The 144,179-nt window shown below is 39.3% G+C and overlaps 2 protein-coding genes and 2 long non-coding RNA genes across 14 annotated transcripts; 2 read left to right on the plus strand and 2 right to left on the minus strand.

Annotated features, from left to right (window-relative positions):
* Positions 1-6,366: 6,366 nt before the first annotated feature.
* LOC138765061 (uncharacterized) lies at positions 6,367-7,622 on the minus strand. The gene is made up of 3 exons (XR_011358447.1): positions 7,410-7,622; positions 6,977-7,129; positions 6,367-6,827 (listed from the first exon to the last, which is right to left on the minus strand). It is a non-coding gene; the product is annotated as an uncharacterized lncRNA (long non-coding RNA).
* On the plus strand, positions 7,508-29,460 carry smim29 (small integral membrane protein 29). Of its 5 annotated transcripts, XM_069941723.1 has the most exons (7): positions 7,535-7,608; positions 10,685-10,902; positions 11,494-11,540; positions 16,867-17,173; positions 22,771-22,796; positions 27,622-27,727; positions 28,825-29,460. In XM_069941723.1, exons 4-7 carry the CDS (start codon positions 17,063-17,065, stop codon positions 28,891-28,893), a joined length of 312 nt encoding a protein of 103 aa, XP_069797824.1. In that variant the 5' UTR covers positions 7,535-7,608; positions 10,685-10,902; positions 11,494-11,540; positions 16,867-17,062; the 3' UTR covers positions 28,894-29,460. The 5 variants fall into 5 exon arrangements, with proteins under 5 accessions (XP_069797821.1, XP_069797824.1, XP_069797823.1 ...); XM_069941722.1 differs by lacking the exon at positions 11,494-11,540; XM_069941725.1 differs by lacking the exon at positions 10,685-10,902 and having other exon boundaries at positions 7,566-7,608.
* A 20,408-nt stretch (positions 29,461-49,868) lies between these two features.
* LOC138765062 (high mobility group protein HMG-I/HMG-Y-like) lies at positions 49,869-117,626 on the minus strand. 7 transcript variants are annotated; one of them, XR_011358448.1, is made up of 6 exons: positions 116,212-116,524; positions 115,928-116,049; positions 103,922-104,008; positions 82,569-82,622; positions 77,794-77,889; positions 49,869-50,126 (listed from the first exon to the last, which is right to left on the minus strand). XR_011358448.1 is itself a non-coding variant. In XM_069941729.1 (5 exons), the coding sequence occupies exons 1-5, from the start codon at positions 116,270-116,272 to the stop codon at positions 50,067-50,069; spliced, it is 384 nt and encodes a 127-aa protein (XP_069797830.1). In that variant the 5' UTR covers positions 116,273-116,524; the 3' UTR covers positions 49,869-50,066. The 7 variants fall into 7 exon arrangements, 5 of the variants coding, with proteins under 5 accessions (XP_069797830.1, XP_069797828.1, XP_069797827.1 ...); XR_011358449.1 differs by having other exon boundaries at positions 77,784-77,889; XM_069941729.1 differs by lacking the exon at positions 77,794-77,889.
* On the plus strand, positions 75,570-76,452 carry LOC138762944 (uncharacterized). Its single transcript, XR_011357252.1, has 2 exons — positions 75,570-76,000; positions 76,107-76,452. It is a non-coding gene; the product is annotated as an uncharacterized lncRNA (long non-coding RNA).
* Positions 117,627-144,179: the final 26,553 nt, after the last annotated feature.

Here is a 144,179-nt window from a genome sequence, read left to right on the forward strand (position 1 = left end):
TTAGTAACACCCCCCTATGAATGGATTTCTCCAACTCTGGTTCTATCCTTTTTAATAATCTCTCCACCTTCAGATATCTCATTCTGGAACTTCCATCCTAACCTTCTTTGTCTCTCCACCTTTCTCCTTTTCTAGGCTGCTCCTTTAACACACGGTAAAAGTCCCAAAATCTGGACTATTCGGGGATTGGATTGCGTCGGTTCAGACTTTTGGATTTTCCTGATTCTTTGGCAGTACTTCTAAAATCCAAATTTAAGGAGAATAAGCAGGTCACTTCTGACAGTTTATTAACAAAACACTTCATATACAAAGTACATAAAAAAAACCCAAATATTTTTTCTGACATTTCCGCGACTTCCACATGATCACTCGCTGCCGCCGTGCATCTGTGGCACTTATGCAGGCACACTCGCAAAAGCCTAGAGTTTTTGAGAAGTCTGGATTCTCGAGTGGTCTGGATTTCTAGCATCTGGACTTCTGGACTTTTACTGTACTTCTTTGGTCACATGCTTATATCTCCTGTTGATAATGTGCCTTTTTAATGCAAATATTCAAGGTATCTTGCCCGAATGACAGACAAAATATTCATACAGTTGAATAAAACATGATTTCAATTAATCTGAGATCTAATAATGAGATAGAGTTTAAATATATAAATGTTTAAGTAGGTATATGTTGCATAAATATTTTGATCGCATTACAATCTAAAGTTACATCTTCATATTAATATACCCTGACAATTGGAGCAAAACTTGGAAACTGTCTAAAAAGCAATTCCAAATGGTTTTTACTATAAGAATGGGAAAGGTCAGAATAAATTTCATGCATATATTTATTTATTTTTCTTTTTAAAATATTTTTATTGATTTTAATGAAGAACTTGTACAAACAAAAAGGGTATATTTCAATAAGATAGTATGGGCAGTTTGTAATGGATCTATGTTGATATTAATCCTTAGTTTAATGTTAAAACTATATTTTATCTAGTTATGGTTTAATAAGTTAGTTTTGGGTGGACAGGGCTCATTTACATTCTACAGGCACACATGGTTCTTTGCAGCTGTTAGCTGGCTTCAACATCAACAAACACATTTGCATTTTAAACACTATTGACCACAGAAGCCAGTTTAGAATGCCAAAGAGTCTGATGTTGCATCGGAAGGAGAAGGGATGAAAGAAGTTTTATGGTTTTTGAGATAAGTGGAACAATGGATTGTTTGCTTGAGTATACAAGAAGCCATTTTGTTGGTAAATTCCAGACAACCTGGGACCAGAAGAGAACCATCCAACAAAGTTGATTACTTTGATTCTGTGAGAAAGTGGACTTCGATGCTTTTAGCACATCTATGTGAAAAGACATTATGAGCTTCAAAGACAGAAATGATGTCACATACCATATGACATGAGATATTTGGAGAAATATTATCAAAATCACATATTTTGAATCAGTTTCAGAAGGTTAAGACGCAGTGTGACACCCACAGGAGTTGGAACCTTGAGAAAGACAGGGCTGAATTACAGTAACCAGCAGGGTTAGCACCAAGGGGAGGCATCTACAGGCATTGCCCCCCCCCCCATATGAGGTACCGTGCCTCCCCCATACAGTTGTGACCATCCCTGGCCGTCAGATCCACCCCACTCCCTCACATGTCAGTAGTATCTTGGTGGACGCATGCTAGCAACTCTCTACCCACCCCTGGCCACGTCACTGGTGAGCGTAAAACTTGACACAATAAAAAGAGGGCCCACATTGGATGGATGTCCTCAACAACAGGTAGCCTCCTGCTAGCACCTCCTCCCACCCCCGTTGATAGGTCAGATCATGTCAGCACCACTGTTGTCAGGTTGATCCCTGCCCCCCTTTTAACTCGCTAATGCCCCCCTCTAACATATTTCCTGGTGCCAACCCTGGTTACCAGAATAGGTGCTGTTATGTGTTACTCTTATTAAAAGGGGAAATACAGAAAATAAGTGGATTTCTAAGGGAAACCACTTTCTGACTGCTCTTTTGAAAATAAAGAGTGCAGCCTCATCATGGAAGAAAACTCTGTGACTCTTAAGAAGAAAACTGAAGAAGAAGAGGAAAATTTGACCTCCTGGGAAGACAGGACTTGTATTATCCTATTCACAGGAGATACAGCATAAGTGGCTTTTGAATAAGTAAGACCACTTCTTATTTTTGCCCAGAAAATTGTCACTCCTGCTTGAAGAATCTCTCTGAAGGACAACTCACCAAAAGAATTGTGAGCTTAAAGAGGTCTGAAGATTTGATGTTGAAAAGTGCTTTATAATTATTTGTGAACTGAAAATGTAAGACCTTCAAGGAAGACGAAAATGGTGCAGAAGTTTTAAAAATTGACTTTCTAGAGTTTTTGGTCTTTAAAACACGCACGCACGCACGCACGCACACACAGTTTTTACTTCAGCCATCATGTTTGCACACTCATGTTTTACTTCTGATACTCTTGTATCTCTTTTCCGACAGGCGTAGCTGAAAGTTTCTGCATGCAGGGTAGAAGGGGTCCTCAACGATTTTGCGTGTCCTCTTCAGACAACAATCCCGGTACATCATATTAATGGGGGGGGGGGGGAGAGGGGGGAAGCAAGACCAGTGATCTCTGCCACTCTTGTGGTCCTGTGGATTAACCACCTATCCATTTCTCTCGTCATTTGACTTGAGATCTACCACCAGAGATTTGTGTGACTTGATAACTGACAATATCTCCACCTGCTGGCTAAGTATTAATATGATAGTTCTAAAGACATGAGCTGTTGAACAATTGAAAAGAATTCTGAACAAAATTTAAATTAGTTTTTGGAACAGTTATTAAGCTTTAAGTAATTGGAATATAAATCACTCCTGATTCTGACATTTTACCAATATTAAGGATATAATGTTCAGAAATGATACTGAACTGCTCTATAATACAGACTTGAGATAAAAGCCAGGGCAGCCCATTTAGTTTGACTTTTAATGCAAAGGAACATTAAAAACCAAGATACCATTGGTTTCTAAACACTTGGACTCATTAAAAGGAACAGTGCCCTCCATAATGTTTTTCCTTTATTTGCCCCTTTGCTCCACAGTTTTAAATTTGTAATCCAACAATTCAATTAAAGTGTACATTCCAGATTTTATTCAAGGCTATTCGTATACATTTTGGTTTGACCATGTACGAATTTCAGCACTTTTTCTATATAGATCCCTCAATTCAGGGCACAATATTACTTGGGACATTTGGTTTCACAGGTATGTTTTTACTCAGGTATGTTTAATTGCTTCAACGGTGCAGGAATAAGAGAGCTAGGCTTGCATAGAATCATCTTTGATCACTTTTTAAGTCTGTCGTTGCCATTTTTCAACAAGAGGACCAGAGTTGTGCCAATGAAAGTCCAAGAAGCTTTTATGAGGCTGTAAAACAAGATTAAAACAGCAAGAGACAGCACCCAAACCTTAGGATTACCAAAATGAACAGTTTGGAACATCATTAAAGATGAAAGAACATACTGTTGAGCTCAGTAATTACAAAACTTCATGAACATAAATACAGAGGCTACATTGCAAGATACAGACCACTAGTCATCCACAGAAAGGATGGGCAGATTACAGTATTTAAAAGAGCATACAGAATTCTGGAAAAAGAACTTGTGAACAGATGAGACCAAGATTAACCTGCATAAGACTGATGGCAAGAGCAAAGAGTGGAGATGTAAAGGAACTGCCCAAGATCCAAACGATACCACCTTGCAGTGTAGCCTCTGTATTTCTGATCGTGAAGTCTTCTGCAAAAAGTAGTTATTGACATATCCACCCTTACCTCCTGCAGAGTGTTTCTGATCTGTTCAACATACATTTGGGGATTTTTCTTAATTTTGATATATTGCAACATAGACCAGCAGCAACAGAAATTCACCAAGATAATGGTATCTTCAAAGACAATAATTTTTATTAATAACTATTAATAACAAAACACTTCTTATTTAACTCTAAGCTTACTCATGGTTAGTGCAACGCCTTTACAGTTCCAGCAGTCGGGACTTGGGTTCGAATCCCATGCTGTCGTTGAAAGGTGTTTGTACGTTCTCCCAGAGTCTGAGTAGGTTTTCCCTAGGGGCTCTGGTTTTCTCCCACTGTTCAAAACCTACCAGGGGTAAAGGTTAATTGGATGTAAATTGGATAGCATGAACTTGTGGGCTGAAATGACCTGTTACTGTGCTGTATTTTTAAATGTTAAAAAATTAAAAATAAAATGAAAATTTTCTTTCTGTGTGTGTGTGTGTGTGTGTGTGTGTGTGTGTGCACATGCAAACCATTACAGTTCAGGCACAATTCTGAAAAGTCAATTTTTAAAGTTTTGTCTTAGAAATTTTTATGCTGAAATTCAGAATTTTTACTGATGTTCAAAGTAATTATGAAGTAAGTTGAGACACCAAGTCATCAGTCTTCTCAAAACTCATGAATTCTTATAGAGTTGGTTTCAGAAAAATGTTTCTTCATACGAATGATTTTCCACAAATTCCCCTCCCTTGCATGGAGGTTATGGAACTTATGTTTTACACAATGATTTCACAAACCCAGAAATGAAGTGACCATTTAAAATGGACATGGCAGAACTGTCCTCTCATGACAGAGACAATTGAAATGGCCTTTTTTTTAAACTAGCTACTGATTTTATGCTCCTCCCATGACAAGGAGAACACAACAGCTGACCTTCTCCTTAGAATGCCAGTGCATTTCTGATTTCAGTTGAAGACTGGTTCAATATTAAAAACATACCCAATCAAATGACATGACATCACCGCTAATTTTGTTTGAAGTTCATCCCTTCCAAAAGTTTAGGAGCAAATGCCTGTGATTTGTCTACACAGCCAACAAGTAGATGGCCTTTATTGTGTACACAGGTGCCTTTCTGAGCAAACATTCATTGTCTTCAAAGTTTCAATACAGAACAATCTGCTTTGATTTTATGACTTTGAATTTGGAGACATTTTGTCTCTGGAGACCTTTCTTATCTGTTAATACAAATGTGTGATGAGTCTTTGTTTTTCCCCGCCCCCCACCCCCGTTTCCTAACCCACAAAATAACTCTACTAAATATATTTATAAACAAAAGATATTAATAATAACATGATTTTGTAATTGATGATAACTCTTCTGTCATCAACAGTGGTGGCCTTCCTTGGAATACCCATCCCTTTGAGGTTACTGAGCTCACCAGTATGCTCTTCCTTCGTTATAATGTTCCAAGCATTTGATTTTGGAAGTCCTAAGTTTTGGGTGATGTCTCTTGCTTTTTTATTTTTGTTTATCAGCCTCATAAATGGATTATTTGACTTTTATTTGCACAACTTTGGTTCTCATGCTGAAAAATGGCAACTACAGACTCCAAAGGTGATCAAAAGCTTAGAAGTAAACCTAGCTCTCTCATACCTGCACCAATGAAGCAATAAAATCTGTAATGTGCACTTTAATTATGTGAATTGTTTGATTGCAAATTTGAAACTGTGGAGCAGAGGGGCAAATAAAGGATAAAAGTGTCTTTGTCCCAAACATCATGGAGGGCACTGTGGATTAATTCTTCAAGTATCTGCTATAGAGAGGATGCAAAGGAGATTTATAAGGATGTTGCCTATATTGAACAGCATGCCTTATGAGAATAGGTTGAGTGAACTTGGTCTTTTATCTCTTTGGAGTGACAGAGGATGGGCGGGGGGGGGGGGCGGGGAGGGTGACCTGATAGAGGTGTACAAGATGATGAGGGGCATAGATTGTGCGGATGGCCAGAGGCTTTTTCCCAGGGCTGGAATGGCTAATGCAAGGGGATATAGATTTGTGGTGCTTAGAAGTAAGTCAGGGGGGATGTAAGGTGCCCATTCTTCTCACAGAGGGTAATGGGTGCATGGAATGCACCGCCGTCGATGGTGGTAGGATCTTTTAAGAAACTATTAAATAGCTACATGGAAGTGAGAAAGATGGAGTATGGAAATTCTAGGCATTTGTTAGAGTAGGTTATTAGGTCAGCACAACACAATGGGCCAAAGGGCCTGTACTGTGCTGTAGATTTCTATGTCCTATGTATTCATCAGAGGTATGTGGATAACAGTTTCTGTTATCTGTTGATAAAGGTGTAGCAACACATCAACCAAGTAGAGCGTGAGATTGAAGTGGAACTTTGATCAACCAAGAAACCTAACACAGCTTGCCTCGAGCCAGGATGGTCAGAAGTGCTCAATAGGCCATTGTCTGACCCTGATACAGTGATTTGTGGCCAAGTGATGAAATGGCAGGTATACATATCACAAAGGGATGTGAGATGGTCGCTGCAGGAGTGAATCAAATAAGTTATGGAAAGGAACTTAATTAAGGATAATAATAGACATCGTCCAATCAATCATGGTCAATTTGATCTTTGCTTTGTTCTACCTTCTTGCCCTGGGTCCATATTGTCATACCAAACAATGTCTATTAATCTCAATTTTTAAGTGTTCAATGATCACGCTAATAATTTTTCACTGTCATTTTAATCTAGTCAAGTTTATTGTCGTCTGATTGCACAAGTACAACATGACGAAACGGTGTTCTCCAGTCCTCAATGCAAAACCTGCAGACATACAACCCGACATAACACACACACGCACACATTCAAACAATGCATATGCAGGACAAATAAATATATTCCTGCAAGTAAATATTCATACAATGAATATAAGATTCTCGGATGGTTAGTGTGAGCAGTTCCTTTGTTCATTCAGCATTCTCAATGCCCATGGGAAGAAGCTGTTCCTCAGCCTTGTGGCGTTGGCTCTGATACTCCTGGATCTCTTTCCTGATGGGAGTGGAATAAATTGTGTGATACACAGCAAAACACCAAAGAGAAGGCACAAAGGGATCATTTCCAGAGTTTAGGAGATCAGCAAGAGACTTTGCCAGCATAATACACAAACAGTGTTTGTATACCTCTTGAGGAAGTATTACCTCAATCTCCTTGATGGCTCAGAGTGTGTCCCCAGCTGCCATCAACGTTGAAAGCCTGACTCGAGCAGATGCTTTCTAATATGCTACACTGCCCCACAATCTCCAGGTACTCCGCAGTGGGCCTTTAAAAGATGGGTCATGCATTTTTTTCTCCTAAAAATCAAAGCAACAGAAAAGTTACGACACCTTAGGAAAGCGTTCAGTCCTCTCTGTGCTGGCCAGTATCAACTTCGTGGCTTTGCTATTCGACTACACGCTCAAGCGCACTTGAATATCACCTAATCAGATTCCGACCAACCTCTGAAAGTTTTTTCTTTTGTTTTCAATTTCTTCTACCTACCCCTACACTGTAAATCGATGCCCTCCTGCCAAAGGGAATGCGATACCCGTGTTCTGTGCCCCCCCCCCTCTCGTTTAACCCGTTCCCCCGCACCTGAGGACAGGTGTGTTTTTCCATCACTTCCAATGCACACTCTTCCTGGTTCCTCCGGAGTCCCGCCTCCGGGTTCGACCGATTGGTTTGCAGCTTCTTCCTGAGTTCGGTCCCGCCTGAGTTCAATGGGCAGACTGACTGTCCATCAGCCGAATGGCCCTGGGACGAGTCGGTTGTGCTCATGCAAAGGCAAAGCCAGGTAAGAGAGGCTTTGGGGGCTGGGGACTGAGGGCTGGGGCTGGGGACTGAGGGCTGGGGCTGGGGACTGAGGGCTGGGGCTGGGGACTGAGGGATGGGGCTGGGGCTGGGGCTGGGGACTGAGGGCTGGGGCTGGGGCTGGGGACTGAGGGCTGGGGCTGGGGACTGAGGGCTGGGGCTGGGGACTGAGGGATGGGGCTGGGGCTGGGGCTGGGGCTGGGGACTGAGGGCTGGGGCTGGGGACTGAGGGCTGGGGCTGGGGCTGGGGACTGAGGGCTGGGGCTGGGGACTGAGGGCTGGGGCTGGGGACTGAGGGCTGGGGCTGGGGACTGAGGGCTGGGGCTGGGGACTGAGGGCTGGGGCTGGGGCTGGGACTGGGGTTGGGACTGGGGTTGGGGGCTGGGACTGGGGTTGGGGGCTGGGACTGGGGTTGGGGGCTGGGGTTGGGGGCTGGGGCTGGGACTGGGGCTGGGACTGGGGCTGGGACTGGGGCTGGGACTGGGGCTGGGACTGGGGCTGGGACTGGGGCTGGGACTGGGGCTGGGACTGGGGCTGGGGCTGGGACTGGGGCTGGGACTGGGGCTGGGACTGGGGGTGGGGGCTGGGGGTGGGGGCTGGGGGGTGGGGGTTGGGGGGAGGGAGGGAGGGATGGAGACTTGCTGGAGTTCCTTGCGAAAGAGGGTGCGAGGCTCTGTGAAGGCTCAGTGCGTGTTGGGCAGCGACCCGCTGAAGGTGCACTGACTTCCTGGTGGTGGGAGCTGACAGACGGTCAGCTGTTGCCTTGGGTTGCTGGCTGGCTGGGGGCTCCCTGCTTCTCACCCCGACCAAATTAAAGTTCCGGCCACTTCGTGTTTCATTTATCGACTGGCCTTTTTAAAAAAAAAAATCAAGAGCGAAAACAGCCTTAACATGGGAAGGGTCGAGCTTTACAAGGAAACAGGGGCTTCAGCCTCTCTTGCCGGCGCCGACCAGGTTGCCGACCCAAGGGAGCTGGAATGACAGGGAACATTCAAGCATCCGCAGGTCTCCTGGCCAAACCTTCAGTGGTGGTTCAGGCACAGAGCACAGTGGCGCCTGCATCAGCCAAAGCATTAGCGTGTGTGTGTGAGAGCGGGGGGTTCGTGCACTTGCTCTACGTGTTTCGTCCATAACTTTTGTTGGTGGGGCAGAGAAGTGTAGGAACTTCCAGAAATTGTTCGAGTGGCCCACACCTTGTTAGCTTTTGACTTGCCTCTGCAATGTTTAAGACTTTGAACTTTAAAACTTTAAGCTCAAGAATTCTTTGAGGATATAACCAGGGGAGATAGGTGGACGTGGTTCACCTGGCTATCCAGAAGGTGTTGGATAAGGTGCTGCACAAAATACTTGTCAAGATAAGGGTGCATGGAGTTAGGGGTGATGTTTTAACATGGATCGAGGTTTGGTTAACCAATAGAAAGGAGAGAGTTGGGACACAGGGGTGCTTTTCTGGTTGGCAATCCGTGGAGAGCAGTGTGCTGCAAGGTTCGGTGCTGGGCCTGCATCTGTTCATGATATCCATCGATGATCTGCAAGAGGGGACAGAAGTGTGTCAAAGTTTGCTGGTGTCAATAAATTGAGTGGAAAAGCAAATTATGGAGAGTCTGGAGAGATAGAGAAAGGTTAACCGAGTGGCCAAGGGTCTGGAAGATGGAGTGCCATGTTGGTAAATATGAAGTTGTCCACTTTGTGAGGGGGAAAGTGGAAGATCAGAATATTACTTAAATGGCAAGCCATTGTAGCCTGCTGCTGTGCAGAAAGACTTGGGAGTGCTTGTGCATGAATCACAAAAGGTTGGTTTGCAGGTGCAGCAGGTGATAAAGAGGGCAAATGGAATGTTGGCCTTCTGCTAGAGGATTTGAATTTAGGGCAGTGGTTCTCAACTTTTTCGTTCCATTCACACTTTAAGTAATCCCTATGCCATTGATGCTCTTTGATTAGTAAGGGATTCCTTAAGGTGGTTTGTGAGTGGGAAGGGAAGGTTGTAAATCACTGCTGTAGGCCCAATTGTTACTGAAATATTTTGCTTGAGAAAAAAATGTCATTGGCCCATTTCCTTTGGAGTTATGAAACTGTGCACATAATGAGTCAATGAGGTACGATTAAAACAGTGGTTTTCAAACTTTTTCTTCCCACACACATACCACCTTAAGCAATTCCTTACACAGAGGACTTGTGGCATGGGGAATATTTAAAGTGGTATATGAGTGGAAAGTAAAATATTGAGAACCACTGATTTAGGGGGAGGTCGGTTATGTTGCAGCTGTACTGGTGAGGCTGCATCTGGAGTGCTGTGTGCATTTCTGGCCTTCTTACCCAGGAATGAAGGTGTTGGCCTATGAGGAGACATTGAGTCATCTGGGACATTATAGAAACATATACAATTATGAAAAACATAAGGTAGGGTTAGATAAGTTCTTTCCATTGGTGGGAGAGACCATAACTAGGGGACATAGCCTCAGGTTTCAGGGTAGCATATTTAGAAGAGAGATGAGAAGGAAATCCTTTCCCCTGAGGGGGGTGATTCTGTGGAATTTACTGCCTGTTGAAACAGTGGAGTCCAGTGGAAATGAGCCCATCATCAGATCAGCCATGATCTCATTGAATGGTGGAGCTGGCTTGATGGGCGGGATGGCCGACTCCTGCTCCTATTTCTTATGTTCTTAAGACAATGTGTGAAGGCTGTAAATATAATGTATAATTGATGAACTGCACTGTGAATTGTTCCTGGTGAGGGGGAGAAAAACATTTTGTAAACCATGTTGAATATATTTATTCTTCATTGATCATCCTCAACAATAATGTCAATAAGGACACACTATTGATTTTTTTTCCCCCATATCTGTATTGCACAGTTTGTTTACATTTATTTATTTGTTTGCATGTCTACATTGAGTCAGTTTTTATTGTACTGTCAGTAAGTGGGAATTCTGCCTCACCCGCAGGACAAAGAATCTTGGGGTTGTATGTGATGTCAATAATGCACTCTGACAATAAATCTAAATCTGTAGTTATTAACTTTGTTTAAGATAATATGACCCCTCCCCCCAAAAATTTAGAAATTGGAGGAATTGTGGAAAAAGTGAAATCGTGATGGAAGACCTGCATGACAAAGTAAAGCCTAGGGGCTGCACGTCTTCTTAAAGATTCTATTTCTTAAAGTGCATATCAAAACCCAATTGCCTCTAATCAGCTGCCCACAACAATCTGTTCAAGCTGACATTGGGAATAGATTGGAGGAAGGCATACAGACGTTGAATGTTCATGATTCCAGAAGGTAAGTACACGAGGTCTAATGACTGATCATATCAAATGCAAACTTGCATTTGCAAACATGTTTCTCTTTTGTATGAGGGTGTCAGGTATGTTGTTTCAGCAATATCTGATCATTATCATCCTATCCCTGATGTGCTTAATGAAGATGTGCTATGTTTTTCAAATTCTGAGTAAATAATAAAACTGTTCCTAAATCATGCTGTAAGCTGCATAAGCATATTCTAGGTGCATTGAATATGAATAAAGTTGCAGCAAGCCCTGCTTCAGAGACTTGAGTGCACATACAGTTTAAGGAAAATACAATCAACTGCAGATGCTGTTGTCCAAGGATCTCAGTGTTCAGCACTGCTCACCTAAGCAGCCTCTGTGCAAGCAGAAGTATGGCCAACATTTTGAGGTTGATACACTGCACGATGGCAGTCCCGATTCAGAATCTCAGCTGAAGCAATGACCATCCCTCTTCCACCACAGATGCTACTTGACCCATTGAATTCCACCAGTAGTTTGCCTTTGGCTCCAGTTCTTCAGGAATGCTGCACTCTTAGAGGTGCTGCTTTTTGTATGATTACGTCTGCTTTGGCTGCCCTCTTAGGTGGAAGTAAATCACCCCATCGCACTACTTGAGAAAGACCAGAGAAAGTAAGTTCCATGTATATCAACCCTTCCCTTTTGAGCAATGCCAATCTTTGAGATCTATCTTTGTGACACCATTGCTTATTGAAATGTGATCAAAATTCAGTTGCCTTGGTTGCAAGTTGCATTTTTTTTTTGCGAATGAAGACATACTGCCCGGTTCTCCTGTCCACAAACTGGATGAGGGTACCTTGGAGTGGGCATATTCCAGAATTTCAGAATTTCTATTGGTGAGCTTTGGAATTGGATGGAGGAATAAAATGAGGTTCCTGGGGGTTTCATTCATTAAATTTAATGCACAAAAATGCTGGACAAACTCAGCAGGTCATGTAGCGTTCTTTACGGCAAAGATACATAACCGATGCTTTGGGCCTGAGCCCTTAATCAAGGTCTGACCAAAAAACAGGCCTGAATAACATGTCTATTAATCTGCAGACTTTCTTGTTTAACTTCATTCCTTAAATATCTTCTCCTCCTCCTCCTCTTCCTTCGTCAAGCATGGCTGATTTCCAGTCTGATTCTGTGGGCCCTGAACAGGCTGTTGAGAACAGTGCACAACTCTGAGACAGTTGAGCAGGACTTTTATGATGGGTTATCCCACGGCAGACAGAAGGGAGATCCTTCTATTGGTTCCTCGGTTACAATTGTTTCCCCATTGAAGATGGCCTGTCCATTTTCTCCCAGGTGATTTTCAATTCAGATTTACCGTCAGAGTACATACATGACATCTCATGGAACCCTGAGATTTTTTTTTCCTGCGGGCAAGGCAGAATTACCACTTCTTGTTAGTGCAAAAAAATAACTGCACCATCTATACATGCAGTGCAGGTGTTCCTCTACTTACGATGGAGTTGCATTCTGATTAAGCCCATGATGTGGGAAAGAATCGTAAGTCAAAAAAGAATACTGCACCTTCCGAACATCATAGCCTACTTTAAATGTGCTTGGGCTATTGCCTACACCTGGGTAAATTTATCTAAAATAAAGCCTATTTTATAATTAAATGTTGAATACCTTTTATTTCACACTGGGGAAAAAATACAATTTTTAATCATAAAATATAGTGCCAGCGTGCCATCGTAACTTTGAAAAATCGTCTAGGTCAAGCCATAAAACAAACATTAAAGTGCAAAAGTAGGAGTCCTTAAATAAGTCACTGATTGAATTTATTGTTGAGCAGTCTGATGGTGGAGGGCTAGCAGTTGACCCTGAACCTGGTGTGCGAGTCTTGTAGCACCTACACCTCTTTCCTGATGGCAGCAGCGAGAACTGAGTGTGTGCTGGGTGGTGTGGATGAGTGAGGTAAGATGGTGAATTTGTGATTGACGCCCCTGTTGGAGAAAGAAATAGATGTTCACCACTGCTCACCCAGGAAACATTGAACAGGTATGCACATGTTTACCAGAATTTCCAAGGAGGCTTATAAGTATCCTTCAGCATATTGACTATTTAGGCTATTTTATTGCAATCTATTATGTCACGGGCCTCTACTGTAATCCAGAGGGGGGCTGTTGGGTGATTACACAACCCAAATTTCCAAGTTGTTTCTTCATGTTACTTTCCTGTATTGCATATCATTGCAAAAAGCCAGGAAATATTTTGCAAAATGGAACTTTGTGCCTACTAAATGCACAGTCAAACAATAAATCAATAAATTACTTTTGTGTAGTGCCTTTGGTGTAGCCTTCTGATTGCCTATCTATAATTGAGTGGCTGCAACACTGATGGTGGAAGACTGCAGGCATTCAATAGAGGAGACTACAGAGATCATTATAAATTTCAACAGGAAGAGCCCAGCTTGGCTTGCATCTCATCACTATGCATTGGAGTGATCAGGGCTGTCTGGCATTCAGCATCAAGGTCATTGGAAGTGGGAGCGGAGTAGTGGGGAATGCCGGAATGTGTCCTGAACTCAGAGTGAGGATTTTTATTGATGTTTTATTAAGATTACTTTAAAACAAAAAAAAACTAAAACACCCAAAATATGGGCCCAGGGTTAAAGGCCAAAAAGATAATATAATACGCACTCCATGCTGTCCCTAAATGCACTCACGTGGCAGGGATAGCTTAGATTTAAAACAAAAATTCACCCAGTGTAGGACTGGGAGATTTTCATTTAAAGGCAAATACCATTGTTGTAGGCCAGCCCCATTGTAATTGTTGCAATCCATGAGGGTTGCCTTATTCTGCATTTCCTGAACAAATATATCGCTGACCATGACAGCAGCAATTTGAGCTTCCACTGATGTCAGCCACAGGCTTGCAGAAGTTGGAAAGATAGGCTCTGAGCTTTGCAAATTGTCTAATGCAGGTTTTTCCATACTTCCTGTCTTAGAATGCAGGTTTTCTATCATCCCTGCCAATCAACGTGCATATCCATCATCTGACTTTTCTCGGCTAAAACACTGACATCTGAGTCCTTGTGTGATCCTGCCCTCTGTGAATGGACATTTAAGCAAATCACTCCATCACTCATTTGTGCCCAGTGAACACTCCATTGTTCTTCCTGCACATAACCTGTATGTGAAGTGCATCTGAGCTGATAATTGGCATGGATAAAGTTGAATATAATGGTCTTTTCACTTCCATTCTTCTCTTGTTCTGGTATACTGCGTGGCCATGCCACAGCTCTTGCTCAAGCTCGAAATGTTGATGTATCTTTACCTTTGCTACATAAAGGCACTGTTTCACCTGCTGAGTTCCTCCAGCATTCGTGTTTTTTTTTTCATTTAATCACGGTGTCAACAGAATCCTGTGCTTTACCCCAGGTTGAGGTAATGGCCGGGTCTAAAGTGAAAGATTTCAGAGAGTGGGAAGGAGAAATGGGAACCCTGAACAAGGCCTCGCTGCTTCTTCCACAAGTGTCAAGTGATCCATCAATGACTGTTCCTTCTAGTTAACATCTGCCCGCTTGACTGTGTGCCACTATGTACTGCAGAAGACGGAAGTGAATTACGAAATGCTCTCGTGGTTTGCATCAAACTTCTTTTACCTTGGTCTTTTGACTTTTTTTTGGGTTTAGTGTGATATGTAAAGGAAGTTTATTTCTTGGGAAATCTATGGTTTGAAATCTGAGCAATGTTGTTTGACAAGATTTCAGGAAGTTGTGCAGTTTGTTCTAGTAAACTCCTCAAATATGGTGATGCATCTGGTGATAACTGCAATGTGATATACTCATTTAAGTAACTCCAACTGTAACAACTTGGTTTTCATTTTAGATTAACTTTGAATAATGTGACAATTTTTCACATAATAATTTTTTTTAAAAACTGAACCGAAGGGATGTCAACCAGTGTCATCAGAAAGTCTTTGGTCCAAAGTGGCTTTACAGCAGGGTTTACAGCACTGAAATGGTGGTTTAAAGCAGCCAATCTCAATGGGCCTCCTGGGGACAACAGGAAATACCTTTGTGTTCACCTCATAACATAAATATTTTTTCAATGGTTTTTTTATGTAGTCTGTAGGCGAGAGGTAAGGAAGAAACCAAAACTTCACTGCTGCACAGCGAAGGGGGTCCATAAGCAGAGTCCTGAGGGCCATAGCTTAAAAAAAGGTTGAGACCAGTCAAGCGGTGGAAGGGTTCAAGGATTGTACTGGAAAAATAAGATGCCTGGGATGGATGTAAACATGAGGATGAGGGTTTTAATTTTAAGCAGAATGGTTATTAACACAATTGGATGCGATGGGTAAGCAGGATTTGGCACAGGACTCAGTAAGGACAGCATAATTATATATCATTAATTATTCAATGGAAACACCTATTGTTGCCAAAAAGTTGTGGAGACAGTCCAATTCTAGGGACTGGACTGACAATCCAGCTTTGGGTGGAAGGAATGGACAGAGGTGCAGCTTCAGATAAGATGTGAAACTGCTGCCATTTTCAGACGGGAAAATTATGAAGCTGTTGGAACAGATCAGAGTAGATATTGTCTTGATGAATATTGCATTCTTAACCAAGATCACCAAAAACACAATAATTTATTGTGACTTTTTTATAGTAAAACTTCAATTGCATTTATAATTATTGGAGGAACTATGTATGTAAATTATCAACCATGAGTAATAGAATTGAATTGTTTATTGTCACATGTATTGAGTGAAAAGCTTTGTTTTGTGTGCTATCCAGGAATTCAACCCATACTTATGTACAGTTTTTGTTTACCCCATACCTGCTTTGTTTAACTTGCTTTCATGTCACCACCAGAATCAGGATTTATTGTCATGAACAAGTCATTAAATTTGGTGTTTTATGGCAACATCACAGGGCAAACATGCATATTACAATCATTTTACAACATTACTATTTAAATAAATAGACAGACAGACAGACAGATCAATAAATAAATAAATTACAATGATCGGGCATGAAAAGTAAGGCAGTGTCTTTTGTTCATTGATTATTCAAGAATCTGATGGCAGCGGGGAAGAATCTATCCTTGTGCCCCTAAGTGCTCGTCAATTCCCCAATTGTAGCCGAGTGAAGAGGACGTGGCCTGGGTGGTGGGGCTCTTTGAGGAGAGAGGCTGCTTTTTTAAGATATCGCCTCATGTAGATATCCTTGATGGAGTGAAGTCTGGCACCTGTGAAGTCGCAGGCTGAGTTAACAACCCTCTAGAGCAGGTGGCCAACCTTTTAATTTTCAAAATGTAATTTAGACATACATCATGGTAACAGGCCATTGCAGCCCATAAGTCCATACTGCCCAATTGACCCACACCCCCAGTACGTACTCCTGGGCTGAAATGGCCTGCTAATGTGCTGTATGTCTAAATTAAAAATCAAAAGGTTGGCCACCCCTGCTCTAGAGTTTATTCTTGTCTGGAGATTTGAGCCTTCATACCAGGCAGTGATGCAACCAGCAAAATGCTCTCCATGGTACACCTGTAGAAGTTTACGAGATCTATGATGACACACTGAATCTCCTCAGACACCGCTGGTGAGTCTTCTTTGTGATTGCATCAACATGGAGGCTCCAGGAGGTTTCTGTCATTGTTAATTACATTTTACTCGTCTTCTCGCTTTAGCAGAATTCTAGAACTTTAGTGTAGGTAGAATGCAGGCGTTCAAGGTAAAGCTTATCTCTTAACATTAGGGCTGTGAGCAATGCTACCTCTTGGATCAAGCCCATGAACCTCAATAGGTGCCTCTGTCAAATTTTGTTTCATAACCTTTCTTTATGTTCTGGGATGTTATGCAGGGTTGAAGGCATGATGAAGATTTTTATAAAATAGTCTATTCTTTAATGTTAAATCTGAATCCACTGCCATTTAACAATCCTGTATTAAATCTTGCTAGTTTTGCCATAAAGTGTTTTTAATATCTTTTATTTCAGATATTCTAACTGCAGAAGTATCAAGCACGGCCACGATTGGCGAAATGAAGTCTAACTAACTGCGCACTTGGATTTTTCATCTCAGTGTAACCAAATGGTCCACCACCTCTGAAAGACTGAGTTCCCTGTTGGCAAAAACAGTGTGAATGAAGTTGAGTGCAGATGCAGAATATTCTAGTGAAAATCAAATTTGGCAATGAGTAATTCTTCAACGATTGTGCCACCTACTGATGAAAGTAATGCAATTGTGGGATTTGTACTTGTACCTTTCTTTGTTCTGACATTAGTTGGAGTTGCTGTTGCTATGGTAAAGTGATTTTATTTATTCATACATTCACTTTAGTTTTGACTTAGCTCAGTGACATTTCTGATCCGTAATTACGTTGAATAGGGACTGGATAGACTAATCAATTCAAAAATGTTTTCTAATATCTGAAGAAAATAATTCTATTAATGGACTTTAAAAGATTATATTAATTCTTGCTTAAATTCCTCATTTTGTTGAGTTTGCTGTTTTCTTGGTTCTAACAATTTTCCAAAGGCCTACCAGATTAACAACATTATTCTAACAAAATTATTGTTTTAGAATTGAGAATAGTAAATGCTAAGGCATTGAGTTTTGCCAGTAAGTGGAAGCTAATGCAGGACTTGGTATCTTTTATCCAGATATATTCAGTTTTTTTTTGGAGGGTAGATAGTGGGGAAAAGCACACAGCTGGTGAAATATAATCCGTGATGAGAGATTTGTTAAATTGACCGAGCAGAGCGAGTGATTGCTTTGGGATTTCCATTCGAATTCTGGATGATCTTTTATAGAAGGTTTACACTCTGTAATTACTGTGGAGAATATAAAAGAAGAATTCTGTCTTTTTCCCACTACTAATTCACAATTATAGTTAAATACTCAGTGTCTGGCACCTACGGAGATCACAGATGCCGGTTATGAGAATTTTCTGGTTGACTGAGATACACTCTTACAATGCCTAACTAATACACTGCATTAAGAATACACATTTTAAAAAATAACAATAGACAAATCTAAAGTAATTTCGGAAAAAGAAAGTCAATATTTTAGTCTTTAATGATGTAAAGTTCATTTTAATCAGGTAATTCCCATTGCATACAAAGTTTAAATTTGAACCCTGGACGCTGGCACTGTAACAGCATTGCACTAACAGCTACGCTAACCAGGCCACCATCATAATTAATCCCTCTCCCCCCCCAAGTTAACAGATAAAGCCTTACTAATAAAGATGAACTTTTACTAGGCGGGGATCGGGAAACTCCTTAGGAGAGTCGCCCCAGCGGTGAACAATATCGGCTGGATCTTCATCCTGGGCGACAACACAACTTTATTGAACCTTTATTTCAAATGCCTGCTGTGGGTGGGGCATGACCAGGGTGCTCTTCTGGCTGAATATTTGTGTTGTGTCCGGGTTGTACCATCGGAGGTCTAAATAAACACTAGAAAGGCTTGTAAGTTTAACAGCACATTTCTTTATACTCACATCCAGCCACTGGGTCGCGTATCAATACAATGTCTCTCACCGCACACGCACCACCCTCACTTGTGATATGGCTCTTACAGTGTTAGTGTTCATGCTCTAGCATAATATAGTCCCAGGTTTCCTCCTCCTTAAAAAAAATTATTAAAATTTCCTAAAAAAATAGTTACTGCTTTTTTTTTATCTGCAATTGCAATTAAGAATTAACTATTCTATTTATATATTCTTTTCAGTGGAATCACACTGGTGATAGGATGTTGCTTCTCCACCTCATAGACTTTGTAGCAACTGTTTGGTTCTGCGGTTCTCCTGCTGCTCGCTGTGCAGTCGTTGTAGTGTTGTTGGTCGGGATTTCGCCTCCCGTTCCCTCACAAATTGTTGGAATTACAGAAGCTTCTGGTGCTTTCCGTGTCAGATCTGGTGTTGGGCGAATGTGGGTCCTGCTCCATCTCAGCTGCCTGCCAGATTCTGTCTCAATGATGTATGACCTGGACATCTCAACTTTTCTAGCAATCTTTGCTGGATACCAGGTTTTTATCACTGGCTCTTGAACATGCACAGAGTTCTAGTAATGTTTGTTATAATGTTGACGACTTCCCTCTTGTATGGTAGTCAACTTTCTTCTTATTTCCTCTTGGTCATTTGGTGGATGGATTTTACTTGGCAGGGTTGTCTTGTACTTTCTGCCATTTAGAAGCTCTGATGGGGACTTCATGTCAGCCCTCAAGGGTGTTGCTCACAGTGACAGAAGAGCAAGGTAAGGGTCTTCCTTTGTCTCTCGACACTTTGTGAGAGTATGTTTCATTGTCTGCACATGCCTCTCAATGCCCTTGGGGTAATATGGTGATGATATAGCGATAGTGAACCCATATTCTGCAGCTATTTCTCTGAATTCACACAATGTGAATTGGGTCCCATTATCACATTATCCCATTATCACATATCTCATGCTCGGGTATCCCCTGTTCTGTGAAGAGTGCTTGTACTGCAGCAGTGATGGTTGGTGCTCTCAGGTCCTTCACTTTCCTGATGAAGGGGAATTTGAAGTAGTAGCAGGACACAATGAGATACCACTCTTGGTTTTCTGTGAACAGGTCTGCTCCCAGAGTGTGCCATGGCATGGCGGGTATTTCAGTGGGAATCATCTCTTCCTTTTGTTGTGTATTTCTGGCATGCCAGACATGTAGCCACCATTTTTTTTGATGTCCTTGTACGTGCCTGTCCAGTAAACTGCTGACTTTGCTCTGAGTTTGCATTTCTCCATTCCCATGTGGCCTTGGTGTATTTTTTTTTTAATTTTTTTTAAATTTTTTTTATTTTTTATTTTTTACGGAAGGGGCGGTAGAAGCTGTCGACTAATGGACAAGCCGACGAACAAGGCACAGGGACCCGGGGGGGGGGGGGGAATCTTGTCTGACCAATAGGAAAACAGGAGGCAGGGCTCGCGGTCGAAGCGCGCTCACCGCCTTGGTGTATTTTCTGGAGAATTTCCTTTTGCATTGTCTCTGGTATCATCAGCCGAGACCCTGCCAGCAGTACACCATTCTCCAGGGATATGTCGTCTCTGACAGACCAATACTGGCATATTATAGGCTGCACCTGTTTTATCCTTTCTGGCCATCCCAGTATCACCTGTTGCGAGAGCAGCTGCAGCGCCTCGTCCTTTGCGCTTTCTTCTTTATTCAGATTTAGTTTGTTACTGATCGCACTGACGAGGTGATGTACCTTGATCTCCATGGTTTTCATTTTGTATTTTTCATTTGGGGAAAGGCGTGACAAGGCATCGGCGAGCGCCATTTCCTTCCCTGGCCTATACATAGTCATAACATTGGAGCCAGAGGAGTAGCCTTTGTAATCTGGCTGGTGCCTTGCTGAGGTTCTTTTTCTGGATGTGTTCCAGCAGGCGATGATCACTCTCTATCACAAACTGTGTCCTATGGAGGAATTTGTGGAATTTTTCGCATCCATATACGACTGCCGACGGCTCCCTTTCGATATTGGCTTATTGGGTCTCTGCCGTTGTCATGCCTTTTGAGGCAAATGCTATTGGTTTTCCTTCTTGAACCAATGCTGTCCCAAGACCTCTGATGGAAGCGTCTACGGTAATGTGACTGGTTTTTTTTCTCTGTCTTAGTAGTTCAGTTCTATTTCTCTGCAGACCACTTCCTTAAACTTGTCAAAATATCTGCTCCCATCTTCACCAAGTATTGCTTTGGAGAACGTTTAATCAATTTAAACATTTATTTAAATCTTTATTTATTCTTATTTGATTTTTTTGTTGATGTTGCGTTTCCAGTTGCTTGAATTTCCAGATACTGGGGATTTTACTGTATTATATAATTAACTATCAGGCATCCTCAGTTTCCTGCATGAAAACTACTGTTACTTTCATCTTACCAAGCCATCCAGAAATCTTTCTAGACTGACCAGTGGACTTCATTTGCATCTCAGACTGGTGGCCTTGATGGCTGATGCACATCCAGAATGGATGCAGCTTGCGTTGAGATTTGCTCTTGCTCTTTTATACTCAATTCCTTGAATTTCATCTGCATTGATTTTTAACGCTGGGTGTCATTTAGAAAAAGTGGAATAGCAGTACAGGTACTCCCCGACGTGACCAAGGCTCCAAAAACTCGGTGGTTAGAGCACTGGCCTTGTAAACTGGGGGTTTCAGGTTCATTCCTCACTGGAGCCTCATCTCTGTGAGGGGCACTTGACAAAGTGGTGACTCTCTGTCTTTCTTGCAGTAGAGAAAGTTAAAGAATTTCATGTATTCTACATTCTAAATGTATTATTACCTTTATGGCCAAACAGGGTTACAGAGCATGTAAGAGCCAAATTGTGTGTACTTACCTTGTTAGTCGGTGTTCCGGGGGCTATAGGCTGGGCGCAGGCATCTTGATTCCTGTGCACATCCGTGAGTCTTCAGTTCACGCATTAAAGTTTGGTTGGTGCATACGCAAGAGTTAAGAGCGCAAATTTAATATCGTTTGGGATCTTAACTCGTGCATATGCCAACTGGACTCCAATACGTGAACCCACTGCGCATGTGCCTAACAAAGACTCACACATGTGCACAGGTATCAAGATGACCATGCCCAGCTACAGACCTTGAGATGCTAATTAATAAGGTAGGCATGGACCAGAATGTGGAAAGAATCGCCAAGGTTGACCGACAAATTCAGGAAGCTTTAAGTTGTTATCGTCAAATCTACGATGAAAAAAAGATTTGAATAAAAGTGTGCTTTAAGACTTCAGTACTCCATGCACGGGGGCAGAATTCTGACTTGTGTCCATTTCGAGATAAGACCGATCCTTTTATCCCAATTACGTTCATAAGTCAGGGAGTACATGTACAGTGAAATCCCTGTTATTTGGAATTCAAGCAACCAGCAGCCTCAACTAAGTGGCAAAAAAAAACATAGAAAATAAACTTTCGTATGTTTTACCTATTTAAAATTGGTGCCCCGGTGGCTAATTCACCAAACATGCAACACCCAATCTCAAGCAACCCATAAATTCACTTATCCGGCATCTACCAATCCCAATTGGTGCTGATACCAGACGTTTTACATTACGAGGTGTTTTGCAGCAAGTACCAGTCTGTTGGTTGGATTGGTGAGCGTGCCTTATGAGGATAAGTTGAGTGAACTTGAACTTTGGAGCGGCAGAGGATAATGCTAACCTGGTAAAGGTGCATAAAATGATAAGATTGATCGTGTGAACGGCCAGAGGGTTTTGTTCCCCTCAAGGCTGAAATGGCTAACAGGAGGGTACATAAATTTAAGGTGCTTGGGTATAACTACAGGGGGAATGTAAGAGGTACGTTTTTCACACAGAGAGTGGTGGATGAATGGAATGTGCTGCCGGGAACAGTGGGTGGAGGCAGGGACAATAGGACCTTGGTGAAACATGAAAATGTACAGACACGGTGATTGCAGTAAAAACACAGAAATGTTGGAGGAACCCAGCGGGTCTCATTGGAGGTAAAAATATATTACTAATGTTTTGGACTTGAGCCCTTCCTCAAGGTATGTGTAACAAGCAGGCTCCTGTGGATGCTGCGAGATCTGTTGAGTTCCTCCAGAATTTGAGTTTTTAAAATTGGATCTTATAAGAAACTGTTAGGTACAGGAAGTGGCGGAAAATGGTTAGTTATGTAGTAGGGAAATTCTAGGCAATTGTTAGAGTTGGTTATTAGGTCGCATAACACTGTGCGCTGAAAGGCCTGTAATATGCTGTGGATTTTTATTTTTTAAATTTTTTTTAATCTTTCTATTTATCTATTTATTTAGTTATTTATTTATTCCCTCCCCACCGCTGTGGATTTTTATGTAATCATGTTTGAAATTGCAGGTTTTCTTTACTGATCCATTTCCCTTTTTTTTATTTAAATCAGGTGCTGTACATTCAGAAGAGACGCAGGTAATCAATATTTGCCTATGGAGACTAAACCCAGCTGCTTCTTTGAAGCTTTGTGTCTATTGATTTCTGCCAGTTTCACATCTGGTAAATGTGTTTAAATTGGCTCTTATTTTAATAACATGAAGTAATCCAGCAGGTAAAGATACAAAAAGAAAATATAAAAGTTGTGAAATCGATCTTCACTGCTGTTTATCCACTTGAACAGTATTACAGTGTAGCGGCCATGCTAAGTCAAGGAATATTTAAGGTGGTCTGTGGATGCTAAAAGGTTGACAACAACTGCACTAGTACGTGCACATCTCAGTCCATCTATTCATCCAGAGTTGCCGTCTCTATCAATAGCCACAAGACAGTAAATAAATGTATGGTAATGCTGCACGTAATGGAGCTGGATCGTGTTGAGTTTTGAAATTGAGCTTGATTTATATGTTTCATGGCATTTTCTAGGGCACATTTGGAAAGCCAAATCCATCAATTTGCTGGATTCCCCAAGGGACTGATTGGTGGGGCTCAGTTTTGCTGAGATTTCCTGACAGTATACTGGCAAGTTGCCCTTTCACACCCTCTGCACCGGAGCAAACTTGAAGAAGGATCCAAGACTTTTTATATTTGCCTTTGTTTTTTTTTCAGTTTTATTTGTTTTCAATATCTTTAAATGAGAAAGACATTAAGACCTATTAATATTGCTCATGCTTTGACAGTTCTAACCTCATTTTGCTGACTATTGGGAGACTTTGGAGTGCACCTCTGGAGTATATCGCTGGACTCTGGATTGCAGAGGTCCCAGAGGTGCACTCTCTGCTTCCAGCCGGAAAAATGTCGGCAAAGGGAAACCACTTGTGATAATTTTGTTGGTCTGCAAGATGCAGTCTATTGTGTCAAGAACCTCATTGCATATCAGATGATCTCAATGAATGGTGAGTAACCTCAAACTTTCTTTTCATTTTTATTTGAATGGGGTGCTAAACAAGTCGAGGGCAGTGGAGCTGAGTAGTATTCAATAAGTTAGTATTGATCCAGCAAGCAGTTTATCCAAGTTTACCAACATAAAGAACTGAATCAACTACTGTGAAGAAAGCCAGAGTTACTTAAGATGACAGCTGTGAAGCTGCTGAACTTCTTGCCAACTTTGCTTGTTTACCCTGCCGATCCTATCCGATAAGATTGTGCTCTTGCCTTTCGTTGGTAAGTCACATGAACGGTGTTTAGGTAAACCCAAGTACAATGAGTTAAATTCCAAAGCTTTTAATAATCTTGCATTAATAATTAACATATTTAAATTATTACCAACATTTCCTCCCACCTGATGTGCTTGCATGATGCAGGTGATTGTTGATTGGCATTGATGACTTTATCAAGACTTCACAACCATCTCAATCTGCTCACAAACGAATCCACTTGGGAGTTAAGTTTGGCACCTTCCTTATTCCAATCACCACAGAATAAACAATATTAATCTTCAGAATTTAACATAGGGTAGGTACATTAAGTCATGAGTTGACTACTTTAGCTATGTGAAATCCAGTCAAATCAGTGACCCAACATAATACTGAACACCTTTGTTATTCATCAGTTAATGCATTCAACAAAAACCTAATTTGCGGAATCAGAATTTATTGTGATGAGCACGTGCCACGAAATTCATTGTTTTGTGGCACATTGTTGTGCATTAGAGGTGCAAAAATTGCTATAAATTAAATTTCTGTAAATACAACTATTTTAAAAATTAAATAATTTAGTTCAAAAGAGGAGAAAAATGTGAGGCAGTGTCTGATGAAATCTGATGGTGGAGTGGCAGAAGCTGTTTTTATTCCATTCGGTGTTCATCTTCAGGATCCTGTACTTCCTTCCTAATTGTAGCAGTAAGAAGAGGGCATGGCCTGGATGGTGACAGAGATGGTTTTCTTGGGTCACCGCCTCTTGTAGATCTCCTTAATGCAATGAAGACCAATGCCCATAATGGCACTGGCCAAGTTCACAAATCTCTGTAGCTTTTTCCTGTCCTATGCATTGGCATCTCCATACCAGATGGTGATGCAACTAGTTAGAATTATCTCCATAGTTCACCTGTCACAATTTATAAGAATCTTTGGTGGCATACCCAATCTTCTCAAGCTCCTAATGAGAACCTAAACGAATACAGATGTCTTGGTGTTTACTGTTCTATGAGAAATGAAATCAAACAGCTGGTTATATCTAGTGCATATGAGATCATGTTTTTATTTCTTAGAAGTACTTTTGAAAGTATTAAAGGAAAAGTGCATTTATGTGCCCACATCTTTAAACGTACATATTTGTTCTTTTTGCATAGATGTTTCCAGTCAGATTGATATTAATGATTTCTTGACAGGCATCACAAACGACGTAATCTATTCAGCAAATGCAATTAGGAGAGGCAAGGGAACAATGGTTGCATTGTTGATCGGACTTTCACTACTGTAATTTTTTTTGCATCTGCGTTTAATGTTTCCTTTTCTCCTGATATCATTGGAATACAAGTTCTGGCCGCCTTCTGATAACTCCTTAAAGTGTCTTTGTCTATTTGCCACCAGGAAGGATTTAAGTACTGACAGGTTTTATTACTTTCTGTGGGATAAAAGGCAATTAACAACATCTTATTATTTACAGAGCATGTTTAACATCGAGAAATGGCCTTCAGCATTTGGCAGTGGGAGAAACCAGTTAACAGCCTTTGGCTATTTCTTTATCCCATGGTTTTCAACTTTTTTTTCCACCCACAGACCATCTTATATGTTCCTTTACTTACCATGGACCACCTATAACAAGCCTAGAGACTACCAATGAGGGGTGGGGAGGATGGCCAGCTTGAGTTCCTTTTCAGACCGTCGATGGGATCTTTGTTTTGTTTTGATGGGATTTTTTTTTCGTTTTGATGGGGTAATTTTAGGGTTTTTTGTTATAAAATTTACAAACTTGTTTACATATTGTTTCAATACACAAAAGAGAAACTCAGCAGGTCACACCCTGTCATTATATTGCTTTTCTATAATATGAATAATATTTGTCTTCAATGAATCACTGCAGATCACCTGTAACAAACCCACATCTCACCAGGGTAGAAACATTATTAGAATGTGCTGCACAAAAATGACCCCTTCAGCTCACAGTCTATGCCAATGTATCTAAACCTAAATTCATGCATGTGGTCTGCATCACTCCTGTCCATGTATCAGTCTAAATGCCTCTTAAACATTAGTTTTATATCTGCTTCTATAACTCCTCTGCCTGCATGTTCCAGGAAACAATGAATGTCCACAAAAAAAATCTGTACTGCATGTCTCCTTTAAACTTTCCTCTCTCATCTTAAACCTTTTCCCTGTAGTATTCTATATTTCTATACTGGGCAAAAGGACACAACCTTTCTGCATTCTTTATGCCTCTCATAGTTCTATATACAGTAAAACCACTGGTATCCAGCACCTATGAGGATTGGGAGATGCCAGATAAGTGGATTTTCTGGTTGCTTGAGACTGCGTGAGATCTAATTTGGAACTTCCAGATTTTTTAACCTATTTATTTTCTGCAATTTTTTTGTGGGTTGCTTGAATTCTGGATAGCAGGGGATTTACTATACTAGCATCAGAATTTATTGTCAAGAAAGTGTCACGAAATTCATTGTTTTGTGGCAGCATCAAAGGTGAAAAATTGCACTTAAAAAAAAACCAAATAAATCAGTGCAAAAGATGAGAAAGTGAGGGAGTGTCTGTGGTTCTATCAGGTCTCTCAGTTGAGAGCAGTCCAGAGCAAACAATCCAAGTTTGTCGAAATTCTCCTTGTAACTATTACACTCAGATCAGGCAACCTCCCAGTGAACTTCTTCTGCGCCCTCTCCAAAGCCTCCACGTGTAGCCTCGTACTGCTACAACGTGATTTGCTAACTTTTGTGCGTTACACAAACATGCTGGAAAAACTCAGCAAGTCGCAGATTCCATCAGAAATAAAGGGTAACTAAGGTTTCTGGCCTAAGCCTTCTGTCAGGAATCGGGAATAAAAGCAATTTTTGTACTCAGTCTTGACTAAATGAAAACAAGCAGGCCACTCTCCATTATCACTGTATCCATGTGTTGCCACTTCCAAGGAGTGATGGCCTTGCACTGCAAGCACCTTCTGTACATCAGTACTCCTTAAGGTTCTGCCATTCACTTTCCTCTTGCATTTGTCCAGATTAAGCTCCATCTAGAACTTCCCGATTCAAATTTCAAACTGATGAATCTGTTGACAATTTAATCTTTTCTCCACAACTCCACTGATTTTTGTATAGCCCGCGAACTTACAAATTAGCCTGTCTTCATTTTAGTCCAAGTCATTTGTAGATGTTAGAAACAACAGAGGTCTCAGCACTGATTTTTACAGTCACTGACCAGCATTTCTGTGTCTTCCATGACCAAGCCAATTTTGTTACTTGCCAACTCACTGTAAGAAAGTAAGCCCAAATATGATATGGTAACCTATAAACTGAATGTTCTATCTTAAACTAAGGATCAAACTTGGCACGTTCTTCCAGTCATTGAATCATTTTCATATTGGGCAGCACTCAGCAGCTGAGTTCCTCTGAGAGCTTGCAGTGTTTTTTCGTTGGGCTTAACAGAATCATCTTCATAAATGGAATTAATTTTGTTGGAATTATTGAGATACTCGTAGGGTTTGCTTACATTTCTGTCACAGAAATTGATTTTTTTGTTCCTAGATTGGTTCAAGGTTCCTTTTAATGTCATGTAATAATACAGAAATGTAATATACACGATTTACTGCAACTTTTCCTGCTGTAAAGGCAGACAAAGAGTTTTTTTTCTTTTGTTCCTAGACTGGATATGCTGCGACACCAATTGTTACCTGTTTATACCTATGACCCGACTGAGGAGTTGCAGGAAGCTGAGGAAGAGCTGCTTCTTGAGAGTGATGAGGTAAAGGTAAGCACCTCGATTTTGTCAAAATTTGTCTACCTCAACAAAAAAAAATTCTTGGGGGTCAATTTTTTGAAGATCAATGATCATGTGGCGGGGGGGAGCAAAATCAAAATTGTGAATTTGCAATATTGAAGAAAAATGTAACAAAAAAAAGGGCTGGATGTTTCGCACAGTGATTAGCAGCACCCTGCAACACCACCCATGACTGCGGTTCGAATGCACTGCTGTCTGTAAGGATTTTGCATGATTTCTCATGCCTGCGTGAGCTTCCTGCGGGTGCTCCGGTTTTCTCCCACCATTCAAAATGTACCAGACTGGATGACAAGAATTGCTGAAGTAATAATGGAAAATTTATTGTCAGAGTGCATACATGACATGAACCCTGAGCCCCACCCCACCCCACCCCCCATTTAAAGATAATAGAGCAGGAGTATCATAATTATTTTTTCTCCCAGAGTTCCTTCCCTCCCAAGTGGCCATTAGCAATAGCACATTTATTACAGACCATTTGCCCGTCTTAATTAAAAGAGAGTAGTCTGTCCTGCGGGCAAGGCAGAATTACCATTTATGGGCAGTGCAAAAAAAAACTGTCTCAATGTATACAAGTAAACAAACTGTGCCATACAGAGATAGAAAATCAATGATGTGCAAAAGTAAGAGTCCTTAAATAAGTCCCAAATTGAGTTTGTTGTTGAGGAGTCTGATGTCAGAGGGGTATCAGCTGTTCTAGAACCTGGTGGTTCAATTTTTATGGCACTTGCACCTCTTTACAGATGGTAATAGTGAGAACAGAGCATGTGCTGGGTGGTGTGGATCCTTCATGATTTCTACTGCTCTCCGACGGCAGCATTCCCTGTATGATGGGGGAAGGTTTTTGCCTATGATGTCATGGGCTGTGCCCACCATCGTTTTGGAGGGCTTTCTGCTCTGGGGTATTTTGATGTCCCCATACCAGATGCAGGATGTCAGCACACTTTCCACCACACAGCTGTAGAAATTTGCCAGGGTTTCCGATGCTTCCACACAGATTCTAATTGTGAAATAAGTTAACTTTGCATTTAAAAATATAACCCTCGTATGTTTGTTTCTTACTTTGACAGCTGGTACCAGGTTGGGGTGCATCACAACATTATAGAAGAGCATTTCTTCCAAAGAGTATGAAGGCTTGATCTGTTGGCCACAGTGTCATATGGAAGGGGACGTTAGAGCATTCACAGAGGAATTGCTACACAGCACTTTTTTTTTAAAAAAGCAGGAACAGAAATGAAAACCAATGAAACAACCAACCCACTGGATTACCTCTTGTACTGAAACAAAATGTAGTATGGTTGGTTAGCGTGTTTGATACCAATGTATCTAATTGATGTATTTCTTTTTGCCCTTGGAGAGAAAAAGATTTGGTCATTCATGCTCTCAGAAAAGTTTACAACATATAGTGCTTCAGTGAGCTAGTCAAAGCGGGTTCTTTTTCATTCATTTTAATTTGACGTGATAATTTGATTGTGATTTTCATTGAAATTTATAGGGATTTATGAAATAATGCAATTACTGGGTGCAGGATATGTGGATATTTTAAGGTGGTGTGAATGGTTTTGAGAAGCTTGCTTCCTGCACAGAAAGCAAAAGAAGTTTTGTGTAAAGCCGACATTTTAGTGTTCAAAAATGAAGACGGCCTCAACCCAAATGTGCTGAGATTTATGATACTTGTTTTGCATAATAAACCATTTTATACCTGATTTATTCACTTAGAGGTTTTAAGTAAAATATACATCGAGTAGAGATGCAGTTAATTTAAAAAAAAAAACAGTTGATCCTAGAAATTAAAAGTAGAGTATGCTCGAAATCTTCAGCGAGAGAAAAAATAGATGACCATCCCAGGTCCGCATTCTGCAGGAAGGTTGTTTGGATTCCTACTGCTTTTGTGTACCTTCACCCTATTTCTTGTTTTGTTCCCATTGATACTTTATCTTATTTTCAGGAATGTACCATTTGGAGAATTTTTTAAAAAAAATTCAGAGGCATTTCCTCTACACTAGACTAAAAGTGCATGGGCGGTTGCAGCGCTGACATATAATGACATCTTAGTAGCTTCAATATAGAGAGGTCCAGTCAAATCTACAGCATTGTTGATGATAATCCACCATCAAGTCAACAGCTCGTTTATTTGACAAAGCTAACTGTACTTGTGCATTTGATAGTTGCAAGCAATTACGGAATAATTTCTATTGACTGCAAAAAGCTATTTCTAGAATCTATTTGTGATGTAGCAATGCAATTGACGTATTAAATAATGTGAATTCGACCACAGGCAAACCTACATCCTCTTCTGGAAATGCACGTAGTGCGCAGTTAGAGTTCAAGAGTGATAACCCTTGTTCAAACAGGACACTTTTCATTTACTTACGTCACAATGCCTCAGTTTCTCAAAGAATTGAGGGTTTTTATGAGCAACTCAGCAATGCCTCTCAGAATCAAGATTTATTGTCATAAAATTCGGTGTTTTGTGGCAGCGTCATGGTGCAAACATTCATATGATAACATTATGCTATTCATTACTATATAAAAAAAGTAAGGCAGTGTCTTTGGTTCATTGCTTATTCAGGAATCTAATGGCAGTGGGGAACAAGTTGTCCTTGTCCTGCTGTCTTTAGGTTCCTGTACCTTTTCCCCAATGGTGGCAGAGTGAAGAGGGCATGGCCTGGGTGTGGGGGTCTTTGAGGATAGAGGCTGCTTCTTTTAAAAAAAAGATACTGCCTCATGTAGATGACCTCAATGGAGTGAAGTCTGGGGCCTGTGATGTCACAGGCCGAGTTAACAACCCTCTCGAGTTTATTCTTGTCCTGAGAGTTGGCCCCTCCACACCAGGCAGTGACGCAACTCCCAGTCCCATGCTGATCAGCAGATTAATAATCAGAAGTTTTTTTTTATTTCTTCCTTTAGGAGTTCTCTAGACACGTTATACACAAGTACTTGGCTTACCTGTCCATGTCACAATCCCTTACAATATAGTTCTGTAGCAACTGTGTTGCAGTGTGAAATGAAGAATGAGAAAATGTCGTCTCTGGATGCCTCCCAATGACCCGTACACAAGCTATACGATTGTTTCGTAGCACTCTGAAGGGGTCCTCATACCGCCTCTTAAAGAGCGGCACGTGTGTACCTCCACGCACAAACACAATCCCGGAGTTCCTTTGGGTTGAAGGGTGTTGTTGTTCCAGGCCTTGACATGGGAACTGGGGCCAAGCTTCCAAGTTGCTCCTGCAGTCTGCCTATGACTTCAGTTGGTGGCACCTCCCGTCCACGTGCTCTGGGTACAAAGGAATCTGATGATGCCAGGTGTCAAGGGTGGCTCATTTGGTTCCATCATTACTTCTACTATAGTTTAAAAAAAACCTTTAAAAAAAAATTACCAGCTACATCCAATGACACAAATGCTGAGAATGGTGTTTTGGGATGGTATTGGTCAATAAAGATATAGAATGCAGGTGCCTTCTGCCATTTTCATGTGTGTGTTGTCCATTTTTGAAGGTTGTCAGAGCACATGAGAAAACGAGAAAATAAAACAAGAAGTCTGCAGACTCCGTGATTGAAGGAAAAACACAATGTTGGGGAAAACTCAGCACTTTTGACAGCAAAGATTTAAAATCAAACAAACGTTTCAGGCTTGAGCCCTTCGTCAAGGCGTGACAAAATGTAGGCAGATGCCTGAAGAAAAAAAATCAAACCTTGACGAAGGGCTCAAGCCCAAAATGTTGATTTTACATCTTTACCTTTGTGATGTAAAGTACACTGTTTGACCTGCTGAGTTTCTCCAGCATTCTGTTTTTACTTACAGTATATGTGAGAATGTTATGAGTAGTTTTTCTAATTGGAATAAATGGTTCAAGAACTCCGTCTGATGTTCAATTAGGAACATTTCCTAGTTGGCCATTTTTGTACTCTATTCCTACAACAAAATTCAAAGCATGACTTGGAAGCAGTGGGATACTCCAGAGACAATTTTCCAAAGGTCCCTAAAGATTCATTTTCTAATCAGTACATAGAGACCTCAAAAAGCATTACTCAGGCAGAAGCAAAAGGCAGTTTCCAATCCAGTACCAGCTGAATGAAACCTCATGAGAGACTGTAGCACCAATAAATGGAACATTTGGCTCTACTACCTGAATTATTCCTTCAAGCAACAAACACACATTCCTACATTTTGAAATTGATTTGGGTTTCTCTTTTGCAGTTTTTGTCACATGCCTTTCAACCTCATTTTCACTGCCACCTATTTTCTGCTGCATGTAATCAACTCATCCCAGTTCTCTTGCTCAACCAGGTTACACTTGCACCAGTGCCTCCTCCCTCGCCACCATTCAGGGCCCCAAACGGACCTTCCAAGTAAGCAGCAATTCACCTGTGAATCTGCAGGGATCATTTACTGCACCCGGTGCCTCTGATATGGCCTCCTCGACATCAGGGAGACTGGATGCAGATTTGGGGATTGCTCCGCATCTCCATGGGGAGATCCTTCTCTCTGCTGCAATGGCAAGGATCTCCCCATGGCCAACCACTTCAGTTCCACAGCCCTTTGCCACAGTGGCGTCTCATGTACTACAAGGTTTAGGCCACTTGTAAATTCAAGGATGATAAACAGTATATTCCATCTCGGTAATGTCCAACCAAACATATCAATATTGAACTCCAATTTCCATTCACCCTCTCCCCTAATATTTTCTTTTCTCTCATCTCCCTCCAGCTTCCTAGCCATGTCCCTTTCTTCTCCTATCAAAAAGGATCTTTCTCAGTCCTCTGCCCTCTCACCTTCCCCCTCCCATCTGTATCCAACAATCACCTGCTAGCCTATGATCCACCCCCATTTCTCTCCCCTACCCCACACTAAGATTGTGTCATATACTGGATTTTAAGCCTCCTGAAGGAGGACTCAGGCCTTCATTGATGGTGCACGGCCCGCTGAGTTTTTCCAGCACTGATAAGGTCATGTCGTCTCCTTCTACAATAGAGTTGGAATTACCTTAGCCACTTCTGATTCATAAGCTCACTTCTTTAATTTCTCAATCAAAGAGTAAACAAATTCCAAAAGTAGACATAAAAGAATTTGCAGTAACACAAAAGACTGCAGACACCGTGATTGAAGTAAAATTATAATGTCGGAGAAACTCAGCAGGTCAAACAGTACTTTATATAGTAAAGATAAAGATACATAACCAACGTTTCAGGTTTGTGCACTTCATCAAGGTACGAATATCCAATAGTCCTTTTAAATAATTTCATCCCCAATTAATTACAATACCTCAAAACTAAACACAATGTACGTGATTTGACAATTTAAAAACATCTAAGGCTGGTAGCTGATAAAATATTCAGTCCATTTACAGCAATTCAAAATTAAAACTGGTGCAAAGAACTCGAGATAAGATATAAATGTATCGAAATGAACACTTCCAACAACAAACAAGACGACAAAGTGTTAACAGCTTTCAGATAACATTGAATGATATTGAAGACAAACTGCGAACAAAAATGTGATCGCACAGGAGGAAATATTCAGGTAAATGTTCAAGCACGTTGATGAACTGCTCAAACAAAGCCTCCATGACTATTTATTTAATAATAATATCGATACATACTGTGCATAGGTTGTCTGTATGTGCGTTTGTAGTGTTTCACACAGAGGACCAGAGAACACTATTTCATCAGGTTGTAATTGTACAATCGGGTGATAAAACTTGAACCTGCATAAACTAAATTTCACTAACCATCAAATGTGAAATATAACAATCGTTCAACCTCTCTGAATGACAAACACATCATGATCACAAGAGACTGCACATGTTGGAGTCTGGAAGCCCAGGTTTCTCCTTCATTTTCCACTCCTCTTGAAGAGTTAAGCCATAAAACATGGGAGCAGAAATAGGCTATTCAGGCCATCGGTTCTGCCCTGCCATTTAATCAGGAGCCGATCAATTTTCCCACGCAGCCCCTGCGTGGCCTTCGCCCTACTTTGATGCTCTGGCTAATCAAGAAGCTTTCAATCTCCATCTTAAATACACCTAATAAACTGGACTTCACAACTACTTGTGGCAACATATTCCATAGATTTATTACCTTATGGCTGAAGAGATGTCTATGTATTTCTTTTCTCGGTGGCCACCCTTCATTCCTGAAGTTGAACCCTCTTGTCCTGGACTCTCCCAACATGGGAAACAACCTTTGATAAATAAGCATGCTGTATTTACTAATGAATAAACTATCAAAATGTACTTATTAGAATCATTTTTGGGAAATAAGATAAGTATGCCACATACAAACACTTTAAAACAGATCTTATTTAAAATACTGGAGCTCTGCCCCATGCTTGACATGTCGGGGCCAACAGTCTTTGCAAGAGCTTTGGAGAGTGCCCAAGAGACTTCACTAATGGATTGTTGTTTACAAAAAGGCAGTAGATGAAAGATCATGTTGGAGCCGCATTGTCTGGAGCTGTTCTAAGAGGGTCATGTGGTTTTGCATGCAGAGAGAATCAAACAGGCTATTTCTCAGGGAGAGAGACAGACAGACAGACAGAAATCACTTCTACAATGTTACAGTCGGCAATATCATCTGGGACTGGAACAGGACAAATTGGCAAGCTTGTGGAAAACCCCATGTGGAAGACGGGTTGTAAGTGCTTGATTCAGCCTGGTCAAAGCCCTTGAGGTTCATGCAAGGGGAGAGGACTGGCTGTCTAATGTTTCACTTGAATAAGAGAAACAAAAAGGCACTCTGTGGTGACCTGAAAGAAAGAGGTTATCATCTGGAGAACCCTGAGGGGGGAAGTTTCACCAGCAAGACACTGAAGTTGCTGATGGAAGTAAATCAGTTGTGGATGTCCTGGAACAATAAATCTTCCTGAGCGGTAACCATTTACCTTTCAAGCACCAAAGCCTGGTGAACTTTATAAATGTTAAATTCTGTGCACAGTATAAGAATTGCCTGCAACCAGTGAACTTGGAAGAATGAGGTGAGATTGGACTATGAACCAAAGAACTTTACTGAAATTATACACACATGACATACACATGTGCTTAGAATTAGAAGGGGGTTGTTAGGTTAAGTAAGTCATAATGATTAAAGTTTGATTCTGTTTTCATGTTTAAAGATAATTAAAAGCAGCTTTTTTTAAGGAACCATTTGTCTTGGTGAATAGCTATTGCTGCTGGGTTTTGGGTCTGGGCTCATAACAAAATGTGCTTGGTTAAGTGTTAAATGGAGAAGGTGTAAATGGGGAGGGGGGAAGAGAAGGGTAGGGGTCAGAAAAAGCTTGAACTCTATAGAAAATCTTGTAGAGAATTGATAATTGTAAATTTTAATATTTTTATTGTCAATATTAACGTTGATAATATTGATAACAGTTTAAATTTGGAAAATCATAAATAAAATATTCAAAATAAAAAGCAAGGGCAGTCAATTTAAGAGAGAGAACAGGCTTATTTTTCATTAATCCAACAGGAATTCATAGTTTTACAGATTGTTGAAAAATTAATTGCATGGTTAGCTTAGCAGCTGGAACAACGCTGCTGCAGCACCAGCGATCGGGACCGGGGTTCGAATCCCGCGCTGTCCATAAGCAGTTTGTATGTTCTCCCCGTGTCTGCGTGGATGTCCTCTGGGTGCTCCAGTTTCCTCCCACCCATCAAAATGTGCAGGGGTTGGAGGTTAATTTGGAAGCAAAGGCTTGTGGGCCGAAAGGGCCTGTTATCATGCTGTATGTATAAATTTTACAAAAGTTAAAAGATTATAAGCATTTTAATATTATAAATTATAATTCAATTCTGTTTGCTAATTTCATCGCAAATTTAACTTAGATTTTTTTTTAAAAAAAAGGGTTTACAACCTTTGCTGCAAGATTTCAATGATATTGAAATACCAAACAATATTTTGCTGTCTGTCTCTGTGAAAGGAGAAAGCAGCCAAGCTTGCTTTCAAATCTAAGTTTTCAGTGCAAGGCCATCTAATTTTTTAAAAAAGTGGATTTGTGCAGGATTTAACCTGGCCCAGCAAAGAAGGATGTTTTCTCGAAAGGAGAGTTATAAAGGAAGACAAGTCAAAAGAGCACATAAACCAGAGAACAGTAACAACGAAAGCAGGAATAGAGTCTGAAATGCATCACATTTTAAACAGCTGATTCCTGATAGAGGAAGATGTGGCATAAATTCAATTGCTCCACATTAAAAAAGGACCTGAAATCATAGATAGGGTTCAACAGCATCAGTTTCAATCTTGTAAAGTACTTGAAGTGGATTTACTTGAAAGTACCATTCATTGTGTGCTCTAATATTAGCAACAGAGAGAAAATACCAATGTCAAAGATGACATTTTAAACATTTCTTTTATTATAGTAACCAGTTTTATGCTGGTTTGTTGAGAAAATTTGCTTTAGTCTTTGTGGCATCGCAACAAAAATATCTGAGACGATGAACTTTAAATTGCTCACCTTAAAATAAAAAATACATTATCCATGTAAGCCAAACCATCTTATTGAGGCAGCTATTACAAAGTAAAAAGTGTGTGTGTTTGGACATAAAATTTGCAACTTTTACATGAATAAGAACTTGCAACTTTTCAGGAAATAAACATGAATAAGAAACAAAATCACTTGGAAACAAAAAAAAAAAATGAAATTCAATCAAATCAATTCTCAAAATGTAACCAACTGAAGAATTATTTCTCTAGCTCAAAGATGCACTTCTCCATTGAAATGAATGAACCTGCATCAGGTTTACCTTCAACAGTTGTGAAGCCACAGGAAGTTGGCACTCTGTAGCTGAACTCCATGATCACAGTCTACAAATTTCTAACAAGAACATCTCACGAAGATTGGGATTTCCCTGTTCACAAGGAAGCCTCGCTTTTGCTACCAGCAGAAAGGTTAGGATTTCACAACAAATGCTTGCCCTGTTTTGTCATGTATAGGATGGATGGGACATAAACTTCTCCGAAGAGCATTACATTCATCCTTTCACTGTGATCCACCATGAAAGGGTTGGGGGGGGGGGGGGGGCGCGAGGAAGGCTAGAGAGAAGATCACAGTAGTGATTGGGAGATGGGAGCCCTGAAAGGTTGATTGATTAATGTGGTAGCTACCAATTGATTGCAGGCAAACAGAAGATGATTGCACATGATTGAGCAAATAACGTTGGAGTAGATGGCTGTGGAAAGAGAGCACACAGTTCCTAGGTGTGCAATCAAGGGGTCACCAATCATGGACCCACAACACTTCATTAGTCAGGAAGGCTCAGCAGCACATACACTTCCTAATGAGGCCGAGGAGGGCAAGGCTAGCAGCTTTCATCTTGATTAACTTTTACAGGAGGACAGTTGAGTGTGACCTATTTGTGTGTGCATCATTGTGTGGTTTGATGCTTTGCAACCATCAGATGGATATAGAGAAGATCATTGGGGTCTCCCTTTCCTCTATTGACAACATTTACTGGGCACGCTGGCTAAATAGGGCTCGAGGAATTAAATAAGACCCTTCCCATCCAGCACACAGTATCCTCAACCCACTGCCATCAAGGAGGAATAGGAGCAATGAAAGCAGGTAAAAATGCAGAAGTTTGAAGTTGAGCACATGTAGGTTCAAGAACAGTTCTCTCCCTCCCACCACCCTCCCCCCGACATCAGTGATCGGACTCCTGAAATTTCCCACATTACCCGAGCCCTTACCATAAACTACTCGGGACCACCCAAAAATCTGCACTACCAAAATTTTAGGGGTTTTTTTCTTGCACTAACTGTAACTGTTAGTTACATTTATCATCTCTTTTTCTGTATCAGAATTTATTGCCATGAAATTTGTTTCACAGCAACATTTATATAAACTACCTTACAAAAGAAATAAAAGAAGTGCAAGAAAAAAAGTCAGTAAGGTAGTGTCTTGTTCATTGTTCACTCAGTAAAATGACGGCTGAGGGGGATGAAGCTGACCTAGTGCCGCTGAATGATCGTCTTCAGGCTCCTAGTACCTTTCTATCGATGCTAGCAGAGTGAATGAGGGCATGGCCAGGGTGTTGGCTAGCCTTCTTTGCAATTACATCAACATGGAAGCTCCAGTGCAGATCCTCGGAGATGTTGACATCTGGGAATTTGAAGTCCTTGACCCTTTCCACTGCTGGGCCCTTGTTGAAGACTGGCTTGTGTTCTCCTCAAGTCCAATCATCTCCTTGGTTTTTTTTCCCACGTTGAGCGAAAGGTTGTTGCTGTGACACCCAGTCAAATTGCTGATCTATCTCCCTCCTGTAGGCTTCCTCATTGCCGTCTGTGATTCTGCCAACAACCATGGTGTCAGCAGCAAATGTGTGCCTAACCACACAGCCATGGGTGTAGACCGAGTAGAGCATCCTTGAGGCGCACTTGTGTTGATCATCAATGAGGAGGTGATCTTGCTTCCAATTCGTGCTGACTGAGGAACTCAAGGATCCAGTTGCAGGATGGGGGTTGCAGAGGCAGAGGGTTGGAGCTTGTTGACCTGTACTGAGGGAATCATCTTGTTGAAGGTTGAGCCATCATCGCTGAAGGGATGACAGCTGTTGCATGAATGATTGCTGTTCTTTACTGATTCAGAGCCGAGTGGAGGGTCAGTGATATTGCATCTGCTGCTGGAGCGATTGGGGCAGTAGGCAAATTGCATGTCCAGTATTTTGCTTAGGCGCATGTTAATTCTGGCCATGAACAACCTTTTAAAGCATTTCATAACAGCAGCTGTTAGTGCTATTGAGTGATAGTTGTTGAGGTAGCTCACTCTGTCAAATGTACACTATTGTTGTTGATGTAGCTTTCATACAGATATACACTGCTTTACAAATACTAGCTTTACGCAAATTTGCTTTCATGAAGAAACCTGTGTTCGCTTTTACAAAAGGATTTTTGCCTTTACGAAAAACCAGCTGGTGGAACTGTCATAGGGCAGTCAGCAGGACTGTCTGCATGTGTCTGGTGGGTCAGTCAAAACTCAGTCTTCCCGATTCTGGCACATGAAACTACACTGTACATACATTATTTCTACTTTATATAAACTGTGTATTTATCATATAATTCCTGCTTTTATTATATGTTAGTGTTATTTTAGGTTTTATGCATTATTTGGTATGATTTGGTGGGAATGCTCAAAAAATTTTCCCATCAAAATCAACGGTAAACGCTTTTTCGCTTTACGCTATTTCAGCTTACAAAAGGTTCCATAGGAGCACACTAGTTTCATAAAGTGGGGTATACCTGTACCTGTTTGGTTTCAGCACGTAAGAATTTTGGTATATCTGTACAGTATACTTATGTTATATGACGATAAATTCTCTTCATCAAATACATAGAAAGCCTAACCTCTAAATATTGTTACTGCAGTTTAGATCTGGAAGAGTTAAATAGGCCAATTGATACTTAGTTGCAACTTGGCGCTCCTTAACAAAAACCTGCTCTTTTCATTATGTACTGCAGGGAAAACACAGGGATACTTCATTTGTTTGACTGGAATCTCATTTATTTTATTTGGGAAAAGAATTTCAAGGATATGATTTATAGGATGACTGCAAAAGAATTATGTTTCAAGTATTCAATCATGAATAACAATGGATTAACCACTGGCAAGATGTCATTACTCTCGACATTTTGATGGAATTTTTTTAAGATAACAACATAAATAAAAGCAAAAATTAGGTAGTCCACTAACAGGCAACTTTAAACTTAAATGCTTGTATGCTAATATAACACATTCAGATTCAGGTTTCCCATAAATCAACAACTATTTAGATCATTTTAATTAGCTCAATTAATTACCCACTTAGTAGCTAAGCCAGAAAGAGCAAGAATTTCATATTGTGATTCCAAGCTCTCACAAAAGAGAAGTCTGAACTAAAAATGTTTTAAAAACCAGGAAACTGAAATATAATTATTTGAAGTTGTAATAAAAATGATAATCTATAATGCTGCCCATTAAAATATTCATAAAATAATGGCTTTACAGGTATTCCTTCATGTGCTATTTGGTCTCCTGAAATGAAAGATGGTTGATTTTACATCTTTGAAATGGCTCACTGAAGCATTTAGATATCTGAGCTATAATGGGCCAGAATTTCTCGGTAGCTCTATTTAGTTATATGGTTCCCCCCCTGGGGAGATTCTTCTGGTTGAAATCTCAAAAGTCTACCCAGCATTAACACAAAAATTACCACTGACAGGTAGTTAAGCCACCCCTGGTTTAGTCAGCTGTCTAAAAAAAAAACGTGTCTGGCATTCAAAAATAACTTTAAAACTAAAACAAAATTTTACGCAAACTCAAACCAAATTTTAAGATTTTAAATACAGTTTACCATAATTGTTCACAGCATTTTGTGGAACCAGCTGCAAGACATTATTGATTCCCCTCCATAAGCAGTGGGGAGAGAGGGGGGAAAAAAAGATTGCTGCAACTCCGCACTTTATTCCTTTACATTGAAGTATAGTTGGCAAAGCAGCAAGGACATTCAGGATTTCCAAGGAGCGAAGGTAAGAAGGGCAAGCAGCTTCATGGGGATGGCTAATTTTGCAATGCTCTGCTACTAAAATAGGAGGGCTGTCAATGTTTAAAATTGATAGGCACGTCAGAGCGCGTCAGCACTTATGTAACATAGACATTCAAAAAAAAATCATTCAGCTAACATCAAGAATCTGTTACCCTAAACCTTATTATGCCTTGTCCTACTGGGGAAAAAAGTCCAATCTCCCAGAAATGATTGTGATGGATTTACAGAGAACAGGAATCTTCAAGGAGTTTGAATACCATAGAATCTCATAGGATGGTCAAACAAAACCAATTAAACCTCCTGCTGATTACCACTCACTCAGCTGGCAAATAGGTACACTCCTAAACATTGCTTATCCCAATGTGGACAGTGAGGATTGCTAAGAACATCTCCTCCACAATGTCCATCAGTACTAGAGCACCACAGGGCTGCATTCTCAACTCCCTGCTCTATTCACTTCACACCAAGACTATAGCTTTCTACAGCAAAAGCATCTATAAAATTGCTGTTGATTCCATGATTGTGGGATGCAGGAGGGAGAATGAAAATTTGGCTGAATAACAGCAACTGCGTACTCAAAGTCACCAAAACCAAGGAGCTGATTATGGACTTTAGGAAAGGAAAATCAGAGGTCATTGGAGGAATCAGAGTTGAGAGGATGAACACATTCAAATTCCTGGGAGTCACCATCTCAGAGGACCTTTCCTGGACCCAAAACATTCATCATGAAGCAAGCCTCTACTTCCTGAGGATTTTGCGGATGTTTGTATGACATTGGAAATATTGGCAAACTTCCAGAGATGTGAAGCAGAAACTGTGTTGATAGGATGCATGCGGATACCACTGCCTCTGAGTAGAAAGCCTTGCAAAAGGAAGTGGGCACAATCACAGGCAAAACTCTCTCTACCATTGAAAGAAATTCTATGGGGAACGCTGCCCTCAGAGAACAGCAGTAATCAACAAGTATCTACATCACCCAGGAAAGCTGCCCTCTGGAAAGGGATTTAGGTGCCACGACTTGTACCACCAGGTTCAGGAATAGCTGCTACCCCTCCACCATCAACAAACTCAATCAGAGATGCATTTAAGGATTCTTACATTGCAGTTTATTTATTTCTGAATTTTTTTTTCTGTATTCACAGTTGTTTACATTTCTTTCTTTTGCATAGGTATCTTTTCTAAAGTACGTTTTTTTTTGCACTACTGATAAGTAGAAATTCTGTCTGGTCCACAATGAAATGAACCTCAGAGCTGTTTGTGATGTATGTACGGACAATAAATCTGAATTTTGAATTAGTGTAAATGAGTGAGTGATGGTAAGTGTTTCTGTGTTGTATCTTTCTAGAACCCTAGGATCTGAAACTGATAGAGGATAATAAAACCATAAGATGCAGGAGCAGAATTAGACAATTCAGGTCATCAAATCTACTCCACCATTTGAATCATGGCAGGTATATTTTTCCTCTCAACCCCATTCTCCTGCCTTCTCCCCATAACCTTTGACACCTTTACTCATCAAGTACCAATCAACCTCCGCTTTAAACATACGCAATAACTTGGCCTCCGCAACTGTCTGTGGTAATGAATTCCACATATTCACCATCCTTTGGCTGAAGACATATCTCGAGCTCTTTGCAAGTTCTCTCCTCTCAAATTAAATTATCATTCTATCCATTCAATTCACTTAACATGATTTCAAATGAACAACCGAGAGTACCACAGTGAAAGTGACTACATCATCAACATCCTAACTGTAGGGCTACAAACATGTCCTAGAATTATGTGCCTCTTTAGTCAAATTGTTTCAGTAGAACCATATAATATTAGCAACTTGACAACAACAATTGGATATTTTAATACCAAAAATAGTCTTTATTCACAATCAATTATTTACAAAAGATTAACCACTCAGATTCTTCCCAGATTTTCATATATTCCCATCACTATGCATTGCTACATTCAATTATATTTTCACCATTACTACCACTGTGGTACCCCTTTGTCACTTCTCCTCCTCTCCATATCCCCCTTTGCACCCCCCCCCATTGTTGGAGGAGTTTCCCCTCGGTCTCAGCCCCTCAATTCTTGGCAATGGGAGGTCTCACAAAAACCACCCCAAAAATTGTACTGGTTTGTTTTGCTTATAAATCACTGGGTAAATCAAATCTAGGAATTCCTGCCTCACCTACTTGCTCTCAATCATTGAGGCATTTTTACACAGCCACTGAACAGCTGAAAATTTCTGCTCTGGTGGTAGTGTAAAAATGTTGAGATGGAATATTTTTATGCAAATTCCATGCCATCATTTTTCCATTCGTACCCCTACACATTTTTACACACCAGCTGCAGTGTAAATTGACTGCAGCCACTCTGTAAGAAACAAACCTAATGAATATGACGTCTCCCCCTCCAGGAAGGCTGTGTAAAAGTGCCCCTGTGTAAATGACCACATTGGTCCAAATTAAAGGCAAGTATGTCATTTTTATTTTCAGAATAATTCTGGAGTTTCTATGTAAAAATGCCAAAAGAGATGGAAAGTGTTGTCATTTATTCTCTAGCAACCTGTGACTAACAGTAGCTTGGAGTTCACCAAGACGACTCCACTCCAAATCCCTTCTTCTAAAGACAACGTTGAATTCCCTACACAGATCCTTGGGTCATTAAGCAACACCTCCTTCCATGCACCAGGAATTGAACATATCCAGTGAGGGAATCCAAAACCTTCTCAAATGATCCATTTCTTCCCAAGAACTTCACCCATAAATGGCAGCATTTCATTCAAATTAGTTCAAGTAAAATTAGGAAACAGCAGAGGGGCCTGGATGCAGCAAAAGTTAAATATCACAACAATATCCATGCCCTTGACGATGAACTGTTCCACAACAGCTAAAGCAAAACATTCCAATTCTGTAGATGTGAGGATCAAAAAACATTGACAATTTAATTTACATTGTTCATAATTGTGGTTTCAGCTGGAGAGTCCCTAAGATGCTGAATTATTGGAGCCTTACGCATTATGTTAAATTAGTATTACATTAAATAATTTGCATTTCATTGATTCAAAATTCCAATTGCAAAAAGATCTCTTAAAAATATTCATAATTATTTTATTTATTCCCTAATAAAAATTTGTGACTCCTACAACAGTTTACATCAGGTATATATTTTTTTAATGTTTTCAAGAAACTTTGAAGAAATCACATGAAATGTCACAAATTATCCAGCAGAGGGTGTTCCAGAAGCCCATTTTTGGTTTAAAAGTGCACAACATGATAATAAACTTTGAATAATGAACTTTATGGTTGCACCAGACATCATCCAGAAAAAAAAATAAAAAATCTCAATGCACTGATTAATTAAACGCAATTAGGTCATTCGTGTACAAACCATCTGCCATGTTTTGTTAATCCGTAAACCTGTTAAAAATACCAAACTCCCACAGAGTGCAAAGAGATTCTTTAAAAAAAAGTGGCTGGAATGCAAATTATTTCTGATGTGAACATATTAAATTCTAACAGTGTTGTGCCCTTAATTGCACACATTTATCTAGAATCTCAAATTTTCACAATCAACAAGTTTCCTTTATGAATATAAACTTTTCTGTGACATTTTCTTTTTGCATCATTTAGTTTTTTTTTAAATGAGTTTTCAGTAAAACTTTCTAAACTATGCATGTATGAAGTCAGCAATTGTTCTGAGGTAGGCATTCTTAAACATGTAAATTACCTTGAACAAAACCAAGGTATTTAGTTCACCGAGGTACAATCCAAATTTGTGTCTCATCTCCTTCATCATAACACATGAATATTGAAAAAAAACTGATCAATTTTATTTCAAGAGACCAATCACAGCATTCCAATCATGTTCAAATATCCACCAACTTGAGAGATATATAATCATATAACCATAAAACCATTTACGGAGCGGAAACAGGCCATGTTGGCCTTTCGAGTCCTCACCGGTTCACTGATTTTGTGTGCCCTCTTCAGGCATTGGTCCCGATAGATCTTCATTCAATAACGATGGGTGAATTCAATGCAGGTGGAATCAGTCGTAGAAATGTTTGTGAAATGTGCAGTTCAATACTTCTGGGCACATTCAATACAGGGTCAATCTAAAATTTGAACCTCCCTGATTAACCTCCCACGAGGCACCTTGTCAAAGGCCTTTCTAAAGTCCATGTAGACAATTGCCTGTTATTTTTGTGTAACAATATTATTTGTCACCTAACACATGAGATAACATCACGATTCCCGAACATTTAAACGGTGAGTTGGTAAAGTTGTAAAATGTATCTGCCATCGGTCACTGCAATTCCCTGTCGCACAAAACAATTTGGATTGTTCATAATTGTGGTTTCAGCTGGCAGTTAGTGCCTAGGACCACGGTCCCACAATTAAAAAAAATCCATGTATGCACAAGAAGAGACACTGCTTCTTGGTTCTGAATTTCCAGTATTTAGCAGTAATGGAAGGAAGGGGGAAATATTGTCTTAAATGTTTGGTGCAGCAAAATTATAAGACTGCATAAGCATATTTGCAAAATCATTCCACAGAATGCACAAAAACATCTTCCTCCAAGACTTTTTGTTTAATGCATCAATATTCATTTTGTACCACAGCACTGCACAAGCAATGCAAGAACTTTCTCATCAATATGTCAGTTGGAATTGGGCATGTGATTAATGCTGGCAGAACCCTTGGTTATTATTAAAATTGAGGATTTATTCTTTCTTTATGGCAAAATGGCATGGAGACAGAGACTTACAAAGGACAGAAGTCCATGGCAATCATTTACTTAATAGGCAATATTCTCCTATTACCACTTGTTAGCTCCTATCCTCATCACCACTAAACCTTCATGTGGTGGACATGACTCTTCTTCTATGCTGCACCGAGCTACAAAGATCAACAATTTTGTTACTGGTCCCTGGTTAGTGAACCGTTTTTCTTTCTGCAGGAACGCACAATCAAGGACCAGGACCAATTCACAATCCAGCAAATTTTGATTATAAAGATCACTTCCCTGAACACGAGACCACCACAATCAGATCTGGCTCAAAAAGAGAGCGTCCACATTAAGCGCAGAGTCCAGCAGGCAGCTATAAGGTGTGCATATTATTGAAAGAAACAGGCCAGAAGCAATTATTTCAATTATAATTTGTATTTTAAAAATAAATATTCAAAAGATTTTTCTGAGTTTACTCGTGATGCTGTGGGCCCTACTGAAGGAGATAGGGACTAAAGCAAGGAAAGTTGCCAGTTACTTTCATATAAACATTGTTTACTATCTTGGGAATGCTACACCCCAGTTATGCCATCATATGTTTTTATTTAATAACAGAAGACATATAATCTACTTATTAGAAATTGCATTGATGAAATTCAAGCATTAAAGCTTTCAAATCATTCTGTGCTAATCCTTACTGCGACTCCAATGTCCTTCAAGTAGGTTGCAAATTACATCTGGAGCATTTTTTTTTACATAAACACTACATATACATTGAAAATCCTTTTTTTTTCCTTTTACCAATTTACTGTGTTTTTTGTGTGATGTATTAAGCAGCAAATCAAAACACTGACATTTTTCTCTCAAATGTGAAATTATACACGAAATCTGGCGACAAAAATTTAGACAGAACACATTGTTCATGCTAGTTAATCACTCTGGCGGAGGAGATGCACAAATGAATTGTATTTTGTGCCCAGCAGCAACCAAGAAATTATGAAACTGAAAAGAGGTAGTTGTGAATATGGAAACCAAAGAAGTTGCATCTGTTCGGAACAGTACAAATACTGCAAAATAATGTGAAGACTGAGTAATGAATCGACTCCTGCTGAAAAAAAAGTTTTAGATTTCATTCTTGAGAAGTAAAGAAAGTTGCACTTTGCCAGTATTTCAACAGCAATATTCAGCAGCATTGGACAAACAAGTGTCTGAAACACGAAACCCTGTGGATCCTGTGATTGTAGTGAAAATACAGAAATGCTGGAGGAACTCAGCAGGTCTCACTGTGTCCAGATGAGGTAAAGATATATTACCAACTGTCGTGCCTGGGCCCTTCCTCAAGGTACGAGTAAAATAAAGACATATTAAAGGGGCTGGGAAAAAGGGAAGAATGGAAGGCAGAAGAGCCTAGATCACAGACAAAGGATGTTAATTGGATAAGTTAAGAGGACAGGAGAGAGGAAAGGTGAGAATTGATTTGGGCGGGGTGGGGGGGGGGTTGTTTTTGGTTCTGTGAAAGTAAGAGTTTAAAAAAACTCAAGCCAAAAACAACCTCCCCTCTCCCATCAATTCTCAACTTTCCCCTCTCCTGTCCTCTTATCATATTCAATTAACACCTTTTGTCTGTTGGTCCTTCTCCTCCCATTCTTCCCTTTTCTCTGAGCTTTTTAAATACAGGCACCTGTCTTTAATTACTTCGAGGAAAGGGTCAGGCCCGAAACAGCGGTAATATATCTTTACCTCCTAGAATGCTGCGATACCCACTGAGTTCCTTCAACAATTCTGTGCTTTGGACAAACGAGTTACCATTGCTGGGTTTTACCTCATTATATCTGACATTTAATAACTTTACACAGTCCTTATAATTTTCCCAAAAAACACACAGAAATGCTGTGGGAAATCAGTTGGTCTCGCAGCGTCCATAGATATATAAAGATATATTTTCAATGTTTTGGGCCTGAGTCCTTCTTCAAGGTATAGGTAAACAGCAGGCAGGTGTTTAATTCAGATGCTTGCTTGCTTTTTGCCTGTAACTTGAAGAAGGCCTCAGTCCCAAAACACTGGAAATATATCTTCACCTCCTATGGACGCTGCAAGACCTGCCAAGTTCCTCCAGCATTTTTACATTTTTTTTACTGCAATCACAGTGTCTGCAGACATTTATGTTTCACTCTTATAATTTTCCTTTCCCTAACAATTCATAAGAGGGCTCCTGTTATTTGGCAGCCATTTTTGTTCAATGCACAAAATATAGGTATTTGTTCACTATTAAACAACAAGATTCATATTGTTTAATTGAGCAGCTTTTTTTTCATAGATTCAAAATTCTGATTCCTGAAGTCACAGGAGGCTGTGAAAGAGCACTTTTACTTACAAAATGTGCGTGTTGTCCACATTGGCTGGCATGCCAAATCTAAATTTCAACATATCTACTACATTTAGATGCAAATTACCTTAACACTGTGGGATATTGAAAAGCCTGTTAATGAAACTGCAAAACCACTGAATTTGTCTCTATAATGAATCAGTCATCAGTGTGCTCCACTGAATTAAAAATTACATCTCTATATTGGCTTTCAGAAAGTCCCAAGAGCATACATGAATTTTACAGGCAATCAAGTGTTATAATACAGGAAACTCGGCTGTCAATTTGTAGACAGATCCCACAATGGCAACTGGTCTGCTTGATTGATGTTGGGGGTGGTGGTGGGGGGGTATAACTTTGGGCAATCAAGGGAAGAAACCTTCCTATTCTTCTTCAAAACATTGCCATTGAGGTTTTGAGTCAAGAGGGCTGACTAGGTCTCAGTTCAATGGTTTATCAAAAAGAGAGTACCCCTGACAGTGTAGCACACTCTCAGTTTTGAACTGGAACAATAGTCAATATTTTTATTCTTCAGGATTGCAAGTGACACAACCCTTGACAGTTGACTCAACTCAGCTAATGCTCCAACAGAATTTGAACCAATGCATAGCCAATGGATATTACCCCTTTATAATTTCCCCAGGCTCCAAAATATTTAAATCATGATATCTGGAAAACAGAAAAACAAAATCTACATACTTAAATTGGTCCTTTTTCAATTTAACTATATGCAATATTTCTATATCATTCAAATAAATTGATTATAAGATAATGCCCTCTGCAACTCAAAATTAAGTAAAATTATAGCTCAATTTTAGCATTTGGTGTCTGTTATAGTAAAGCAATATTGATTAAAATATTTGCATTTTGTGAGAGGTATTGCAATCTAGGTATTAAGGTTTCATATGAAGCATTATATTTGCAATGAATACCTCAAGTACTACATTCTAAATGCTGTTATTAAGGTTAGTTTGCCATAAATCTCTACATAGCTCAGTTTCAAAGTTCAACATGTCATAACTAGGAACTTAACATGCAAGTTAAAAAAAGTATAATTTGTATAATTTTGTATGCTTTTATCCCTTTAAGTTTTAATCCAATATTTGTTTCAATAAGGGTTATAGTCTCTCTCCTCAAGTATTCAATTAATTTTAAGGGATTTCATTTGTATGTATTCATTTGCAATTTGTTAATTACAGTGCAGCCAAAGGGATCATTTTCTAACTTGAATGATAAAAGAGAAAAAAAAAAATTTGTCTTGCCAGAAAAATGAATCATTTTAATATGATAACTAAGTGGCCAAAAAAAGTCCAGCAATTCTGGTCTTCTATTTAACTGAACCAATAGTTCCCAGGTGTGTACTTAAACACATATTGGTCAGAGGTAAAGTGAAGTTAGTTAAATCAGAAGGTGACAACATATACAACTGGTGGTATGAGTGTTCTAACAAGAGGCAAAAAAAATTTATTGCTATAACTTTGATGTAAAAAAAAACTTTCTGTGCAGAATTTTGAGATAATAGTTTAGCAGTAGAATTATTATTAAATTGATTGGTTTCCAAATTCGAAGCTTTTATTTTGTGGGTTTCCTGAGCCTTTGCACTATTTAATGCAGAATTGAAATGAAGCAATTAACTTAGTGACATTTTGCCTCATTTGAACTACAATTGCTTCTGGATTCATATAAAAGGGGAAAAATAATCTTTACCTCATCACAAAATGCTCCTTCACTGTCAATAGCACATTTCTCTCTCATTTTTGAATTTACCAGCAAAACCAAAGAGCAGTCTACCAGTTTCAATTCAAGGGCCTTTCCTCGAAAAGTTTCGCTGCTTCATTTTATGGAAAAGCTTGTGTGCATTTTGAATATGGAAAGAGAAAGAGTGCAAAAAAAAAAAAATATTGTTCACAAAATGTCACTTCTAACTTTCACATTACCTCAAATGCATTTGAATTTCACATGAAATATGGTTTATGTAATGAAATGGTAATAATAGTATAAAGATTACTAACTCCAAGTAAGCAGTTAGCTATTAGACAGAGCTTGAAAGAAATGTCTAGTTCTCTTCCTTTTGGAAAGATGTCTTCAAAGTAAGAAATCACAATCTATGCATTACCTACCATAATTCAAAACCATGTCAAAAACAAAAAAAAACTCATGAAATTAATTTAAAATTTGGATAGCTGTAGCTGTGAATGTGCCCACCATTTCTTTCTGTAGGTAACAACATTGTACAATCCAGTATGGGATTGAAAAAAGCTGGGTTGTCGTCCACTGTAAATGCAGGTTTGGAAAAAAACTGCTCTCTGCTGTCCACTGTACTTACTAATCTTCATGTTTGCCAAGGGTTATCACCTCCAACGTATGATATTCATTTTCTACGTTAATTGTCAGCAAGAGAACAGACGTCTGTTTTATAATGTTCCTTCGCATCGTCTTATCAACTGGTTTAACATGAAGGCCAATGCTTAGAAACTTACCAGAATGACAAAATATGATATGAGCTAAATTGTTTAAACTTCACCTTTCATTTTATGTTGATTTCTTTGAAATACCTTGATCTGTATTCTTAAAAAACAGTACTGTAGTGTTCCAGTGCTATTGGTAATTCCCTGTTAAGACGATAATGAAATCAGTGTGACAGGATTTGTAGTCCAGGTATTGGGAGAAGCCATCTGTTGGATGAGGTAGTGAGAATCCTGTAGATTTATTGTTCTTCCGAAGATTCTTGAGAAACATGCTCTTCTTCTTCCTGTTCTGCTTTTTCCTACAAAAAAAAAAAGAATTATAATAAGAATCCGGTCATAAATACAATTTTCCTTTAAATCTAACTAATTTCAACTTCCAAAGTTCATTTTCCTCACATTTTTCTTTTGTACATTAGTAAACTCGACAGAATTGTAACATAATATCGTAACATTGAAAATTACAATAATTTTAACATTTGACCTTATGGGGAAACAAAGTTTGGATTTCCTCTCCTCCTGAGGAGATTTGGGGCTTCTTAATTCGATTCTAGAACTAAAAGAAAAGCACCAGTTTGATGCCAGAAAGGCACAGGAGCTGTTTATTTTGATTTTGTCTGAAATTGTTATGAGGTTGGTCACATGTCCGGAACCCAAGTGCATCAACTCTGGCTGAAGCAATGTGGTGGTTACTTTTCTAAGGAAGAGTGGTGCTCAGAGTTCCCATGGCCTCCGAAAGCCAAGCATGAACTTTTAATTAGTTTAAAAAAAACACAATGGACCTTCCCAAATGCAAGACAACAAATTGAACCCCCCTCTCAGGTTTCTGTTGATTTCTTGGAATTGTCAAAGGACTGGATTTGAGTTTAATTGCATTCTGCCTTGAGCTTTCAAGGGCATGGTTGGGTGGGGGGAGGGGGAGGATTCCTTGGAACCCCTCTCTCTCCCCAGTGGTACAGGGATATTCAGTGCAACTACTAAGATTTAAAAACCGGTTTCTTCAATGGAGAGGATCAAATTAGAACCATGGTACATTACAGCACAGAAAACAGGCCCTTTGGACCTTCTAGTATGTGCTGAAATATTATTCTGCCTTGTCCCACTGACTTGCACACAGTCCATAATCCTCCATACCCCTCCCATCATGTATCTGCCCAAATTTTTCTTAAATGTTAAAATTGACCCCGTATTCACTTCAGCTGGCAGCTCGTTCCACACCCCCACCACTCTCTGTGTGAAGAAGTTCACCCCCCCCCCTAATGTTCCCTCTGAATCTTTCAACCTTAACCCATATCCTCTGGTTTGTATCTCAACTAACCTCAGTGGAAAAAGCCTAGTTGGATTTATTGTGTCTATACCCCTCATTTTGTATTCAAATCTTCCCTTATTCTTCTATTCTCCAGGAAATAAAATCCTAACTTGTTTAACCTTTCCCTGTAACATAGTTCCTGAAGTCTGGGTAGCGTCCTAGTAAATCTTCTCGGCCCTCTTTCAATCTGATTGATATTCTTCTTGAAGTTAGGTGTCCAAAACTGCACACAATACTCCAAATTTGGCCTCACCAATGTCTTATACAAATTCTTGCTTCTTTTACAGGTCCCCTTTGTAGGAACAAGGAATTACTTCTGGGAATCCATACTGAACTCTTAAAAATTGATTTCAGCAGTACTGAGCAACCCTGAAATATTAATTGACACGCTAAAATATTGCTGATGGAATTAAGCTGGAAATGCATGAGAATCTTAGCTGACCCAGAATGGTGCAGGGCTTCCACCGAGGTGACTGAAATATCATCAAAAAATAGATGATGGAATTCCAAGGCAAAGACTCTCCTCAATTTTCTGTTCACAATATTTTTTAGTTGCCCTTATGATCTACTGTATCACAGACATTAATTTTTATTCTCTCCCTGGCTGCCACCTTTTTATGCATCATTGAAAATTTATTGCTTGTTGAATTTTCAAGGTGTCTGTCTAATAACTACATCCTTTACCCTCCCTCCCACCTTCTTCCAGTTAACTTTTTCTGTCCTTGTGTTTCTTGCACATTTACCATTTGGGTTATAAACAGTAGGTCAAAAGGTTCCTTTTATTGCCACGTCATAATACACAAAAAATGTAATACACATTATATACTTCAACTCTGGTCTGCCATAAGGCAAATAAAGAGTTGCCATGAGAATTGCCCTTATCAATAGGAGAAAGAGAAGTAAAAGAATATCTCTTCAGAGACACTGAGTGTCCATTGATTTGTCTCCTGCATCCTCTCCATCCACACTCCAGTTCAAACCATCAGTAACCCAAGCTCCAGATCCAAACCTCCAACACGATCAGGAAGTCTTCAGCGCTTGCCATCTTTTGGGAGTCCCTCTTGCCCTCAGCACCTTCTCAAATCCTGGTTTGGATACCTGGTTCCCATGAGCTAGACTCCAGTAGCCCGCACAGGTCCTTCAGCTGCTGAGCCTCTAACTGCTCCACTGCTGTGGTCACCATCCTGTAGAGTCCTCTCCTATGCTTCTCCTTCTCAACAGTAAAGCGGGGGTGGGGGTGTTCTCCCTGTTCCTGGTGCCCTACATCGGTCTGAGGCTCCCCCAGTTCCTTCATGGTAAGCTGGCTAGCAGAGGCACTGCCATTTTGGGGACAGAGCCCAGAGATGCATGATTTTTTATTTTAAAAAAAATCACCATTTAATACCTGAATTAAAGCCTATACGAAGCAGTCAGAATGAACACTGGGCAGTAGGACCACGTGGAGCAGCGCCGTGTCTCCGCTCACAGTAACTCTGCCCCCCCCCCCCCTCTCTCATATCATTACCATTGGACCACAACAGAACGCACAGCTGCAGTTCGCAACAGCTGAGCATCTTCAATCTATTGACAATAAATCAGAAGAAATGGCACACTGAAAGAAGATAAGCTCGTGCAGTAAATCTGAAGAAGGGGCGATTTTAATTTGTCGTGAAATCCAACTTCAGCAGAGAGCCTGTGTTCAGCATTTCCCCCAAGCCCAGTTAATGATTAATTTCAGGCTCTCCCCAGGACAGGAAATAACTCCTGAGTGGCATTGCTCTTGTGCTGGGACTTCCTAATCCACATCAATCAACGGGTGATAAAGAAACAAATCGCAACCCAGGTTTACAAGCACAATCCCATAGAGATAGGAGCATGTATCAGTATTTAATTTTTCATTGTAATAAAGCATACTTTAAAGAAAATTGCCATTGGTGTGATCTCGGCGCTTGAGAAAGGTCTAATTTCCGTTCATAGCACTTGCATTCAAGGGAAGCTTGGGTGTGATCATTGGTTCCAAACATTATTTCTTTTTGCCAGAAAGATTTATTCAGAGGATTCTTATAGTAAAACATTAAAATACTCGACATCGGTGCCAGAATCAAACTGTGGAAAACAGATGAGTCAATTTCAAATGCGACTCTGAGTCAGCACTCCTACTTCCTCCTTGGCACAGCAAGGAGAGAATCAGATACAGAAAATTTACTTTGTAAAAATAGGACATCCAGTGGGTCAACAGTCAAATGTACAATGACAGAGCCTGGCCCAAAGGAGAGCTTCAGCTGCCAATCCATGTGTTTATGTTGAAAAGTAACAAGGACTTCTTACTCCCTCGCCTTACCTTCCTGCATTGACTGATTTCTTTTACTGTCTCACGTACAGCGGGTTTACTTTGTGCGCTGTCCCAGAAAATCAATTCAGATGCACGTGCAGCAAGTAAAACAGTGATAGAGAGATCATTTAAGAACAGAGCAGCGGCAACATTATTTTACTAGTGGGATAGCAATGTGAAAAATATCCTTGAATCTGGGGGGTGCACGATCTTTCACTGGTGAACCTTCTTCCCGGCTGGAGGAGGAGGGTAAACAGAGGGCGGATGGAGCCCTTTCACTGGTGAACTTTCTTCCCGACAGGAAGAGGAGGGTGGACAGAGGGCGGTTGGAGCCCTCTCACTGGTGAACTTTCTTCCCGACAGGAGAAGGAGGGTGGACAGAGGGCGGTTGGAGCCCTTTCACTGGTGAACCTTCTTCCCGACAAGAGGAGGAGGGTGGACAGAGGGCGGAAGGAGCCCTTTTAACATTGGCTGTTTTTCTGAGGCAGCTGGAAGCATAGATGGGGTTAATTAATTGACAAATTAAATTACCGAATAAAGTGAACTTCTATCTGAAATTTAGTCTACTTTTTAAAAAATTGTTCAATGGTTTCTATACATCATTGATGAACAAAATACTACAGTACTATGGTGTTAAATGGATTTGATCAGAGGGGAGAATTGGCTTTGGCTCTGCAAAAGGAGACAAAGGGAGAGAGGGGGGGAGAGAGAGAGAGAGAGAGAGAGAGAGAGAGAGAGCGATCACAAGGTACGAGAGCAGAAATAGGCCCATCTACTCTGCCATTTAATTATGAGCTTATCCTTATTACTCAGCCCCAGTCTCTGGCCCTCTCCCCTTAATCCTTGATGCCCTGACTGATCAAATACCTATCAATTTCTGCCTTAAATACACCCAATGTCCTTGATTCCAAGGCTGCCCTGTTTGGTAAAAACGTTCCACAAGCTTCTAGCTAAAGACATTTCTCCTCATTTCCATTTTAAATTGACAGCCTTTTATCCTAAAATTGTGGCCTCTTCTCCTAGACTCTCCCTATCATGAGAGGCAACTTTGCCACATCTACTCTGTCCGGGCCTTTCAGCATTTCAAATGTCTGAGGTTCCTGTTGTGAATGTCTGCCAAGCTGCCGGTCCCACCCCCCCCCCCCCCCACCCCGCCTCTGGCGAGCCTTGCTGTACTAACATTGGCTGTGCATTATCTCTACTGTTAAGGACACTCCCCTTGGATATATCTGCACCTATTGTCTTTCATTATTGTACCATGAGTTTCTGCTAATAAAATTGAAGTGCCAGTTGATGAAGTAGACAAAGATGATGTGGTCAAACAATAATCATGGCTTTTAATTGTGCTTATTCCTTGAATGAGAACTCAGACCTGAAACGTTGGGAATACAGCTGTGATGCTGTGAGATTGGCTGAGATTCTCTAGAACTTCTGCATGTTTTTAACTACCATCACATCATCTGCAGACTTTTGTGTTTCATATCTCTGTTATGACAGACTTTACCAACCAAGCCTGCATATACACTGCTCTTTTGATAGGTCTAGGCAGATGGCCTCTGAAGAGTCTATGGGAACAGGCTCTTAGTAGATAGGCATGGCTTGGCTCTGGTCTTCCTGACCATCTGAATCACATCTTCCCACAGTGGCTCCCACTGAATGAGCTAAATAATAGAAAAAGCGCACCCTGACAGCAAAAAAAAATTTTGAAAACTTCAACAGATTTTTTTGAGCGTCAGCTCCAAGGTGTCTCAGTCAGGCAACCCAATGACAGCAAAGTCCCTTTAAAAAACAGGAAGAGCATCATGGGCTCACAGCTATACTGAGGTTGCTCTGAGGTGATGATTGTTTGGTATTTTGTACACCAGTAGTAGGGGATTGATTAAGGAATCTAATAATACTTTCTACAGGGATTCTTTAAGGTTGGGAGTGTACAATCTTTGAAAATCCACAATAGCAAAGATAGACACATGAGAGTCGATACTTTCAGGGAATTTCTACTTTAGGTGAATTTCCACCCCAGCAGCTTCCTCAAAAGTATCTTAGATGATGGAAGAATAGTACAAGGAGTCATACTGCATGGAAACAGGACCTTTGGCCATACAGGCAAAGATTCCAACACAAAATGAAGTTAAACTCTGATCAAAAGCAAGCTGCTTATAAAAATGTTGTCCCTTGGTGAACTTTTTAGGAACAAGGTTCCATTGAAATAAATCTAGGTTTTACCTGAGTACCCATGTAGCATAACAGCCACTTTGACTTCATGCAGTGCATTCCTGACCCAAGTTATCAGCAACTGGAGATTTAGTGGTTTTAAAACTCGGCTTCACTGACATCCACAATCAAAGCTTTAAAACCACTAGGAAATTAACACAAAACCACATTTCATTTTATCCCATTCATGCTATTTCCTATTTTTGTTTCCTTGGTGATGTGAATTTTAAAATTCTCCTCAAATATTGGAATACAGGTGTACCTTTTTTCATCTTCTAGTTCTTTGTCTTTGCTGCTCTATGAGAATCCAAATAGATTGAATCTTAATAGGAAGTGGAAAAAAAAGATACAGGCGAGTGGAGAACTTCACCGGAAGCCCACCCAAAGTTGGCAGTTCTCTACGTGCCCTATCTGTCAATATTCTCCACTGATGGGAATTCCAAAGGATCTGCACTGTACAAGATCACCCATCCCATTTATTCTGATAGAAAATTTATAGTCATGAGAAAAATAAGGAGTTTGAAAGTTCTCCCCTATGCCAGATTGGTGCATAGTCACCCGAAATAAGGACATTTATACTACAGTGGGCAAAGTCACACCCAAACCTCAGTAAAGATTTTGAGGCTACACTCGGCTGGTGCAATCGTTTCATGAACAGGAAAAATTTGGTATTACGTCAAAAAACAAAAATTAAACAGAAATTATCAAAAGATCTTGATCATAAAACTGTAAGCTTTCACCAGTTTATTATATGTAACTGGCAGAAAGACCAGTTTGCATTGGCAATTATTGGAAACATAGATGAAACCCCCATGAATTTTGACATGATAGGCAATAGAACTGTGGTAAGGAAAGGTGTGAAAACTGTGCAAACCAATAGTACAGGTCATGAAAGGATCAGGTTTACTGTGATGTTATCGTGCATGGCCGACGGGACGAAGTTAAGACCCACGGTAATCTTCAAACACAAAATTAAATTAAAAATGAAATTCCCTGCAGGTATTTTTGTACGTTTTCATGAAAAAGGATAAATGGATGAAAATGGTATAAAACTATGGATAGACAATGTGAGGAACAGGCAGCCAGGCGGTTTACACAAAGAACGAAGTTTGCTGGTCTGGGATATGTTTCGTAGTCACTTAACTGAGAATATTAAAGGTAGATTACTACATAATACTTACATGGTGGTTATCCTGGGTGGTTTGACGTCTACATTGCAAACCCTCGATGTCTGCTTGAACAAGCCATTCAAAGACCATGTGCGTAAGGAAAAGAATACATGGATGTCAAGTGCAGAAAAGTAGTTTGCAAAAGGCGGGGCAATGCATCCTGCATCACTTGATGTGCTGTGTGATTTTGTGCTCAAGGCACAGGTCAACGTTAAAGTAGAGACTGTGATAAGATCATTTTAGAAGTGCAGTATCTCTTGTGCAATTGAGGGCATGAAAGCAGATTTATTGTGGGATACTGACAACGAAACTGAAACTGCCTCATCAGATACAGACTGGGACCAATACCTTGACTGTTTAAACAGTGAGAGTATGGATGCGCCTGCCACCATCTTTGCTTCAGATGATGATACTGAGAGGATTTTGCAGGGTTCTAAGTGTGTTGTTTTCAGACAATGATAGCGATTTTGAAGGGTTCTAATTGTATTGTTTTCAATAAAAATCTCAATGAAAATCTTTGAGTTTTTTTTTTGGATTTCAAGTGTCGACTTGTACACCGGATCAGCACGGATTGGATTTTGAGTTGAATTTAAAGTCTCAAAAGTATATCTGGCATGTAAGTTGATCCCCATTTTTGAGAGTTTTTTTTGCATTTCACGACTCTACTTGTACGCCAAAAATATACGGTAGGTAAAATATAATGGAAGTTTAAAATTGGCACACCCCACCATTAGTTCACTAATCCATGCCACACACAATCTCAAACAACCAAAGTGTCTCCAAGTAACCATTAATGTATAAAATTCTCCAATAATTTCAAAATCTCATGATGAAAAGTACATATAAAGCCCTAAGTGTTATGCTTACAACAAAGGAAATTTCATAAAAAACTGAATACATTGCATACATTAATAGTAAATAATTAAAATACATACAAGGCAAAATGTCATTTCAGAAACAAAACATAAACATGTGGAACTTACTTGAACATTTATAGCTCAGAGAAGCTGAAGGTGTAAATGCAAGGAAATTAGCGGTGAAGCTAAGTGCTGAAGGATTCAGGAGGCTTGTGAATGAAGGCTGGTCATCAGTATAAAGACCCACACAAGGATCTCACCCAAACAGGAAAGAGTCATGATGATGAATGATTGTATATAGATCTTAGAGAAAAGGACACATGGCAGGAATGGCAGCCAAAATATTAATGAATACATGAAAGATTAATTTATCTGAAAAATACAAATGCAATTCCTTGCACTGTATGGGTCTACAATACAATGACTTTTTCTTACAAAATCTCAAGTGGGTTATTATTTCCACTGATGAGCTAAGATTGCTTGCTAACACAAACAGGTTAAAGCCACAATAACTAAGTCCCATTACTGCAAATATTAATCCTTTGGACTCCATGTCCCTGTTTTCAGGGACTACCAACAAGCGCATATATTCTGCACCCCCATTTTATATCCATTCGCCAGCTGGTTCATACTGGTTTGCGTACTGTAGTTTACCCATGAACCCACTTGGGAGTTAGATAAAAGGTTAAAAATGTCCAGAGTCTAAATGGTTAACAATGGAATCTAAATCATTTAAACTGAATATTTGAGAATTTTCCATTAATTTAATGGGTTAGCATGTCTATTGATCCTCCATATTTGACAGCATACAAGACCTACATTTTCCCCCCCAAAAATTGGCTCAAAAATACCCCCTGGGTCTTGTACGTGAAGTTGAAATTTAGCAGGTTGCCGGCGACTCACCCAGCTTCAAGAAGCCCATGGATGTTCTGCGGCTGTTCAGGAAGCGGCTTCACAGAACGTCTTCCCTCGGGTGGCCCGTGCCGCCACCGCACATTTCTCCCAATGAGAAGGCTGACCATATGGCAACGGCCATATTCACAGTACACGCCGATGGTACGATCGATTGTTTGCTTTGAGGGGAGCGCTGGGCCTCAGTGATCAGACTCTATGCCCAGCCTTTGTTCAACAAGCACAGCCCCCTGAGAAAATTGTATGAGGTGGCACCGAGGGTGGGTGGCAGTGAGTGAGCGGCCTGTCGAACTTAGCACCCCCCACCCCTACACCATCAACAGGTAGATCTAGGTATCCAATATCAAGCAACCCATCCTCCCCCTCTCTGAGTGACTTTGAGCGTTCCTCTGCATCCCCTCTAACATTCGCTCTGGCATCAGCCCCGGCGTGGAGTCTGATCACCAAGGCCCAGCGCTCCCATCAAAACAAGCGATCAATCGTCTGCTCTTGGTGACAGCGGGCTCTCTCCCTCCCGCCCTCGCATGCCCACAGGTCCCTGCATGCCTGTCAATCAATCGCCATTTCCACGATGTGGTTGGGGAAAGCAGCCTGAGCCTTGGCGTGCTGCTTTCGCTCGTGCGCGAGGAGGCTTCGGCGTCTCGGCCGTGCAAGGCTGGAGGGCTACCTTCAAGGTGAGCGAAGGCCCACACGCCCATTATCTACAAGGGGCCTTGCAGGAGGAACCCGTTCACCAACTTATCTGTAAATACACTAAAACAAATATTTCCCTGAATCTCCCTCTAAAATGTGGGAGTGTTTTATATGTCATCAAATATGGTACATGTTACCACCTTCTGTATTAATGTTCAGTTCATTATTTCTAAATTTGTCATTACAAAAAATCAACTTATAATACAAATTGTATTTTATAGGATACCCATATGGCTTTGATTATAAAAAAAAGTTCAGGTCACACAACACTCAATTTATGCAAGTTTTCTGAGTTGGAAAGAAAGAGTTTCTTCCAACTTTGTTTTTAATAATAAAAGCAGTTACTTTTTACTTCATATAATTCTTATATTTAAAGTACTCAAAGAGAAAAATTATGATTTGCACTATTTCATTTTTACATGAAGGACTTTTTTTCTTTTGATCTAAATAAATGTGGAAACTGGATATATACAGTATTCTGTGCCAAATGTAGGATGTAGAAACATCAAGAAAGAGCAAGTAAAGAACCTGTGGATCATTGCCAATAGTTCAGTGTGAGTAAGACACACTATTTATTTTGTGGTGAGTTTCAGGAAATGGGAATTCTTATGACTAAAAGCTGAGTCTCACAGGAAACAGGAAGAAAATCTGATTAGGATCAGACCCATACCACAACGTTGACTACGAGCTGAAAAATCTGACAACCACGAAATTTTTTTTTTTAAAAAGTGAATGAACAGTAGCTCTTCAACCAGAAAAATAGGAAAACCATCTTTTTGCTGCTCTGCAGAATGTTAGAAGCTTTTACTGGATATTGATGGGAATGCTTAGAATATAATCAGTGCAATAATGACCTGTACTGCTAGTCTCCAAAGCTATGGATTTGTTCTCAGTTTAAGCCATTATCATGTGGGAAATACAGGTCATAGATGCTCCCATTTGGCAACAGAGCTATACAAAAGGTAAATGTCAAGCACTTTGCATTACATGCCCCTTTCTAGCATATGAAAAATATACTTGCTTTTGGTGAGGTCAACAAAGGTGATGTAGAGTCCTTTGTTTTGTTCTCTGCACTTTTCTTGGAGCTGTCTGAGGGCAAAGACCATGTCAGTAGTTCCTCTGTTTGCGCGAAAGCCGCACTGTGATTCTGGGAGAATATTCTCGGCGACACTAGGTATTATTCTATTTAGTAGAATCCTAGCGAAGATTTTGCCTGCAATGGAGAGCAGCGTGATTCCCCTGTAGTTTGAGCAGTCTGATTTCTCGCCTTTGTTTTTGTACAGGGTGATGATGGTGGCATCACGAAGGTCCTGAGGCAGTTTTCCTTGGTCCCAACAAAGCTTGAAAAACTCATGCAGTTTGGCATGCAGAGTTTTGCCGCCAGCTTCAAGTTCAGCATTTTCATTAACATGAAAAGAATCCAATGCTTCCTTGTACTTTCCCCCTTTATTATTCCTTCTTGCTGGCCTTGACTGAATCTAAAGCTATGTTTCCATGGTTTCAGCAATTTGTGCTTCTCGTCAGCCCAAAGAACAATATCAACAAGATGAAGCTTTCAGAACAATCAGACTTTTACTTAATTCTTAAATGCAGAAAAGTGATCAGTAGCATGAAACCTTCTGAATGTTCTTTTTGTTTTCACAAAACCACCTCGTCAGCTGAGGTGAACACCTGCAGCGCAGGCGCAGTCCTGCTCGGAACTGTACAGAAGTAAAGCCCCAGATGCTTCTAACTATAAAATCTTTCCTAATTTTAAGGCTTTAGCAAATACATTTAAAAAATTTAAAACAACTTAAATTTGTAAAAATAAATATTTTTTTTTATAATAAAAAAAACTAAGAAGCCAAAAATCTAGGGAGAAGCAAGGGAGGAGGGCCAAAACATGAAACTCCTATTAAACTAAGCAGCAGATCCCCAATATATATTTTTAGATGAATTTGGAGCAGCTCACCAAATTTATAGCAGGCCTGCAGCCAAGATGGAGAACCAGTGGCAGAGAGTTCCAGCCACAAGAATGATGATTAGCCACACAGGGGAGCAAGATCAAGAACCTTAATCACTAGGGAACAGAACCATCGAACATTACAGCACAGAAACAGGTCCTTCAGCCCTTCTAGTCTTGTGTTGAGCTATCATTCAGTCGAATCCCACTGACCTGCACCCAGTCCACATCCCTCCATGCCCCTCCCATCCATGCACCAGTCCAAATTTTTCTTGAATGTAAAATGGAGTCCACATTAACCACTTCAGCTGGCAGCTCGGTTCACACTCCCACTCCACTGTGTGAGGGAGATCCCCCCCTAAATTTCTCCTCTTTCATCCTTAACCCATGACCTCTGGTTTGGATCTCACCGAACCTCAATAGAAAAAGCCTAGTTGCATTTACTCGATCTATACCCTTCATAATTTTGTATACTGCTATCAAATCGCCCCTCATTTTCTTCTATCCCCCAGGGAATAAAGCCCTAACCTTTAGATGAGAGAAAGGATATTGTGGTGGAAAATGGGACAGTGTGGGATTAATAGTTGGGGTGACACGGATGACTGGAAACATGGATGTAAGCAGAGCAAGAGTGAGATCAGATGGGTTAATTAAAATACAGGAACCAGATACGTGATCCAACAGCATATGGCCCACTAAGAAGAGGACTTGTCTTTTGGAGTTTCCTCACAGTTGGAACGTAGCCACCATTTTCAAATACAATAATTACATGTCTAGTTGGTCACGTTCATGCAAGAGGGATGAGTGGGTAATGGCAGGAAGGAGGCAGAGGCATCGTTAATTTCTTTCTTTGGCTTGGCTTCGCGGATGAAGATTTATGGAAGGGTAAATGTCCACGTCAGCTGCAGGCTTGTTTGTGGCTGAATTGTCAGATGCGGGACAGGCAGACACGGTTGCAGTGATTGGAAGGGAAAATTGGTTGGTTGGGGTTGGGTGTTGGGTTTTTCCTCCTTTGTCTTTTGTCAGTGAGGTGGGCTCTGCGGTCTTCTTCAAAGGAGGTTGCTGCCCGCCAAACTGTGAGGCGCCAAAATGCACGGTTTGAAGCGATATCAGCCCACTGGCGGTGGTCAATGTGGCAGGCACCAAGAGATTTCTTTAGGCAGTCCTTGTACCTCTTCTTTGGTGCACCTCTGTCTCGGTGGCCAGTGGAGAGCTCACCATATAACACGATCTTGGGAAGGCGATGGTCCTCCATTCTGGAGACGTGACCCACCCAGCGCAGTTGGATCTTCAGCAGCATGGATTCGATGTTGTCGGCCTCTGCCATCTCGAGTACTTTGATGTTGGTGATGAAGTCGCTCCAATGAATGTTGAGGATGGAGCGGAGACAACGCTGATGGAAGTGTTCTAGGAGCCGTAGGTGATGCCGGTAGAGGACCCATGATTTGGAGCCGAACAGGAGTGTGGGTATGACAACGGATCTGTATACGCTAATCTTTGTGAGGTTTTTCAGTTGGTTGTTTTTCCAGACTCTTTTGTGTAGTCTTCCAAAGGCGCTATTTGCCTTGGCGAGTTTGTTGTCTATCTCGTTGTCGATCCTTGCATCCGATGAAATGGTGCAGCCGAGATAGATAAACTGGTTGACCGTTTTGAGTTCAGTGTGCCCAATGGAGATGTGGGGGGGCTGGTAGTCATGGTGGGGAGCTGGCTGATGGAGGACCTCAGTTTTCTTCAGGCTGACTTCCAGGCCAAACATTTTGGCAGTTTCCGCAAAACAGGACGTCAAGCATTGAAGAGCTGGCTCTGAATGATAATACAGAAGGCATAAATTCCTCAAAAACAATAGAATCCAGAGACATGATTATTAAAGGTTTTAACTTCTGGGATTTTTATTTTAATTTTAAATTCAGACATGTAGCACAGTTACAGGCCCTTCCTGGCCCATGCCCCCCAAATACACAAATTAATGTACAGCAATTGTACATTTTAAAAGGTGGGAGGAAGCCCACACAGACACAGAGAGAACATACAAACTCCTCACAAACAGCGATGGATTCAAACCCAGGCTGCTCGAACTGTAATAATGTTGCACTAACCGTGCTGTCCTAAAATACCATTTAACAGAGAGTATTTGCAAGTTATTAAAATCAGTCATACAGTGGCTTAGAAATTTACTTGCTGTCAAATAGAAAGTTTGCAACAGTGTTCCAGTTGTGCCTGCTCCATTTTAAAATGGTACGTAAGGGTTAGGATTTTTTGTACTCGTTAGTTTAAATGCAATTTGTTTTGTTTCCTTCCAAATGTTACTTTTTTAGTAGATTGGGCAGCCAAATTAAAGCTCCATTGTATGGCTGGGGAAGAGAGCTCAAGTTCTGGCCTGCTTTGTTGAGCAAGAGGTAGGAGACAATGCAAGGCATGGATTTTCTCAGAGGCAATTGAAGAGATTGTGGGAAATGAAACTAATGGATTGACACCAACAGTTAAAAGCATAGAGAAAACACAGGCCAATAAAAAAAACAAGCATATCCTCTAGGCCAGCCAAATCAACAATATTCTACAATTTCACAACATCTTCATGAATGCAGAAGATGCCTTGCACCAACAAACTTGATGACTGAAGAGTAATGAGTAATGAAGACACGACAACAAGTGACCACTAGCAGGGTCAAAATGATGGACTTCAAGAAGATTTTATAAAATGCTGAGACTAAATCAGCAACGTAGAGGGTTACCAAAGATGTCCTTTTGAGTGACACTGAGATGACTAAAGACTGTGTCACCAACTGAGGGAAATCCATGGAGGTCTTAGAACTGGAAGAGGCACAAAGACAGTAACTTTAGGTTGGAGTGGTAGGTCATTACATGAGAACAATTTTTAAGTTCTGTGTTGAGCAACAGGACACCCATGAAGCCTGGTACGTCTGGAAGTTAAAATGCAAACACAACTTTGTGTGAGAGAGGGCATGGTCAGGAGCATTATGGATGAACTAGCTGGAGTTCAAGGTTCAACTCATGCAGCTGGTGAAAGGACATAGAAGGAGTTGAGTCGAAATAACAAACAGTGATGTTTCAGTGGCCGTTGAGACTGAGGATGAATAATATGAACATGCAAGGGATGTGGAAGAGCTCAGTCACAGAAGCAGAATCTGAACTTATTGTCTTTTGCCTGGGTAATGCTCTATGACCCATTGAAGACTGTCTAGATTCTGAGTGAACATGTAAAATATTAGGTGTATAAATTGTGAACAAAGGAGACTCTTTTCAGAGAACATTTAGTTCAGAAATCTGCCAAGAGATGTTCAGAATGATGAGGGGGATTAATATAATAAATAGTGAAAATATAGTCCAGTATATGGTAGCTCAGCATTTTGAAATTTTAAGATCACCAGCAAATCCAAGAAGGGCAAGTTAAGAGAACAGTCATGAAAGCAGCATCAAAACCAGCTTTTAGGAGAAGTGATACATGAGCAAAATAAAAGTGAATTGGAAATTGGCAGAAGAATGGGAGAGAGTGGACAGCTCTTTCAACAAGCCAGAAGAGCAGAAAACGACAAGTCTTCTTCTCCGCCACAAAATTCTACAATTTCCGTGAATCCTACATTAGCTTCTGCACTAATAAAATGAATTTGAAATTGCTCCACACAGTTGCAACATCAAACAATTGCTCAGAACTTGGGCCATTCAGATTTTTCCTTTGTCTTCCAAGAACACCTGGCAGTTTAAGAATTCAAGCGCGTTTCCTGAATTGCAGGTCAAATTTGATCTGCAGGAGTACTCACCCTGAAACTGAGGATCGCTGCATAATGGTCACAGGCAAAGATTTGCCAAAGGATTATAATCAAGTTATTTCCCAAAAACATTCCTCACAATTTTGTGGTTGCCCATTAGCTTTGAAATGGAGTTAGCAGAACAGGAATTTGGATCAGTTTTAATCTCAAAAAATGCTAGATGTAAAGACAAATCCATACATTATTATTGATCCAATTTTTTTTAAACTGATATGTGTGGAATTGATGCATGTAACCCCTCTATAAATAGAGGGGAAAATTAACTCCTGAATTGGAAAGGAATCTTAATATTGATGCAACTGCAGGCAGTATGCCATGCTTGTGATGCCACTTTATTTCCATGATTTCAGACATCTCCAACCATGATGCTGAATGAGTGCATGCCTGCGCTACTTAAAGTCAGCCTTTGCCTCCTGTAACTTGGATATCTTCAGGAGCGAGCGAGTTAACGGATTGCCTTCTTCCATAAATTCTGGCATTGTTCCCACATTTCAGAAGGTAGAAGAATGTAACTCCACTATTTCAGAAAGGAAGGGAGCAAGAAATCAGAAATTTGGACCACTGCCAATTGGACGGAGAAGCAAATCAGGCAGGAGTGGTCAGTCAACTTTTCGTCTCTGGACTATATTGAGATTAAATTTTTTAAATGGGGGGGGGTGGTGATATTACATAAACGAAGATGGAAGAGCTGGCAAAGGGGATAAGAGCATTAGACAAATAGAGGGAGAAGTGGAGAAAAATGAAGAGGCAGAGACCACGGTGGAGGGATGAAATTAGAGAGAAATGTAAGAGGAGTAGTAGGTAAAGAGATGAACTAGATAGAGGTGGGAGTTATCTAAAATTAGAAAATTTGATGTTCATGCCATTTGGTTTAAAGCTGCCCAAAAGTAAGGTGTTGTGCTTCAAGTTGGCCTCACTCTGAAAACAAATGAGGCCAAGGACCGACACATGATTGTGGGAATGGATTTGACACAGGAAGCTCAAATCTAGACTCAAGGACACAGCTTAGGTGCTCAGCGAAGTGGTCACCCAATCTAACACCAAGGCAGCAAAAGCCACACCGAGTTCACTCAATGCAGACTAGGTTAGACGATGTGCCGGTCAAGCTCTGGCTCACCTGGAAAGTCTGTTTTGTGGCCCCAGAAGGACATAGGGAGAACGTGGAGGGACAAGTTTTGCACTTCCTCTCATTACAACAGGAAGTGTCAAAGTGTAGGTGGGGAAAGCAGATCAGGAGGTCTTGGAGAGACTGATCTCTACAAAAAGTGGAAAGGGGTGAATGTATCTGGTGGTGGGATTGAACTGAAGTTGGCAGAAGTGCCAGTAGATAGCATGTCAGATGCTGAAGCTGGTATAGTGGAAAATGAAGACCAAAGTGCTTCTGTCCTTGTTCTGTCTAGGGGAAGGTGAGGTGAGAGCAGAAGCATGAGAAAGACAGGAGCTAAGAGTATGGGTTTTATCAATGAGAGTCGGGAATCCATCTTTATTTAGAAGGGGGCATTTTGGAGTGGAGGGCCTCATCCTGGGAAGATGTGGGAGAAAGTGAATGACATCCCAACAAGGGGTAGGATGGGAAGAGATATAATCCAAATTGTTGTACGAAACAGTGGGTTGGGAATATATGTCCAAGGTCAGTTTAATCTCATGAGATGGGGAAAATCTGAAAAGTCCAGAAAAGGGCAGGAGATGCAAGAAATGCACCAGATAAATTTAAGGACTGGGTGAAGTTAGCAGTGATGTCAACAAAATTGTCAAGTTCTGCATGAGCAGAAGTATCACCAATACAGTCATCAATTTAGCGAATAAGAGATGGGGAGTAGTTCCCATTATTCAGCCCAAACTCTATTAAAGAGCACTGTTATGAACAGTCATTGGCTTCACCCAAACCACATCTGTAGTGCTAAGAAAAGCCATCCAGATATAAACTTGCACACATTACAGCTTTAGGATCATAAGTCAAAACACAATGCTGGAGAAACTCAGCAGGTCAAACAGTGTGCTTTATATAGCAAAGATAAAGATACATAATTGATGTTTATGGAAAAAGGTCGAAAAGTGTCCGAACAAATAGTTAAGGAGCATGGTCCCAAAGGCAGGAGGTAATAGGTGGAGAAGGGAGTGAGGGCACAGCAGCAAGTGGGGGGGGGGGGAAAGAGGAGGGATGGCTAAGCAAATAGAAAGGGAAAGGGATGGAAAGTTGAAGGAAAGAAGAGAGGGAGAAGGAAGGGAGAAAAGAGAGCAGAAAAGAAAGAAGTCAATGCTTTATGATCATGACAGGCACATCAACGAACAGACTGCATAAAACACACCGACACACTTCCATCTTGGAGAACAAAATGCCAGACGACAGTTGTTAAGATCAATAGGTGGAAGCTGTGTTATCATCAAGACATCATACTCAACAGCACTGGGTCAGAGATTAACAGTGGTGATGATGAAGCCATAAAGTAAGGCATAATTGTCAAAGCCAAATCTTTTCCTGCCATCCCACTTAATCCTTCTTCGATTTATTTTCTAATTTACAAGCTGAACATAATGCAAACGTGCCATCTTACCCATCATCTCAATCCCGTCCACTGTTATTTCTCTGTGTATAAGCATAGTGAATGCCATTTCTGAACAGAATTATACCCAGGATCCGCAAATATGCCTACAGTGGAACCAAATATCACATCTAATGATACCTTTGCACAAAGAACAATAACATAGCCAGAGAAAAGACACTTTGAAGACTATGAAAATTCAAGTTCATTCGTAGATAAAATTAAAACAGTACAAGACAGAAACATTGAGCAAACTGAATTATTTGACAACTTATTGCCAGCTAATGGGTTGCACTTTAATGGTGATTATATCAATCTAATAATTTGGTTAGTCAGTTAAACTTACAGCTGCTAATCAGAGCAGACGAGACACAACTTGTAATAAGCAACTTCTGACCTAAACAAATCAGCCCTTGCATGAGAGGTGGCAGTGTACCGGGGCTTCATTCTACATGCAATGAATACTTTGGTGGGGCTGCAAAAAAAAAAAAAAATGATGGCTTTAAGAAAACTGCAGTTAAAACAAAACTTTAAGCAAATAAAGAAATGCTCCTGCATTTAAAAAAAAAATCCTTACCCTTTTTCTTGGTCTATCTCTGGGCCTTTTGGCTCCAGTGATTTCAGTTTTCTGTAATTCCACGGAAAATCTAATTAACACGCAAGGGTTACAAAGGTGCAACTTTTGCTCATCAATCTGTTCATTTTTCACAGAGCTACAACAAAGGTAGCTCATGCTTATGCAATGGCATCAATGTTAAAAAAAAAGCAAAGGTGATTCACAAATCAGGTAATAAAGATGGGTGTCCAAAGGATAGAAACTAGTGGCTTTGAAAATGGGGAGGTGGTTTAGATGCATTCTAATAAAATATATAATGCCTGAAGGCTGTGTCACCAGAGCATCAGTAAGTGGATAGTACTATAGAGAATAAGCTTGTAAAGAATATGGAAAGAAGATGTAAAATCTCATTTGGCTATGAAGAAAATTTGCCCGCTCTTCTCCCTCCAGTTTACCTCCACGTCTCTCAGGTGTGTTGGTAGGTTGACTGGCTACAGTAAATAAATGCTTAATTTGAGTACAGGCACTCTCCGACTTGAGACCTATGTGACTTTCATCCATCCACACACACGATCGAAAATTTGTTCAAAAATTAAAGAAAAAATATAAAATTTACAGAGTTTATGCTGTATTTGACGAATTATAACGGGGATACAAGGCACGTAAAATGTGCGTACTTACCTCGTTCATTGGCATCCTGTGGTCCATAGATTGGGCGTGGCCATCTTGATTCCTGTGCGAACCTTTGGTTGGCGCATGCACAAGAGTTAAGGGTGCAAATTCAATATTGCTAGGGCACTCAACTCTCGCGCATGCACCAACCGAACGCCAATACGCGAACCCACCATGCATGCGTCAACTGAAGACTCACCCATGTGCACAGAAATCAAGATGGCTATGCCCAGCCTGTGGACCCCAGGACACTGACTAACAAGGTAAGTGCCCAATTCCGACATGTGTGCGTTCTGAGATACGACCAATCCTTTAGCCCAAATTATGGTCGTTATTCGAGGAGTACCTTTAAATAACACGGCAACGGGAAGCTGATGAACATGTTGCAGAGAAATGGAGGGCAATGAGGAGAAGAAAAGAGATAAATCAAATTGTTTACTGAAGGGAATTCCTTCTATATGGTTATAACATAGAAGGAAATAAGAATGGACAAAATTTGACAATCACAATAATATAGGATCTTAGGACTTCATCTGTGCTATGTCTGGACTAAAGTGAAAATAAAGAGAATCTTAAACAGTGATGAGAATGAATCAGGCTCAAATGCTTTCTGAAATCTATTCTTCATGTATTTGTTGCACAATCAGAAATGGAATTCTATTATTTACAATATTATTTAAACTGTGCCAATGAAATCTTCAGCAAGTATTTAATATACTGGCACAATGCTGTTCCTGGAATAACCTTAAAAAAATAATCGGCATTTGCACAATTGTTTGCTCAGATGCCAAAATTAATGAGTTACTTGTGCACTTTAGAGCACAGAATGGTACAGAACAGGAACCGACCTTTTGAACCACCATTTCTATATCAACAATGATGCCAATCCAACTAATCCCATGGTTTGTATCCCTCTATTCATGCATTTGTCGAAGTGCCTTTGAAACATTGCTTCACATCTGCTTTCACCTTCTCCCAGTGTGTTCTCGGCACTTAGCATTATGGAAAACCAAAACTTGCATCTGCTTTAAACTTTCCCTATCACCTTAAACAGATAACCTCAAGTATTTAACATCTCCACTTGGAGAAAAAAGACTACCTACTCTCTCTCTCTATGCTCTCATAATTTTATATATTTCTATCATGTCAGCCTTTAGCCTCTGATGCTCAAGGAAAAAAAACTTTTATCCATCCTCTCCTTCTAGCTAATACGCTTCATCCACACATGTTGGTGAAATTCTTCCAAAGCCTCCACATCCTTCCTATACTGTGGCAACCAGAACTGTGCATAGTACTCCAAATGTGGCCTAATGAAAGTGTTATATAACTGTAAAAGCTTCCCAAATTTTACACTCATGGTCACGACCGATGAACATTTTCTTTACCATCCCATCCAACTGTGTTGCCACTTCCAGAAAGCAATGGACTTGCAATATCAACCAAGGATAATATAATGGGAGAAAAAAATAGCAAACAATTGAAAAAGAGTTAATTTATTAAGATCCATCATCTCTGGCTAAATCAGCATTCACTGTGATCATATTTGCACATTGCAGAATTGTGGAGCATTTTAGAAGTGATCTACACTCCAGTCACTGATTTGGTTTTGCTACTTACATATGGCAGAGGGAAAAAAAAACAGATAAATAAGATCATAAAAAGATTACAAGGAATGGAGGATTATCACCTGCAGATTTTAAGATTTTATTATTGGGCGATTAACATATGTAATTTAATTTGATTATTACATTTGGATAAGTCAGTGAATCGCCCCTCTTGGGCAGAAATGGAATTGAATTTTCCCAAAAAACTTCTATGTTGGCAATTTTAGGATCTTTTTTTTTTAACCATTTTCCTTTTCTAAATTGACACATAATCCATTAATGAGAAAAAGTTAAGAATATGGGCTCAATTTAGAAAATCCTTTGGGTTTAATAGTTTTTCTCTGGCAAGTCCCATTATAATCATCTTTTTCAGCCATCTCTGCTGGACATTGGATACCTAACTAATACCATTCCTTGAAACCTAAATTATGACAACCTTTTTATTAAAGATAATAATGCCTCTTTTGAACAATTATCAGCCAAAGTTAATCTTTCTAACAGTTTAAAAAAAAGATATTTACAAGTTAGACATTTTGTTCAGTCCAAGCTTTCTGATTTTCCCTCAAATCTCAAATACTAATATTCTTGATGTATTTTTTAAACTTACTGTTCCCCCCCCCCCCCATGGTGGATTAATATCATATATTTATATTGATTTATTGGATTTAAGATCAGCCTCTATGGCTGGGATTAAGAAAATTGGGAATGAGATTTGAATATAACATTTTCAGATGAAGATTGGTACTCTATTCTCAGTTTGATTAATGATTCTTCATTTTGTGTAAGGCATTGCTTATTACAATTTAAAGTGGTACATAGAACACATATGTCCAAACTTAAATGATCTTGTTTTATGCAGATACTGATTCCCTATGTGAAGTTTAAAATTTTTGAAGCTTCACTGATGCATATGTTTTGGGAGTGTCCCAAATTTAGAGAGATTTTGGAAAGACATTTTCCAAACTTCATCATCAATTTTTAAGATTAATATAAAATCTTGACTGTTAATTGCTTTATTTGGTTTTTCATGTGAGCCAGATATACTTCTGACTGCATTTCAGGAGAAAGTTTTAGCCTTTATCACATTGAGAGCCAGACAAACAATTTTATTGAAATGGAAAGATGACCCTTCACCTACCCATACACAGTGGTTATATGATGTAATGTCCTATTTAAGTTTGGAGAAAATTAGATACAACATTAAAGATAGAAAGTTTCAATTTATAAAGATGTGAGGCCCATTCATAGAATATAATCACGATTGGAAGAATTAAGAATTTTGAATGTTCAGGATATTCTCTGTTCGATGTCTGGAGGTCCACAATCTCCCTTTTAGGTTTTTTTTTTGTTTTTTTCTGTTTATCAATTTTTACTTGGCTCAATTTGGCAAATATGGGTTTAACATGGTTATCATAGATTAATTCGATAACATTTCTCACATGTCAACTTAGTTCCATCAAAATTTTTTTGTACGAATGCTTATGAGATGACTTGTGTTGCTTTAAAATGTTGTATGCAAGTTTAGATGTTAAACACAATAAAAATATTTAAAAAAAGAAAATTGTTGGCAGCGTTGGATGGGTACCAGTCAAGTAGATTCTCCTGGATGTTACAGAGTTTTAAGCAAGTTGTTGGAGCAGTACTGATCAAGGCACTCCTGATTTGTGCCTTGCAGATGGTGAAAAAGCTTTGGAGTATTGGGATGGATTATCCAGACTCTAATCTATTCTTAGTAGCCAATGCATTTAGGAAATTGGACTGATTGAGGAAATGGTCAATGATGTCCTCAGAATATTGATGGTAGAGGATTTAGCTATAGTAATGCATTCCAGATCAAAAGGTAGGCAATTAGAATTTCTGTAGGATTATTGCCTGGTTCTTTTAGAAAGTTTTTGCCACTTATCAACCATACCAATCAGAAGAAGCTACATGTCCTTGTACAGAAATCCCTGAAAGTTAAACTCCAATTATATAAAGAAGATTGCATCTGGAATTTGTGTTCAGATCTGGTCTCGCAACTTAAAGACTAATAATGTACATACAATGAAAGGAGTGCAGGGAATATTTATTAGACTGCTGCTTGGAATGTCAGGTTTGTTATACAAAGAGAGATTAAGCAGAGTGCCCAATACTTTCAAGTCTAAAAGTATGAAAATGGATCTCTTTTTTTTTTAAAAGGAGCTTGACAGGGTTAATGCCAAGTTTATGTTTAGCTTAGCTGGGATATCTGGAATCACATGATATACGATTTAAAAAAAGCAGTTGGCCATTATACCAATGTAGCTCCCTCACAATAGTCTGCAAGGAACCATCACACAATCGAGCAGTGAGCCAGAATGTTCCTACATTTAATCACTTGGCTAAACTTTTTAAATACTGTACAATGGCTGGATAATAATTAATGTCAGTGCCTTTTTATTTGGCTAAGTAAAATAGGAACTAACTCAATATCAATACAAATTTCTATCCCAAGTCACCTGATGATGGAATGTGCAGGTTCATTTACATATTTGTATTCAAGCTTTCGAGTGAGATAATGCTCAGCAATGTTCCCTTGTAACTATTTAAAATAATATCAAATGCTATTGCCATTGGCATTATAGCTACCTTTAAACCATATTTTTTGTGTGATTTCTGAATTTTATAAAAAGAATGATCCAAAACAAGATGGCATTTTTTTCTCTTTCACTCCTTTATATGTAATTAATTTTTAAAAAAAAAATTATTTGTAATTTTACAGTCTCGTATGCTACAATCACAGGGGATCGCACGTTCCCTTTTACAAATTAGCATAATCAAGCCCTTACTTACCCCCCCCCACCTTTCATTCCCCCCTCTGACCCCAACATTAACAATGAAAAGCATATATCAATTACTAAAGATAACAAAGCAAACACACTTAATAAAATTAAAACAGGGGGAAGGGGTTCCTGCCCGGCTACTGACTTATTTCCTCATTCTTAACATTCCCAGACTTGTGTGAGTCTATTATGTGGACCTGTTTGATATTTCTTTTTGAGAGAGGCATTGGAAGTGTTAATCACACTTGCGCCTCAATGTATCGCAAGTAGGGCTGTCACACTTTACCGAACATGTCGCATCTCCCTTTCAAGTTATAGGTAATTTTCTCCAGGGGAACACAACTCCGCATCTGCATTCCATCGCGTTGCGCTTAGCTGAGAGTCAGATTTCCAGGTAACAATTATGCTTCTCCTGGCCACTTCCAAGGCAACTTTTACAAATTGAATCTGGTGTTTGGACTTAATATCCCCCAAAAGGAACAGCGCTGGATCCTGTGGATACTCCACTTCTGTCATTTTTTTTCCTCCCAAAATATCCCCCAATTGTACCCAAAAGAGTCTCACCTCGGAGCATAGTCAGGTTTAATGCACAAAGGTTCCTGTCTCTACGCCACATCTAAAACACAATTCTGAGATTTCTGGTTTTACCTTATGCAATTTTTGTGGTACAGGTATAACTAGTGCAAGAAATTGCAGTTCATTTTTCTTAAATCAAAATTGTTTAATTTAAATTTTTTGCTAACATAACTGATTTACAGATACAAAATGCCTGTGATACACATTTCAAATTTCTGGAGTAAAGAAAAAAAGTTTGTTAGAGTCCTAACAAAACTAAATACAATTAGATTTCACACTTAATGTGATAGTTGAGGCAGTCATCAATTAACAGACTTTGAGGATTGATAAGAACATCTCCATGAGTGCTGGAGCACCACAGGGATGCATTCTTAGCCTCCTGCTCTACACCTATAACTGTGTGGCCGGTCCGACAATAATACCATCTACAGATTTGCAGATGATACCGCTGTTACTGTGGTCAAACAGACAGAGTAAGATCAAATCCACCTTAGAATGATGAAAATAAAATACTTTGCTTTCTGTTAGACAAAAAGATTTCCATTTGTAATCAAGCTTAGTCCTCAAGGAATCCTTAACTCTCTATGAACTACATATTTTTATTTCAGCTGGTGTGAGATCAAGTTTGAGGTCAAATTTTTCAGGAAGTTATAAGTTATCGAATTAATCTATGATATTAATTAATATTAAAATCGAATTAATTAATTAATTAAAATCTAAGTGATTAATTAATTAATTAATTGATTTCGAATTAATCTATGATAACCATCAAATTGGTCAATATAAAAAGTAGTCCCAAGTTAAGAATGATAAATATCAGTTCTTGGGTTCACTTTTGTCAGAATGTCTGTGTAACAAGCAGCTACAGAAAGCACAGCCTTTGTGCAGAAAGGACCATCAGACAATGGCACTTACATTGACTGTGACTGTGATTTTACATGATAGAGGAATTATGGGATATGGGGAGAAGGCAGGTAGGTGGAGTTAGGTCATAAATTAGATCAGCCATGATCGTATTGAATGGCGGAGCAGGCTCGATGGGCCATTTTGGCCTACTCCTGTTCCTATTTCCTATGTTTCTATGGTTTGAGAAGTTGACTATGGAGCAAATCAAATCACATCCACCTTAGGAAGGACTTGGAGCCAGAACCACATCAATTGGCCCATCAACACCACAGATCAATGGCCGATGCACATCTCATTGGCCCTCCACTGTGTTAGATCAGCTGCACCACTAGGACGATCTCCATCAGGCTGTTGTTCCTTGACTATAACTCAACGATCTACACAATCGTACCAGCAAAACCAATAAACAAATTAAGGGATCTGGGACTGTTTCTCTGTAAGGAGATCTTAGACTACCTCAATGGGAGATTCCAATCAGTGTGTATAGACAACATCAACTCTCCTTGCAGATCACTATACAGGGGCATCTCAAGTCTGTATTCTTATTCCCTTGGTTTATTCCCTATACACTTATATATAGTCAATTTCAGCTCCAAGGTAACCCATAAATTCGCTGATGACAATGCCATTGTTGGCTAAATAGCAGGAAACGACTAAACAGAATACTTGATAGAGATTGAGAAGTAACAATCTTGGTCTGAACATCAGCAAGACCAAGGTGTTTATTGTGGATTTTAGGAAGGGAAGACCAGGGGTGTGTATACCTTTCCACATTGATTGGACAGAGGTGGAGAGGATTAGAATCTTCACATTCCTGGGAGTTCACTTTAGGATCTCTTCTAGAAACTGCACAAAGCAACAATGAAGGTGGGCGGCATACCAAACAGAAGCCAGAGTATAATTAGCAGGTTGTTGAATACTCTTGAGTCGGGTACATTGTGGAAAGTTTACTGACTGGTTACAACATGGCCTGGTTTGTTAACTTGAGTGCCTGAGAACACAGAAAGCTTCAGACAGTAGTAAACAGCCAAGTCCATCACAGGCTCTGACCTCCTATTCACTGAAGACTCTGCCATCAAGGCAGCATCCAACATTGTAAAAGACTACCCATCACCCTAGTCACAATCACTTCTTGCTACTACAGTGGAATTCAATATAACACAAATCTGGATACAAGACTGTGAGTCATTGAACTCAGGTGCCCGGCTGCTGCCAGGAGCAAGTTAATGGACTACAGGAGCAGGTATCTTGGGCTGCCGCCAGGAGTGTGGACCTCGGACTGTCGTGGGGACTTCAGGCCACCATGGGGAGGAGAGACTCCACAAGGTCGGTCATTTTATTAAAAATTAATTTGTGTTTTAATTACAACTGTAACTACAAAGATTTATTGACGACCCGATTTAACACAATCCTGCATTTTTCACAATTCAAGGTTTTGGACCCAAACCATCATGTCCTAATGGGGTTCCACCGTACCTTCAGGAAGAAGGTACAGAAGGCTGAAGTCCACCACCTCCAGATTCAAGAAGAGTATTCCTCACCCAATGGCTATCAGGCTCTTGAACCTCCACTTACTACCCAGATCATGAAATACTCTGCCACCATGTGTACATCACTGAAATGTACACTGTCGGGAATTTTTCTTTTACAAAGTATCCCTGTTTGGCTGAAGAAAGAATTTTGGACCATATGTATATTGCACGTGTGTATGACAATAAACTCATCATCATGAACTTTCCACACACAAAGGCAACTAAATAAATCCTCTTGCTTTGAAATTCTTAACATTCACTGAAATGTTTTTTCCAAAATAGAAAAAAAAGATTCAAACGATACATAGCAGACAAAACTAAGCTGGATAAAAAATAGCATAGGGAAAAAAAAATGTAATTTAAAAAATAAAATTATAAATTGGTGAGCATTAAGGTTACAGACTCAGAATTTTGCATCAAACAGATCACCTACTTTGACAAAGCTTTCTAAATCTTCCTATGCTTTTATTCTTAATTCGTACAATTTGTTGAACATGTTTGGGCTCATAACAACTACAAAAAATATTCCTAATTCAATCCGATTTTAAATGTAAGCATTGTACATGTCCTCAATGGGCAAGAACTTCCTTTGTGTGTGGTACAAAAATCAAAGCTGATAATACAATTTGGCCTACGGAAAATAAGCAGAAAAGCCAATGTGCAAGGCAACTTTTTGTGTTATCACCTTCTGAGTCCACTAGCAGGACGATATATTGTGCATGAAAACAAAATTACCAGACATCTTCCGCAAAGCCAGTTTTACAATTCATGCAGGTCTCTATAAAGTTAATTGCTAAATGATGTCAGAGTAGTCTTTGAAGATAGGGTTGGCTAAGAATTGGCTATAATCCTACTTAATTACAATAATTACATGGATTATTTAAAATCCAAGAAGCAGCACCAGTTTCAAAGACACGTATTTAACATTCTGATGTGAGTGAGTAGCCAACATTTCAAAACAGTGCTCACCTTTCAAAATGATATCAGATTCGGTTGTCTCGCCACAACTACCCATCATAAATTTCCAATTTCAACCTGGTAGTTAAGGCCTTAATTTTTCTCAAGATTTTTTTTAAAGTACAAAAAAAATCCTAAATTTTCTTGTTGCCCAAAACATTTTGCATTCCTATCGATCTGAATGAGGATTTCTTTCAAATGGAAGGCAATCAAACAATAGGTAGACTAAACAGTGCTGAAGGGTGAAATAGTGAGACAATTAGATATGATTTGGTGTGGTGTGATGCACATTGCTTTCTCCTGTTCCAGAATTTCAGAACAAACTGAGCAGGATTGGAGGTAGAGAAACTGAAAACAAGGAGTTCTGAAACTAGAAAAGGTGAAGTGCTTGTTTATCTTGAAGGAATTGCTGCAAAAGCCTCAATTTCCCAAGAGGAATACAAAAGACAGTCTGGCTAAAAATAGCTAAAAAAAAATTAACTGAGGATACCAGAAATTAAAATAGACACTTTTGTTACTGTTGTTACCTTCATTTTCACATTTTTCTTACGAACGTATCATTTAAATTAGACAACATTTGGGTTACTTGAACATTTAATATAAAAAAAAGTTTTTTGAACCTTAGGAAACCTTTTGAAGGGAGGTAAGTCACAGTTTTGTCTTAGCTCAGTTTCATGTCACTTTCATACTCAATGGATGACAGGAACATCACAGAATTTTCTTTCCCTATTTAAAACACAATAAGCAGTCATTTAAGAACTCGACGCCTTTTCATTACTTGTACATTGGGGCAAAGAAAGGAAGAGAAAAGGCAAAATTGGGGTGGACGGTAATGACATTGGATGGGGGTGTAAAGGCAGTGTTTGCCCAGTTAAATTTCACTATGAAGGGATGAAATCTTTGCTTGTTTCTTGAAGAACAGCTCAGGCGCGAAACCCAAGTAATAATCTTTATCTCCAATGGATGCTGCAAGACCGGTTGAATTCCTCCAGGATTTGTGTGTCTTTTTTACTGTGTCCCAGTCCAGTGTGTGCTGGGACTGGTTCTTCGCCATGCAGCAAAAGGAACACTACATGAGGAATGACATGCAGGGTGACTGAGACTGAAATCATGTCACAGGGTAAGGTGATAGAGCCTCAAAGTGCCTGGTTAAATTTTCGCCATGATTTATGCAATCTGTAAATGGTCATCGTCACAATTCATTCAAGGTCAATTTTCAGTTCAGGAGGATGTAGGGGAAAGCATGAATTTCGAGGCCAAATTATAAAGAACTACATCCAAGAGAAGCATTGACTATTTTTAGGGAAAGATGCAGAATATGAAGCTTGATACAGCAAAGGTATCACAGACTACATCATCAACTGGGGAAGAAATAATTATTTCTGGGCAATGCGATCTTTATTGTTATGAGACTGAAGTCAAGCCATGCCTTTTCAAATCAACAAACCTTCAGACCTTTCTTTAAAAACAAACCTCTTCCTTTCATACCGGTAAAGGGCACCGCTGAATGCTTTGTGGGGTGGGGTGGGGTGGGGGGGGGGTGGTGGTGGTGGTGTGGTGAACAGACCGGACTTGTAGCACAATAAATTACACCACATCACATGCCAGGTGAGAACAGAAAAACATGTCGCCTCTTGAAGACTGCATTCTGGTTCCAACGAATTCAGACCGTCCCTTAAAAAAAGATGCTTCAGACTTTTAGCATTATACACTGAATGAGAAACACTTTTTAATGACAGCATGGCAAGGAACACACCAAATAATTTTGATCATACAGAAAGTTCAAGGACACCCAAGGTTTACAGCAATTTGAAGAGGGCAGGGAAAAAAAAGTTAAGCTTACAAATGTTTATTATGCAAGGGAGGGGATTACAAAAATTCATTGATGATTACAAGTATTTTTTACAATGTAGGATATCAACAAATTCTATTGGGCTCGGAAGAGGGATGAACACAAAATGAGCAACTTGCTGACAGTAAAATCAAGTTGCTCGGTTGTTTAAATCAATGATTGGTGGGCAATAAAGGCCTTGTGCCTTAAAATAATTTCAGAAGGGCTTACGACTATTCATGTCTGCATAAGATACCTCCCAAACTTCCTACCCAGTGCCACTGGTGGCTTGTTCAGGTGCCTTGGATAACTTGGTGAATATTCCACAGGACAGTGTTGATGGTGTCCTCCAGAGTTTTAATGGCCCTTCTCATACCCTCACAACTTCTCCCTGGAGCTCCTGAAGACATCACTCTATCCTACAGATGCCAAGAAGAGATGAAATGTCGTTTCTCTCTTGGATTGTCACAAGAGCATCTCCAGCAGGATTTTTTTTGCTAATCTCCTTCTTCGCGCAGAAGACATCTTCGTGCAAGAAATATTTGTGTGGAGGGTACAACAATAGTGGATTGAGTGATTCAATTTGTTCCCCAATCGCTTCAAGGTTAAGGGCTGCAATTTCTTAGGGGTCATCTATTAGAAGAAAGAGAATTAACGCAATATATCACAAACAAACATGATTTTTTTCTTGAACAGAGCTGCTGTTGTAGCAGATAGAAATTTTAAGGCTTTAATTTAACAAATATTTGGGCAGTTTTGGACATCGCAAGATTACAATAAATCAACCTGGTACCAGTACTGTACAAACAACAAAATTCCAAAAATGTGTGAACAACTAAAACCAAGGGACACTGTTGCTCCCAGGATAAGGACAGGGTCAATAATGGTGGGGTTTTTTTTGCAGCTCTCCCAATGTAGAGAATGGTTTCATTTTCTGTACCACCTGCTTGAAAAGCCTAAACCAAAGGCATGTTCAATCTGCTGCACCACAACATACTTCAGCTCAGGTAGAACAGTGCAGGAGAGCTACAATTGACATCAAAGCCCATGCTCTCTGCGAGGAAGAGAAAAAAAAACCATTTAATCAGGTGAATAAAAATATGCCTGGATGTCAAATAAAAACATGATCAGAATCCGCCTCATTTGTGTTGCCCCTTTCACCACATGGTCACGAAGAACTGCAGAGTCACAGCACCAAGGCTTGGCTAGGTCATCTTTATATTGTTCTCTCAGAAGAGGTTAGACAAAGACGAGTGTTCTGCTCAGGCACCATTTGGTAAGATCAAAACTGCAAGGAACATAGCATTTGTTTTTGGTGGTCCTGGCAATATTTCTGCGTTCAGCAGTAAATGGGTCACATTCAATCCACTAAGGGTATTGAGAAGACCTTAAGGGTAAAGCAGCAAGAGGTTTACAGAGTGCTCACAATTCCTAATGTTGAGAGTTCTTGCTGTGACATTAAGCAGAAGCAATATCCTCCCTGCACTTTGGATGAGAGATGATGTCAAGTCAATTCATTGCTTTTGTGCACTGCCAGAAATTAGTTGTATCTGGATTACAGAGAACTGAAGAACCATGGGAACAGATTTTCCAAGTGTCCTCTTCATACTGAATATCCATCTTCTGTTTGTTCCATGTGGAACATGTATTTGAAAATTAGTGAAGAAGATCTCTTCTTAAAAGTGGCATTCAAAAGTCAGCTATCACACAATGGTTTCTTGCTTTTCACTGCTTATTTCTTTCTAAGTGTTTACTTCAGCTATTTTCTTTTGCATCAAGTCAGAACTTGCAGTGGAGGTCTGTTTGTTTTACTTATCTTGTGGTTCAAACTATAATCTATTAGAAGAGGAAATAATGCTCTGGCGAAAACCAAGATACTAGAAAATCATAATATGTTGACTGTGTAATTAGCTTAACAGTCAACAAGTAAGAAACCATATGCAAAAGCAAAATAAAATTAATTGTTAAAAACATGACATGGGCAGGAAAAAAAATCCAAGATCTAGAATATGGGATTAATAACCATCCTCAAAAGTGGTTGGTTAAAACATTTCCCCAAATCTAAGTTGTCATGGTGCATCACAAAAATATGAAAGCACACAGCAGAAATGGAAATTCATAGAACAAGAAAAAAAATTTTTCATTCTCTAACCCACTAAGGCAACATCTAAAATGTGGGAAAAAAAATCCTTGTCCAAGGAATGCAGCAAACACATTAACAAAAGCTTTGACATTAAGTCTTCAACAGATTTATTTTCTAGAGCAGTACAGTGTTTTTAATAATACAAGTGGCTCAGTGGATAGAACTCTTGTATCCTCTTTGGATGTTGGGGTTCAAATCCCACTGTAGAAATCCAAACACAAAACTCAAGGGGAACTGCAGTTTTGGAGGTACAATTGTTCAGGTGAAAAATGAACTGTGTTATATTTTATGTTCTTGTGGACGCCCTGGTCAACATAAATTGTCCCTCAACCAATCCTACTAAAAGCACATTTTCTGCTCATTATTATGGTTCCGCTTGTAAAAGACTCAGGGGTAAATTTGTTGCTGTATTGTCCATCCAATTACGAACAACACCTAAATAGGGATTTTGGATGCCTAAAAGGTAAAATGAAAAGCATTTTATAAATGCAAATCTTCCTTATTTATGTTTTTCATATCAATGGAAACTATTCCGATGCTAATTTGAGAGATTCACAAGAACACTGTGCAGATGCCATCTATATAGAAGACAGCAAAAACAAATCTTATCCCTGTAGCATTGCAGACAAATTTCCTCATACAAACAATTGCAAAATCTACAACTATGCTTGTCCAATATCCCTATCCTTAGGTATGAAAATAAGTGTGAAAGTTACAGAGATTAATGCAACGGCTTACCAGTAACCTATCGAATCAGGAATGCATTTTTAAAAAGTGTACACATTGAATCAAATAAGCTAATTTCCAGCCAAGTTTTGAGAATTTTGAAAGAACTGGCTTCAGGATTTCTGATGCAGAAATAATTACCACATTTAGTAATGATATCTGCTTAACTGCAGATATGAGCTAGAAGATTCCATTCCAACCTTCACTCTCTACCCCATTCATCTATCCACAAAGAGTCACTGTCAAACCTGACATGAATGAAGACAGCTAGAAAACTTGTAAAATGAAGACTGGTGCTCAAGGTGTCATTTTGCAGCAAACAATTAACAACTTGACGGCAGGGAGTGAAAAATAGAAATGTGAACAAAAAGACAGATCTAGTTTTGCACACAGCATAACATTGTCAGCTTTGCATCCATAATTTTAACTATCTGGAAGATCTCATCAAAATAATATCATACAAGTCAAGAAAAAAAAATCACCAGACAAATTGAGTTAACCAAGTTAACTGAAATAAATTATTATATCATATTAATTTAAAACGCTCGTGAAAAAATTAATAATGTAAAATTTTACAAAATATGTAATGGGAGCCTGCAGGTTTTCGTCAAGTAGAAACTGCAAACAACTTCCCCAGCTTGTAAATTCTAACATATGGACGTGCATCTAGAGAGGTTGAGTCAGAAAGAGAAACTTTTCGCCTACCAGTTTTTTAGGTCTCCCTCTGGGCTTTGTACCTTCTGCACCAGTGCCAGATTTCTGGAAAAGAATTATAAGCAAAAATCAAGCTTGTGCAAATTAACTGTGCACAAATCCTCTAATTTTATCATGTGTTTTGCAGTTTTGACTGTCCACAACCTTGGAGCCTTAACAAGACAATAAACTAAATTACAATGGACAACAATTTTTTTTTTTAAATAAAAGGTTTGCCTCCTGAAAAATAAAAAATTGGGGATTATGCTAGACAACTTCAAGCTGAACACAAAGATAATTTCAGATTTGCTGTATCATATAGGAAGTTGGAGAAACATTAAATTAGCATTTATTGAATGTAACCTGTTTAAAATCGTATAATGATGCTGAGCCAAACTCTTAGGTTGACTGCACATGCCGCACAACAAATGTGAAGAGCCTAAAGTTGGTCTCGGTCATCAATTTTACAACCGATGTAGAGGTTGGCTTTTTTTTTAAAAAAAGTGCAGTCATCCTGCGACTTTGAGCTTTAAGCATATACTCGCCACAAATTCATCACAGCTGTGACAACATTGATATTTCTGCAGTACAGGTATTGAATCTTCCTGAAGACAATAAGTGCTATTGTAAGTGCACTCATTGTGCTATTGCCTGAAGAGCATGTGCATCAACAGGTGTTCAATCTATAATCAATGTAATGCACAGCATCTGTCTATGAGAGCTGCTTTTATAGTCTGCCTGCATCTGCCAGGCTAAGACAATATTTGCATAGCACCCGCACTGAGTGCATGCCCAGGCTTGCTTGGACTGATCAAAACAGCTTGCTTTGTGGGTAATATACTAGTAGACTTAAAATATAATGGGGGGGAAGGAAAAAAAAAAATCACAAAACTAGGTTATATCTAAAAAACATTACACGATAGAATTTTGATTTTTGTGATCTGCAGCCAAAAATCCATAAAGTACACCCAAAAGTGTTCAGGAATCAAAATCTATGTTGTCCAGTGTTATAAAGCAGCCCTGTGGGGAAAAAAAAATCACCCAAGGGGAAGAACATGCTCATAAAAGGGCATCAGATTCTCATCAAACCAATACCTGCAAGGCAAAATATGCTGGCAGATTATTGCCAACAAATCGGTCACTTTGCTCCATCATTGAAGTATAAACCTGCCGAAATTCCTCAGGATTCACACTACTCCTAGATTCTGTATTATAGAACAAACAGTGTCCACGAGCCCATTCATTTGAATAGAGATTAAGCTAAGCTCTTTATTCTTAAGAATAGGGAGCAAAGCACAAAATCATTTCAATCTAAAAATCACAAGGACAGCAAGTGGTTTTAGGTCATTCATTTTGTTTCAACTTTGTGACGATTTAGAAAACTGGTTATTTGATTTCAAATGGCTTTCAATGCTTCTGAATGCATTTCGAAATAAGGACAACTTTGTGAAACAGCAAAAAAGGGGACATTTCAGCATAATGAAAATGGCTTTCGTGAAAAGGAGACCCTGTGCTCGGTCCATCAGATGTAATTTTTTTAAAAATATAGAAACTGCACGTTTCCTATACTTATTGATTACTTCGCCAATTCATCATTTATCTATCAAAAACTTTAATTGTTTGCAACCATGCTGCCTACTAAATATAACATGTAGGTAGGTGTTGCATTTAAATCACACCAGCAGGAAGTCAAATGTGCTCGGTCAGCTGTGCCTTACATATTGACGTCAGTCCACTCCATAAGAAAACACTGCAGAATGAATTTGAAAACTAAAGCAGAAGGAAGATCGACTCTCCCAAACACTCTAACAAGGACTGCATCAAGAGACACCTTGAACTCGACTAGGTTGGAGTTGATAATCTGAGAGTGGAGGTGTACCTCTGAGTAACAAGAGCTAAATTATATCAAATTTACCCCAGTGGGGTGTCTGAACCTTGCCTGTAAATTTCATCTACTGTGCAATGCTGATCATGGACTCAGGAGGACAAGAAAACAACCACCCTCCACTACACATCAATAACTTGGTAGTAGAGAGAGAATAGACAGCATCAAGTTCCTTGAAGTGACCTATCGTGGTCAGGAACGCGCAACAGAGACTGCACTTCCTGAGAAGATTGAAGCTGGAAAGACTACCTGCCACCATCATGTCAACCTTCTACAGGAACTCTATTGAGAGCATCCTGGCCGCTGTACCACAGTGCTAAAGAATTGGGTTAGAGGTCGATCCCTACCTTAGAGGCAACACGAGTGATGGAGAGGATTTCTGGAGTCCCCCTCTCCACCATCAATGCGACCTACAGGGATCATTGTACAAAGAGGGCATGCAAATCGTTGAGGACCCCTATCACAACACACACACAGCTTCCTTCAGCAGCACCGATCAAGGAAGAGATACAGCAGCATCAGAGCCTGCACCACCAGGCTGAGGAACAGCCTTTTTCCATGGACAGTGAGAACGTTGAACGGACAAAGGAACTGTTCACACTAACCATCCAAGACTCTCATATTCAATATCTCTCTCTCTCTCTCTCTCTCTCTCTCTCTAGATATATATATGTATATCTATATATATATATATGTGTATATATCTATATCTCTATAGATATCTATATCTCTATAGATATCTATATCTCTATAGATATCTATATCTCTATAGATATCTATATCTCTATAGATATCTATATCTCTATAGATATCTATATCTCTATAGATATCTATATCTCTATAGATATCTATATCTCTATAGATATCTATATCTCTATAGATATCTATATCTCTATAGATATCTATATCTCTATAGATATCTATATATATATATATATACACACACACACATACATCCATCGGGCACACAAAACTCTAAACGGTCAACCAGTTTACCTATCTCGGCTGCACCATTTCATCAAATGCAAGGATCGACAATGAGATAGACAACAGACTCGCCAAAGCAAATAGCGCCTTTGGAAGACTACACAAAAGAGTTTGGAAAAACAACCAACTGAAAAACCTCACAAAGATAAGTGTATACAGAGCCGTTGTCATACCCACACTCCTGTTCGGCTCCGAATCATGGGTCCTCTACCGGCATCACCTACGGCTCCTAGAACGCTTCCACCAGCGTTGTCTCCGCTCCATCCTCAACATCCATTGGAGCGCTTTCATCCCTAATGTCGAAGTACTCGAGATGGCAGAGGTCGACAGCATCGAGTCCACGCTGCTGAAGATCCAGCTGCGCTGGGTGGGTCACGTCTCCAGAATGGAGGACCATCGCCTTTCCAAGATCGTGTTATATGGCGAGCTCTCCACTGGCCACCGTGACAGAGGTGCACCAAAGAAAAGGTACAAGGACTGCCTAAAAAAATCTCTTGGTGCCTACCACATTGACCACTGCCAGTGGGCTGATCTCGCCTCAAACCGTGCATCTTGGCGCCTCACAGTTTGGCGGGCAGCAACCTCCTTTGAAGAAGACCGCAGAGCCCACCTCACTGACAAAAGGCAAAGGAGGAAAAACCCAACACCCAACCCCAACCAACCAATTTTCCTCTGCAGCTGCTGCAACCGTGTCTGCCTGTCCCGCATCGGACTTGTCAGCCATAAACGAGCCTGCAGCTGACGTGGACTTTTACCCCCTCCATAAATCTTCGTCCGCGAAGCCAAGCCAAAGATATACACACGTGTGTGTGTGTGTGTGTGTGTGTGTGTGTGTGTGTGTGTGTGTGTGTGTGTGTGTGTGTGTGTGTGTGTGTGTGTGTGTGTGTGTGTGTCCTGTATATTTTTTTATTTGTCTGTATGTGTTATGTCTGGTTGTGTGCCTGTATGTTTTCCACTGAGGACCGGAGATTGCGGTTTCATCAGGTTGTATTTGTGCAATCGGATAATAATAAATTTGAAATATCAGCTGTTCTGTGCAACTCAGCCAAGTCCAAGGCTCCATCAAATTGCCTTTCAATCAACTTGTTGGAAATTTATAGAATGCATAAAACTATGCTCAAGTAATCTGCAATGACTTCTCAATTACTATGTTGTGGAGTTATCTCCACCAGCAGAACTGCAGTGATTCAAGGCAGTGGTTCACCACAACTACTCAAGCAAAACAAATGCTGGTATTACTGGTGGTACCCTGAACCCCAAAATTAAGTAAAAGCAGCAAACTTCCATAAAGTGAAATAAATGATGCTCCAAAGCAACAGGAGATAGAAAGTAGAACTTCAACAGAACACATTCTCATTCTATTCATCAATTTTGATGGTGAGTAAATATAAAAAGATTTTATCAATAAAAAGTATCACAGTCTTCCTCAACAAGGCACTCGCTATCAGCAACTCTGCTTTTCGAACACTTTAGCATCTCAGAATAAAATAAGTTCAGTTCTTTACTAGGTCTGGACATTGGTCACCAGAATCAGAATTTATTGTAATGAACAAGTCACAAAATACCCTGTTTTGTGGCAGCATCACAGTATATTTATTCATATTATGAACCATCTTTCAACAATAAGTATATATAAAAAAATAGTGCATGAAAAGGCAGAAGGCATAAAATTGGTTGATTCATTATTCAGAAATCTGACGGCAGCAGGGAAGAAGCTGTCCTTTTGCTGCTGAGTGCTTGTCTAGGCTCCTGTACCTTTTACCCCCCCCCCCCCTTGATGGTAGTAGAGTGAAGAGGGTGTGGCCTGGGTGGTTGGGGTCCTTGAGGATAGAAGCCGCTTTAAAAAAAATATATATATATATATATAAAAGACATGTAAATGTCTCATGTAAATGTCCTTGATGGAATGAAGTCTGGTGCCGGTGATGTCGCAGGCTGAGTTAACAGCCTTCTAGAGATTTTTTTCTTGTCCTGAGATTTGGTGCCTCCATACCAGACAGTGATGCAACCAGCCAGAATGCTCTGCACGGTCCACCTGTTGAAGTTTTCAAGAGTCTTCAGTGACAAACCGAATCTCCTCAAGTACTTCACAAAGTATAGCCACTGGCAAGCCTTCTTTATGATTGCATCAACATGGAGGCTCCAGGACAGATCCTCACAGATATTGACACCCAGGTATTTGAAGTTCTTGACCCTCTCCATTACCAAGCCCTTGATGAGAACTGGGTCGTATTCCCCTGCCTTCCTCCTAAAGACCACAATCTCCTTGGTTTTGCTAACACTGAGAGCAAGGTTGCTGGTGTGAAACCACTCAACAAGCAGATCCATCTCCCTCCAGTACACTTTCTCATTGCCGTTTGTGATTCTTCCAATAACTGAGGGGTCATTGGCAAATTTGTACATAGCATTGAATTGTGCCTGGCCACAAAGTCATGGGTGTATAATGAGTAGAGCAGTGGGCTAAGCACACAACCTTGGGCTGAACCTTTATTGATAATCAGTGAGGAAGAAACATTGTTTACAATTCGTACTGATTGTGGTCTTCCAATGAGAAAGTCAAGGATCCAGTTGCAGAGTGAGGTACATGGGCTCAGAGTTTGTAGCTTCTTGACCAGCACTGAGGGAATAATGACATTGAAGGCTGAGCTACAGTCAATGAAGAGCAGCTATATGTATGAATTGAGGTTTTTGAGGTGAGCCAGAGCTGAGTGGAGAGGCAGAGATATTGTATCTGCTGTGGAGCCATTATGATGATGGGTGAATTATAGTGGGTCCAGATTTTTGCTTAGGTACATGTTAATTCCGGCCATGATCAGCCACTCAAAGCCTTTCAGCACAGTACAAGTTAATACTTCTGGGCAATAGTTGTTGAGGCAGCTCACACACTCTTCTTGATGCCCTTTTGAACCAGGTGGGAACCTCAAACTGCAGCAATGAGAGGTTGAAGATATCTGTGAACACTATGGCTAGTTGGTTGGTGCAGATTTTCAATACCTGCCAGGTATGCCATCAGGGCATGATGTTCTGACATCGTCCTCAACCTTTTCAGCGATTCTAGTAGGCACTATTTGGTTCTCCTTTTCAAAGCAGGCACAGAAGGTGTTCAGCTCATTGGGTAATGAAGCATCACAGCTTCACCCTTGCTTTGTAGTCTGCAATGGCCTGTACTCCCTGCCATATCGGTCTCTAGCTTCCTCCGGAATTGTCACTTTGCTTCAGAGCTGGTCTTCCCCAGGTCATACCTGGATTTTCACAGAGTTCTAGATCCCCGGCCTTAAACACCCTTGTTCCCACCCTCAGCAGGTTACAAATTCTCTGATTCATCAAAAGGAACACCTGGTATGTGCACGTGGGCACTCCCTCTTCCATGCAGGACTTGATAAAGTCGGTGACATGTTACATATTCATTTAAGTCTATGCACGAGTTCTTGAATACGTTCCAGTCCACCAATTCAAAGCAGTGCCGCAGACACTCCTCCACATCCCTTGACCATACTTTCACCATCTTCACTAGTAGTGCAATGGTCCTCAGTCTCTCCTTGTACACAAGGAGTAGAAATACAGCAAGGTGATCAGGGTTGCCGAAATGCAGTTGTGGAATGGCTCGGTAGGCATTCTACATGGTAGTGTAGCAGTGCTCAAGTGTGTTGGCTCCCCTGGTCTTGCATGTGATGTATTGGTGGCAATTTGTCAGAGACTTCTTCAGGTTGACCTGACTGGTCCCTCACAATGATCAGGAAGGAATCATGATGTGCTCTTTCATGGCCGCTAATTATAGACCTCAGTCCCTCCAGTGCCAGTCTGATGTTAGCCTGGGGTGGAATGTACACTGCGACCAGGATGATGGTGGTCAACTCCCTCGGCAGGTAGAATGGGGGGGGGGGGGGGGGAGGGGGTACTCGATCGCCCGATGCTCCAGGTCTGGGGTTCCAGGACCGTCAATTTGTGCATCACGATTAATTGAAGAGGAGACAAACACCACCTCCCCTGGTTCTACCAGTCAGCGTGTTGGAGGATACAGACCTTGGTCTGCAGCACCATATCTGGAATGTCCACATTTAGCCAGGTTTCTGTAAAGCACATCACATAGAACTTCCTGATGGTGAAGCCTGGCTTGGAGTTCATCATTTGTTCACCAAGGACTATGTTGGCCAGGAGAATGGTAGGAAGCAGAAACCTTAGGGCCTGGCATCTTAGCTTAACCTGTAACCTCCCTCTGCATTCATGTGGTCAGGTCTTCTTTATATGGCCTGTGTGTCTACTGCTGGTAGTTCCCGCAGTTTTTTAAATGGTCCATGCGATGTCACTTTAAACCAAGGTCACAGATTCCACTGTGGCTTGTGGTTAGTGCCCAAGCAAACAAAGAGATGATGGATAAGGAAGAGCAGTTTTACCAACTTGCTTAATGTAGGAACGAACTTAATCACACTTGTTGGTCAGAGATTTGGAATGTTATGCTCTGCCAGATATCAAAATTGGAGGTGTTAGGCAAACAGCCATGAAATTCCAAAGGTATGCATCAGTTGGCTCTTCCTTTAACAAAACAAAAACAATTTTTTTTAAATGCAAGGTTCTAATAGAAATAGTTCATCTTTTGTACTTCCTTTCACAACTTTGTTTTCTCAAAAATTTACGATTTGGAAATTGCTTCAATCCTTTTACAGCTAATCGTTTTCTCCTCAGAATGGTCCAAAAAAAATTTACAAAAGCAGTTCAACTGGGTTTATTCCCAGAGACAAATGGTAGAATTATTCCTGACAGGACTTCAGCCAATTTAGTGCAGACACCGACACTTTGTTGCCAGCTAGTGTGAGAAAGGTAAAAAGGACTTTAAAGAAAATCTCCCTGACAGCATGGCCACAAATGTGGAAGTGATAGTGATGTGGAAGCTTCTAACTATTTCCACCAAGTGCAAAATTCCTACTCGGCTGAGAAACAAAAGTTTCATTTACTGATGAGATGCATCAGTGGAAGCGACATATTGCTGGAAACAGTTGTAAACTCTCAATAATTAAATCAGGAACTCATTTATGGATGTGCTTTGAACGGTAAAACAGGATGTGCGGAATTATCCGTGCGGTCTGTTTATTGGGTTGTTTGAACTATGGCAGGACTTCAAAAGGCACACCATGATAGTGCTCACGGAGCAGAGATTCAAAAGGTTCTGGGGAGGTTTTTATTTTGCTTTTCCATAGGGTTATACTATAAACAATTGTTGGAGATTGCAAACTAATATGTTGCAGAAGATAGTAGACAAAACAATAACTGCTTGAACAAAATTCTTTCTTTTAAGCCAGTCAATTAAGATCTTTCCACTCAACCACATTTATACAAAGTTGTTTCATGATTTCTATAAGCCGGCATCAGTGAATGGAGAGAATGTTTTAAAAAAAAATAGGCAGGTGCATACATTCCAACCACAGAGCTTAATGTGAAAAGAGACTATAAATATGTGCAATGTACAAAAATGCTGGAGAAACTAGAATTAGATCAGAAAGATAGTCAAGGACAAAAATATATTTGAAGTACAGAAATAATAAATATTGGATTTATCCTTGCAAAATTGCTGATTAAAAAAGTTTTTTTTCTTGCTTATTCCATATTTATTTTTTACTGATTATAATTAGGACTGATGGACATAGAATTCATTAATAAAAAAGCTCACAGCTAAGTGACCTCAGAACCAACAGAAATGGACCTCTCACACCCCAACCCCCTTCCCACCAAAGGAGCAACTCCCTATGGTAAAAATTCAGAAATAAGATGGCTACAAATGTTATTGTGTAAAATAGATCAGAATGCTCTCACGGTATCAACTATGCAAGTTGGATTGACTTCATTGAAAAAAGGAAACTGTTTAAAGCACTGCAACATTTCCTGGAAAGCATCCAATGACTCATTATTCCAGCTGTGAGTGTGTGTAGGAAATGTTGTAAATGCCTTTAACGGCATTACAAAAAAAAACCCAAATCTATTTACTACTGTTATTGATTAGCTTTCTTCCAAAAGATTTATTCAATGGTCATTTTCAATCAGAAATCTTCAATGATTAATGCCAGTCCATGAGAATGCACAGTCTGTTAAACTTTTCCTGAATCACGAGAGGATTCTACAGGTTTGTTAGATGTCCTGCATCACAATCTGTTCATTCCCTATCCTCCACTTTCCTTGACACCATGTGTGGCAAGTCAAAATGAAGTGCAAGGCAACAGAGTGGAGGTAAAATGAAACAAATCTGCAACAGTAAAACTCAACCTCCACATACACGGGCACTTTCTCACCTGTTGATTATTTGTAACATTTTCCTACAGTTTCCAAACGTTCCCCACCTATTACAACACACCAACCTGGAGTTAAAATTGGGCGGGAGTGAAAGAAAAAATTATATTTCAGCAATGTGCCAAGTTTGATATGGGCATCTCATCATTAAAACTCCCTAGGTGTTCAGATGACAACATGTACCAATGCACTTTTCACTATGTTCATAGAACACTACAGCACAATATAGGCTCTTCAGCCCTCAATGTTGTGCTGACCTATATATTCCTGCCCAAAGAAAACTACACCCTCCCTACTTCATAACCGTCTATTTTTCTTTCATCCATGTGCCTAAAGCCCCTTTCACACTTGCAAGTGGTCCCAGGAATTAATGGTCAATCAACCTTTCAAGTGTCTAGTGTGAAAGGAAAATTATTTCAACACCAGCATCAGATGATGTCATCTCACACCGGGGATTGACAGCCTTGACCCCTAGTACAATCCCCAGCGTCTGCAGATGCCAGCGTTGTAATCAGGCAAGTGTAGAATGGGCAATTGCATTGTGGGATTGAAATGACCCAAGCTTTTGCGTGAATGCGGGAACGTGAAGGAAGATTAAAATGAAGGTATAAACTTTGCTGTGGGAAAATTGCAGCAAGAGAGCGAGTGAGGAAATCATTAGCAATAGCGGACAATTTTTAAATAGCATGGAAAAGTTGGTAGCGCAATAGCGCACAATTTATGAAGACTGTGGGAAAAAGTGATGTTGGATCTGACTTCCTAGAATGCTGTACAGCAGAGAAAACCCTCCGTAAGTGCTTTGTGCATACAGCCATGCACACAGCCCTTTAACTACTGCACAAAATTCTGAGGGGACAGGTCCGCCCGCCATTGCTTTTTTCCATTGTATTTATAAATTGTACACGATAGTGTTACCAAATTCCCCATGCTGAATAAATTCTGCACTATATCTCAGTGTTTAAAAATTGTCCGCTATTGCTATTTATTGCTAGCACTTTCCCATATGGTCCCTCATAAAGGTTAATATAGGTTGGCACAACAGCAGTAACAGGGACTGAAGGGCTCATACTGTGCTGTACTTAAAGCTTAATAATGTTATAATTAGGCATGATTAATTTTGTTCGACTGTAAGATCATAATAATACATTGATCAGGATGTAGGGCAGGTCCACCATCATTCGATGTGTCATGACTTCACCAGTAGAAGATAGAACAGTCCCAGCCCTGGGGTTGGCTCCTTGCAAATGTGAAAGCCTTCACTATCCCAGTTAGGAGTGGTTAAGCCAAAATGTTCAATCTTCACACTTATTATAAACGTGAGAACAAATAACTTGTAATAACATCATGGAAGATGGAACAATTTATAGTTGCTTTCTAAGGCCATATTGCTTGATGGGCTTAAATTACTAGCAGAACAGAAGTGATTAAACACATGAATATCAGAATACTTTTCAACAGATCAGGCCTGACATTCACTGCAATATGAGATCACCTGGATTCCATTTGAGAAGGCTACAAAAGATTAGTAGATTCTAAAGTGGTTAAATAGCAATAGTGTCCTATCCTGGGACACTGAGCGGCCGATTTAGTGGGACACAAGTGAGAAAGCAGCTTAAATCTCTTAAATGCCCCAATTGTTCCAGTCTCCACCACCACCCCGGCAAGGCATGCCATACACCCACAAAAAACTTACCCCTGATGACTCCCTTAAACTTCCCCCCCCTTCACTTTGTACAGATGGTTCTCTGTTGTTTGCTACTCAACCCTGGAAAAAACAGGCTGTTTCTGTGTCTATGTCTCTCGTACACCTCTATTAAGTCACCTCTTATCCTTCTTCGCTCTAAAGAAGAAAACTCCCTAGTTCAGCTAAACTTGCCTCATAAAACACATCTTCCAATCCAGCCAACATCCTGGTAAATCTCCTCTGCACACTCTCCATAGCTTCCACATCCTTTAAGTATCTACCAGTTTGAGGAGAGAGGAAACTTTACTAATCCCTACTTATTTCGATTCATAACAATTATGCTGGCATTATAGTGGCTTCCATGCTTAAAAAAAAGAGTTCTTGCAGTCAGGAAACCACAGACCAGCTTTTATTAAAGTTTACTTAATTACTAAAATTTGCAATAAACTTAATGTTCAATCTTCACACTTATTATAAATGTGAGAACAAATAACTTGTATTTGTAACATTAATCATGGAAGATGGAACAATTTAAAGTTGCTTTCTAAGGCCATATTGCTTGATGGGCTTAAATTACTAGCAGAACAGAAGTGATTAAAGACATGAATATCAGAATACTTTTCAACAGATCAGGCCTGACATTCACTGCAATATGCGATCACCTGGATTCCATTTGAGAAGGCTGCAAAAGATTAGTAGATTCTAAAGGGACAATGAATCTCAGTGGTTTTCAAACTGTCCCCTAAACTCACATTCCACCTTTAGCAATCCCTTTGCCACAGGTGCTCTGTGATTAGTAAGGGATTACTTAAAGTGATGTACAAATGGAAAAAAAAGGTTTGAAAACCACTGTTTTGATTGTACCTAATGACTCATTATGTGCATGGTTTCATAATTCCAAAGAAAATGGGCCAATAACAATTTTTTTCAAGCAAATTATTTCAGTAATAATTGGGTCTAGAGCAGTGATTCTCAACCTTCCCTTCCCACTCACATACCACCCTTAAGTAATCCCTTACCAATCATAGATACATGGGGATTGCTTAAGGTGGAATGTGAGTTTAGTGGGGGCAGTTTGAAAACCACCGACTTATCAGAACGTCCATCGTATTTGAAACAAGGTATATGAACTTGTGGTACAAATCAGTACAAAGGTGTATAATTTAGTGGCCATTAAAGAAATGTGCTTTCAGGGTGGAGAATTAAACATCCAAGGGCATTAGGTAATACCGAAGGATAGGCAGGAAGGCAAGGCAAGAGAAATGGTGTAGCGCTCGTAACTGAGGATGTGATTAAGGCAACAATGAGGAAATGATACAAGATCTCAGGAGCAGAATATGGAACCCATTTGGGTAGAGATTAGGAATAGTAAAGGGAAAAATATTATTTGGTGGCTACAAGCCACCAAATAATAATAATGTTAGAGTGGTACAGGCAATAAACCAAGAAATGTTAGCTACACGCAAGAATGGAACAGTACTGGTCTACTTGCACGTAGATTGGATGAATCAAATTGGTCAAGGCAGTCTCAAGGACTTCATAGAATGCATTCGTGATAGCCTTTTCCATCAGCATGTTACTGAATCTGTAAGGGAACATGCTGTACAATATTAGATGTGACCCTGTGCAATTAATGATCTTGGAGTTAGAGATTCTCTTGGAAAGAATGATCACAGTACATCTAAACTTCTCATGCAAATCGTTCAATTTAAAATCAGGGCAAGGGAGACTTCAATGGGATGAGGGAAGAGTTGGCTAGTGTAACTGGGAACACAGGCTATGTGGTAGGACAGTTGAGAAAGTGTAGCAATCTTTCAAAAGAGAGATTTTTCAATGTTCAATAAAAGTATATTCCAGTACAAATATAGGAGTGCAAGGATGTGGAAAGCCAGTCTTGGTTAACTGATAAAATAAAGGAAGACATCAGACAAAAGGTGGCAAAATGTAAAACTCTGTAAACTTTAAAAAGCATTAAAAAAAACTAAGGAAGCAATAACACAAGGAAAGATAGAATATAAAATAGGCACAAAATATAAAAAACAGACAGTAAAAGTTTTTAAAACAAATATAAAGCAGAAAAGAGTGGCAAAAGTCAACAAAGGTCCCTTGGAAGATGAGAAGGGGGAATCAACATTGGGTAACGCAGAAATGACCGAGACCTTAAGTAACTATCTTGTGTCAGTCTTCCCAGTGAGGATATGTGCAACATGCCAAAGATTGATGTTATGGATGCAAAACAGCAAGACTCGATCTCTGATAGCATCTTCAGGGTTTCTGCGTTATGGCAGTCCAAAGATGTCTGTCAATTTCCCAGAGAAATTATAGAAAAATATTAGCAGTTTAAAATAGCATGCATAACAATCATTGATACTGCACCACATCTTTAGTCATGTCTTTCTTTTTTTTCTTTTTTCTTTGGCTTGGCTTCGCGGACGAAGATTTATGGAGGGGTATGTCCACGTCTGCTGCAGGCTCGTTGGTGACTGACAAGTCCAATGCGGGACAGGCAGGCACGGTTGTAGCAGTTGCAATGGAAAATTGGTTGGTTGGGGTTGGGTGTTGGGTTTTTCCTCCTTTGTCTTTTGTCAGTGAGATGGGCTCTGCAGTCTTCTTCAAAGGAGGTTGCTGCCCGCCGAACTGTGAGGCGCCAAGATGCACGGTTGGAGGTGCCATCAGCCCACTGGCGGTGGTCAATGTAGCAGGCACCAAGAGATTTCTTTAAGCAGTCCTTGTACCTCTTCTTTGGTGCACCTCTGTCTCGGTGGCCAGTGGAGAGCTCGCCATAGAACACGATCTTGGGAAGGCGATGGTCCTCCATTCTGGAGACGTGACCCACCCAGCGCAGTTGGGTCTTCAGCAGCATGGATTCGATGCTTGCGGACTCTGCCAGCTCGAGTACTTCGACGTTGGTGATGAAGTCATTCCAATGAATGCTGAGGATGGAGCGGAGACAGCGCTGATGGAAGCGTTCTAGGAGCCGTAGGTGGTGCCGGTAGAGGACCCATGATTCGGAGCCGAACAGGGGCGTGGGTATGACAACGGCTCTGTACACGCTGACTTTTGTGTGTTCCAACGATAAATGTATTCCAACGATAAATGCCGAAATTAATTGTGCATTGGTAAAATTGTATGCCATAATCGCACATCATCTTTCAGTGAGTCAGGGGTACAAAAGGCACTCCAATTCCTGAGGAAACCAGTTTTCCTCCATTCACAGGATTTCCAACTTGGTGTTTTTTTTTAAAAAACAAAATGGATAACCCTGCATTTTTCCATGTCACTTTCCCCTGGCCTTGCCCATTCACAACATGTGCATATTGTTCCCTGGAGTTCCTTTTACATTCTCTTATTTTTAAAATGTAATTTTACACCAATGTTTGCACCATGATGAAGCTGCTGCGAAACAAAGTTTGTGACACATTCATGCCAATAAATTTTGATTCTGAAGGCTCACTTCAACCCAGTACCAATGAGCTCTTATCCCCAATCCAGCAAACAGAATCCCCTCATCCAAACTATTGATGTTCATTGTGAAGAGCAGGGGTTCAATACCAATCCCTCCAACAATCCTTTAATCACAACATCCGACTCCAAGAATGACCCATTTATCCCTGCACTAATTTGTAATCATTAAGCCAATCCAGTTATCATTCACAACATGCACCCAGCACACTCCTTTGGCTTCTTTAACAACTACTTTGGTAGCACCTTATCAAAATCCTTCATACAAGACCAAATTTACAAATAACTATTTCATTGCCTCTGCACGGCAAAGGAAGCCGACATTAATGTAATCTGTAATGTGCATAAGAGCTTGCTTTCTGAGAGATTCTACAGAATCAGAAAAATAAATAATTTTGCTAAAGAGAATCCATTCTTCCTCCCCTGGCAAGGAATCAATGAATATTATTTTGAATGTTTTATTCATATTATTTAACCTAGTGCTTATTTAATTTCACTGGGTAATAAAATGACAAACAGCATCAACTAGACTGGCCAGCAAGCCATCTTTGCTCCATGCAGGACGTGAGCCTACACAAGGCATTTATTATATGTAGGTCGGCAGTAGTATGAAAATATCCATTCTAACATGAATGACGGGCATCTTAGTAACCAAAAGTAGCTACCAATGCTGTACGAAATCTCAGGAAAAGTGAGATTCATAATTCTTCAATCATCAGATATAATCACACGTCTTTCTGGTACCAAAGTAATACTAATTTTGTTTCCAACCCACACATTGGCAAGAAATCCTGACGACTATTAGCTCTTACACTTGCAAACCTGTTCTTTAAGTGATAATTGAATGATCAATGAAAGGAGTATCAGTAACTTTAAAATAATTGAGCAGATAATTTTCACCTTTCACCATCTCCATGCACTTTCTGAAAATTGGCAGCAGAATAATTATTCCAACAGCTTTGATAAAAGTGTATTCATTTGATGGCAGACAAAGCCAGATAGTTCTCCCTCAACCCCAGTTAGCCACAACAAAAGGTGGCCAGGGATGGGAAAGAAACATTTGTGGTGAAATTAAACTTGCGAGTGATGAGCAAAACCAGGGGCTGAGAATCCTACACTATCTCGTACTAGCCAACCCTCCTAGGAAGCAGGTAAACTACATTCAGGGATGTAGTTTTCCCACCATGATTTACCTGGTTCATCAGGAACCCGGGATTTTAAGGGGTGTCCCACCTCCAACAATGATGTTGTGAGTGACATTATGTATGGCAGTGACAGCCCTGCCAACCACACAGCTACATTTCATAGTGTGCCAGCCACGCTCTGACAACATGGCTGACTGCAGTTATATTTCACAGCATGGCCAGCAGTCGGTGGGAATGTCAGAGTGCAGCCTGCCACGCTGTGAAATATAACGGCCAAACTGAGGCAAGCACGGAGGCACAAACGTCACTGATGGCAAGTCGAGTCGAACATTCACACCGCCACAGAGTGATTAACTCAACTGAGCTCCGACCCTTGCCCACACCAAGAGTCAGAGCCCGGTGGATTTTTACTCGCCCTGCCCGGTTGAGACCTATCACGCCACCAGATTACCTGCCACAGACCTGCTAAATTGGCCATTTCAACCCACATGCACTTGGTGGTGTGAAAGGGGTGAACATCTTTCAATCCTCTTAAGATGTTGGGTTGAAATTTTAGAAACATAGAAAATAGGTGTAGGAGTAGGTCATTTGGCCCTTCAAGCCTACACCGCCATTCATTATGATCATGGCTGATCAGTACCCGGTTCCTGCTTTCTCCCCATACCCCCTAATCCCCTTGGCCACAAGGGCCAAATCTAACCTACACTTAAATATTGACAGGAACCCGGCCTCAACTACTTCCTGTGGCAAAAAGTTCCACACATTTACCACTGTCTGAGAAAAGAAATTTTTCCTCATCTCAGTCCTAAAAAACTTCCCCCTTATCCTTAAACTATGGCCCCTGGTTCTGGTTTTTCCCAGCATTGGAAACAACCTTCCTGCATCTAGTCTGTCTAAACCCTTAAGAATTTTATATATATTTGTACAAGATTCCCCCCCTCCCCTCAATCTTCCAAATTCCAGAGAATACAAGCCTAGTCTATCCAACCTTTCTTCATATGCGAGTCCCTCCATCCCCGGTATCACCCTAGTGAATCTTCTCTGCACCCCCTCCAAGGCAAGGATGTCCATCCTCAGAAAAGGCAACCAACACCATTAGAGTTCAAGAAAGGACATATCTTAAAATCTGAGCAAACCGACTGACTGGAGATTTTGCAGTCATCTTTGACCTCTCAAAACAGTGGTGTGGGGCATCCATCAAAAAGGTATTCATTACTCCAGTGCCCAAGAGCATGGTAATTATCAGCAGTGGCTATGACTTCTACTGTGATAAAGTACTTTGGGAGGTTGGTTATGGAACTTAGTGACCCTTATCTCATGAAGGGCCTGGCCCCACTCTAGTTTGCCTATTGTCACAACAGTCAAAAGAAGATGCCTTCTCACTCACCACCACTCTGTATTAGATCACCTAGACCACGGAAATATCTATGTCAGGCTGTTGTTCATTGAATGTCAAGCTGAGGTCAACACCATGCATCACCAAAGTTCACGACAAAACTAAAAGGGCTCGGACTACCCCTCTGCGACTGGATCCTCGACTTCCTCATTAGCAGATCCCCAATCAGTGTGGATCGGCTACTTCACCTCCTCCATGCTTACCAGAAACAGAGAGGTACCCCCAAGGCTGTGTACTTAGGCTCCTGCTCTATTCCATGCACAACCATGACTGTGTTAATAATTTCAACACCAAGTGAAGCTACAAATCTGCAGATGACATCACCTTCTTCAGCCGAAGAACTGAAAATGATGTGCCAGAATACAGGACGGAGATCGAGAACAACAATCTTGCTCTCAACATAACCAAGATCTGATTGTTGATTTTAGGAAAGAGAAGCAGAGGGGATTCACACTGGTCTGCATGGATGGGAATGAGGTGGAGTGAGTCTGAACTTTCAGGTTCCTGGGAGTCCACATCCGGAGCCAGCACATCGAAGTGCTTCTACTGTCTAAGGAGAATGAGGAGATTTGGTGTGTTATCAGATACTCTTTCAAGCTTCTACAGGTATACTGTGGAAAGTATACTGACGGATTTCATCACAGCCTAGTTGAGCGATACAAGTGCAGAAGTAGCAATCATAGGCAGGTACATCAGAGGCTCTGACCTACCATCTTCCGCAAGAATCTACATGAGGTGCTGCCTCAAGAAGGCAGCCAACAACAAAGAACTATCACCACCCCCATGGTGGTCACAGCCTTTTCTCTCTGCTCCCTTTGGATAGAAGGTGTACAAGCATGAAAATTAGCACCTCAACATTCAAGCTTTCCAACAGCTATCAGACTCTTGAACCGCTCCTTGGAACACAAATCATGGATTTATTGCAAGTCACTTGTGCGCTAGGATTACAGTGAATATAGATGATCTATCTTATTGTGAATTTTTATCTCTTGATTTAATTCAGTTGGCTTAATTTCTTTTTACAAGTACTTGTTTGGGTGCAGCAAGCAAGAATTTCAGACATATTTACATTACTATAATTATCTATCTCAGCAGTTTGAGATACAGTCATACAGCATAGAACAGGCTCTTCAACCAGTTTGTCCATGCTGACCAAGTTTGCCTTCTGGAGTTTGTCTGCATTTGATCCATATTTTACATCCTTCCTATCCATATACATGTCCAAATGTCTTCTGAATTTCAAAATTGTGCCTACTTCTATAGTCTCCACTGGCAGCTCATTCCAGATACAGACTACCCTCTGGATGAAAAATTTTGACACTCAAGTCCATCTTAAATCTCTCTCTTCTCACCTTAAATTCTTCTTAATCACCTATCCTTTTTGGAAAATCGTGGGGTGGGAGGGGGGGGGGGGAAAGAAAGACTGTAAGCATTCACTTTATTCACATCCCTAACAATTTTATAAACCTTTATAAGATCACCCCTCATTCTTCTACACTTTAGGGAATAAGGACCCAGCCTATCTAATCTCTGCAACACAAGCTCACTAATCTCAGCAATATCTTCATTCACCTCTACACCCCATCCAATTTATTGTTGTTCCTTCTATGACTGGGAAATGTGTGCTTGTACAGGTGAATCATGTGGTCCCAACCTTTGCACTCAATCTCCTGTCTAATGAAAGCAAACACATGATATGTTTCCTTCACCACCCAAGTTGCCACTTTCAAAACCTGATCACTAAAAAAGATAATGTACTGCAGCAAAAGCTTGACAAAATGTCCAGCTGTCTGTAAGTGGTATGTAAAAGGCACCCTGAATGAACATTATTTAATTGATTGCACTCATATTCACGACTGTCATATAACAGCTTACAGCCTGGAAACAGGCCATATTGGCCCTACAAGTCCGTGCCGGTTCACTTGAACAACTCCACTAGCCTCCCCCCTCTCACTCTCTGCCCATAACATATGAATCTTTTACATAAAAAAAAATTCCAGGACAGTATTTGTGCTGCACTGTGGTTCTGAAGCAGGGACAGGTTTCATATGTGAAATTCAACCTTTTCACTGAAAAAAAAAAATCAATGAATGAGCATCGTCAACATGTATATTATTTTAATAGTTCAGAGTTGTACATTGCATTGGGTAACTGCTGCCATGGAATACAATCTTGAAATGGAAATGGTTACATTTTAGCAGGGTATCAAATGGTAATCTGTGCAATATTTGTAAAATCTACTGAATTCTTCTTCAATCGATTGATGCAAAATGATAGAGAACCACCAAAACTGCAGGTGCCAAAATCTTGAGTAAACAATGGGTTCAGATTTCAGATTTATTGTCAGAGTACATACATGACATCTCATACAACCCTGAGATTCCTTTTTCCTGCAGGCGAGGCAGAATTACCACTAACTGGTTGTGCAAAAAGATAAACATGTAAAAAAACTGAAACAGACAACGAATGTAAACAAACTGACTGTGCAATACAGAGAGAACAAAAGAAAGAGTCCTGGAAGGACTCAGTAGGTCAGGCAGCATCCATGGCAGAAATAGTCAACTTTTTGGATCAGGACCCAAAAATGGATGCAAGATATTTAAATTTTCCTGTTGTTATGTTCGCTCATTTACACCCCCCCCCCCCACCACCACCCCCACCAATAACACTGTGATTTTAAATGGCTGAATGTTAATAACAAATAGCAACCATCCAAAGCTACATTATATTCAATTTTATATTAGTTACGTGGTGTGCCAACATTTTAATGAATTGTGGTAGGCAAGATAGCCCCATGATTTATTTGAACAAGCCAGTCTAAATCTTTGCCACAGAATTAAGGTGTCAAGCATCTTTCCCTGTAAACTACTGAAGTTAATATTTTATTTGTACTTCAACAATACCATCAATAAAATTATTTAGTATGATATGATGACAGGAGCAAAAATAGTGTTTTTATAGATAGACCCTATTTCCTTTGCAACTTTCAAGTGAATCTTTCGTTACAAAAAAAAATTCAATTCGATTATTCAATTACTTAACAAAATAATATTTCAATTTTAGCACCACAAAATATCTAGCAACTAATATGAAATATGGTTGCAATAAGAAATTACACATTTTAATACCTATAGTTTCCAAATGGGTGTTTACTTATTTTTCACAAGGTTTGTGTACCAAGTTACTGTTATTTGCATGCACTCTCTTTCTCGACTGTTTCACCTATCAAAATGATTCAAAACAGTTTATGAAGTTAGTTTTTTTTTAAAAAACTTTTTAATATATCAGGGACATTTGAGTAACTGCTGGTGGATGATAAACTCAAAAAGAGATATAGAATGCTTTTGTTGCAATGCACTAAATACCTGCATTACACACTCCATTTTCAACACCAAATTGACAGCTAGTGTGCTTTGACACCACAGGACTACAGCCATTGAAATAATATTTTAAATTAAAGTTCTCATTATTTTCAATCTATCAGTCAATTTGCACTTAGCAATCTCACAAACAGCATTATGATAATATTCAAACATTCTTGTTTTAGAAATCTTGATCCAGTAATAATTGATAACTGACTAGATACAAAGGATTAAGATTGAGAGAGAAATAATTTCAGAGATTTTATTAGCATACTTCATTAAACCTGCCCTCAGATGCAAAAGATAACAGGGCACTAGTCAAAAGAGGTCATCTTCACATACTGGCCTTTGCTGGTTGTAGCCTTGAAGTGTACAACTGGCTAACAAACAAACAGTTAAACAAGAAAGTCTGCAGATGCTGGGATGGTAATGCAATGCTGGAGAAACTCAGCAGGTCATGCAGCATCCAATATTTTGGGCCCAAGCTCTTCATCAAGGTACGAGGAGAAAGCCTAAATTCAGGGTCTGCCTACTTTCTCCTCATTCCTTGATGAAGAGCTCAGGCCTGAAACACTGGTCATATCCATTTGATCCCTATGGATGCTGTGTAACCTGCTGAGCTTCTCCAGCACTTTTGTGTATTGCCCAATTCAGAACAGTATTGGAAAACAATTCAAAGGTAGTAACCAAGTCTTGAACATCTCTATCCAATATTGTTATATGAACAACTTTACCCAACCATGGAAAACAAATTTAAATGCCATAGCAGTGAGACACAATGAAAAGGAAATAGAAGTTGAGACCGACAGGCAATGATCTGTTCCACATGCTAATCAAAAATCTTCCAAGTAAGTATTCCCACATATTAATCTTGGGCATCAATAAATATTTTAACAAGATGTGCAAAAGCATTATCTTTACGAAATTAGAAATGTTACTTGCTAAAAATAAGCTCAGCACACACAAAAACAGAAAATAGGTGCATGTATTCTTTAAACATGTTTGAGATATCGAATCATAGCACATTTTTCTGCTAAGAAAGTTTCTTGTCTGAACATTGCCAAATTATCCAAAAATGTGATGAAAAACAAGGATTTAAAAAAACCATTGTAATTGCAAATATGAACATACTAATAATAATAGTTTTACAAAATCATGGACTTACTCTGCCAGATTTAGAAGAAGAAACCTTATTTTTACTTCCTCTTGGTCTTCCTCGTGGTCGCTTTGGAATGGGAGCCCCTGTCGGTTCCTTTAAAAAGATAAAATGTTTTAATCAGAATTTCTGGCAAAGTCGAAGTAAATCAAACTATTTGTTTCATGTTAGCAACTAACTTTTGATAAGTTAGTCCTGACGATGATAAAGGGAAAAGTTCTATTCAGTTCATCGGAACTGTTCATTTTACCAAAAGTGAAATGTGCCCTTACCGAATTAACAAAATACAAAAAATATTTAGATATGAAAAAAAGTGTACTTTTGAAGTTTACGTGAATAAATACACACAATGTATACAGTGATCTAGAACTAGTTTATGTAGAACAATGATCACAAGCTGCCAGTTCATAGTGGGAGACCACTTAAGTGATTTGCTTAAGAAATCACAAGGTAATAATTTCAACTGATACTTTATCAAACAATGTGACATTCTTGTCTAGTTAATAAAACCAACAATGCTTTCAATTCTGCCTTCAATGCAAATCAGATTGTACTTTATCTTGGAACAGGAACTTGGCTGGTTCCTTTCATTAAAAAGGGGAAATTGGGGGTGGGGGAAGGGGGGAATGCAAATAAAATGACCAAGTAGAAATCACTGATAGCTGATGCAAACTAAATTATTTGCCTGGTCAAACTCATGCTAACTGCAACATGTAGTGTGCCTACCATTGCATCTAATGTCAATATAATAGAACAATTTATTTGAAAATCAATAAATAATAAAAAAAGAAAGTATTGAAAATACTCAATGGGCTAGCAATAAATAATAAAAAAAGAAAGTATTGAAAATACTCAATGGGCTAGCAATAAATAATAAAAAAAGAAAGTATTGAAAATACTCAATGGGCTAGCAATAAATAATAAAAAAGAAAGTATTGAAAATACTCAATGGGCTAGCAATAAATAATAAAAAAGAAAGTATGAAAATACGCAATGGGCTAGCAATGAATAATAAAAAAGAAAGTATTGAAAATACGCAATGGGCTAGCAATAAATAATAAAAAAGACAGTATTGAAAATACTCAATGGGCCAGCAATAAATAATAAAAAAATATTGAAAATACTCAATGGGCTAGCAATAAGTAATAAAAAAGACAGTATTGAAAATACTCAATGGGCTAGCAATAAGTAATAAAAAAATATTGAAATACTCAATGGGCTAGCAATAAGTAATAAAAAAGAAAGTATTGAAAATACTCAATGGGCTAGCAATAAATAATAAAAAAGACAGTATTGAAAATACTCAATGGGCTAGCAATAAATAATAAAAAAATATTGAAAATACTCAATGGGCTAGCAATAAGTAATAAAAAAATATTGAAATACTCAATGGGCTAGCAATAAGTAATAAAAAAGAAAGTATTGAAAATACTCAATGGGCTAGCAATAAATAATAAAAAAGACAGTATTGAAAATACTCAATGGGCTAGCAATAAGTAATAAAAATATTATTGAAATGCTCAATGGGCTAGCAATAAGTAATAAAAAAGAAAGTATTGAAAATACTCAATGGGCTAGCAATAAGTAATAAAAAGAAAGTATTGAAAATACTCAATGGGCTAGCAATAAGTAATAAAAAGAAAGTATTGAAAATACTCAATGGGCTAGCAATAAGTAATAAAAAAAGTATTGAAGTACTCAATGGGCTAGCAATAAGTAATAAAAAGAAAATATTGAAAATATTCAATGGACTAACAATAAATAATAAAAAAGACAGTACTTAAAATACTCAATGGGCTAGCAATAATTAATAAAAAAATTATTGAAATACTCAATGGGCTAGCAATAAGTAATAAAAAAGAAAGTATTGAAAATACTCAATGGGCTAGCAATAAATAATAAAAAAGACAGTTTTGAAAATACTCAATGGGCTAGCAATAAGTAATAAAAAAGACAGTTTTGAAAATACTCAATGGGCTAGCAATAAGTAATAAAAAAATTATTGAAATACTCAATGGGCTAGCAATAAGTAATAAAAAAGTATTGAAAATACTCAATGGGCTAGCAATAAGTAATAAAAAGAAAGTATTGAAAATACTCAATGGGCTAGCAATAAGTAATAAAAAGAAAATATTGAAAATATTCAATGGGCTACCAATAAATAATAAAAAAGACAGTACTTAAAATACTCAATGGGCTAGCAATAATTAATAAAAAAATTATTGAAATACTCAATGGGCTAGCAATAAGTAATAAAAAAGAAAGTATTGAAAATACTCAATGGGCTAGCAATAAATAATAAAAAAGACAGTATTGAAAATACTCAATGGGCTAGCAATAAGTAATAAAAAAGAAAGTATTGAAAATACTCAATGGGCTAGCAATAAATAATAAAAAAAGAAAGTATTGAAAATACTCAATGGGCTAGCAATAAATAATAAAAAAAGAAAGTATTGAAAATACTCAATGGGCTAGCAATAAATAATAAAAAAGAAAGTATTGAAAATACTCAATGGGCTAGCAATAAATAATAAAAAAGAAAGTATGAAAATACGCAATGGGCTAGCAATGAATAATAAAAAAGAAAGTATTGAAAATACTCAATGGGCTAGCAATAAATAATAAAAAAGACAGTATTGAAAATACTCAATGGGCCAGCAATAAATAATAAAAAAATATTGAAAATACTCAATGGGCTAGCAATAAGTAATAAAAAAGACAGTATTGAAAATACTCAATGGGCTAGCAATAAGTAATAAAAAAATATTGAAATACTCAATGGGCTAGCAATAAGTAATAAAAAAGAAAGTATTGAAAATACTCAATGGGCTAGCAATAAATAATAAAAAAGACAGTATTGAAAATACTCAATGGGCTAGCAATAAATAATAAAAAAATATTGAAAATACTCAATGGGCTAGCAATAAGTAATAAAAAAATATTGAAATACTCAATGGGCTAGCAATAAGTAATAAAAAAGAAAGTATTGAAAATACTCAATGGGCTAGCAATAAATAATAAAAAAGACAGTATTGAAAATACTCAATGGGCTAGCAATAAGTAATAAAAAAATTATTGAAATGCTCAATGGGCTAGCAATAAGTAATAAAAAAGAAAGTATTGAAAATACTCAATGGGCTAGCAATAAGTAATAAAAAGAAAGTATTGAAAATACTCAATGGGCTAGCAATAAGTAATAAAAAGAAAGTATTGAAAATACTCAATGGGCTAGCAATAAGTAATAAAAAAAGTATTGAAGTACTCAATGGGCTAGCAATAAGTAATAAAAAGAAAATATTGAAAATATTCAATGGGCTAACAATAAATAATAAAAAAGACAGTACTTAAAATACTCAATGGGCTAGCAATAATTAATAAAAAAATTATTGAAATACTCAATGGGCTAGCAATAAGTAATAAAAAAGAAAGTATTGAAAATACTCAATGGGCTAGCAATAAATAATAAAAAAGACAGTTTTGAAAATACTCAATGGGCTAGCAATAAGTAATAAAAAAATTATTGAAATACTCAATGGGCTAGCAATAAGTAATAAAAAAGTATTGAAAATACTCAATGGGCTAGCAATAAGTAATAAAAAGAAAGTATTGAAAATACTCAATGGGCTAGCAATAAGTAATAAAAAGAAAATATTGAAAATATTCAATGGGCTACCAATAAATAATAAAAAAGACAGTACTTAAAATACTCAATGGGCTAGCAATAATTAATAAAAAAATTATTGAAATACTCAATGGGCTAGCAATAAGTAATAAAAAAGAAAGTATTGAAAATACTCAATGGGCTAGCAATAAATAATAAAAAAGACAGTATTGAAAATACTCAATGGGCTAGCAATAAGTAATAAAAAAGAAAGTATTGAAAATACTCAATGGGCTAGCAATAAATAATAAAAAAGACAGTATTGAAAATACTCAATGGGCTAGCAATAAGTAATAAAAAAATTATTGAAATACTCAACGGGCTAGCAATAAGTAATAAAAAAGTATTGAAAATACTCAATGGGCTAGCAATAAGTAATAAAAAGAAAGTATTGAAAATACTCAATGGGCTAGCATTAAATAATAAAAAAGAAAGTATTGAAAATACTCAATGGGCTATCAATAAATAATAAAAAATACAGTATTGAAAATACTCAATGGGCTATCAATAAATAATAAAAAATACAGTATTGAAAATACTCAATGGGCTAGCAATAAATAATAAAAAAGAAAGTATTGAAAATACTCAATGGGCCAGCAATAAATAATAAAAAAGAAAGTATTGAAAATAATCAATGGGCTAGCAATAAATAATAAAAAAAGAAAGTATTGAAAATACTCAATGGGCTAGCAATAAGTAATAAAAAAGAAAGTATTGAAAATACTCAATGGGCTAGCAATAAGTAATAAAAAAGAAAGTATTGAAAATACTCAATGGGCTAGCAATAAATAATAAAAAAGACAGTATTGAAAATACTCAATGGGCTAGCAATAAGTAATAAAAAAGACAGTATTGAAAATACTCAACGGGCTAGCAATAAGTAATAAAAAAGACAGTATTGAAAATACTCAATGGGCTAGCAATAAGTAATAAAAAAGAATTGAAAATACTCAATGGGCTAGCAATAAATAATAAAAAAAAAGTATTGAAAATACTCAATGGGCTAGCAATAAATAATAAAAAAGAAAGTATTGAAAATACTCAATGGGCAAGCAATAAATAATAAAAGACAGTATTAAAAATACTCAATGGGCCAGCAATAAATAATAAAAAAATATTGAAAATACTCAATGGGCTAGCAATAAGTAATAAAAAAGACAGTATTGAAAATACTCAATGGGCTAGCAATAAGTAATAAAAAAATATTGAAATACTCAATGGGCTAGCAATAAGTAATAAAAAAGAAAGTATTGAAAATACTCAATGGGCTAGCAATAAATAATAAAAAAGACAGTATTGAAAATACTCAATGGGCTAGCAATAAGTAATAAAAAAATTATTGAAATGCTCAATGGGCTAGCAATAAGTAATAAAAAAGAAAGTATTGAAAATACTCAATGGGCTAGCAATAAGTAATAAAAAGAAAGTATTGAAAATACTCAATGGGCTAGCAATAAGTAATAAAAAGAAAGTATTGAAAATACTCAATGGGCTAGCAATAAGTAATAAAAAAAGTATTGAAGTACTCAATGGGCTAGCAATAAGTAATAAAAAGAAAATATTGAAAATATTCAATGGGCTAACAATAAATAATAAAAAAGACAGTACTTAAAATACTCAATGGGCTAGCAATAATTAATAAAAAAATTATTGAAATACTCAATGGGCTAGCAATAAGTAATAAAAAAGAAAGTATTGAAAATACTCAATGGGCTAGCAATAAATAATAAAAAAGACAGTTTTGAAAATACTCAATGGGCTAGCAATAAGTAATAAAAAAATTATTGAAATACTCAATGGGCTAGCAATAAGTAATAAAAAAGTATTGAAAATACTCAATGGGCTAGCAATAAGTAATAAAAAGAAAGTATTGAAAATACTCAATGGGCTAGCAATAAGTAATAAAAAGAAAATATTGAAAATATTCAATGGGCTACCAATAAATAATAAAAAAGACAGTACTTAAAATACTCAATGGGCTAGCAATAATTAATAAAAAAATTATTGAAATACTCAATGGGCTAGCAATAAGTAATAAAAAAGAAAGTATTGAAAATACTCAATGGGCTAGCAATAAATAATAAAAAAGACAGTATTGAAAATACTCAATGGGCTAGCAATAAGTAATAAAAAAGAAAGTATTGAAAATACTCAATGGGCTAGCAATAAATAATAAAAAAAGAAAGTATTGAAAATACTCAATGGGCTAGCAATAAATAATAAAAAAAGAAAGTATTGAAAATACTCAATGGGCTAGCAATAAATAATAAAAAAGAAAGTATTGAAAATACTCAATGGGCTAGCAATAAATAATAAAAAAGAAAGTATGAAAATACGCAATGGGCTAGCAATGAATAATAAAAAAGAAAGTATTGAAAATACTCAATGGGCTAGCAATAAATAATAAAAAAGACAGTATTGAAAATACTCAATGGGCCAGCAATAAATAATAAAAAAATATTGAAAATACTCAATGGGCTAGCAATAAGTAATAAAAAAGACAGTATTGAAAATACTCAATGGGCTAGCAATAAGTAATAAAAAAATATTGAAATACTCAATGGGCTAGCAATAAGTAATAAAAAAGAAAGTATTGAAAATACTCAATGGGCTAGCAATAAATAATAAAAAAGACAGTATTGAAAATACTCAATGGGCTAGCAATAAATAATAAAAAAATATTGAAAATACTCAATGGGCTAGCAATAAGTAATAAAAAAATATTGAAATACTCAATGGGCTAGCAATAAGTAATAAAAAAGAAAGAATTGAAAATACTCAATGGGCTAGCAATAAATAATAAAAAAGACAGTATTGAAAATACTCAATGGGCTAGCAATAAGTAATAAAAAAATTATTGAAATGCTCAATGGGCTAGCAATAAGTAATAAAAAAGAAAGTATTGAAAATACTCAATGGGCTAGCAATAAGTAATAAAAAGAAAGTATTGAAAATACTCAATGGGCTAGCAATAAGTAATAAAAAGAAAGTATTGAAAATACTCAATGGGCTAGCAATAAGTAATAAAAAAAGTATTGAAGTACTCAATGGGCTAGCAATAAGTAATAAAAAGAAAATATTGAAAATATTCAATGGGCTAACAATAAATAATAAAAAAGACAGTACTTAAAATACTCAATGGGCTAGCAATCATTAATAAAACAATTATTGAAATACTCAATGGGCTAGCAATAAGTAATAAAAAAGAAAGTATTGAAAATACTCAATGGGCTAGCAATAAATAATAAAAAAGACAGTTTTGAAAATACTCAATGGGCTAGCAATAAGTAATAAAAAAATTATTGAAATACTCAATGGGCTAGCAATAAGTAATAAAAAAGTATTGAAAATACTCAATGGGCTAGCAATAAGTAATAAAAAGAAAGTATTGAAAATACTCAATGGGCTAGCAATAAGTAATAAAAAGAAAATATTGAAAATATTCAATGGGCTACCAATAAATAATAAAAAAGACAGTACTTAAAATACTCAATGGGCTAGCAATAATTAATAAAAAAATTATTGAAATACTCAATGGGCTAGCAATAAGTAATAAAAAAGAAAGTATTGAAAATACTCAATGGGCTAGCAATAAATAATAAAAAAGACAGTATTGAAAATACTCAATGGGCTAGCAATAAGTAATAAAAAAGAAAGTATTGAAAATACTCAATGGGCTAGCAATAAATAATAAAAAAGACAGTATTGAAAATACTCAATGGGCTAGCAATAAGTAATAAAAAAATTATTGAAATACTCAACGGGCTAGCAATAAGTAATAAAAAAGTATTGAAAATACTCAATGGGCTAGCAATAAGTAATAAAAAGAAAGTATTGAAAATACTCAATGGGCTATCAATAAATAATAAAAAATACAGTATTGAAAATACTCAATGGGCTATCAATAAATAATAAAAAATACAGTATTGAAAATACTCAATGGGCTAGCAATAAATAATAAAAAAGAAAGTATTGAAAATACTCAATGGGCCAGCAATAAATAATAAAAAAGAAAGTATTGAAAATAATCAATGGGCTAGCAATAAATAATAAAAAAAGAAAGTATTGAAAATACTCAATGGGCTAGCAATAAGTAATAAAAAAGAAAGTATTGAAAATACTCAATGGGCTAGCAATAAGTAATAAAAAAGAAAGTATTGAAAATACTCAATGGGCTAGCAATAAATAATAAAAAAGACAGTATTGAAAATACTCAATGGGCTAGCAATAAGTAATAAAAAAGACAGTATTGAAAATACTCAACGGGCTAGCAATAAGTAATAAAAAAGACAGTATTGAAAATACTCAATGGGCTAGCAATAAGTAATAAAAAAGACAGTATTGAAAATACTCAACGGGCTAGCAATAAGTAATAAAAAAGACAGTGTTGAAAATACTCAATGGGCTAGCAATAAGTAATAAAAAAGAATTGAAAATACTCAATGGGCTAGCAATAAATAATAAAAAAAAAGTATTGAAAATACTCAATGGGCTAGCAATAAATAATAAAAAAGAAAGTATTGAAAATACTCAATGGGCTAGCAATAAATAATAAAAGACAGTATTAAAAATACTCAATGGGCTAGCAATAAATAATAAAAAAATATTGAAAATACTCAATGGGCTAGCAATAAGTAATAAAAAAGAAAGTATTGTAAATACTCAATGGGCTAGCAATAAGTAATAAAAAGTATTGAAGTACTCAATGGGCTAGCAATAAGTAATAAAAAGAAAGTATTGAAAATACTCAATGGGCTAGCAATAAATAATAAAAAAGAAAGTATTGAAATACTCAATGGGCTAGCAATAAATAATAAAAAAGAAAGTATTGAAAATACTCAATGGGCTAGCAATAAATAATAAAAAAAGTATTGAAATACTCAATGGGCTAGCAATAAGTAATAAAAAAAGTATTGATAATACTCAATGGGCTAGCAATAAATAATAAAAAAGACAGTTTTGAAAATACTCAATGGGCTAGCAATAAGTAATAAAAAAGAAAGAATTGAAAATACTCAATGGGCTAGCAATAAATAATAAAAAAGAAAGTATTGAAAATACTCAATGGGCTAGCAATAAGTAATAAAAATAAAGTATTGAAAATACTCAATGGGCTAGCAATAAATAATAAAAAAGACAGTATTAAAAATACTTAATGGGCTAGCAATAAATAATACAAAAATATTGAAAATACTCAAAGGGCTAGCAATAAGTAATAAAAAAGAAAGTATTGAAAATACTCAATGGGCTAGCAATAAGTAATAAAAAAGTATTGAAGTACTCAATGGGCTAGCAATAAGTAATAAAAAGAAAGTATTGAAAATACTCAATGGGCTAGCAATAAATAATAAAAAAGAAAGTATTGAAAATACCCAAAGGGCTAGCAATAAGTAATAAAAAAGAAAGTATTGAAAATACTCAATGGGCTAGCAATAAGTAATAAAAAAGAAACTATTGAAAATACTCAATGGGCTAGCAATAAATAATAAAAAAGAAAGTATTGAAATACTCAATGGGCTAGCAATAAGTAATAAAAAAAGTATTGAAATACTCAATGGGCTAGCAATAAGTAATAAAAAAGAAAGTATTGAAAATACTCAATGGGCTAGCAATAAATAATAAAAAAGAAAGTATTGAAAATACTCAATGGGCTAGCAATAAGTAATAAAAAAGAAAGTATTGAAAATACTCAATGGGCTAGCAATAAGTAATAAAAAGAAAGTATTGAAAATACTCAATGGGCTAGCAATAAGTAATAAAAAGAAAGTATTGAAAATACTCAATGGGCTAGCAATAAATAATAAAAAAGAAAGTATTGAAAATACTCAATGGGCTAGCAATAAATAATTAAAAAAAGTATTGAAAATACACAATGGGCTAGCAATAAATAATAAAAAAGAAAGTATTGAAAATACTCAATGGGCTAGCAATAAGTAATAAAAAAGAAAGTATTGAAAATAATGGGCAAGCAATAAATAATAAAAAAGACAGTATTGAAAATACTCAATGGGCTAGCAATAAGTAATAAAAAAGAAAGTATTGAAATACTCAATGGGCTAGCAATAAGTAATAAAAAAAAGTATTGAAAATACTCAATGGGCTAGCAATAAATAATAAAAAAAGAAAGTATTGAAAATACTCAATGGGCTAGCAATAAATAATAAAAAAGAAAGTATTGAAATACTCAATGGGCTAGCAATAAATAATAAAAAATAAAGTATTGAAAATACTCAATGGGCTAGCCATGATCCAGGGAAATGGAAATCGTTCTGAAGAAGTGGTCAATGACTTGATGAGTATTTCAATCATTTGTTTTATTTCAGGATTTCCACCATCTGTGGTTTATTAGTTTCTGATTTCAGGATAGCTTTGATAGTACCTCATCTTTTTACATTAATTTGCAGTGTGTGGGTAAAATTTCCCATTAAACATCTTCACGCACTATTTAAATAATATGCAGCACATTGCAAAAGGTTTGCACAACAGTGGTCAAACCACAGAGGTATTCTATGAAAGTCTGTTTTAATCTTCTTTCTTTGGCTTGGCTTCGCGGACGAAGATTTATGGAGGGGGTAAAAAGTCCACGTCAGCTGCAGGCTCGTTTGTGGCTGACAAGTCCGATGCGGGACAGGCAGACACGGTTGCAGCGGCTGCAGGGGAAAATTGGTTGGTTGGGGTTGGGGTTGGGTGTTGGAAAGTACTATTTGGATGTGTTTTGCTGGCAAGTCATCAGAGGACCAAATTCTTTACAAAATGCTGGTCTGTGATCTCTTCATGCACTGAGGGCGAGAGCCAAAACTGTCTGAACAACACTCTGCCTCACTTTAAAATAATGCAAGTTTGGTTGAAATCATACACGATTTCATTTATTGAAATTGAACCCCCCACCCACCATTTTGTTCGGGCACCTGCTGACATCTTTGCTCTCTACTGTTTGACCTGCAGAGTTGCCCCAGCATTTTTACTTCAACCACCTCGGTGTCTGTCTGCAGACTTTCGTGTTTTACTTTTCATGGCTATCAAGTTAAACACGAAAGTCTGCAGCTGCTGGGGCACCAACGTGCTGGAGAAGAATCGCAAAGGTCCTGCGTGATCTGCTGAGTTTCCCCCAGCACGTTGGTGTATTCCAGTCATCCTAATTAACCCATCGTTCTCCTTCAATCAAGGTGGAGGGGGGGGGGATACAATTGTTCAATGATGGTCGGGGAGAAGAAGTGATGACGAATGCATTCAATGCCCTCCCTTCGTGTCCGGCCCGCCACCAGCGGCGTGATGTCGTCAGCCCGGGAGGGCGGGGCCCCCAGCGGCGTGATGACGTCAACCCCGCGACGAATGCATTCAAAGCACTCGCTTCGTGCACGTGGCCAGCGCACTGGCCGGCCCCCAGCGGCGTGATGACGTCAGCCCGGCGACGAATGCATTCAAAGCACTCGCTTCGGGCCGGGGGCCAGCGCACTGCCCGTCCGGCGGGGCGGCGAGGGAGGGTGGGGCCCCAGCGGCGTGATGACGTCAGCCCCGCGACGAATGCATTCAAAGCACTCGCTTCGGGCCGGGGGCCAGCGCACTGCCCGTCCGGCGGGGCGGCGAGGGAGGGTGGGGCCCCAGCGGCGTGATGACGTCAGCCCCGCGAGATCCGCGCGACCAATCACTCGGCGCCGCCCCGGGGATTGGCAGCCATTCCAGCCACCACCCAGCAGCCCGGCGACCTCCCGCACTCGACCAATTGGCAGAGGCAGGAGAGCCGGGACTACCGGTTCACCAGTGGTTTAAAGGTCTCAGCTTGCGCTGGTGCTGAAAGTCACGTTGTAACAAAGCAGAAGGAGGGAATGCAAAGTGTTACCCCCCCCCCCCCCCAAATAACACAGGAGCTGCCCTGCATTCTCCTCCAAGGTCGAGCAAATAAAATGCAGTGGTGGGGGGCTGGGGGCTGGAGGGGAGAGAGGAGAAGGAGACCTACTCATTCACAACCGGACGGTGCTGCGCAATTCGCAACAGTTTTAAAATCGATAAATTATTCAGAAAGGTTCTCCTGCATTTTGTACATCGAAGCCACCACGGCGGGGATGTTTTATGAAGACATGTTAGCAAGCAGAAGATATTTGCATTCGAGAGAGGAGGAAAACAGCTCGAAAACTTGCATTAAAATGCTATGGGGAGGTGGGAGGGAGAGGAGAGGAGGAGGGGGAAGAGAAGTATTCCACTGGTCGCTAAGAGAGAGAGAAAGGATTCAAGCAAAATTGAACCATGTTCGCCTGAAATGGTTAATTCGTCCGGCCACAAGTCGAAAGAAATGATGGCGAAATGTACTTGCATTAAAAAGCGCATTTTAGAATGTTAAATGGTGCATTTCATACTTGGGTTTGCTTCCTGGGTCTTCCGCGTCCTCTCTTTGGCATGACATCCTCCTGTTTTACTACCAAAGGCTGGCTGGATTTTGCACCTGTATCACTCATCGTTATCTTTTTTTTTAAATAATCTGCAACATTAAAAAAAAAGCAAGAGAAAAATTAAATTGATTCAATGCAGCAAACAGAAATTGAAACTTCCCACAGTCAACATTTCGGTACAAACAATGCAAATAAAAGCTTGCATTACTGTGATTAAAAGGCTATTGTTTTTTTTAAAAAAAGACACTCACAAGAATGCAATGGTAATCTCTCTCTCTCTCCTTGATCAAAATAAAAGCACAACCTGGTCATGCAGAGCCCACATATAACACACACTGGGCCTGCTCCTGGACTCCTGAATGATGATCACGCTGTTCTAAACGGAGAATGAAAATGGGGAGGAAAAAAAAAGTCTTGGCTCAGATCCAAAGGCGGGCAAGACTCTGCACAGTGATGCTTTTTTTAAAAAAAATCTAAGAATTAATGATTTAAATACATTCTAAGCAGTTTGCACAGCCTGGACTGGGTTACATTGCAGCAAACCAAGTTCTGATTGCTGATTGGATCCTATCCAGCAGGTTATTAAACCGAATGCTCCTCAGGGATGATCTATCTGCTCAAATATGTGCTTGCACTGTTATTGATTTCAATGGGTGGGAGGGGAGGAGGTGGGGGGTCTAATTATCAAGAGGTGAAGCATGCCAAACTAGGAGAGGTTGGTCCTTTGCCCTCTGATGTGCCCTGGGCGTTGGGCTCACTTTCAGACCTGCCTCCCGCTGGTCAGCCCTGGATCAGCGACCTTCCCCTCCGCTGCTCACTCTCGCTGCCTCCGCCTTGCCCGGACTCCGGATGCAGCAGGAAAGCACAGATGCAGAAACAGCCTCCACATATTTCGTGGAAGTTGTCTGCGCTCCTGTTCATCGCTTAATTCTTTTTTCCCCCCCGGACTGGAGACAAAAACAAATTAAAAATCGACATTATTTAGTTGGAGTACTCAGGATTTTTTTCAATTTTTGTGATAACACCTGAATTAAAATTAAACCAGTGATCTTAAATTGAGTTGTCCCCCCCCCCCACCCACCACTTTCACATTTTCATTTCTTTTCCCATATTGTTCAACTAAGAGGACAGGATTTTTGTTTAGGATTTACATTTTGGGCTGAAAAATCAAGATTTATTTTCTTTCCTAATTTATTCTTCCTGATTTTTGCACTCCCTCTGAAGCGCCTTGTCTGATTTTGCTGAGCAATAATCTTGCAAATGGGTGATCACTGGAGCATATCAAGAAAGCTCCTAATTTCAGGGGTTCCCCATCTCATGGGCCAGTGATGGATTCCAGCAAAAGGTTCATGTGGATCATCTTCAAAACAGATGCAGTAAATAAGGTTTGAATGGTTTAAAATCTTGAATAGACTTAAGAGTTTGAAGCAGCTGTTTTAAACAATCGATCACTTTGTCTTGAAATATTTCTGCTTTCCTAAAGTTCAGTGGAGCTAGTCTACACTGACAACTCACATATATTGCCCTCGATGGGCCTTGAAATATTTCCCAGACCAAGATTTTGTCCATGATAAATTCCCAAGTCAGATCTTATTATTCTTTGAGTATTCACGGGACATCTTCAGAAGGGAGTCAATCAGCCACAATTTAAATTTAAATGATGTCATAATGTTCTCCATCTACACTGATGTCATAAATGATGTCATAATGTTCTTCATCTACACTGATGTCATAAATGATGTCATAATGTTCTCCATCTACACTGGCACTGCCCGACCTGCTGCATTTCTATATACCATTTTGTTTTTGATATTTTCTTTTGAGTTTGTTAAAATATTAAAGATGAAAATTGATTTGATTGTGCTATTTATAAAGTTAGATTTTGATATAATCTACAAATAGTTCCACCTGTCCCATTACTAAGTTTTAGATAAATTAAAGTGAGAGGTGAGAACCACAGAATGCTTTTCATTCTTGCTTGACCACAAAATTCATTTGAGAGAAGCATTACAGCAAGGCATCTTGTAATACCTAATGTTAATTACACTTCCCCTTGCAAGTGGCTAACAATGTAATGTTGCAGAGACAAGCAAGGTATGTGATGCCTGACTGAGAGGACCAACAAGTGTTAATTTACCCAATCAAAGGATTCTGATTCTTAGTCAGAAACAATAGAGAAAGAAGTGAAAGAGTGGGTGGTTTCAATTTAAAATTCTAATGAGCATCTAGGAAAAAGTAAATAAAACTGGATAAAAACAAAAATGGAGATGGGAAAAATAAGAGAAATAATTAAACATTTTTAAAAATGACCAGGGCTGATCAACACCTGGAGGAATGATATTCTATACATTTAATAGCAAATGATCATCAGAAACATTTGAAATAATTAACAGTTAACAGATTTTTTAAACAAAAATAGATTGAATTCACAATAAATTATTTACAAAAGGAAAACCATTCAAAGTCTCTTCGCACCCTTAGTGGCATATATTTCCTTCATTGTACATTGTTACGTTCCATTTTATTTATACAATTACCTCCACTGTGGCATCATGTCGCTTCTTACCCCCCCAGCTTTGTTGTTGTTTGAGGGGCTTCCCCTCGAGACATGGCAAAAGGTAAACAGAACTTGTAACGACAAGGGTTAACTTTGAACTGCAAGTTTAATTTACATTCACCACTCACATAAACACATTTATGTGATTCAATGTTTCTCAATGGTGCGACAGGGAGAAAAATACCATCGTAATGAAACTGATAGCACAGCAGCCCAACATGGGTTTATTGATCTTTCATCTGAATTATTTAATTCAGGTTAGTTTCTTCAACTTGAAAATTAAAAGCTTTGTAATCTCCAAGAAACCAGGAAGCTCCCTCAGATTCATGTAGTACATTATCCTCCATAATATTTAATATCCTCCATAATCAATAATTATGTTTCATTTATTATTTTTTCTAATTGCTAGGATCTCTTTCTTAAGATTGTCTCTGGATTAAACTGTTCTTAGTGTTAAATAGTTAATGGTTTTAGAGAAGTTTACTGTTGCAGAATGCTGCTGTCCATGGTATTATTTGGTATTAATGCAACCAATGTTGAAGGAAAGCTCAAGGCAAAAAGAAATAACTAAAAGTCATCTCCCTCTGAGAATGCCTCATTGGCATTGCTCTCGTTAGCCAGATTCAATTATGAATGATTTTTGTGAAATATTACCACGTCCAAAAAAAGCAATTTTTTTCCTCAAATGGAACAGAAACTCTATTATACAATGTACTTCATGTAAACTGCTGAGCAATTTTCTGTATAAACTAGACTTCCTAATCCTACTCCCTTGTTTGTACAGGAAATGTGGTCAGATAACTGAGTCATGCCTACTTTGGTAAAGTCCCTCTGCTAAATTGGAAACATAAGGACTTTGACTTTTGATTTGATTAAAAATATTCTTGCATGTTCTGTCACAAAACGGATCTTTCAAGTGCCTTCATTTTCAAATAATGTATAGTATTTTGGGGAAATTGCAGGAACATTTTACAGGCATAGGAGAGAACAGGAAACCACTTCACAGTTCAAAATGTTAATGTGGACCAGTAATTCTGAAAAAAGCTTTGGAACCACAGCAGACAACTGAACATATGTAAGCAATTAAAACTAAAGTAATTGTGTGCAATGAACAAATATTTTTAATCTTTATTGTTTTTTTCAGCCCAGTGAAAATCATATGCTTTCTATATTATTTAGATAAGGAAAGCCAAAATTGTTGCTTAATGCTGGCATTTCACTATAGAATTTCTATTACAGTAAAAGTCCTAAAATCCGGATTGCTCAGGGGTTCGGTCGGTCTGGATTTTTGAATTTTTCAGATTCTCGGGCAGTACTTTTAAAATACAAATTTAAGGAGAAGAGATGAACAGGTAAATTTTGATAGTTTATTAAAGAAATGTTTTATATAAAATAAAAGTACAATAAATAAATAAATATTTATTCATGAATTTTTGCAACTTCTGTGCATCCATGGCGCTTACGCATGCATGCACGCACACAAAAGCGTCCCAAATTTAAAAACTTAAGAGTTTTCAAGAAGTCCAGATTCTCGGGTGGTCTGGATTTCTGGCATCCAGATTTTTGTACTTTTTACTGTCTCTCTTTGGCTTGGCTTCGCGGACGAAGATTTATGGAGGGGGTAAAAGTCCACGTCAGCTGCAGGCTCGTTTGTGGCTGACAAGTCTGATGCGGGACAGGCAGACACGGTTGCAGCGGCTGCAGGGGAAAATTGGTTGGTTGGGGTTGGGTGTTGGGTTTTTCCTCCTTTGCCTTTTGTCAGTGAGGTGGGCTCTGCGGTCTTCTTCAAAGGAGGTTGCTGCCCGCCAAACTGTGAGGCGCCAAGATGCATGGTTTGAGGCGATATCAGCCCACTGGCGGTGGTCAATGTGGCAGGCACCAAGAGATTTTTTTAGGCAGTCCTTGTACCTTTTCTTTGGTGCACCTCTGTCACGGTGGCCAGTGGAGAGCTCGCCATATAACACGATCTTGGGAAGGCGATGGTCCTCCATTCTGGAGACGTGACCCATCCAGCGCATCTGGATGTTCAGCAGCGTGGACTCGATGCTGTCGACCTCTGCCATCTCGAGTACTTCGACGTTAGGGATGAAAGCGCTCCAATGGATGTTGAGGATGGAGCGGAGACAACGCTGGTGGAAGCGTTCTAGGAGCCGTAGGTGATGCCGGTAGAGGACCCATGATTCGGAGCCGAACAGGAGTGTGGGTATGACAACGGCTCTGTATACGCTTATCTTTGTGCAGTTTTCTCGCACCAACCCTCTTTTCAATCTTCTTCAGCATGATGCTGAACCAAGCCATGAAAGACCCAACAATGAAGACGCTGTTTACATCCGGTACCGCACGGATGGCAGTCTCTTCAATCTGAGGCGCCTGCAAGCTCACACCAAGACACAAGAGAAACTTGTCCGTGAACTACTCTTTGCAGACGATGCCGCTTTAGTTGCCCATTCAGAGCCAGCTCTTCAGCGCTTGACGTCCTGCTTTGCGGAAACTGCCAAAATGTTTGGCCTGGAAGTCAGCCTGAAGAAAACTGAGGTCCTCCATCAGCCAGCTCCCCACCATGACTACCAGCCCCCCCCACATCTCCATCGGGCACACAAAACTCAAAACGGTCAACCAGTTTACCTATCTCGGCTGCACCATTTCATCAGATGCAAGGATCGACAATGAGATAGACAACAGACTCGCCAAGGCAAATAGCGCCTTTGGAAGACTACACAAAAGAGTCTGGAAAAACAACCAACTGAAAAACCTCACAAAGATAAGCTTTTTACTGTACTGCATTTGAATATCTGTTGTTTTTTTTCCCCCAAAAGACGTTCACTACAAAACAAGTAGGCTTTGTTTAATTTATGAATAAAACAGCACCTCTGCTGAGTGTATGTACTAATGTATTAATGGATGCTTATTTTCAACAGTAGAACATTCAGAAAGTATTTAGTTTCTTCCTTCTATTCATCTCAATGATAAATTCAGAGAAAATTATAGTTGACCAATCAATTACTCAATCTCTGACAAAGGTATTCTTGAACAAATCAATAAGAACTTTGTAAGAACAACCAAAACAAATAATTGTCCAACATAAGCTTGCTTGTGGGCCTCAGACATGGCTCAGTGCTGGCTTGCGAAGCCGACTTTACTGATGTTTAGCCAGCTTCTCTGGGTATGGCAATTATTGATTTTGACTTTCTTGTGATCTTGTCCGCTTAGTCTCCCTCTGAACCTGGCGAAGAATCTCACCTGGTCCCTTAACACCTGCTCCATAGTCAAGAAAGCCTATGTTATAAAGACCGGGCAGAGTATCATCTTACTGGTATGTTTTTGACTAGCATCTCTGAAGTCTGTCAGGACTCTTGACCCTCTGACGCAGAAACTTGGGATCATCCAGCATTTTTCAGGAATGAATTCCGCCCCTCTTTAGACTTGTGTCTCAGTGCTTTGATTTTATGTACAATCTTTCAGCTATTTAATGCTTTGTATATTTCTGTAATCAATTTATGGTTCAATAGTTTCCAGGCATTATATTTAAGTAAGTGGCATTATGGATGATTAGTTTAGTCATTGAAATGTAATATTTGATTATAAAATATCTTCAGGCATGTACATGGACAGGAAAGGTTTAGAGGGATAAGGGCCAAACTTAGACAAATGGACTAGCTTGGTGGGCATGGTTAAGTTGGGCCAAATGGCCTATTTCCTTGCTATAGACTTCATGACCATAATACCTTGTCAGATGAAAATGACACAATAACATTAATCAGTCAATGGCATTAGATATTACTGTGGATGAAGGAATGCATATTCTGATTCTTAGCTCGCTTGTGGCCCTCGCACATGGCTCAGTGCTAGCTTGCCATGCCGACTTTAGTGGTGTTCAGTCAGTTTCTCTGGATGAGGCAATTATTGATATTGAATTTCTTGAGATCTTGTCTGCTTATTCTCCCTCTGAATCTTAATAGTTCTAGAGTCAGACACTAATGAACTGGTGCAGAACAAACAATCTATATCTGAATGTTAAAAGAACAAAATAGATGGTTGTCAACTTCAGGAGAGCCTGGGGAGATCACACTCTGCTGGCCATTGACAGCTCTACCATTGAGGTCCTCAAGAATAATACATTCCTCGGAGTACACCTGGTGGAGAATCTAATGAGGTCCCTTAACATTGGTTCCATAGCCAAAAAAGTCCAGCAGTACCTCTACTTCCTGCAAAGGCTGTGGAAAGTTCATCTCCTACCCCGCCCCCCCACCCCCCCCCCCCATCCTGACTACATTCTTCAGAGAATGTATTGAGAGCATCCTGTTCAACCTGTGCCTGGTTTGGAAGCTGCACAACCTCGGACCACATGACCCTGCAGAGGATACTGAAGTCAGCGGAAAAGATCATTGGGGAACCTCTTCCCTCCATGAAGGACACTCGATGCAGGCGAAAGGCAATAAACATTGTGAAAGACTCCACACATCCTGCATATAAACTGTTCTCCCTTCTGCCATCTGGCAGGAGTTACCCTAGCACTCGGGCCCTTATGTCCAGAGTGAGAAACAGCTTTTCTCCTCAAACCATCAGGCTCTTGAACTCTTAGTACAGATGTGAGCATGGTATGAACTATAAATAAAGTTGACTTGACTTGAAGGCACAGCTTTTGGCAGGCATCCTCAAGATATGTGGTCCATTTATCCAAGACAACAATCCCTGGAGTATAGTTGTGTAGTCTGTAGGCCAGTTCTCTTAAGAATCAAATTGTTAATGATTAGTTTGTCCAAGTGATTCCAAAAAAAATTTCTGAATCATCAAAGATGAAAAGTGTTCAACCTCCAGGCAGAAATGGATGAAAAAGTGGCAGATGGAGTTCAATCTGGATAAGTGTGAGGTGATACATTTTGGAAGGTCAAACCTGAAGACATTGTGGAGGAACAAAGGGAGCTTGGGGTCCAAATCCATACATCTCTCAAGATTGTCATGCAGGTTAATTGGATGGTTAAGAAGGCCTAAGGGATGCTGGGCTTCATTAGTCAGAGGATTGAGTTCCGAGAGTCAGGAGGTCATGTTGCAACTGTAGAAATCTCTGGTGAGACCACACTTGGAGTATTGTGTTCAATAAAAGAGAGCCTATTCATCTCATCTGAGCATTCGATGGCATTCCTATCATCAGTCCCCAGTGCCATAATATTTTTTGAATCAGCAATTCCAATTTGTAGTCCAAAGTTCTCGTCTTGATAGCATCGAAAGCTTTTCACTGTATCTCAGTACCTGTGGCAATATTCAATTCAATTACACAATCAGTGAGCATTGCCACCCCCACAAAATGGCATAGAATGTTGGTTGAAACACTATTCTCATTAAAATCTTCATGCGGTTCTGACCTTTGCATAATGTGTTAAGCTGAATCTCTGCATTTTCTTAAGTAAGTTTCAAAATGAAGTTATCACCCCAAAAAAAATACCATTGCACTTTTGTATTTAATCATTTTCTTCTTAAATCCTCTCAGCACTTTTGCACAAATTCAGGGTTAAAATACCCACCCCCACTTCAATAAAAGAGTAACTGCCCTTGAAATAAATGGAGAAGACCCAGGGCATAATATCAAGATGAGATTGATTCATTTAAAATTGATTTTTAGATGAAAATCAGATGGGTTAGGACAGATCAAATCATCGTAAAGAAAATATCTGATTAAAATGAGAGAGAAATGGAAATGTTTCATACCAGAATATAATTTGGAGACATTTATTTGAAAAAAAATCAATGCATTTAACAGACTGCAGTGATGGAATACCATGTTGAAATGCAACATTCCAAAACCTGCATTGGACAAGAACAAGGGAAAAGTCAATGAAAAACTCATCAAGGAAAACATGTCAAAAATTTATTGAAGGATACATTACTTCAATCATTTCAAAGATTTACTGAGATTAAATCGCACAACAGAGTGTGCTATTAGGATATTTGACTATTTTTACTGCTTTATATTAATATCCCATTTTTTCCAGAAAACTTACACTCATTTGCCAAACAGCAATACTTTTACAAAGTGACCAGTCCTGGTATTTGTAGAATAGCTAAATTATGTATTTTGAATATATGTGAAGTTCAAAGTAAAACAAGCAGGCAAGTAAAAATCCATATCACTGCAGTTCACACACGTTTAGTCATGGCAGCTGAGACTATTTCATAATCACTAGCTGAAAACATACAATTAGTATGTTTCTCTATCTTACATCATACCAGAATCTGTAAGTTTTGTTTGCTATATGATACATTTTCATATCATCAAGGTATTGCTTTTTAGCCCAATTCTCATTTGTAGATGAAGTAATTACAGGTTTGTACAGATGTATCAAATTGCAGCAAGTGAGAATATCAGTGCATTTGTATTTTGTACCTCTACTTCTGTAATGATCATCATCAAATCAGTTCTTTTAGAGACTTGGAGTCTTTGCCAACCATGACTTGGTCTTATAATTGTTTTGCATTGATCCTTGCTGCAACACTGTTTAAGTAAGAACATAAGAGCATAGAATTTAGAAACAGGAGACAATCATTCAAACCTATTCTATCATTTCAATGAAATTAGATCCATAGAACATTACAGCACAGAAATGGGCCACTTTGGCCCTTCTAGTCTGTGCTGAAAATAACTTTCTCCTCATTTTACTTTTAAGTCACCTGTTCCTTATTCTAAGAATGTGACCTTTGGTCCTGGATTTATCAACCAGAGTAAACAACCTCCCTCCATCTTGCTTGTCATAACCCCTCAGAGTTTTGGAACTTTCAATGAGATGTCCTCTTACAGCAAGGGTGCAGGGTGGCATTAATGGATACTCTTATGAGAGGAAGAAGGCAATTTTGTGTAATATTACACATTCTATACTATTACATGACAATAAAGGAATCTTGATCTTATTCTCCTACACTCTCGAGTGTACAGTAGATCTGGTCTAGAGTGAATAATGAGGGGCAGTGGGCCAAGGAGCAAGTGTGGAAAGAAATGATCAGTCAAATTTTCAGGTAGGGTCACTTTGTCAAGGCTTAAGTGGAAAGGAGAGATTGGAAACATAAGAAGTTTTGGGGATGGTGGATGGGTAAGGGGTAAGAAATACTGGACCGATAAAAGTGGAAGAGATTACAGGGGTGGGGGAGAACATTTAAGAGAAATGTGAGAATGGTGGTAGATTTCAGATATCAGATTTATTGTCAGAGTACATCCATGGAAAGAGATCAGGGTGTGAGTTACTTAAAATAGGAAAAAAACAATTCAGATCAAGTCTTGTTAATCTCTCAGGATCTGGAAGATGAGAAAACAAAAGTTTTACATTCAAGAAGGGAATGAGTGGAAAGAATAGTTGGACTGTCTGTGATAAGGTGGAGAACAAAGAACAATTATATTGGTAGGAAAGCAAAAAGCAGAAACAAAAGAACTTGTTGGGAATGTCATGTACAGAACAGTTGCTAGAAATACAAAATGAGAATACTGGAAATACCCAAAAGGTCACTTGTCAGTGTTATAGAATCTAACGTCATCTTTAAAGATTGATGGCTACGTTAGAACTAGCTCTCTTATACATAAATAGGAAAAGCAGTCCACCTGAGATTGCTGAATTCAGATTTAAGTTCTGGAGGCAGAAGTTAGGTGATGTTCCGTGAGCTTTTGTTGGCCATAATTGGACAGCGTGGAAGGACAATATTAGAGAAGTGAGAGTAGGAGTCAGGTGTCTTCTATTTCTTTACTGTGACTCCTGGAAGCAAAAATAATTTGTATCTCAAATCCCTGGTCTCCATCATATCACAGATTTCTCCTTTATTCTCTCTACACTTTCAGCTCTCTGCCACATAAAACTTCCATGCAGAAGTTTGTCAGAGTTCTTTCAAAATGGGCTTGTTATTTTAAAAGATTAGAAGAAAATATCTTAAACTTTCCAGAAATATCTCTGTTCAGTGAAAGGAACAATCTGGTCAAAATTATTTTCAATTATTTTTAAAAAATAATCTAAAAATAGAAAACAAGGACGGGCCCTTTCAGGCCACAAGCCCGTGCTGCCCATTTGCACCCATTTGGCCTACGTGAGATTTTCCACCTCTTTATAGTGCGACTCCTCATTGTCAGTGATGAGGCCGACGACTGTTGTGTTATCTGCAAACTTGATGACCCTGTTGGAGCTGGAACTAGCGATATAGTTCTCAATTAGTGTTCACAAATTCCAAATGTGTGCTTTTCAGACTTAAGAGCAGGTTTACTGAGTAATTTTCCAGGGAATGTCTTCTCACAACAGATCTTAGAATAGAGAATGTCAGGTGCCTGGCATCGGGCATGCAAATAACATTACCCAATGCTGCCCATTAAGCTAATTAGGGATTCAGTGCTGGGGATGTTATCCTGGAAAAATACACTGATATTAGTTTGCTTGATCTTCTAGTAGAATTGGAGGATTTTGCAGAAACTGAACTTATGACATCTCATGAGTGTCTTGATGACCATCTCATGAGTGCCTTGATGACATCTCATGAATATCTTGATGACATCTCATGTGTGTCTTGACCATCTCATGAGTGTCTTGATGACATTTAATGAGTGCCTTGATGTCATCTCATGAGTGTCTTGTTGACATTTAACGAGTGTCTTGATGACATCTCATGAGTGTCTTGAAACTTCTGCTGTAGATGATCCAGGTTGTAGAAACATATAAGAGCACAGGATAAGCGCTGCCTGGTAGATATAAATGATGTCTTGATCTTCATAGAACCGAGGCTTTAGTGCCCTGTAAATGACCTGAGCTAGACCCCAGCCCTCCAGCTCTATAAAGGGCGCCACATGTTCCTAGCTCTCCCTCTTTGCCATCTTTGATGGAGCATCCTGCTTTGCTACAGGCTGAGTACCATGGAACAGTGCTGGAGAAGTCACTGTTAAAGAGTTGGGAGCATTTTAGTTGATGTCCCTCGTAGAATAGAGCCATGCCTGCACTGAGTCAAACGGTGGTGGGTCTCGTATCAGTTTTCTTCCCTTAATTGCATATACCCAATTAATTGTTTATGTGTGTGTGTATTTTATTCCCGGAGCGATTTTCCCACGCTCGTTGATAAATTGTGCGTGTCTGTGTTATTCCCATTGCCATTTTCCCACACTCGTCTTTGGTTAATAAAATCATTTAATATTAGATTGTGTTCAGCATCCTTGCTTTTGAGACCCATTGAATCTGTTTTCTCTCTCTCAACAATTGGTGCTGTGAGCAGGGTCTCAAAGGTCTTGGCTGAACACAATCACAGGGAGGGATGTTCTGGAACAGGGGCAAGAAACCCAGTGCAGGCACCGAGGATAGTATTGCAGGGTGGACTGACAAGAGGGAGGAATTTGGGAGCATTGCCAGCATGCTGGCAGCCCACATTAAACCAGTGGTCTAAGCAGTTAGACTCATGTGGAGAGAAACTGGGGCACCACATGATCTCCTTAAGAAGTTGGGGTTCCCCAAGGCTAAAGGAGTCAAAGGGGTGCCTTCTGGCTGATTCCATCCCTCATGAGATGCACTGCCTCTGCCCCTCCCCCTCTCGAAACTCTCTCCTACCATCAAGGCTGAGATTAGAAACCTGCTGAGACAGGAAATTCACCCACAGGGTGGCAGATCTCTATCCCTTCCTTCGGCCTTCCCATGACCTCCCCACTCCAACCTGGACCAGCCTCCCGTCTGGTCCTTCTCCACGAGAGGTGGCCCCCAACTAATCAATCTTTTGAGTTCTCCCAACCTCCTCCCCACCCCCCACATCAGGAGAAGGCTATCCTTCAAGCTGTTTCTCTTTGAACGTGAGGGTTTACAAAATGCTCAGCAACATAGTCTGCTGTAATCTCATCACTGATTTCAGTCAGGACCTTTACAGTAACCAACAAGACATGGTTTGTCACTTATTATGCTAAGAATTCTCAGTAAGACAGGCAACAGCTGTTGCCATGGAAACATTACCAGGGGACATTTTAGCTTAACAAGGGCACATCCTTTGATATCCACCTTCCAAGTACAGCCTTTGTAATTGTTCCTTTTCTTTAAATGGTACCCAGAGCTATGGTGGCTACATTGCATAATGTCTCTAAACACACCAGGGAATTGAAGTAACAATTTATAGATTATTAGTTACAATTTGTAAGTGCAAAGTTACAGTTTACAAGTGGACCATCATTGATCAAACCATAGTAAGAAATATATATATTTTGTTTCACTTGACAATGATTTTTTTATATATATAAAAAGCCCACAGTACATTCAATTAATAAAAGATTATAGACAATGACATCTTTGAGTGACGTGGAACAGAGCTGGAGAAGTCGTTGGTGAGATGTGCACCTATTAAAGGGTTTGGGAGCATTTTAGTTAGTGTCTAGTAGCATAGTCATGCCTGAACTGAGTCAAGGGGTGGAGGTATTGTATTGTTTTTTTTCTTGATTGTATGTACCCGGTTCATTGTGTATTTTATCCCTTTTATTAATGTGTGTCTTATTCCCTGAGCGATTTTCCCACACTCGTCTATAAACTGTACGCATATGTGTTATTTCCGTTATCATTTTCTTCTATACTGTGTTCAGAGTCCTTGCTTTTTAGATCCATTGAATCTGTTTTCTCATTCACATCAGTTCTATAAAGTCTATGTGGAGTAGTTAGTTCTGCTCTATGGATTTTCTGTGTGGTTGTCACACAGTGAAGATCATATCCACGGTACCTTTGGGTGGACAGAATGCACACTGTATTTCTTCAGCCAATAGGATGAGAAGGCTAAAGAACATGAGTTTCCTTGCAGCAGGTAGCATGGAGACCATTTTATCGTTACCCTAGCCATTTTGGCTCCTTTCAGGAAAATTATCACCAATGCAGGATCTCTGATACTTACTGATATATCATCCATTTCCCAGATATGCAATTCATCGCTGAAAAGTTTTAAAATATTAACGGAAATGTTGTCTGTTCCCTAGGGTGAGGTAATTTCTTATTCCCTGTTTATATATAGCCTTTTCTACTTCCTATGAGTTAGCAATTGCAAAGCTTGACTGAGTAGGTTGCCATAGCATAAGTCCTCTCGAGCTGGCCTGGGCCTCCATTCACCTCCATTCTTGCCCCTCAACGGGATGGGGCCTTGTGTTTTTGGGCCATGCATAGCCTTGATAGTGCTAAGTTCCCCATGTATTATGGCTACTACTGAGTTGCAGAACCTCCTGCACACATTCCACTAGGACCTGTTCTTCAGGTTGTGTGTTTTCTGCTAGAACTTTACCTTCAGAAGATTGTAAAACTATTTACCTTCCCATGAGAAAAAGTGGAGGTTCCAATCCAAAAACACTTATTTTTGTGATTAATGACTTCCTTGATTATCCAGTCATCCCATCCTCACAGTTCTGGTTCTTCTTGGTAAAGAAAGCAAGAGTATCTTTATGGTGCCAATTATAATAGACTTCAGGGAAACACAAATGCTGTGGACCCTCTGTTAATCCTGAATATGGACAGGTTGTCTGTAAGGTGCAATCCAAGAAGAGCTACCTTTGTGAAGTCCTTGTTAATTCTGATTAAATAAACTGAATAACAAAGATTTTGTTTCCTGAACACTTTTGGGTAAATTTTATGGATTTTGGGCTCCTGATCATTAACATCACCTTAAACATTTCCTATCAAGTACCATTTTTCTTTAGATATAACCCAGTTTTTTTTTATTTCCTATCATATTTTAAGTCTACTTCACGCATACAAATCTATGAAGTGCGAGATATCATTGAAAATTCATTTTCTGCATTCACACTTGGACTTTTCCCGTGTTGATCTTCTTGCAGTCAGTGACGAACATGGTGAAAGATTTCACCAGGACATTGTGACTGGAACAGAAGTATCAGAGCAACTGGAATCATGAATGCTGACGCAAGAGGCATCAGATGCCAAGTACAAATGAAAATCAGAAGCAAAACTTTTTTAGGTCCGTTGAACTAACACAATGTGTCGGCATCAATATGTGATTAAACGTTCTAAATTCAAAAAAAGTTCATTTAATGTTTCTCCAACTTTCTATGTGGTACAGCAAATCTGAAGTTATCTTTGTGTTCCACTTGAAATTGTCTATTATAATCCCCAATTTTTTTTCAGGAAGCAAGCCTATTGAAAAGAAACTGTTGTCTAGTGTAATTTTTGTTCACTTGCCAGGATGTCAATTCTTTTATTTTTCTTTTAAATATTGTTACAGGCCCAGAGGACCCCAGAACCTAGCAGCAATTGAAATTCACCAAGACAAATGGTTAGCTAAACAAAGGTTGCTTTTAATTTTCTTTAAACGTAAAAACAGGATCAAACTTTTACTTATTACTATGAACTCAACTTAACCTAACTTTACCCGCTTCTCATTCTAAGCGCACGTGTATGTAATGTAAGGTGGTATGTGAGTGGGAAGGGAAGGTTGAGAATCACTGCTCTAGATCCAATCATTACTGAAATATTTTGCTTGAGAAAAATTGTCATTGGTTATGAAACTGTGCACATAATGAGTCAATTAGATACGATTAAAGCAGTGGTTTTCAAAACTTTTTCTTTCCACCCATGTACCACCTTAAGCAATCCCTTACTAATCACAGAGCACCAATGGCATGGGTGGTATGTGAGTGGAAAGAAAAAGCTTGAGAATCACTGCCCTAACCCAAGCTGTATGATTAAAGAAAAAAAATGTACTTTGTTCATGAAATAAAATGGCAAATATTAAAATTCAAAAATAATATTATGCCTTGGGTTTGTGAAAGTAATTCTGAAATGGTCACCACAGCATTTGAAACCTTATAGTTGAATTATTAATTGAATAACAGATCTTTTCTAAATTTAGAATTGAGCATGAGAAGGCAGGACAGCACCCTTCCATCTCAACAATATCGCATGTCTGGCCAAGCGAGAGGCAAAAGACAGAGGGTGACATTTAGTTGGAGTTAAAAGAACATCATCCTCTCCAGTTTTACCAAAAAGAGCAACCAAAGGATTAGGCTCTAAATTTACATTAAGAATTAAAGATAAATATTTAAATACATCCCTCCAATATTTTTCAAGGCTAGGACACATCCAGAACATATAAATTAAAGAAGCCTCTTCTCTCTTACATTTATCACAACAAGAATTTACTTCTGAATAGATACGAGATCATTTAACTTTAGACATATGGGCCTTATGTACAACTCTAAATTGTACAAAGCAAAGACGGGGACATAAGGATGTAGTATTAACCAGTTTAAGAATTAGATCCCAGGCTTTGTCCATAAGTGAGAAATTTAAATCTTGTTCCCAGGCATTTTTAATTTTAACTCGAGGGGCATGTCTCAACTTATCATAAATAATGGATATTAAACCTATGTGAGAATGTTGTATCCTAAATAATATCAACAATGTTTGCATCAGGTGCCCGAGGAAAATCGGGTATCTGAGATTTAAGAAAATGTCTGATTTGCAGATGTCTGAAATAATGAGTACATTTGGTAAATTGGACTTTCCAGAAAGATGCTCAAATGATGCAAAGCTGTTATCAATAAAAAAGATCTTTGAAACATTCAATACTTAATCTAAACCATTCATGAAAAACAAGACCTTGCAAAAAAAAGGTTGAAAAAAATGATTGGTTAAAATAGGACGCGAAAGAGAAAAACCATGAAGTCCAAAATGTTTTCTCAACTGCACCCAAACTCTCAGTTTGCCTAACAAAATCGATGGATTTATTTAAAGAGAAGGGAAGTGAGGATCCAAGAAGTGCTGGAATAGAGATTGAGTTTAGCAGAGTTCAACCCATTACTACCCATACAGGATGGTCCACTCGATTATGAAAATGTAACCAAAATATAAGGATTCATATATAGACCACACAATAGTAAATTCTACAAATAAGGTAGGGCCATCCCTCTGTTCCTTTTAGGTTTTTGAAGATGTTTAGATGAGGGTGTTTAGCCTTCCATATATAAGACGATATAATAGGATGTCAATTCTGATTGGTGAATATCTTTTTTTTCATAAAAATGGAAAAATATACAAGATAAAATATTACCAAAGGATTAGTTCAGTATTCCTATGTGATTATGGGAAAGTTAAAGCCTCATGTCATTAAATTTGATAAATAAGTAAAGGAGCTCTTCTTTGTTTCTGCCTGTTCCTGCCCCACCAAACTAGTTTCAACCTACTTTGACTCTATCTTTTCTCCCCTGGTCCAATCCCTCTTCACCTACATTTGTGACACTTCATCTCCTCAATGACTTCAGATTTCCCGAACTGGATCGCCTCATCTTCAAAATGGATGTCCAACCCCTATATTACCTCTATCCCCCACACAGAAGGTCTGAAAGCATTTAGCTTCTTCCTGGATGAAAGACCCGACCAGTTACCCTCTCCCACCACCCTCCTCTGCCTGTCTGAACTTGTCCTCACTCTAAACAACTTCTCCTTTAACTCATCCCACCTCCTCCATATTAAAGGAGTAGCCATATGTGTCCGCATGAATCCCAACTATGCCTGCCTCTTCGTGGGGTTTGTGGAGCAATCCATGCTGCAAGCCTACACAGGCAAGACCCTTCAACTCTTCCTCCAGTATATAGATGACTACATTGGGGCTGCCTCATACACCCATGATGAGCTTGTCAATTTCATCCACTTCATAGATCTCAAATTCACCTAGTTCATCGCCGACAACACTCTCCCCTTCCTGGATCTCTCTGTCTTCATCTCAGGAGACGAGCTTTCCACCAACATATATTACAAACCCTCTAACTTTCACAACTACCTGCACTACACTTCCTCCCACCTTGTCCTCTGTAAGGATTCCATCCCCTTCTCTCAATTTCTCCGTCTCCTCTGCATCTGTTCCCAAGATGAGGTCTTCCAGTCCAGATCTTCCGAAATGTCTGCCTTCTTCCACAAACATGGCTTTACCTCCACCACCATCAATTCAGCCATCACCCACTTATCTGTCCTGGCCCCCTTTGCCCCCAGATGCCACAAACATAGAATCCCCCTCATCCTCATCTACCACTCCACCAACTTCTGCATCCAACACATTATCTGCAAGAATTTCCAGCACTTACTACAGGATCCTACCACCAGACACATTTTTCCATCTCCTCCCCTCTCAGACCGCTCCCTCCGTGATTCCCTCATGCACTCATCCCTCTCCATTGCATCCCCAGCACCTTCCCCTGTGCCCACAGGAGGTGCAACACTTCCTCCCTCACCACGGTGTGGAGCCCCAAACAGTTCTTTCAAGTGAAGCAATACTTCACGTACATCCAGAGTACTTAGTTACTGCATCTGGTGCACCCATTATGGCCTTCTCTACATCATACAGACTGTGAGATTGCTTCGCTCAGCACCTCTGCTTCGTTTGCAACCACAGCGACCTCCCAGTGGCCAACCACTTCAATTCTGGGTCACACACCCACGCTCACATATCTGTTCATAGCCTGTCCCACCTTGACCACCCACAGATTGGAGGAGCAACACCTTATTTTCCGTCTGGGCACCTTCCAGCCAGATGTCATTAACATTGACTTTACTGCCTGCCTCTGAACCTGCTCACCTTTTCTTTCCCCTCCCTCTTTTCCTGTCTTTTGAGTTCCTCCATCTACCAAGCCATCCCTCCTACCCCTCATTGCTGCTATCCCCTCCCTCCTTTCTCCACCTATCATCTCCTGCCTTTGCCACCTCCCCCCCCCACCCCCCACCCCACTCTTTTGTTTGGACATTTGCTGGCATTTTCTCAGACTTTGGTGAAGGACTCAAGCCTGAAACATCGGTCATGTATCTTTGCCTTTACTACATAAAGGGCACTGTTTGACCTACTGAGCTTCTCCAGCATTTTGTGTGTTTTTAAAGGAGCTGTGTGCATGTGGATCTGACCAATGAGAACATCAGTGACCAATGGAATTTTCATGAGCCAAATCTCTGAATTTTTTTTTTTTACTTTCCCTTATGATCTAAAATTGATTAAAGTCATCACTTTACAGACAACAGTTTCATTTTTCATCAGCTTCTTTTTTTGTAATAATATTCCATAATACAGTATATACCCAATTAATGGACTCCCTGCGACAGGAAACATTTACTCAGTGACTCCGAGGCACTGACTCACTTCCCATGTATTCAAGTCTTTGTTAAGTAGGAACACTTGAGTAAAGGAAAGGATTTATTTACGACAGGATTGTTCATAATGTGAGATTTCCACAAAGCAAAAATATGCGCAAAATGAATCAGAAGATGATGATTATTATTTAAAGGCAAATTAAACATTTAAAATCAAAATCCTTTATAAATAATGCAATTTTTTTCTACAACACACATCATTCTCAAAGTATTGTTTTTGTACTCCAAAAGGAAAGACTTGAATTAATGTTATTTCAACTTGGTTTCACATATGATGGCTTCAAAATGTGCAACAAAATAAGTACTGTCTCCTTAAATTCACCTTGACCCGCCCATCCCCTTTTTCACACATGTTCAAAACAGAAGAGAAATTGCTTCAGTCATATTAGTCTGAATTCAAAACCTCATAATGAATTCCATTTTCTACTCTGCATGTTATTCTTGGATTGTACTCTTCTAATGTATGTTACACGAGACCAGTGTGTTTTATTTTCAGTTCCCTTTCCATATTTTAGTTTTGAAATGAAGCCAGATATCCTTCTAAGAGTATTGCAGTGAAAATGCAGGCCAGCGGGTGGAGGAATCCTAACCTCATTCCAAAGTGATTTGAACTGTGGTATTTTGAACTAAACCTCCAAATTACCATTTAAAACAGATCTTGCAGATATATGTACAAGAGATGTAAATACTTTGCATATATGTTATATTTTCAAAATTTAATCCAAAGATGGAGGTAAAACACGCAAGTCTGCAGACACTGTGGTTGAAGTAAAAACACAACGCTGGAGAAACTCATCAGGTCAAACAGTGTAGTTTATCTTCTTTCTTCTTTCTTTCTTCTTTGGCTTGGCTTCGTGGACGAAGATTTATGGAGGGGTAGGTCTACGTCTGCTGCAGGCTCGTTGGTGACTGACAAGTCCGATGCGCGACAGGCAGACACGGTTGCAGCGATTGCAAAGGAAAATTGGTTGGTAGGGGTTGGGTGTTAGGTTTTTCCTCCTTTGTCTTTTGTCAGTGAGATGGGCACTACGGACTTCTTCAAAGGAGGTTGCTGCCCGCCGAACTGTGATAAAGATACAGAACCAACCTTTTGGGCTTTAGCCCTTGGCACAACACAATTAAGGGAGCCCACGGATTGAAATCATAATTTTTTTTAGGTAGTTGGGAGGAGAAAAGTGTAGAAGATACCATCTAAACTTAACTGCTTCAGAGGGAAAGGGGCCCGTAAACTTTGAGCAGAATTCTACGGGGGCCATAGCCAAAAAAAAGGTTGAGAATGGCAGCTCTAGCATCCTTCCATTACTGGACATTATCTCAAGTGGTATAAAGTGAAGGGTTTGGTGCCAGCTCCCTGTGATAGCTGTGATATTTTGCTTCACGATCATTTGTGACCAATGATCATAGCAGCAACATGATTACACCATTTAGCATTGCCCACACTCAAGCTATTTGAAAATGTATTGATTAAAATTTTAAAGCTTATCAGGTTCCACAAAATGCAGTGAAACATGGAAGTCTGCAGACTCTGTGATTGTAGTGAAAACACAAAAATGCCAGAGGAACTCGGCAGGTCACACAACGTCCATAGGAGGTAAAGATATACAACCAATGTTTCAGGCTTGAATCCTTCTTCAAGGTAAGAAAAAAAGGTTCAGGCCCACAATTTTGGTTATATATATCTTCACCTCTGCTGAGTTCCTCCAAAATTCTTGTTTTTTAACTAAGAAATAGTAAAATACTCTGATTTCCTGGCATTGCTTTGGATTTTCCCGACACAAGGAAGAGGAGCAGGAGCAGCCCATCAAGACTATTTTGCTATCTTCCATCTCGTATCATTTCGCCTTTTTGCCCAGAAATCTATTTATCTGTGTTTTAAATGAATATAATGACTCACATTGCAGAGAATTAAAAACTTTCAACAGCTTTTGATTGAAAGTTCTCATTTCAGTCCAAAATGTGCCCCCCCCCCCCCATCCTAGATTCCTCAGGTAAGGCCATAGGAGCAAATATAGGCTATTCCGTCCATCGAGTCTGCCCTGCCATTCAATCATGAGCCGATCCATTTTCCCACTCAGCCCCACTACCCAAAAATTATGATGCCCGGTGTTAGGTCTGCTTTGTTCATGAATGAGTGAGTCAGACACCAGACTGAGTCGAAATCAAGGTTCTTTGTTCTTTATTACCGGATTGTAACACTTGCAACTAACAGTGTTAGTTGGAGAAGGCGCATTCTGCCGTTATCAGTAAATGGTGTTTTTTTATACCTCAGGATATGTATTAGTAAATTATCATACCATTACATTGTCCAATGAATTAGCTGTTGCTACCCTTCTCTGTTAGTATGCTGCACATCATCTTGTTAGTGCAAAGCTTATCTTGAGTGTACAAGGTCACATCTGCATTCTGTTACTCCTTAGTACTGGGTGACTCCTTCTCCGGTCCCATCTCATGATGTTTTTACCTTACACCGGCGAATGAAAAACCTATTCATCTCTCCATTAAACATGCCAATGAGTTGGCCTCCACAATTGTCTGTGGCAACTATTTCCACAGATTCACCAACCTTTGGCTGAAGAAATTTCTCTTTCCAAGTGGAAGCCCTTCAATTCTGAAGTTGTGCCCTCTTGTCTTAAGCTCTCCCATCATGGGTAAACAAGATTTTTACATCTACTCTGTCCATTGTGACAGAGTATTTAGAGGTGGTTTGGGAAGAATTGTTAGAGCAGCTTGCACACACACATTTTAAAACACAGAATATTTGAAGGACTTTTGCAGAATGCTTTTTGCAGGAGGTAACAGTATCAACAGCAGCTTGCCTGGGATATTTGCAGGCAGAGGAGAAGAGATTTGCTCTCAGAGAGGGAGAGTGTGAAACAGAGAGAGAGAGAGAGGAGAGAGACAGAAATCAGTTCCAAAAGGACAAGCTGGCAAACTTTGGAAGGCTGCCTAGTCAAAGGAGGACATTGGCAGTCTGAGAGGTGACCTGAAAGAAAGAGAATCATCTGGAGAACCCTGAAGGGGGCAAATTTAATCAGCAAGATTGATTGAGAAAGAATCAGTTACGGATGTCCTGGAAAAGGAATCTCTCTCTGAAAACCAGCAAGAACCCTCCTGAGTGGTGTCCATTTGCCTGTTAAGCATCAAAGACTGGTGAACTTTGTTAATCCTAACTTCTGTGCACAGTACAAGAATTGCCTGCAATCAGTGAGATTGGACTGTGATCCCAAGAACTTTTCTAATTTTAAATATATATTCCAAACACCTGAGTATTAGAGGGGGGATTAAGTAGTTAGGTAGGTTAAGTAATAAGTTCAAGTTCAATTCTGTTTTCTTGTTCAATTATAATTAAAAACTATTTTTGTTTAAGTAACCCTGTGTTGTGGTACATATCTATTACTGCTGGTTTTTGGGGTCCTCTGGACTCTGTAACACCATGCGTTAAACATTCAAAATGTTTCAATGAGATCCACCCTCATTCTCCTAAATTCCAATGAATACAAGCCAAGAGCTGTCAAATGCTCCTCATTTGATAATCTTTTCAATCCCAGAATCATCCTAGTGAACCTCCTTTGAATCCTCTCTGACATCAGCACATATTTTCTTAAATAAGGAGCCCAAAACTGTTCACAATTCTCCGTTAGGTCTCACCAGTGCCTTAGAAATCCTCAGCAGGATAACCCTGCTCTTATTTTCTATTCCTCTTGATATGAATGTTAGCATTGTATTTGACCTCTTCGCCACCTACTCAACCTGCAAGTTCACCTTTACTCTATAAGGAAAACATTCTCCCTGCATCTCACATGCCAAGGTCATTAATAATTTTATTTCAGTGAGATCTCCTGACTTCCGCCAAAACTCTCAGTCCCAGTCAACTCAATCTATCCTCTTACAGTGAACCTGCTATAACTGAACGTTCACTGCATCCCCTTTATAGCAAACACTTGAGTTTGAAAACCAAAACCTTACACAATATTCTGGGTGCAGACCCACTAAGTGCCTATACAAATGCAATAATACTTCTTGCCTCCCATACACAAGCCCACTCATTATATAGGGTAACCTTATAACTTGCTGTACCTGTATGATAGTCTTCAATGATGTGTGCACAAGCAACACCAGTACCTAATCTCAAACCATTTAATAAGTACTCTATATTTATCTGCACCAAAGCGAAAGTCCTCACATTTTAACATTATATTTACCATGGTAATTACCCAAAAAATGTGGCACTGCCGCTGGTGTAGACCCACAGAGAGACAAAGCACTCCTGCTGGGTCCAGCCGCCCAGTTCAACTGCTGTCAGCTCCATACAGGCTTTGAACAGAAGAAAACGGTAGTTTTATTTAAAATCCCGTGACCGCAGGGGCTGGATGCCTATGATTGGCAGCAGCCATGAGGGGTTTCAGTCTCCAGGGAAGTGGAGGACTGGTGCAGGGCACCAGAAAATGGAGAGACCCCCCCACCTTAGAAGGAGAAGCAGAAGAGATGACCCATGGAATGGCGACCACAGTGGTGGACTAGTGAGGGGTTCTGAATCTGAAGGACCCACACAGGCAATGGGCCTGCTGGTGACTCAAGGCAAGGAACCCATGGAGGCTGTGGGCTGCTGGATACTGCTGTCAGATATTGGAACTAGGATGGGAGAGAGTGCCGAGGGCGTTGAAGAAATAGTATCGGAGAGTCGTATCTGGAACTTGGGTGCCGATGGTTTGGCCTGGACTCTGTGTGGCTGCGGGAGCGCTGAAGGCGAATCTACGGACACTCGGTGACTCTGGGGGCAACTCTCTTTTGCTTCTCTTTCTCTGACGGTAGGAGGCATTTCAAGCAATTTCTGCCAATGGCAGAATTTATGAATTTCATGTAATATGACACTTTTTTATTTAATGACAATAAAATGAATCTTGAATATTCAGAATCAGAATTTATTGTCATGAACATGCCACTAAATTTGTTGTGTTATGAGCCCAGAGGACTCCAAAACCCAACAGCAATAGATATTCACCAAGGCAATGGTGACTTAAACAAAAGTTGCTTTTAATTTTATTGAAACATAAAAACAGGATCAAACTTTAACTTATTACTTTTTAACTTAACTTAATCTAACTTAAGTTCCTTCTAATTCTATGCGTACATGTATGTAATGTGTATATGTTCAGGAAAGTTCTTTGTTTCACAGTCCAATCATTCACTTCTCACTTCTCCAAGTTCACTGGTATCAGGTAATTCTTATACTTTGCACAGAATTTAACATTTATGAATCTTCACCAGGCTCTGGTGTTTAAGGTTAAATAGTGACCACTCAGGAAGGTTCTTGCTGGTTTCAGAGAGAAATTTGTTGCTCGTTGGACACACAAACTGATTTCCTCCAATCAGTAATTTCATTGCCCCATCATGGGTTTTCCAAATGATAACCTCTTCTTCCAGTTCACCACAGAGTTCCTCTTGTTTCCCTTATCTCAGGAGAAACACTCTCGCCAGCCATTTCCTCTTTTAAGGACTACAAGGGTTTTGAACAGGTTGCACTCAGAACTCAAAACCCATCTTCAAAATAGGGGTTTTCAACAAGGCTTCCAGCTTGCCACGTTGCAGCCTCGACTGCTGCTGTAGAACTGACTTCTCTCCTTCTTTCTCTCTCTCTCTCTCTATCTCTCTCTCTGAGAGAAGAATCCTGTTTGGTTTTTCCCTCTCTCTGCTTGTAAAAAAAAAACGAATACCTCTCCCAAGGCTACAAACTCAATCTTTGTAAGATCTTGAGCCTGGACTCTGTTCCAATTTACACCTCCTTTTGAAGTTCTTTCCAAAGCAGTTCCATTGTCTCTGCGAAATCAACCAGAGCCTCAACGTCTAGCTTCAGCAAACCTCTTGCATTTCGAATGAGATGTCTTTTGTGAAGTGTTACTCTGTTTGTGAAGTGACCTACACAGTAAAAACCCCCACAATCTATCTCTTTTAAAAACATAACCATAATAACAACCCGTAACAGTTTTTTCAAGGCAGCATCACAGTGCAAGCATTTCTATAAACCACATTTCAAAACAATAAAAATAGTGTGATATAAAGAAAAAGACCATGTGAAATAGTATCTGTGGTTCATTGTTCATTCAGGAATCTGACGGCATCGGGGAAGAAATTGTCCACGTGCCACTGAATGCTCATCTTCAGGCTCCTGTGCCTTTTTCCTGATGGTTACAGAGTGAAGAGGCCATGGCATGGGTGGTGGAGGTCCTTGAGGATAGAGGCTGCTTTCTTAAGACATTGTCTCCTGTAGATGTCCTTAATGGTATTGCAGGCCAAGTTAACTACCCTCTGGGGTTTTATCCTGTCCTGTGCATTGGCGCCTCCATACCAGACTCATGCAACCAGCTGGAATATTCTCCACGGCACACCTGTAGAAGTTTTTGAGAGTTCTTGGTGACATACCGAATCCCATCAAACTCCTCACAAAGTAGAGCTGCTGGTGTGCCTCTCAGTCACTCAGTCAGTTCGTCTACATTCTCCTTACAATTTCACACTCACAATCTCAACTATGGTCCTGACCTTTCCTGCTCTCTGCACTCTGCTTTATGCTGTAGAAGTTTGTGTTTATAGCCTATTTAGAAATATCAATTATGAGAAAATTTGCAGAGATTTTCCTCTGTAACAGAAATAAAGTTACAGGCTTCCAGAGAACAGGCAGGAAGGGGGAAACAAGTTTTAAGACAAGGAACATTCCAGACAGGAAATTAGAATTGATCATCTCTTCTGCCCTGATCATCTCACTGCATACCAGGCTCTAGAATACATAATGTATTTAACACAAAGAAACTAACTGCCTTGCCAACTGATTCCACTACCTGTTCCCATTCATAAATCGGCTTCCTGCCCAAATGTGGCTGATTGACTTCACTACTCGTCAGACGTGATCCAGCTGTTAAAAGCTGCACGATATGCTACACCGAAGGCACCAGCCAGACCTAAGCTTCCTAGACCTTGAAATACAGAGCACGGAAATTACTATATATTGCAAGCAGCTTTCCAGACTGCTTCTAATTTTATACGCGATACATTCATATCTTCTAATTATAACATGTAATTGTGAAAAACCAATTGACGTCAACCATTTTCCTGTCTTTAGAAATGTGCAAATACTGACTGTAACACCTTAACTTGTAACAATACTTTCAAAGAGATAAATCTCTAATTTGTATGCAAGAATTGTCCTTAAATATTGTACCCCTTGACTGGATTCTCTGAATGAGGTTCAACATTATTATCCCCAAGTGGTCCCAGGAACTAATGACCAATGGCCTTTCAGGTGTCGAATGTGAAAGGAAGATCTTCTCAATGCCAGCGTCAGATGGGGTCATCTCACGCTGGGGATTGACAGCCTCAACTGCTCGTATTATCCCCACTGTTTGCAGACACCAGTGTTGCAATCAGGCGAGTGTAGAATGGGCAATAGCATTGTGCGATTGAAATGACACAAGTTTTTGTGTGAGTACAGGTACACGAAAGAAGAAAAGATTAGAATGAAGATATAAACTTTGCAGTGGGAAAGTTGCAATGGGGGGGGTGTGTGAGAGAGAGAGAGAGAGAGAGAGAGAGAGAGAGAGAGAAGAAGAAATAAATAGCAATGGATAATTTTTAAACAGCGTGGGTAAGTTGGTAGTGCTATAGCACACAATTTATAAAGACTGGGAAAAAAGCGATAGCAGACCTGACTTCCCAGAATGCCATGTGGCAGAGAAAGCCCTCCATAAGTGCTCTGTGCATGGAGCTATGCATATAGCCCTTTCTCTGCTGTACAAAATTCTGGGAGGGCAGGTCCACCATTGCTTTTTCCCATGGTATTTATAAATTGTATGCGATAGCGTTACCAACTTTCCAACACTGTTTAAAAATTGTCCATTAGTGCTATTTATTGCTAGCACTTTCCCACAGTCCTTTATCAAGGTTTATATAGGTTGGCACAGCAGCAACAGGGCCTGAAGGGCTCATACTGTGCTGTACATAAAGCTTAATTATCTTATAATTAGGCATGATTAATTTTGTTCAAATTTAAGATCAGATCACAGTGATCGGGATTTAAGGCAGGTCCACCATCGCTTGATGCATCATGACGTCACCATTGGAAGGTAGAACAGTCCTGACCCTGGGTATGGCTCCTTAAACAAGTGTGAAAGCGTTCAGTGTCCCAGCTAAGAGTGGTCAAGTGTGAAAAGCCAAACCTCCATTCCTATCCTGGGACACTGAACGGCCAATTTAGTGGGACGCAAGTGTGAAAGTGAGGTTACCTTCTCTACCTGCCTCTAATACTGCTTATTCCCGCTGGCATGTCTCAAGAAAATCTGTGTTTCAGCTGTACGTTTTGTACTTTGACAGGAAGCATGGCTTTAACATTGCCACTCCTTGCCAAACATTCTCTTCACTGAAATGAAATACATTTGATCCTGCGTGTTCCTATCAGATAGATCCTCCTCTGTCTCTTTCCATGTTTGCTATTATACTTGGGGAGAATATCATCTCTATATTGCAAATAAAAATACCTACTCTATATACTCTTGACCAACCCCCCCCCTCCTTTTCCTAGCACCAAAATTGCATATTTTATGTATAACCTGTGTAAAAGTCGACCCCTCCTATTTTTGGCCCAGACCATCTGAGCTCCTGACGCCCTGACCACGGATCCTCACTCCGGCCTTCTGCCCATCCAAGCTCTGGATACCCTGACCACTCACTCCTGGAGCTCCAGACACCTTGCTCCAGTTGCCCACCCACTGGAATTCCAAACACCCTGAGCACCTGCCCACCGGAGTCCCCCAACCACAAACCTTCACCCCAGCCGCCCTCCAACCAGAGCTCCCTACACCCCAGCCAGACTCTCTCCTCGGCCATGGCCGCTTGTCCATCCGAGCTCCCAATGCCCCAAACGTGAAATCACCACCCAGTTCCCGCTATCTGAGCTCCTGAAGCCTTGAACCAATGACACAGTTACTTACCAAGGTCAAAAGTATAATCTGCGTAAAAATCAGCCCTCCCCCAAATTTGACCCAAAAATTGGTCCAAAAAAAAACTCAACTATTATACAAGTATTTCCTTAAGAATATCCTTCTACAGTACTAACAAGCCATTCCTGACCATGAGTATAGAGAAAGGAAAAAGTAAGACAGAAGGACAATTTTTATATCTATTCAACTTGGTAGAAGTACGGGAATAGTCAGTTTATTTTAATCACGAAACACTGAAAGGTTGATTAGGATCTCAAACCTTGATGTCCCCGTGAAATTCTGATTGTAAGTCACAAAGTTGCTGTTCTTCTTCTCTAGCTAGAGGTTGTAACCCTTCTTCTACCACTCAGGTTGAGATCAGTGAACCAAGCATAGGTGGGAAGCAAACTTGGGGGGGGGGGGGGGGGGCGGCTTCTCAGTTTGACATCATAAAAAAATGATTTTCATGAGAGCTGAATTATTTGGACTGAATATCAGAACTGAATAAAATTAAAATCCCCATTGTCTTACATGATGATGTTTTATTTAAAAACTGTTCTTTCTGCAGTATTGAAAACATG

The sequence above is a fragment of the Narcine bancroftii genome, chromosome 5 (assembly GCF_036971445.1).
Source record: "Narcine bancroftii isolate sNarBan1 chromosome 5, sNarBan1.hap1, whole genome shotgun sequence".
In the NCBI taxonomy this organism is placed as follows: domain Eukaryota; kingdom Metazoa; phylum Chordata; class Chondrichthyes; order Torpediniformes; family Narcinidae; genus Narcine; species Narcine bancroftii.

Coding starts and splice junctions, on each gene's coding strand:
- smim29 (XM_069941720.1), top strand. CDS start 17,063: ATGAGTAATTCTTCAACGATTGTGCCACCTACTGATGAAAGTAATGCA. Junction 17,174..22,770: donor TTGGAGTTGCTGTTGCTATG/GTAAAGTGATTT, acceptor TATTTAAATCAG/GTGCTGTACATTCAGAAGAG. Junction 22,797..27,621: donor TACATTCAGAAGAGACGCAG/GTAATCAATATT, acceptor TTTTGTTCCTAG/ACTGGATATGCTGCGACACC.
- LOC138765062 (XM_069941726.1), bottom strand. CDS start 116,272: ATGACCAGGTTGTGCTTTTATTTTGATCAAGGAGAGAGAGAGAGATTA. Junction 104,009..115,927: donor GACCCAGGAAGCAAACCCAA/GTATGAAATGCA, acceptor ATCTTTTTAAAG/GAACCGACAGGGGCTCCCAT. Junction 82,623..103,921: donor CTTCTTCTAAATCTGGCAGA/GTAAGTCCATGA, acceptor ATTCTTTTCCAG/AAATCTGGCACTGGTGCAGA.